The following is a 126183-nucleotide window of genomic DNA, read 5'->3' as shown; positions in this document are numbered from 1 at the left end:
ATCGTGAACCAAGCAACACAGCTTCCGCCGCCAACTCTGCTCTCCCACTCTTGCTGCACTACCGAGCTTCTCCATGTTGTCTGTCCTGAGCTCCCACCTCCATGAAAGCTACAGAAGACAACCATTCCCCAACGTTTTTCGGCTATCGTGAACCGAGCAACACTTCTTCCGCTGCCACTCTGCTCTCCTATGTTTCACGCCCTTTTTCCAGGATTACCGTGCAGGCGCCATAGCTATGGAGCCCGCTCAGATCTCCACTGCAGTTTTGACCATTGTAAATACCTCGCGCAAAACCGTGGGAGAAAGCAACGACAGCGCGATTACGATAGTGATAAGGACATGGACACAGATGCTCTTAGAAGCACAGCATGTAGCGATTGTGAGATCAGAGTGGTGTTGGGCCAGGTTCATGCCGTGGAATGCCAATTCTGGGCCCAGGAAACAAGCACAGACTGGTGGGACCGCATAGTGTTGCAGGTATGGGACGTTTCACCAACATCAATGTGAGATGTCTGGGAAAGGTGCATGACGCTGGCATCTTCAGGAACTCTGGTCTGTTTGAACAGCTGCAGGAAGGGAGTTACTTCCCAGACCAGAAAATTACTGTTGGGGATGTTGAAATGCCTATAGTTATCCTCAGGGACCCAGCCTAACTCTTAATGCCATGGCTCATGAAGCTGTACACAGGCAGCCTGGACAGTAGTAAGGAGCAGTTCAAGTATAGTCTGAGCAAGTGCAGAATGCTGGTAGAATGTGCTTTTGGACGTTTGAAAGCACGCTGGTGCAGTTTACTGACTCGGTTAAATCTCAGCGCAACCAATATTCCAATTGTAATTGCTGCTTGTTGTGTGCTCCACAATACCTATGAGAGTTAGGGGGAGACATTTATGGTGGGGTGGGAGGTTGAGGCAATTCGCCTGGTGGCCAGTTTCACACAGCCAGACAACAGGGCAATTAGAAGAGTGCAGCAGGGCGTGCTGCACATCAGAGAGGCTTTGAAAGCCAGTTGCATGACTGGCCAGGGTATGGTGTGACAGTTGTGTTTGTTTCTCTTAAAGTTACTCACCCCCTATATATATATGAAAGGAAATAAAGTCACAATTGTTTAATAACCGTTCTTTATTATTTGTTGCACAAAACATTGAGAGAAATCAGAAGCTAGATGTGGGAGGTGGGGTATTGGGTTAGGGGACTGGAGGAGGAGGAGGGAAGGACAAGTCCAGAAACCAAATAAAATTTAGAATATGCCAGCTTTCTGCTGCTTGTGCAATCCTCTGCGGTTGACTGTGTGGGTCCCTGTAGCCTTTCCCCCCCACCCCGTGTTCTTGGGCGTCTGGGTGAGGAGGCTATGGAACTTGGGGAGGTGGGAGGGCGGTTATACAAGGGCTGCTGCAGCAGTCTGTGGTCTTGCTGCCTTTTCCACATTAGATCTACCATACAGCGGAGCATGTCAGTTTGCTCCCCCATGAACTTGACCATAGCATCCTGCCTGCTCTCATCGCGCACGTTACACCTCTCTTCGTATTCATGTAACGTTTTAAGCGACTCTGCAATTGTTTGCCTCCATGCATTCAGCAGGGCCCTATCAGTGCGGGAGGAATGCATGAGTTCGGCAAGCATGTCGTCCCGAGTTTGTTTTTTCCACCTTCTAATCTGGACCAGCCTTTGGGACGGAGTAGATAGGGGCGCATTGAAACATTTGCACCTGCTGCAGGAGGAGAAAAAGGGAAGGTAGTATTTTAAAAGATACATTTTAGAGAACAAAGGGGACACTCTTTCTCAGGCAATTCATAGTACACAGCACATGTTCTTTCTGTACAAGGTCGCATTTTGCCTCTCATGCTGAAGTGCCTGCAACTTTGGTTGAGTAAGCCATTACACAAGGCCAGGCAACAGAATTCAGCTTGCAGGCAGCCATAGTAAGCCCTAGGGGCACACGGGGTTCTGCTTCTTCCACATTCATTTCAATGCTTTTAAACTTCCGGGCCCCCTTTCCCATAACAAGCAATGCCTGCTGGGTTTGCCATATAAAAGGAGGGCCTGTGGGCACTCTGGGATGATTGCTTTACACAACACTCTTCCCTCCTCCCCCCCACACCCACCGTGTGGCTCTGATGAGGCTCTGAGCAGGAATGAGCCCTTTAAACTAAACGCGAACAGCACAGCACAGCTGGGTTTCCCACCACCGCATGGCTCCAATCAACCTCTCACTCAACAGAAGTGCCTTCTCCAGGGTCATGGTCCGGGAGCATGCCTTGGGAGTGGGGGTAGGTTATTGGCTCCAGCGTTAAGAATAGTTCCTGGCTAGGGGGAAAAACGGATTTCCCACTTGCCGCCTGTGCACTGTCCTTCTCCTCCTCTTCGTCCTCCAAAAACTCATCCACCTTGCTCCGTGCTACTCCCCTCTTGCAGGTGTCCACGGACAGTGGTGGGGTAGTGGTGGCGTCACCCCCCATAATTGCATGCAGCTCACGGTAGAAGCAGCATGTATGGGGCTGTGACCCAGAGCGCCCGTTCGCCTCCCTGGCTTTTTGGTACGCTTGCCTGATCTCCTTGATTTTTGTATGACACTGCACTGTGTCCCTGGAGTAGCCTCTTTCCGTCATGGCCCTGGAGACTTTAGTGTATGTATTTGCATTTCTTCTTTTGGAACATAGTTCTGCCATAAAAGATTTGTCTCCCCAACATGCGATGAGATCCAGTACCTCCCGTTCGGACCATGCTGGAGCTCGTCTGTGAATCCGGGACTGCGTGGTCTCTTGTGATGGTGGACTCTGCATGCTCGCCTGTGATGGTGGACTGTGCTGATGGTCACGTGTGCTGATGGTGACCAAACAGGAAATTCAAAAGCTCCCAGGGCTTTTACTGCCTACGGGGCTAGTGCATCAGAGTTGAGAGTGTTGTCCATTGAGGTCACAAGGGAGCATTCTGGGATAGCTCCCAGAGGCCAATAACGTCGAATTGTGACCACAGTACCTGTAACCCGGAACTGCAATCTCGATTTTAGTGCTACTCCACTTGCCGAGGTGGAGTACAGAAATCGGATTAAAGAGCCCTTTAAATTGAAAAAAACTGGTTTGGTCGTGTGGACGGAATCAGTTTTATTTCGAAGTAACTTGGCTAATTCCGAAATAACTGCATACTGTAGACCAGGCCTTTGACTAATTTCTCTGATCACTTTGCTGTCCACATTTGCACTGCAAAGATACTGGTGGTTTATAGCTGGTTAATTATCTCTTCCCCACTCTTCTCACTGAATTGTAACTTTCTCTTTTTACTCTCATATTGTAAATGAGTCCTCTGTTCATTTTACTGAGCAGTAAAATAAAGCTTAAAGAACCCCAAAGTTGTATAGGTCACTGTGAGGTCAACGAATAGACTATGAGATGAGACCATTGTGTCTCAGACTGGGAAGACTTCTTAAGAATTTCACATCACATCAGTCAGTTCAGTATGATGTTGGCTATCTTATTACATGATAAAAATTTTAGTATTAGAAGCCACTCTTCTCTTAGAGCACTTTGTTCTGTTCTTATACATTGCACATCTGAATAAAGCTGGATTTTTTTTTTTGCTAAATATAGCAGCAGAACTTCTAAAATACATTGAGTCTGATATTGCATTGCTTGCACTCTCATTTAAATGAATAGCAATTTAAGATCCCTACAGGAGGATTATAATTAGGGCCCTACTAAATTCACGGTCCATTTTGGTCAATTTCGTGGTCATAGGATTTTTAAAATCATAAATTTCATGATTTCACCTACTTAAATATGAAATTTCACCGTGTTGTAATTGTAGGGGTCCTGACCCAAAAAGGAGTTTGCATGGGGTCACAAGGTTTTTGGAGGGGTGTTTGTGCTACTGCTACCCTTACTTCTGTGCTGCTGTTGGTGACGGTGCTACCTTCAGAGCTGGGCACCTGGAGAGCAGCAGCTGCTGGCCGGGCGCCCAGCTCTGAAGGCAGAGCCACCACCAGCAGCAGCACAGAAGTAAGGATGGCAAGGTATGGTATTGCCACCCTTACCTCAGCGCTGCTACTGATGAGGCGCTACCTTCAGAGCTGGGCGCCCGGCCAACAGTTGCCCCTCTCTGGCTGCCCAGCTCTGAAGGCAGCACAGAAGTTAGGGTGGCAATACCGTGATTTCCCTAAAATAACCTTGTGACCACCCTGCAACTCTCTTTTGGGTCAGGACCCCCAATTTGAGAAACACTGGCCTCCCCTGTGAAATCTGTATAGTATAGAGTAAAAGCACACAAAAGACCAGATTTCATGGTCCATAACTCATTTTTCATGGCTGTGAATTTGGTAGGGCCCTAAGTATAATGTTGTTATGGAATAAATTGATCTTTGTGTGAGTGCAATTCCAATGAGTTACACAGAACTGAATTTGGCCTAAAGCATTTAGAAGAGGGACCTGTGGGTAAATGAAACTATCCTGTGGTAAAAAGAAAAGGAGTACTTGTGGCACCTTAGAGACTAACAAATTTATTAGAGCATAAGCTTTCATGAGCTACAGTAAGCTTATGCTCTAATAAATTTGTTAGTCTCTAAGGTGCCACAAGTACTCCTTTTCTTTTTGCGAATACAGACTAACACGGCTGCTACTCTGAAACCTCTCCTGTGGTAGTATTCAGTAATAATGTTGATGCATATATTTCCAAGTAAGGACCTAACCTGGACCTCTTACCCATGTAAATAGTCCTACTGAGATCAATAAGTAAGGACTGTAGGATCAGGCCGCAATGCTTAGAGATCCTTATGCTTAGAGTTTGGGGCAGAAAATATAATTTAATATATGTGCCAACAGATAGTGATGTTGATGTTCCTGCCCGGGGGGGGGGAACCTCTTGAAAGAGTTTTGCATGATCATTCTTCATTAGTTTCCATAGAAACATCCAGCATAGATGTTTTCTTTGTGGTTGACAAAACTGACATTTTCTGCAGGTGTTTTGCTGGTTTCTCTCATCTTTCTCATGTGCTCCTTCTTCATGTCTGGATTTTTTCTTCACTGCAAAATGACTGGCCAAGATACAAAAAAATCCTTAGCTTTGTCTTTTAATATATAGTATTATACTGCATTGCAGAGAAGGGCAGAAAGTAAGGTTACAATGGTATCCAGTACGTTGTGGTAACTCACTGTGAGAGAATTGTTTAAAGATAGTTATGTTCTGTCCTCCACAAAGTCAGAAGTACGCAGTTCTGGTTTTAGGGCTTTCATTATTATTGTACATCTGTTTAATTTATGTTTTTCTGCAATTTTCCATTACAAAATGTCAAAGAAACAAAATGATAACCTCACCTAAATAAGACATATAGAGAGAGAGATGTTAAAGAATTATTTTTCAACAAAATCTATCCATTGCCCATGTAATATATTTGCTTTGTTCTGTATGATATAAAATGGCCATCACAATCCTGATAAAATAATTTATTCCAATGTAAACCCCCCCCCCCAGGATTACAATTGTGTATTCCTTCAAGGAATGGAAGATGGGATGGATCTAGGGCCAGCCTTACACCAAATGGCACCCCAGGCGACGAGTGTCTTTGGCACCCTCCCCCTCCATTTGTTAAACTTTTGAATATCTTCTTTTTTTGCATTTGTAGCCTATTTCATTACTTTGATGCACGATTTGCATGCATGATTTATCCATGTCATATAAGACAATAAATGTGCATGATATATATAAGCAAATAAAAATTCATTTCCTTTAAGCTTATAGAAACTTTTTAATTTTTAGAATAACTGAAATGTACTAACGTCAAGAAATTGAACATTGGGTGGACTAGTATTAAATAGTGTTACAGTAGGTGATAGCCTTAGAATGTTAACCCTGGTCCTTTAGTTCAAAAGATGCTTTTCTTGCCTCTGTCCTCGCAAACTGAAGCACAGCATCAGAGATCCAAAGACTGGCCAATGGCATTTTCAAGTGATAAAATAGCTAGAGATGTCAGTCTCTCGTTGGCTATCGTAGATTGAAGATATGTTTTAATGAGCCTGAGCTTCGAAAAGCTGCACGCACCATTCGTGACTGTGACCGGCAGCAGAATCCTCAAAGCTATCCACACATTAGGAGAAGTGTCCAAATGGAACAGAGTCTATAGTCTAGATGGTGGAAATGTTATTGTGGCAAACTAAGCATGCGGATTTGAAAATCTTGGATGCTTCTTTAACATGAAGGTGGTTTGGGCAAAAATGACAGTTACTGGTATGTGAGGTTCCATCCTGATTTGAGTGGCGAATTCTTTACTTTGTGATATTAACTTTGAACCTGTCACAGCAGAAAACTATACTAATGATCCTACGGAGTACGGAGGCAGGCTGGATCAAGATGGAGCACTGCAGGCTTCTTTGTGTCATTTCCACCCAGGGCACTGTGCACTTGAATCTATTGTCTATGTAGCCCAGGTTGGGCAAAACTTGTGCCCCTGTACTCAGAGGCTGCAGGTGGGAAAATGCGAATGAGCGAGAAAAACTGTATGACTGTAATGTCTAACTGGAACACTGTGAAATTCTCCCTCCTGAGAGAAGACAGAACGCATGACAAACAATCACCTCAGAGTGAATCCCACAGGAGGTGATCCTATCAGTTGCCCAACAGGGTGGCAACTGGTCTGTGGCCAACTCCCATTCCCTACTGGGAAAGGCTGGGAAGAGGCAGGCCTATTGTAATGACTAGGCAGAGCACCAGTGAAGTTTACTGTTATTATCCTTTAATAATGTATTCAAAACATTAAATATCTTCAAACAAGTAAGTTCTGCATAGTTTCTTTGGTAAATTCCTACTTTAGACACCATTAATCTCCTCTTCCCTGCCCAATTCCGATTTGTTTTTTTGTTGTTGTTGTTGTTTTAAGAAAAGGAGTACTTGTGGCACCTTAGAGACTAACAAATTTATTTGAGCATTAGCTTTTGTGAGCTCACGAAAGCTTATGCTCAAATAAATTTGTTAGTCTCTAAGGTGCCACAAGTACTCCTTTTCTTTTTTGTGAATACAGACTAACACGGCTGCTACTCTGAAACCTGTTCTTGTTTTATTGTCTCATAACCAATGTTCCCTCTAATTTTTTCCATCCATGTGCGGAATAAATTTTGTTATGTGCACCGAAGTAATGTGTGCATGTGCGCCATCAGTAGAAACAAAAAACTAGATATAATATATATTTTTTAAAAGTTACCATAGGGAAAATTACTCCAGCCAGGACAGATTAGGCATTTTAGAACTCACTACTCAAAGAATTAAATTTAAGTGTAAGAGAGAAATAAAAATTATGAAATGCATAGACCCGTCAAAAAACTAAAATAACACACTTTGAAAGAATACATTTACAAAGAATATATGTGCATTGCAGAAACTACAAAGAAGTACTAACAACAAATACCACCACCACAAGTATGTGAGGGGTGTGTGAGGTGAGTGTGAAAGGCTGTGTGTGTGTGTGTGTGAGAGAGAGAGAGAGAGAGAGAGAGAGAGAGAGATTGTGTGTGCTGGGGAAGTCTCTGAGAGACCATGGGCTGTCTCTTTAAGGTAAAGGCACTCACTCACCCAGTGTTCAGACTCAAACCCTCTCCTGCTCAGAGTCCTCCAGAGCTGGGCTATCCCATCTCTCCTGCTGGGGTACAGGGGTGGGGGGACACCCTGACATCAGCACTCCCCTCTCTGCACAGCCAGCAGGAGGGTTCCAGGAGCAGCAGGGACTCCAAGGCAGAGGGCAGGAGCAACGTGAAGCAGTGGGGAGGGAGGGGCACCTGAATACATGCTGTGGCTGGATGTGAGCGGCTCTGTTAATCAACTACAGGGCACTAGAAAACATTCCTGGGCAGCCACCCCAGTGCGCAGCTTAGAGGGAACACAGCATAACATTTGGTGTTTTTCATAAAGCCCCAGCTCCTGGATACTTGCTGTTAACTCTAAGCTTTTTTTTTTTTTTTAAGTTTTTTTAAAGTTTTTCATTCTCATGATTGCAGAGAAAGTCTTGAAAATGTGAATCTAGTATTGTCAGTCACAAACATCCAAGAATTGTGAGTCTGGCCCTCCAAATTATGAAATTGTCTTAAAAATCATGTTATTTTTTAAATGTAATAATAAATTTTAAATAAATAAATAACAAATTGTGTGTTCATTTTCCTTCTGTTTTTTGAGCCTTTATTGTTCACTTGTCACACTTTCATGCTTTGCTTTGTAATCACAAGGGCTAGAAACTTGTTTTTTAATGAAAGTTGAGTCCTGCATAATCACATTTGTCTCCAGGAACATAGGGCTTTAACTAAGCAAGACTGATAATAAAATCATGAAATCCTAATGCCTCAAAAACCAGAAGACAGAAGGAATACAAAGGCCCAGATTCCCTAAGGTATTTAGGCACCTAGTTCCTTCTAAAATAATTGGATTTAGGCACCTAAGTGCCTGTGAGGATCTGGGCCAAAATGTATTATTTTTTAAATCTTATGTTATTTAAGACAAACTCATGATTTTTTGTATCTGACGTATGCTATGTTAGAATGGGAAAAGGTACTGAGAAGGGCAGCAAAAATGATGAGGGGTATAGAACAGCTTCCATATAAGGAGACATTAAAAAGACTGGGACTATTTAGCTTAGAAAAGAGACCACTAAGGTGATGGTATGGAGAATAGGAAAGTGTTATTTAGCCCTTCACATAAGAACTAGGGGTCACCATATGAAATTAATAAGCATCAGATTTAAAACAAACATAAGGAAGTACTTCACACAATGTGGAATGTGGAACTCATTGCTGGAGATCTTGTGAAGACCAAAAGTGTAACTGGGTTCAAAAAAGAATTAGTTAAATTCATAGAGAATAGGTCCATCAATGGCTTAGCCAAGATAGTCGGGGTGTCCAGGTGTCCCTGAATTTTCAACTGCCAGAAGCTGGGACTGGATGACTGGCGACGGGATGCATCTCTCAAAATGGCCCTGTTCTTTGCATTCCTTTGAGGCACCCGGTGTGATGCATAATGGCCATGCATTGGTGTGATGCATGATGGCCATGCTTAGGATTTTAGAATGCTGATCATGGGCAATTTTATTCGGTCACATGGAGGTTCATTCTTGTACCAGGCCTCATCACCATAGTATCTGAGCACCATCCAGTAATACACTAAGCAATGGGACTAATGGCTATCACATTTGGTTCATTTGCTCTCTTATCTGCTTGCATACTCCCCCCCTCCCCCCGCGCGTTTGACTGTAAGCACCATTATTGCAACTGACAGGTTTCAGAGTAGCAGCCGTGTTAGTCTGTATTCGCAAAAAGAAAAGGAGTATTTGTGGCACCTTAGAGACTAACAAATTTATTAGAGCATAAGCTTTCGTGAGCTGTAGCTCACGAAAGCTTATGCTCTAATAAATTTGTTAGTCTCTAAGGTGCCACAAGTACTCCTTTATTATTGCAACTGAATCCACATGGGCCCACCCTAATGCCCAGGGCTCCTTGCAGACACTGGGTCCTGCCTGTGCCCAACCAGTTACAGGATTAGGACTTTAGATTCAAAGCCCTTTGGGGCAGGATCTGTCCCTGACTTGCCGTCTGGGAAGCCCCTCACCCCAATGGGGCGCCAGGCTAGGGCCTGCGAGCACTGCAGGATGATGCAGAATTCTGGTTATAATGGTGGGTCCCCAATCCCACCCCCAAGAGTGGGGGAGCCTGGTCAGAGAGCAAACCTCCAACCCGGGTCGGGAGAGGCTGCAAGGACTACGGGTATCGCAGAGAGAAACTCCCCAGCAGGCCTGGGTGACACCCCCGCGCCCCCCCCAGCCTGAGGCGGGCTCAGGCGCATCCTGTGGGGGCGGCAGCAGCAGTAGCGGCGGCAGTAACCGGAAGTTCCCCGTCTCCTTCCGGAAGTGACGCTGGCTCCCCCTCCCCGGCGGCGGCGGCGGCTCTAGACCCGGGCGCGGCGGGCGGCGGCGGCCCGAGGAGCGGGCGGGATCATGGCGGACGGCGTGGACCACATAGACATTTACGCCGATGTGGGCGAGGAGTTCAACCAGGTACACGCGGGCGGGACCGGTCCCTGCGCCTCCTGCAGGGCCGCGCGACGGGGAGGAGGAGGAGGAGGAGGCGGTGCCGCCGCCGCCGCCGCCATCGCCATTGTTGGTGTAGGCGCCCGGCCGTGGGTTTCCCGCGGAACGCTAGGCCGCTAGCGCAGGCCGCATGCGCAGGGCCCGGCAGCAGGGGGCCGGGTGGGGGGGAGAGGGGAGGTCGCGCCGCTAGCTCCGAAGAGGGTAACGGGCTTCAGCTCGGAGAGCGAGAGCGGCCTGCACCGGGCATCTGCCACCGGCAGCCAGCCGCCCCGCTCCCTCATGGCGCCGCCCCTCTCCGCCTGGGGGGGGGGGGGGCGTGCGCAGGGGAGAGACCGTAACGCGCCCAGCAGCAGCCCGCCCATCTCCCCGTTCCCCGAGACGCTGTAACGCACCCACTAACAACCCCACAACTCCTCACCCCTGAGGGACTGTAATGCACCCAGCAACAATGCGCCATCTTCTCTTCCCCCCCTCCCCCCGAGACTGTAGTATAGGCACAGCAACTGTTCCATATCCCTAAGAAGAGAAAGAGATTGTATTATACACCCAGCAACAAATCCCCCCCCCCCATCTCTACATGCCCCCGAGACACTAACCCACACACAGCAACTGGGGTGATGGGGCTCAGACTTTGGCCCCCCCCTTGCTTGGAGTGGTGTGGCTCGGGCTGCTCAGACTTCAGCCCCCCCCCCCCCCCCCGTGGGTTTGTGTAGAATTTTTTGTTGTCAGAAAGGGGGTCATTGTGCAATGAAGTTTGAGAACTCTTGCTCTAGAGCAATACCCGACTCCTTTATCCCCATGGAAAGAGAGCAGCTGTAACACAGATACAGAGCAAATGTCCCCTCTTATCCCCATAGAGAGAGGTTGTAACACACACATAAACACAGCAATGTCCTCTGTATCCAGAGAGAGAGAGAGAGAGCACAACTGTAACTAACACACACACGGAGCAATGGCCTCTGGATGTCCCCAGAAAGAGTAATTTTAACACAAACATAACAGAGAGAGCAATGCCCCCATATTCCTGTAAAGCAGGGATTCCCAAACTTGGTTCTCGGCTTGTTCGGGGTAAGCCCCTGGTGGGCCGCGAGACGCTTTGTTTATCTGAGAGTCCGCAGGTATGGTCACTGGCAGCCCCCAGTGGCTGCAATTTGCTGCTCCCAGCCAACGGGAGCTGTGGGAAGTGGCCCTGGACCAGGCCACTGTTTCCCGCAGCTCCCATTGACCGGGAACAGCGAACCACAGCCACTGGGGGCTGCGAGCGGCTGTAACTGCGGGCGCTCAGGTAAACAAAGCGTCTCGTGGCCTGCCAGGGGCTTACCCAGAACAAGCCACAAACCAAGTTTGGGAATCCCTGCTAGTGTAGAGTGATTGTAAAACAGAGCACCAGCCCCCTGGGTTATTGAGAGAGCAACTGTAACACATATATAGTAACAATCCCTGTAGAGAGAGCAACTGTAACATGCAGCGCAATACCCCCCATCTCAATAGAGAGAGAGGCTTGTAACAGACAGGAACATCACCACCAACTCAGAACCTGAGAGAGACTGTAATATACACATAGCAACAACTCCCATCTCTATATTCCCATAGAGAGAGGGGGACGGACACACACAGAGTCACAACCCATCCCCAGAGAAACTGTAACACACAGCAAAATCTCTGCCATCTCCATGTTGGAAACCTCCTTATCCCTTGGAAGTCTGTAAAACACACGATTCCCACCAGCACCAAAGAGGGGGTAGAGATACTGTAACATATGCATGAAAATCCTTAGTCTACAGATGGATAAAGAAACCATAAAGCAAGCACAATTTCTTGTCTTATCCAAGGCCTCCTAGTAGGAGAGACTAAAATGTGGCAAATTTATCATCCAGAGGGAAGGAAACTAAAATATGCTCTGCATTTTCTTGCACACTGCAAAAATTAATAAATAAATATTAGGAGAGAGACTTGGACTGAGCAAAATTTGCCCAGTGAGTCTCCAGAAGGTGAGAGTTGGACCAGTCCTGAGACACTTAGGTTGTTAAAGTATATACCCCTTTTGCATTCTAATGATAGAGCTTTGTGGAAACACATCTACTTTTTTCCTGTGTTACAGTCAGTTGATTTTTAGCTGTTTACTCTTACTTTTTCTCCTTTTTCGTTCATCTCAAAAAGTCTACTTTCCCTTACCAAAATTCATGTCCTGTTCTTATCAGGTTTGCTGTAACCTAGTTACCATCTGTATTTACGTCAAATGGGCTCTGGCATTGCCCTAGGTCATCATATCCCAGATTGCATTGTTTCTGCCCCAGAGCATGAAAAATTAAATAAAGTGGCCACCCTTCTGCAGACACTTCCAGTCCTGCAGAGCTACTAATGCTCTGCAGTTGGCACTTGAGTACACCTTTTTTAGCAGGGGGAGGTTGATGTGTGTCAGAGAGGGAAATAGAGAAAATGGGGGGATGATGGGATGAGAGGGAAATAGGTGGTTGTGTTGGGGAAAAAAGTTCTGTTTTATTTGAGTGGTGAATAGAAAAGGAACAGAAAAGTGGTGATCACAAACATTTATTTATTTATTTATTTATTTATTTATTATTTATTTATTTATGTCTAAACATTTAGACATTTGCGATTTCTTTAAATTAATCAATTAGTCATTTTGGTGAGACTACATATTACATAGTGACATACCATAAAGTAAGCAGGCAATGGAGAAGACTGGTTTGTTCTCTTAGGCCTTGTCTACACGGAAAAGTTGCACAGATATAACATAAGGTGTGAATTTAAACTGATATAATGCAATCAGTGCAAACTTCTGTAGAAACACTCCTATTCCAGCATAAGAGTGCTTTCTTTGGTGTAGTTTAAGATGATTGGGAGCTGGTTTAAATTAAGCTGAAATACCCTTATGCCAAAAAAAGTGTCCATACAGTATTTGCACTTAGTTAATTAAGTCAATTTAATTAAACCAGTGCAAGTTTGTGTGTAGAGAAGCCCTCAAAATGGGAACACTGTGGCTACAAATATGGTGCAGATACCTACTTCCTTCTTGAAGCCATTGTTGCAAACATGGCTGCCAAAGAGAAGATGATTGAGAATATGCTGTCTCTTGCGATATGGCATTGTGATTGATCCAGGGCTACTCAGTGCTGGGCATTCTCTAAAATCATTTTGGCTGTCAGTACAGTGGCACCAAAGAATATTTGTTCAAGCTTCTTGTTTCAATATCAGTTTGCCATATCACTTTTATTAGGCTTTGTCTATACTAGAAAGAGTTTGCCAGTATAGCCATATAGCTATACCCATATCAGTAAACCTTCCTAGTGAAAACACAGCTCATACCAGCAAGAGTTCTTTTGCTGAGACCGCTTAGTCCAGTTCCCCAAACAAAATAAGCTATAACAGCAAAAGGACTTTTTTTGCTGGTATAACTGCTTGTACAGTAGGTCTTTTGCCAGCATAGTTGAAATGTGGGACTCCCCTCCCGCCCACCACTGATGTAGCTATGCTAACAAAACTTTTAAGGGTAGACTAGGCATTAGTTTTGACTGTCATCTATCTTTCTCTGGCAGATTTTTTTTTTTTCTTCCTTGCTGTAAAATACTATTTTCCCAGTGGTTTTACCGTTGGTGATGGTGTTTCCAAACGTCTCTAGAAAAGCACTTGAAGTTTGTGACATTATATGTAACACTTCAGTGAAGAACTTCAGGGAAAGCAGTCATATAACTTTTTGAACAGTTTCCACTGTGTGCTTCTGATCCCAATAAAGTGGCAAATATCTAGAATCCCGTTTGATTTTATTCTGTTTTTTCTGGATAGTACATATCCTCTCTTTTATGTTAGGAAAGGGTTACATACTTAATTACGTCCTACCTTTCTTTCTTAGCATCTAATTGAGTCAACAGTGCACGAATAGACACTAGCTACAAACAAATCCTGCCAAATGAAAAGAAAAGTATTAAAAAAACAAAACAAAACCTTCTCTGTAAAGGATGTGGGTTTGTTTTTTTTAATGTGGTAGTAATGCTGTAAATTTCTGCTGTGACTAATTAGATGTGGCTCTCAGGCTTCTGGCAAGTTGCCACATGGCCCAGGTTGTCTGCTTTTCTCTTTGCTTAAAAATGCACACAAGCCAGTGCTGCCCAATGGCTCTTGTGCTTAGTAAATTCCAGAGATGTAGTGGAGTTCACGTTGTTAACTCATAGCTGACAAAAGAAGGTCCCACCCACTGTGCACAATTCCCATAGCCAATTGATAATCCTGTTAAAGATCTGGTAAACAGATGAAATTGAGATAATAAGGAGGTTCTCCCCACCAATGTTTAGTTAATTTGTCTTATATTGACTACTTAGCATAAACACACTCCAGAATACTATGCCTTTCAATTGTCATCTTTGTGTAATTTTCTCTAATCCCCATTTTTAGGCTTTGTTCATCTCATTACAACTTTTTAACTTATTCTTGTTTGCATTTTTTGACCATGTCACAATGCTCATTTTACTTCCTTAGACTTTGCTTATTTTTATTACCTTTCAGACTGCTTTTCTTATAAGGTGGGCAGTGGTAGAAGAACAGTAATACTTTAAAATGGAAAGCTGCCAAGGAAAATACTGATCACCATCTTATTCACTTTTCCATTTCAGTTCTTCCAGATGCGAAGTACTTCTGATGATCATTCTTACTTCTACTACAATAGTACCTGGGTTGTCCTAATTGGGATTGTGACCTCATTGTGTTAGGTGCAGTAGAAATTTGTATGAGATGGTCTTTGACCCAAAAATTGTACAAGATCAGGGCGATGACTGGAAAATCCGTTGCAGCCTCAAAGTGGTTAGCATTAGTCAGTTCTCCTCTGTAGCAAGCATTTTACACAGGCGCCAACTGCAACGGGAACTGCTTGCTGTTATATAAAGTGCTATGCTGCTGCTGTTGGTTTACATCACCCCAATGCTACAGGAGCCACTAGTTTAGGATGGGGAACTGAGAAATCCTGAAAGGGTTTGCAAATCCATTAAGTAAAGGGCAACTCAACTTGGATATAAGTAATTTCATTACATACCTCTCATTTGTATCAGTGACATTCCAAAATAGATCTTTTAAGACTTCTGTTACAGTGAGCCACTATCACTTTCCCTTGTCCTCTGCTTCAGGATTCCATACTGCTCCCCCCAATGCTGGTTGTCAGGTCTCCTCTTCCACCCTAGGCTGCTTCCATTCTACATATACCCTACAGTACAACTGCCAAAATCCTTGTCCAGATTGAGAGAGCCCCATTGAGTGCATCTTCACTAGGGAAAAAGATGTATTCTTAACTTTTGTTGGCTAACACATGGTAACTGAGGCAAAATCCTGTTGAAGACAAGGCAGTTTGTAGTTTTAACAAAAGGTAGCAGGTTGAGATAAACCCTGCTACCTTTCGTTAAAACTACAAACTGCCTTAAGAAAAGGAGTATTTGTGGCACCTTAGAGACTAACAAATTTATTTGAGCATAAGCTTTCGTGAGCTACAGCTCACTTCATCTGATGCAGTGAGCTGTAACTCAAGATAGCTTATGCTCAAATTTGTTAGTCTCTAAGGTGCCACAAATACTCCTTTTCTTTTTGCGAATACAGACTAACACGGCTGCTACTCTGAAACCTACAAACTGCCTTGTCTTCAATAGGATTTTGCCTCAGTTACCATGTGTTAGCCAACAAAAGTTAAGAATACATCTTTTTCCCTAGTGAAGATAAGGCCCTTTTACTCTGCCCCCGTCCATTCTAGTGGAACTCACTCATCAGTTCCACCTGCTGATGGAATTATTTCCAGTTTCTCTCAAATCCCTTTATTATATATATATGCATAGTACTCAAACTCCTTGCCCTGGCATTTAAGGCCCTTCCCAATATATTTTTTTATGATTTTCTATCATCATCATGCCTAGGAGCCCCCCAGGACCCCGTAATGCCAGGCACTTTCAAACCCAGAAGGAAAAGACAGTTGCTGCCCCCAAATTGCTTAAAGTCTAAATATAAGACAAGAGACAGCAGATGGAAACAGACCAATTGTGGGGGACAACAAGGAAACAATGAAGATGATAATGCTCCGTATGATAGGCTGTGGTCTAGTTCCCACCAGTCTTTCTGCTCTTCTCTCCTTTCACTTGGCCAAAACTGCCTGCACATGTCATTTTGTTCAACTCAGCACATCTTCTTAAATGTCATCCTCTATGCCTGACTCCATCCACCTTCAAGTTTTTCTTGAAAATGGATTTCTCAAGAAGGCTTATAAACCCTAGCCTTCACCTCTATATTAAAAAAACAAAAGTAATCCACACGAAGCATACATTCACTTAATAAATCCTTTAAGAAAGTTGTGAATTTTTGTTGTTGTTCAGAAGTTATGGCCACAGTTTAAGTTGCGGTTTTGATGCTGTCAGTTCAAGTACCATAATAAAACAAGAAGAATGAAGAATAAAGACGTCCCATCTGAATACCCCCACAAGGAGTTCAGTCCTGGGTGTACACCCACACACAAGTTCCAGCCACTTTTGAATGAGTGGCTTTACCACCTGTTGCACAAGGTTGCAACATCACTCAAATTTGGCCTTATGCTTCTCTGTCATGATGAGCAGATGCAGATGTTTGTAGAGATGTCTTCAAGGTAGCGTGCGGTGGGGTTGGAAGGTAAGGGTGCCATTAGGACAGAGTTGTTAGTAGTGTCTTTTAATCTCCAGCATAGGTTGGATACCCCCCTCCTCCCCAAGCCTTCAGTCCAGGTTGTGTGTGGGGCCTGAGCCTCTATGCCCTGAGCTGGCCCCAACTTGGAGACCCTTAGAAGCCCTGTGAGGGGGCTGGGACTGCCAGGGCATCAAGCTCTTTGGGAGGCATAAGTCCCAGCTCCCACCTAGCCCCACTTACTGGGGCCTCCCCAAATTGGTTCCCCAGTACAGTTGTGCTGCTGAAGAAGGCAAAGTCCTTGAGGTTGTCTTCCTCATGCAGCACCATAGCCCCATCTGACGCACTAGGTTGCGTCGCTACTCACCCAAATTTTTCTTGGTTGCCAACCAAGGTCACGATGCTAGTCACTCAAATTTGCCCTGGCTGCCCCTCCATCACGATGGAGGAGGGGCACTAAAAGGTGCAGTGAGTATTACAAGTTACAGTTTCTGCAACACAGTCACAGCTCACAATTTTGTTACTGTCTTGCTTATAGTCAGCCTTGTCTGACCTTCTGCGTTCCTGCAAACTTGTGGTTTGCTACATTCTCTTGATGATAAATCTGGCCATGGAGAGAGACCTGCACTGTTAGTGAGAACTGTAGTAATGTTTTTTCCCTACAAAATTCAGGTATATTTTGGGGCATGAAGGTGACTTCTTTTGAGTGTAGATGTGCTTTCTTTTTCAGTTTTGTGTATACAGTAGAACCTCAGAGTTACGAACACCAGAGTTATGAACTGACTGGTCAACCACACACCTCATTTGGACCTGGAAGTGCGCAATCAAGCAGCAGTGGGGGGGGGGGGGCGGGGAGAAGGCAGATACAGTACTGTGTTAAATGTAAACTACTTAAAAAAAAATGGGGGGGAGGTTTAAAAAAAGATTTGCAAAAGTAAGGAAACTGTGTTTGTGCTTGTTCGTTTAAATTGATGGTTAAAAGCAGCATTTTTCTTCTGCAGAGTAAAGTTTCAAAGCTGTATTAAGTCAATGTTCAGGTGTGAACTTTTTGAAAGAACAGCCATAACATTTTGTTCAGAGTTATGAACATGTGTTACAAATAACCTCCATTTCCAAGGTGTTTGTAACTCTGAGATTCTACTGTACATGGACAATGCTGTTATCATCAACCTTTTTTGGTAAAATCTTCTCTAATAAGCTCTAGGTAGCCTTACTAGAATGCCATCACTTTGCATTCAGGGTGCTCAATTCAGACTCTCTTTTTCCTGGCAGCTTTGGAAAACTCATTTATACTTTCTGATGTTCTTTACTGCATGTCTTCCTTGTTTCTGCCAGTATGATTCCTTTCCAGAGTTCTTTTACACCCTAAAACCTATCTTGAAGAGTTTTCTGTGGTGCAGTGTGTTGGGCTATATGGGAGTGAGAGTACCTATAAAACGGGACAACTGTGGTTGAAGACAAATAACCGATCGGGCACTAAAAATCTAATCAGAGTTGCATATTTACTAAATAAAAAATGTTTTACAATGCCAACTAACATATCTGGTAAACTTTGCTGTTGGTGTGAACATTGTTTAAAATTTTATTGCTAAGCTATGACTATGGTGGTCACATGGTAGTTCCTTTATGCTCTCAGTAGGTTAAATTCATTGTTGTTCTTATTCAGCTGACACTTTTTTCAAAAGCTGAATTATGAAATTAAAGCAGGAAGCTGAGCTTCATCTTTAGGAGAGGAAGTTATGGTCCTTCCTATAGTAGAGATGAGATTTCCAGGTAAATTGGAGAGAGTGAGCGTGAGATTGTCTTTGTGTGCTTTAGTGCCTCAAACTGGAGGAACTGCTAAGGGGAAAGGAAAGGGGAGAAAACCTCAGTGGTCTGTGTTCTCATTTTCTCTTTGACCTTGATTCTGTAGTGTCTGGGTTGGTGGATGCAGCAGGTCACTATCACAGTTTTTGCTACAGCAGAGCCTGGTGGCATATGTACCTTTTTTGCATTTTGTGTCTGAAAATATACTGATGACTCTAATCTTTTTTAGAGAAGTAATTAGAAGATAAACTTCCAAACAAGAAATAGTTTTGAGACATACTTTTATTATTCAACTGTGTGTAATTGGACAGGGTAGCCAACTTATGCTAACCATACAAGAGACTACTGTAGTGTTATGAAGTAGATGTTGAGCCAGCTGGTATTTAAATAGTCCCAGGACCCTTGTTTTTATGTAGTCCATGGGAACATGAACTTTTTAAAAGAAAAAACACCCTAATCTCTTCTGAAATCAGCTGTCTATTACGTGACAGCACACCATGGCTTTGCCTAGCACCCTGCTGCAACTTTTTGGATTTCCTGGTTATCTTTCTGACTTCCTCCAGAGAGCACAATGGAAACTGAAATAGAGAAAGAAAGTGGTAAATTCTGTACACTTTTTAAGGATTTAGATTGGTTTACAGGTAAAGATGTTTGCTTTAATATTAAGATACGGCTGTGTAAATCAAATATGGCTTATTGGAAAATAATTTCTATGAATTTGGAGGGCAGTTCACCATGTTAAGGTTTTGCCCTTGTTTGTAAGGTCTTGGGCACAGACTGCCTGTTACTGAGTGTATGTATAGCACCTATCACAATGGGGCCTCAGTCCCTGTTGGGCCATCTAGAATAGATGCTACCATAATACAAACAATAAGATAACATTCACATATGCTCTTAGCTACATGTGGATTTTTTCTTAGGTATTCCACTTACTTTCTCAATTTTGTAATGTACTGTTCTCCATTATATACTGTGAGCTGAAACAGTTGGAGATGTGATGTAAACTGCAAGAACCTACAAGTTGTTCAGGATCCACAAAATCTTGTCCACCATCTTGGATGGTTCTCCTTGAAGAAGGAGTCATCAACTACTGTATTTTAGAAGTATCAAAAGGCCTTTTTTCTTTTGTTAAAGCTTGCTTGAGTGTAGGTACGCCAGTACGTGAAGCTGTTTCAGAAGCTTTAACATCTGAGGATTCATTCCCTCCCTTGAAAAAAGGTGGTTGACACTGTATTGATTGTATAGGACTATACAGATCTTTCTATTTGTGATCTTTTAGGACCCGCAAATCCTTTCCATAAAGTAACAACACTGTGTGTGCATCAATAGTTTGTATACACAGTAGGATGAGTTAGAAGAAACAAAAACAGTAGTGGAAACTTAGATATTTGCCTCTGATCTCTCTTCCCCCTTCCCCCTCCCCCCCCCCCCGAAAAAACTGCAGCACATTTTCTTATGGGGGGGGTCACTTATTTGTGTGAATGATTTTTCTATTATACGTTTTTCTATTAACTTGATGTAAGACTATGGGTAACAAATGTGCACAAAAATAGTAAATCCCATAGCTCTTCATACAATCTACAGTAATTGGTCAGTGGTAATTCAAAAGAATCTGTAAAGACTGCCATCCAACTGGCTCTTCCATGTGGATCCATAACAAAGTCCTTGTAATTCTGGATGAGTATAGGGGTCTGTCTGCATAAAACAACTTGCAGCCTTGAGTCCTAAAATGAGACAAATTGAGCAAGGGCATGTGAAATGGCAGATTTAGAAAATATTAAATGAAATAATGTCTTGCTCGTTGTCCTGCATGGAGGCTAAACCACTCTGCCACGTCTACACAGGAGAACAGATTTTTCTTTGCCTGTCCAGCTCATTCTTGTTTTTGCCCTTATTTCTTCCTTCTCTGTTCAGTCAAGTAAATGGGGTAGTAAAGTCCTACTTTGGAAAATAAGTGGAGAGAGAAAAAGCTGTTTTGTTTGAAAAAACGGAGAGGGGATGGTATGTTAAAAATGGTAAAGCAGCAAAAATTCCTAGACTTTTTTTTGTCAAGCATTTCTTAGATTATTTTATTTAATATCTAAAAAGTCCCAGTTATTATGTGAAATTAACATATAATTGAGTTGAAGGGAGAGGATGGAATTTCATACCTCTGTTGCTACTGGTATGGTGGGCTGAAATGTTTTCCACAAAACTGATTTCAGGGGGCAATGTTGTTGACTATTGGGGCAAGAAAATGTTAAAATTTTAATTTGACATTTTAGATTTTTGATGAGGAAAGGAAAATGTGATAGAGTTGCAGCCTCTATATAACACTTGGTATTCCATGCATAATTCGGCAGTTTTCTTGGTATTGGGTTACAGTAACATGGGGATGCTCTAAAAATGCATTTGCTAAAAGTGGAAAGCAATTGATTGGCTTTATCATCCTGTCTGTCAGGAGATACAGCAGTCATGCCTTAGAGATGTTTTAGGGGTGAATGGGAATGCACTGAGACCACTCCAATTAAATTCAATTCCAAAACCAAAGTGCTTAGAACAACAGCTGTTTCACCTCTAGGACCATCCCTTCTAGAGTTCCAGGAGACTTAATTCTTCTCTTTCACCCTGTTTAACATCTCTGCAAAGTTCTTCTTTGAGTGATTGCACAGGGGTGTGTGTGTGTTGTCCCAGTGTACTGGAGCCCAGAGTTTTTTCTGCAGCAGTATCCATAGGGATGGCACATCTTCCTGGCCCCTCCTGAAGCTGTATAAGTTGTCACTGCCCCATACCCCTCAGTACCTTGTTACTGAGTTCCCCGGGCAGTTTGCCTCACGATTCTTCTTCTGTGTAGTCAGTGAGTTTTTAGCTCTACCTTTTCTGTAAATAGAGAGACAAGGTGAGGACATAATATTGAACCATCTTCTGTTTGTGAGAGAGACAAGCTTTAGTGGTTACTATCCAATAGTTTTTGTTTTGTTTTGTTTTATTATTTTAGTAATTAGTCTTTGATGCTAGGGACTGGTGGCATGCAGTGCTCACTGTGCCTTTAGTACTGCCTGTTGTGTGGATTGTCTGTCCTGATGGAGACCTTCACATGGGTTGTCTTTTGTGTTTCAACAAGAGACACGTTAAGAAAAGCAGAATCTGGCATTATTTCAAGAAAAGAATGCTGATTTCCAGAGATCAGCAACTCAGATTACTCATGGAGCAGGCGATGAGTGCTTTCTCAGCCTCCGAGCCCTCGACCAAACACCCTGCCATCTGCCTGCAGTTTGCTACTGAGGCTGCAGTGATCTCTGGATTCAGATTATTTTCCACAAAGAAAGAGGGTTGGTCTTGCTTTCCAGAGCTCCCCTGAAAGGAGATATGTAAGACAGACTGGAGCTACTTGAAGTTGAAAAAAGACTCCGCTTCTTCAAAGGACATGGAACATAACTGGGACTGTTCAGCTACTCAAGGTAGGGTTGGCCATTGACCTGTCTCCCTGCATAGTACTGGGGAGAAGATGTTGGTGCTGTACCATCAACTCCGCTCCTGTTCATGGAACAGCCATTGAGTCTAATACCAATGGGTTATGTTTTGGCGCCAACATTATTGATACCAATGACCTCACAAGCTTATGAGGCAGCAAACAACAGTTAGAAAAGGTAGGTAACTGTTTTTTCAAAGTCCTCCAGCACTTTGCCATCCCCTTTTAGGCACAGTTTGTCTAGAAAGTCTTTTAGTCTGTCCCCAAAAGGAGAGCGCCAGTACCAGGAGTGGGATTGGTTATACAGCAAAGAAAACATTGTAGACTGGTACCTACTGGCTGCCCATGCCTTATGCTTTCCTGCAGTGGCATTTTTGGAACATGTATTCCTATCCCCCAGGTCTCAATCACAGGCTAAGTTGAAAAGAACATTGCCATACCATAAGCAAAGCAGCTTCCAGAACCACTTTGGTTGAAAGCTAGACACTGAGCAGCTAGTGCTGCAGGAGGAATCAATGCAGGAAGAGTGGGTTTTACCTCAGGAGGATCCATCAACTCCTGTTGACCTGTCTTCCTTCTCACTTGATTCAATGATTCCGGACTCCTCTTCTCTCGTTCCAGAAGATTAAATCTTACACCACCAAGTCCCATTGAGGATTCCTTTAGTCATGCAAGTTGATCTAGTACAATTGAACACTCACAGGCTTTTGGACTTCCTTGAGATGACTCCCTTGGGGAGGGATGCCCTCCCATTTAATGATGATCTTCTAGAACTGGAAAATGCTTTATGGTACATGCTAGCCTCCTTAGCTCTTACAGCTAAGTGTACAAATAAACGTATTCCAATAAGTTGGTTCAAGTGCTTTTATTCCCATCCAGCCCTAAACTCTTACAATTATAGCTGCCAATGAGAGAGCATGTCAGGAGATTTAAATCGGCTCCCAAAGAAAAAGAACCCAAGAGATTTGATTAGCTTGAGAGTGAAATGTACTATACCTCTTCTCTCCAGATGTGTATAGCGAACTAACAGGCACTTTTAGCTGAATATGACTTTGTAAATGGGAGTTAATATCCAGGTTTACTGGCAAACTACCAAAGGATGCAAGGGAGGACAAGACCGCACCCAGCCTGCTCCTGACATTATGGGCCCTTGTTCTAGGGCAGTGATTCCCAAACTGGGGTTCGCAAAATGTTACAGGGAGTTCTTAGGAAATTTTTCCCCAATGGTGGACAGAGCTGTCCCTAGGGACCCCGGGCACCATGGGGCCAACAGCCCGGAGCTCCTAGACTTCCAAGAGCTAAGCAGATCAAAACAAGCATATCTATCACACTAAGGAGATTTAAACTTCAAGACTCCTTATAAAAAATGGAAAGGGAGGTAGATATTTTTTGCTGTTTTTAAAATTAAATAGGCAGCTAGTATTGTTTTTAAAGTTATTATGAAGAACAAGTTTAAGCTTTGTTGTAACATGAGTTGTTTGCCTGGACTGCTCAAGACCTGAATGCTTGTGTGGGAGGAACTCTTTTTGAGTTGGCTTCTTAAATACCTTCATGCTGTTTCACATCTGATACTCCTTGATGAAACATAGGAGCCTTGTCATATAACTGAAATAAGCTATGAAAGTGAGATCTTGGAAGAGTGTTGCCGTTTTCATAATGTAATACTGTAATGATTGATTAATAAATAGTGTGTAATAAGCATGTCAGAAAAATAAATTTTATATTTCCAAGATTACTGCTTTTATAATGTATACTTAGGTAAAGGAGAAAATATTTATTTTTAAGAGGGGATTCGTGAGATTTGACATTTTAGTGAAAGGGGTTCATGGGTTGTTAAAATTTGGGAACCACTGTTCTAGGGTGATTGGCTTCTGCAATAACAATGAGACTCCCCTGGTTACATAGCCTTGGACATCCAACAAGCTATAGAGAACCTTCTGTTTGATTGGTCTTGCCTGAAAACAAGAACTGACAATAAAACTACTTTCATTTAAAGACTCTTATGCTACCCTTTATGTCAGTATAGACCCTCAACAGTAATATACATGTCAGTTTTTATATGCAGTCTTGATATCCAAAAAGGCAACACGAATTTTTGAGAGGGAAGCACAAACATCAGAGACAGAGTTCCTTCAACTTCACTTTGAGTCAGCCAGCTTATCCTCAGTCAGCTGTGTGGTAGCAGCCAATCTGACTTATCCTTTGAGGACAGTGATGCAGTTGTCAGTGATCTTCCTATCATCTCCTCACCCCCTCATTTAGGGAAAGATTGTCCCATTATCTCAGTGCTGGGAAGCCCTAATGATAGCCAACGGGATCCTAAGCACTACAAAATTGGGATATTCTATCCATTTCCTCTTCATCCACCTACCCTTTTCAGGGACTCATCTCACGAGTTAGTGCTGATTCAAAAAATTCAGGTTTTAGAGTGGTAGCCGTGTTAGTCTGTATCAATAAAAGTACTCGTTTTTTTCAAAAAGTTCAGACTCTGTTCACTTTTTAAGGGCATACAAGAAGTTCCCCATCAACAATGGGGAAAGAAGTTTTACTCATGGTACTTTCCGATCCTCAAGTTGAAGAAAAGGTTGAGACCCATATTGTACTTTTGAAATCTCAAAAAGTTCATGTACATTAGACTTCACATGGTTTCCCTGGCATCAATCCTCAATCACAGTTACTAGTTTGCTTTCCTTGTTCTTCCATGCGATGATAGTGCCAAATAATGGGAAGTTTCTGAGATCTGTAGTAGCAGGCCGACACTATCAATACGCAGTATTTCCCTTTGGCCTGTTGTCAGTGCCACATATGTGCCCCAAGTTCATTGTAGTGGTGGTGGTCTACTTGAGAACAGGAATGCACGTCTTCCCTTACCTAGGCAACTGTTAGTGTGAAAGAGATCTGAGCATCAGGTTCTCCACCACATTGTTTATCGTTTTGTCTCTCTGACTGTGTGGGACTCAGCCTGAAAAAAAGGAAAATCCAGATTAATCCTGACATAGAAAATAGAATTCATCTGGGCCCTTCTCAGTTCTATAGCTCACACCTCTCCTCCACGACGACAGTCAGCCCATTCAACTCAAGCAACTTCATTAGCTTTTCTATGGGATGTCCCCATGCTAGACATTTGTAGGGCTGCTACTTGATCCTCTATGCATACCTTCACTCCTTATGCCATCATGACTGCTTCAAGATCTAAAGAAAATGTTGGGAAAACAGTATTGCAGTTCCTATTTAAATAGACTCTGTCCCCACCTCCTAATGGTACTGCTGAGAGTCATCTGAGTGGAACACACATGCGCATTCACTCAAAGAAAAAATGGTTACTTACCCATCTTGTAACCACTCTGCACAGGAGTCCCAAGTCACCATATTCTGGTGCCAAGGAACTCTTGGGGATTGGGGCACCATTTCCCTTATATAGCCTTGAGAGGAGCCATGAGGATGTGCAGAGTGTGTGTCTCTCCTTGACAGGTACAGTTACAGAAAACTCTCTGGCTCTGACATATTGGGTGCATTCTCCTCTGTGGAGTATGTACGTGCAACCACATCTCAAAGAACATCAGTTACTATATAGTGGAGTCGCATCTGATGCGGGAGTTAGATTCTAAAGTCAGTGCGTAAGGCAAAAATGGCGTATAGTCAAAATTACCCTTGAAAATCCCTTAATTGCCCATAAAGTACAGTATACTGTACATGGTTTTGTGTATACAACCCTGTACAGTAATATGTATAATGTATACAATAATGTATAGTATATAATAAGTACATATGCAAAATATAATTTTACAGTACTGTAAAATTTTAATTACAGGGGGCAATTACAAGGGGTCATCAGGGCTTGATGTCGATCCAGGAGACAGAGGTGACGGAGAGCTTGGGTAACGGAGCGGGAGTCGTAGACGAAGTGGTTGGCTCTGGTTCAGCTCAAAGTTGATTGCGTAGGCTCATCTGTTGCTGGCTGTTCTTCCTTGAAAAACATGGCAATTGGCAACTGTCGCTGTTGTCTCTTGGGCTGCTCAAACCTCTCTTGATACAGTCTCAAATAGTCCATAATGCTACATAGGGATCATATTCAGAAATTAAATCATTCAGGTATTTCGCTGCCTGGAATACTTGAGCAAATTTATGAAGATTCCAACTTGCTGGCTCTTCCTGTTCGTTGTCATCATCTTCTGCAGACGATTTTATCAGTTCCTCTAACTCTGTTAGTCCATGTTTCTCTATGGCTCTCAATTAATTATTCAATTTCTTCCGCAAGGATGTCGACGAAGCCATCACCACCCACTTGCCTGGCCACCTGAACAATGCATTTCACTTCTTTGTCAATGGTTGGGAAACCCTTAAAATCATTCACACATTCTTTCCATAGGTTTCGCCAACATGCATTGACTGTTTCAGGCTTGATTGCATCCATTGCCTGTTTAATATAAGTGATGCAATTGGCAATGTTGAAGGACTTTCAGCACTCCATCCCATTAAGATTGGGATCAGCATCCATAGCGCTACATATCCGTGAGAATGTAAGCCTTATGTACGTGGCCTTGAAACAGCGAATCACGCCTTGGTCGAGAGGTTGGCTGTGGTATTGGTGGGGGAGAAAGACGTCTTAAGCGTCGTTATGCGCAAATTGGAGTGCCGCAGGGTGACAAGGAGCATTGTCTATGATCAGCAACACTTTAAAGTCAAGTCCTTTCTCTTCGAGGTACCGCTTGACCTTTGGAATGAAACACTTGTGGAACCAATCCAGAAATAATGTTGCCGTCACCCAAGCCTTTTTATTTGCTTGCCAGAACACAGGTAGGAGATTTTTTTTTCTTGCCTTTTAGGGCACGGGGTTTGCAGCCCTGTAGAGCAAGTCTGGCTTTATTAAATGTCGAGCTGCATTGCCACAAAACAACACAGTCACACAGTATTTAGCTGCTTTGAAGCCAGGGGCTTGTCTTTCTGATTTTGAAATGTAAGTGTGGTTGGGCATTTTTTTCCAGAAGAGCCCAGTCTTGTCAGCATTAAAAACTTGTTCTGGAAGATGGCCCTTTTCTTCTATGATTTTCTTCAGTTGTTCAGGGTAGACTTTTGCTGGCTTTTCATTGGCAGATGCAGCTTCACCACTAGTCTACACGTTTTTGAGGTTGAAGCAGTTCCTAAAACTGTTAAGCTAACCTTGGCTGGCTTTGAATTCCTTCTCATCAGAAGGCTGTCCCTCTTCAGCGGGAGGTTTGAATAGTGCGTAGAGGCTAAGAGCCTTTTCTTGCAACGTGTTGCCATCTATAGGCACACGTTTATAGTTCATGTCTTCCAGACATTATTGAAGAAATGTCTTAAGTCTTATCATGCACCTGTCTCGTCACCTTAGCAGTTATTGGAGCACTTGATGACACGGTTGACGAATTTCTCTCTCCAATCTTGATGGCACGGCTGCTAGATTTGTTGCAGCCATATTTACGCACCACATTGGAGATTGACATACCGTCTCTGTTAGTCCAGCACAGTCAGTTTTTCCTTCAACGTTGGAATGGATAGCTGTTGCTTCAGTTGAGCATGAGGTGAAGTAGTTGGCTTGCGTTTAGGGGCCATATTGTATGAAAAATACATATCTTTAAACACTAGAATCTCACTCAGCACGGCGAGATGCTCACACTATGAGAGGAATGCGGGAACTGAGACCGACTGAGGGAACAGCAGATTCACGTCTCCCGTCTCTCGCTCACTCCGGGGCATACACTCATTGAGTGGAATGGTGGGCGGAATCGCCCGCACTATTTCCAGGTATCTTCTTCTTTTTTTGCCGAGCACGTATATTTTGAATTTGCGTAAGTTAAATGATTTGACTCACCTATACAGATAAGTAACCTTTTTTCCTGGGGAAGATCTTGAGACACCACAGATTCATATGCCAGTAATATATGGACAACACCATTATGTCTCCATTATGTCAGATACAAAGAGTACCATCCCTTAGCTGTTTTAGGGTATATCTGCATAGCAAAAGCTGTGCAAAGACCATCCTACTAGATCTAGTTTGAATCTAGCTAGCACAGGTAATATAGCAGTGAAGGTAGTGCACTCTGTGCTTCAGTACATGTAGTACAAGCCTGGCATGGATCCTGGGTATGTACTTGGCTTGTTAGCCCATTCAGAAGCTCATGTTGCTTCATCGCTATTGTTACCCACACTAGCTGGATTTAAGCTAGCTTGGGTAGGCTAGTCCATACACATCACTAGTTCAGGTAGGTTTGTCAGCGCACAGACATACCGTTAGTGTCAGCGAAGAGCAGATGACTGATACTAAATGTGAGCAATACAGGGTGATGCTGATGGAGAGAAGATAATGCTTCAAAGAACTCAGAACCACATTAACACCCGCCCCGTGGTGGGGCCAGCTGGAATCTTCATTGTTACTGGATGCCCAAATAAGTGGCTGCTGGAAAAGAGTTCTTCTGCCTAAAGCTGGCCAGGAGACTGCACCCCATGGTGTCAGTTTTGGAGTAGGCCACAATGATCCATGCATTAATGACCTTCTGCATTTATTGTTGCAACACATTGTACGTGATTTTGGAGCACTGATGCTTGTTGATACCTCCTGTTTTCTGTCTGTGACACATAATAGTCTAGTTTCCAGTGGGTTATAATATTTTGGTCAGAGACACCACTGACTTCCTGAGGAAACTAGAATCCATCGGTGATCTTCCTGAAAACACCATCCTAGCCACTAAGGATGTAGCAGCCCTCTACACCAACAATCCACCCAAAGATGGACTACAAGCCATCAGGAACAGTATCCTCGATAATGTCACGGGAAACCTGATGGCTGAACTTTGTGACTTTGTTCTCACCCATAACTATTTCACATTGGGGGACAATGTATACCTTCAAATCAGTGGCACTGCTATGGGTACCCGCGTGGGCCCCACAGGATGCGAACATTTTTATGGCTGACTTAGAACAACGCTTCCTCAGCTCTCGTCCCCTAATTCCCCTACTCTACTTGCGCTACATTGATGACGTCTTCATCATCTGGACCCATGGAGAAGAAGCCCTTGAAAAATTCCACCATGATTTCAACAATTTCCATCCCACCATCAACCTCAGCTTGGACCAGTCCACACAAGAGATCCACTTCCTGGACATTAGAGTGCTAATAAGCGATGGTCACATAAATACCACCCCTTACCAGAAACCTACGGACTGCTATATTTGCATACGTGCCTCCAGCTTTCATCCAGACCACACCACAAGATCCATTGTCTACAAGCAAGCTCTACAATTCAATTGTATTTGCTCCAACCCCTCAGACAGAGACAAATACCTACAAGATCTCTATCGGGCGTTCTTATAACTGCAATACCCACCTGCTGAAGTGAAGAAACAGATTGACAGAGCCAGAAAAGTACCCAGAAATTACCTACTACAGGACAGGCCCAACAAAGAAAATAACAGAACGCCACTAGCCATCACCTTCAGCCCCCAACTAAAATCTCTCCAGCGCATCTTCAAGGATCTACAACCTATCCTGAAGGACGACCCATCACTCTCACAGATCTTGGGAGACAGGCCAGTCCTTGCTTACAAACAGCCCCATAACCTGAAGCAAATACTCACCAGCAACCACACAACAGTACCACTAACCCAGGAACCTATCCTTGCAACAAAGCCCATTGCCAACTCCTGTCCGCATATCTATTCAGGGGACACCATCATAGGGCCACACTATCAGCTACACAGAGGCTCATTCACCTGCACATCTACCAATGTGATCACCTCTACCAATGCCATCATGTGCCAGCAATGTCCCTCTGCCATGTACATTGGCCAAACCAGACAGTCTCTACGTAAGAGAATAAATGGACACAAATCAGACGTGAAGAATTATAACATTCAAAAACCAGTCTGAGAACACTTCAATCTCTCTGGTCACTCGATTACAGACCTAAAAGTGGCCATATTACAACAAAAAAAACTTCAAAACAGACTCCAATGAGAGACTGCTGAATTGGAATTAATTTGCAAACTGGACACCATTAAATTAGTCTTTATTCAAGACTGGGAATGGATGTGTCATTACACAAAGTAAAACTATTTCCCCATGTTTGTTTTTCCCCTCTGCTGTTCCTCACATGTTCTTGTCAACTGCTGGAAATGGCCCACCTTGATTATCACTACAAAGGGTGTGGTTTTTTTTGTTTTTTTTTCCCCTCTCTCCTGCTGGTAATAGCTCATCTTAGCTGATCACTCTTGTTACAATGTGTATGGTAACACCCATTGTTTCATGTTCTCCTTGTATATAAAATCCTCCTACTGTATTTTCCACTGCATGCATCCGATGAAGTGAGCTGTAGCTCACGAAAGCTTATGCTCAAATAAATTTGTGAGTCTCTAAGGTGCCACAAGTACTCCTTTTCTTTTTGAGAACATCTGGAAACACTCTCCTCTTACGAAGCGTACGTTACCAGCTTTTCCTGCCCTGTGGTCTGGAATCCTGAAGTGGTGAAAAGCATCATAAGGTGTGGTTTAAGGGGAACGGACGTGTTATGCGAGAATATGAGGGGAGTTTGTTATGGCAGGGCCCTAAGGCAGTGGTCTAGTCCCTTTTAAAATAATAATTGTAGCACAGGTAATGCCAGTGTGTTGTCACTCTGATTTTGTGTGTGAGGGACCAGTAAGTCAGATGCTAACTTCATTTGCCAAGTTGTCCATTTATACGACTGTAAGTGGAGATTAAAAAATGTAAATGGCTGCATCAAGAAGAGTCTTCAATTTAGATAAGATACTCTGGGTTAAATCTTTTCATAAATTTATTACTAGAGCTATAGTTAGGAATTTTTTTATATGATGCTTGCTAATTGCAAAGAAGAGTGTGTTGCCTATTTTAATGTTAAAATGTCTAAATTTAAAAAAAAGTGGACTGATTAACGCAATTTGGTTTTGCTCCTCTTAGTCATTTCCCATTTCAACTCATATTGTGATGACACAGTGATACCAGAAAGTGGATATAGCTGTCTTTGGAAACAGTGTTTCTCTTTTATATTAAGTAGGATCATTAGAGTATGAAGTTCTCCCTTCTTGACCCTGTATTTGAGAATCAGGAATCAAGTTTAAGATCCAATCTCTGAAAAATTTAGCTGCATGTTGTGTTCATTGCCAGGACTCTCATAAAAGCTCAAACCACTTTCCATACCTATTTCTTTTAATATAGGAAAATATTTACTTTGTTTTTGCATAAGAGCTGAAGTTAATATGCTCCTATTTTGCTTACCAGCATCATTAATGTCAGCAACATTCTCAGAATAAGATTTGTGTTCTCTTGTTTGTCTCTATCAGTAGAACAAAATCATTGTAGGATTAAGCAGTAACTATAGGATTTTTGTTAATTTTCTGTCAGTTTGGTGGAATTTTTTTAAAGTAGAAAACAGAAGGCAGTAACATCAGATTTATATACATTCGAATGTAGATCAAATTGGGATGTAAACTGTTTCACAAGGGAGGGGATATACTATTGCACTTCAGGCCCAAATGCCTGTCTTACCTTATGTGATAATTCTCTGGGACATTTTAGAGCAGTATTTGTTTTGAATAAATATTAAAAGTATTTTAGGTAATCTACAGCATTTTTTTTTTTTGTGGTGTAGGAAGCTGAATATGGTGGACATGATCAGATAGATTTGTATGATGACGTCATCTCTCCATCCGCAAATAATGGCGATGCCCCAGAGGACCGTGATTATATGGACTCTCTTCCACCATCAGTTGGAGATGACGTAGGTAAAGGAGCAGCACCAAATGTTGTCTATACATATACTGGAAAGAGAATTGCATTGTACATTGGAAATCTTACTTGGGTAAGTGTTGGAATTCAGCTACACGCATGCTTTTTTATTATGGGCAATAATCTTACACTGATCAAATATACTCATTGTAGTTGACAGAATTTTACTAAAATATTTAACTTTTTGGTACATAATACAAGAAAAATAATTTATACATACTAAGGTCAGAAGGGACCATTATGATCATCTAATCTGACCTCCTGCACAACGCAGGCCACAGAATCTCACCCACCCACTCCTAGCGAAAACCCTCTCATCTACGTCTGAAGTCCTCAAATCGTGGTTTAAAGACTTCAAGGAGCAGAGAATCCTCCAGCAAGTGACCTGTGCCCCAATCTACAGAGGAAGGTGAAAAATAGAAAAATTAGAACACGCCCTGGAGGAAAATTCCTTCCCGACCCCAAATATGGCGATAAACAAAACTCTGAGCATATGGGCAAGATTCACCAGCCAGATACCCAGGAAAGAATTTTCTGTAGTAACTCAGTTCCCGCCCCATCTAACATCCCAGCACAGGCCATTAGGCCTATTTACCATGAATATTTAAAGATCAATTAATTACCAAGATCATGTTATCCCATCAGACCATCTCCTCCATAAACTTACTGAGTTTCATCTTAAAGCCAGATAGATCTTTTGTCCCCACTGCTTCCCTTGGAAGGCTATTCCAAAACTTCACTCCTCCGATGGTTAGAAACCTTCGTCTAATTTCAAGTTTAAACTTCCCAATGACCAGTTTATATCCATTTGTTCTTGTGTCCATATTGGTACTGAACTTAAATAATTCCTCTCCCTCTCCAGGATTTATCCCTCTGATATATTTATAGAGAGCAATCATATCTCTCCTCAACCTTCTTTTAGTTAGGCTAAACAAGCCAAGCTCCTTGAGTCTCCTTTCATAAGACAAATTTTCCATTCCTCGCATCATCCTGGTAGCCCTTCTCTGTACCTCTTCCAGTTTGAATTCATCCTTCTTAAACATGGGAGACCAGAACTACACACAGTATTCCAGGTGAGGTCTCACCAGTGCCTTGTATAACAGTACTAAAACCTCCTTATCTCTATTGGAAATACCTCGCCTGATGCATCCCAAGACCACATTAGCTTTTGTCACGGCTATATCACATTGGCGGCTCATAGTCATCCTGTGATCAACCAATGCTCCAAGGTCCTTCTCCTCCTCTGTTACTTCCAAGTGATGCATCCCCAGTTTATAACTAAAATTCTTGTTGTTAATCCCAAAATATATAACCTTACACTTCTCACTATTAAATTTCATTCTATTACTGTTACTCCAGTTTACAGGGTCATCCAGATCTTCCTGTATGATATTCCGGTCCTTCTCTAAATTGTCTATACTTCCCAGCTTTGTATCAGCCGCAAACTTTATTAGCACTCTCACTTTTTGTGCCTACGTCAGTAACAAAAAGATTAAACAACATTGATCCCTAAGGAACTCCACTGGTAACCTCCCTCCCGCCTGACAATTCACCTTTCAGTAGGACCCTGAGTTTACAGGTTCATTTAAAAATTCTTGCTAAGGGGCTTGCAATTTCGTGTGCCAATTCCTTTAATATTATTGGATGAAGATTATCTGCCCCTCCGATTTAGTCCCATTAAGCTGTTCGAGTTTCGCTTCTACCTCAGATATGGTAATATCTACCTCCATATCTTCGTTCCCATTTGTCATGCTACCATTATCCCTAAGATCCTCATTAGCCTTATTAAAGACTGAGGCAAAGTATCTGTTTAGATATTGGGCCATGCCTAGATTGTCCTTGACCTCCACTCCATCCTCAGTGTTTAGCGGTCCCACTTCTTCTTTCTTTGTTTTCTTCTTATTTATATGGCTAATAGAACCTTTTACTATTGGTTTTAATTCCCTTTGCAAGCTCCAACTCTACTTGACTTTTAGCCTGTCTCACTTTATCCCTACGTGTTCTGACCTCAATTAGGTAGCTTTCCTTGCTGATCCCTCCCATCTTCCACTCCCTGTATGCTTTCTGCTTTTTCTTAATCACCTCTCTGAGATGCTTGCTCATCCAGCTTGGTCTACAACCCCTGCCTATGTTTTTTTTCTCCTTTCTTGGGATGCAGGCTTCTGATAGCTTCTGCAGCTTTGACTTGAAGTCATTCCAGGCCTCCTCTGCCTTTAGATCCACAAGTTCTTCAGTCCAATCCACTTCCCTAACTAATTTCCTTAATTTTTAAAAAAAAAAGTTAGCTCTTTTGAAATCAAATACCCTCGTCACAGATCTATTTTTGTTTATCTTTCCATTTAGTTTGAACTGAGTTAGCTCATGATCGCTCGAACCAAGCTTGTCCTCTACAACCATTACTTCTAGGAAGTCCTCACTACTCACCAAAACCAAATCTAAAATGGCATCCCCTCTTGTTGGTTCAGCAACTACTTGGTGAAGGAATCCATCAGTTATTGCATCCAGGAAAACCTGAGCCCTATTATTATTATTATTACTACTATTATTATTACTATTACTAGCACTTGTCCTTTACTCTATATCTGGGAAGTTAAAGTCTCCCATGATCACACAATTCCCATTAGCATTTACTTCATTAAAAACATTAAAGTGGTCTCCATCCATATCCAGATTGGATCCCGGCGGTCTATAGCACACCCCAAGCACTATCCCAGGGGAGGCTCTAGTAGCTTTCTTCCCAAATGTGATTTTTGCCCAGACAGACTGTCTTATCCATTCCATCACTTATATCTTTACAGTTTACCTCATCATTGATATACAATGCTACTCCACCACTTTTGCCTTTATTTCTGTCTTTCCTAAACAGCACATACCCTTCAATACCTGTAGACCAGTCATGACTACTATTCCACCATGTGTCTGTTTTCCCTATAATATCTGCTTTCATTTCCTGCACCAGTAGCTCTAGTTCCTCCATTTTGTTACCTAGGCTCCTTGCATTAGTGTACAAACATCTTAATTTTTGCTCTTTGGCCTTACTCACATTCTTTACCCGATTAGGCACAGACATTCTACCTCCAGTATCACCCATTAGACTGGTATGTACACTATGCTTCCTCCTTATGTCCATTCTCCTACCCACTGCTGTATCCTCTCTTACTTTGTTTTCTTCCCTCTCAATGTTAAAATCTGGCATGGAGTCTCTTGATCAATTGTACCATCCTCCATCCTAGAAGTCTATTTCCCGAGAACAGTCCTCTGTCCATGAATGCTTCCCAGTGGCCATACATCCCAAAGCCCTCCTTATAGCACCACTGCCTGAGCCATCTGTTGATACTCATAATCTTGTCACGCCTTTGTTGCTCTTCTCTAGGAACAGGCAGAATCCCACTAAAGATCACATAAGCCTTGATTTCCCTAAGCGTCTTCCCTAGCCTAGCATAGTCTCCCTTAATACTTTCCAGTGAGAAACTAGCCGTATCATTTGTTCCCACATAAAGGATAATTAGGGGATTCTTTCCTGCTCCCTTTAGGATCCTTTTCAACCTCAGGCCTACATCCTGTATTTTAGCACCTGGAAGACAGCATACCTTTCTGTTCTCTGGATCAGCTCTGGTTACCGGCCTGTCTATCCTTCTCAGTAAGGAGTCCCTGATCACATAGATCTGCCTTTTCCTGGTGACGGTGCTATTCTCCAGTCTCTCCCCTGTTCCCTCTGGCTGCAAGTTCTTTCCATTTCTATTCTCCCTTGTAATCCTCTTCAACCCATCCTGTATCCTTCTGGGGCTCATATTTGGTGTAGACTTCATTGACTCTTCCCCTTTTCCAATAGAACTACCCGCTCTTCTCTTCTTCCTTGCCCTTCCACCTTCAGTGACTACCTGCTGAGCCCTTTCTTCATTTTCCAACTCTGCAAACCTGTTCCTAAGCTCTATTTCTCCTTCACTAGCCCGTCTTTTCCTTTGCCTGGTTCTTTTAGTCACATGCTTCCACTGACCACTTTCCTCACCCAGTCTCCCCTCAGAATTCCTCAGTCCTACTTCCATCTGCAAACAGAGAAGCAGGTTTTCTGAACATTTTAGTGAAAATCTTGGGGGAAGAATATGGTTTTGAGATGTTCATTAAAATGGAGGATATTTACAATATAAAGGTTCAGTTGTATCTTGTAGAATAAATTAAAGGTGAAAGGGGAAGCTTTCTGGGAAAGCATGGTAAGTTTGCCACCCTATTAGGGCTTTGGGGAAACTCCGAAGAGAAGGAACAGAATAAATTAATACTATCTAGTACCTTATGCCTATAAACTGATCTATTTTGAATAATCCCTTGTTGAAGCTTTTATTTTTAAAAGAGAACTGTAATGTTCTTTGAGGTTTCTTTGAGCATTAATCCTCAAAGATTGCGACTTGCAGTGACTTTCCAGGCAAAACTGTTCCAAGCCTCTGTTTTAAGGGTATTTTCAGGTACTGCAGATCTAGGAACCAAAATACAACCGGGGAAATACATTTTGTTGTTACTAATTGTTGACCTTCAGTATGCCTTTTAAAAATAAAAATATGTAAAATGCTAAATCAGTAACTGAACTCATTAGCCTTTACTATGACAGTTAATCTGAAAACCAATTTCTCACCCCCTTCCGTGCAAAATTCTGAGTTCATGGTTGCTTCCTCTGCTAAAACCTATACTAGTACCAGGCATGCAGGAAATTACTTCATACTTTGTTTTAAGTGTTTGATGTCGTTAAGTGTTGCAGTATCCTGATTTCAGGCACTTTCCAGGTAAGTAAAGGAGATATTGATTTATCAAACTCTTCATTTAAAAACTTATTTCTAGTGATTGGATTTTCAAAACACAGTGCTTCCATTGAAGTCAATGGCCAATTGGCCAATGCTGAATGTTTTGAAAGTCCATATGTAACTTTTAAATCTGTATCGTTACTACTGACATGGCATCTTAAACAGAACTATCTACAAAATTTTGTGTTTACGTTCTGAAGGATTGTCAAGTTTTTCTTTAAGTGGCATGAGATTCAGCAATGTAGTTTGCTTGCTGTGAGCCAGAAGGGTGTTGAGGGTTCTATACTAGAGCTAGTGTGGGTGGGGGGGAATGGTATATAGGTAGTTTTTAAAACTTGCACACCCGTTTCCTCTCTCTCCTGAAATTTAGGGGGGTTCTCGAGTTACAGGTTTTCTTCTTACGCCAGCTCCTTTAGTACCAGTACATACTTATTATCAGGGTGAAAGTGTTTAACTTCAGAAATGGATAATGTTCGACTTAGACGTTTGCTTATAGCAGAGTCAGTTATATGTTGATGGATGTCACGTATCCATGGGCCACTGAAGTGGCTGATAAACTCTGCTTTTCTTACTCTTTTTCTGTTTTTTTTTTTTCCCTTTGCCATCAGGAAGTAAAACAATACTATTAAGAATCTTGCTGTCTAAAGCTTCAAAAAAACCAGCAGTTCATGGTTCGGGATTTTAGTAAATTAAATTTCACTTGGGCCAGTTTTGGCACTGGTGTAGAGCACCATGGATCATGCGTACAAGTGTGCTAACACGTCTGAAAGTAAAGCACACTACTGAAATGGTCTTGAAATTTGACCTTGTTCAGAGATGTAGGATTTTGGGCTAATAAAAACTGAGTAGTAATCTGTTTTAAATAGGAAAAATGTGCAATCCTTGAGGTATCAAACAAACAAAAGTGACTATTGAAATTGATCAGATTTAAGCCTTGCAGCCTTGAAAGTATGTTTTTGTTTTTCATAAAAACAAAACTTCTTCAAACGTAGCTTTCTTTAAGATTGTGCATTATATAGTAAGGGTGGTAATGCATCATGTCAGGTGCTGTTAGTGCCATATGTGTTGTATTACACATCATTTGTCTGTTCATATATTTTTAGCAATGATCTTTTTGAGAAGTAACTGTAAAGTGTCACTTAAAATATTTTCTGGCCTTTTCTACAAATGGTTACAGAAAACATCCAGTGAGATGCACTACTACTTGATCATTTTCACAATAAAGTAAAAAGCTATAGTACAAACATACAGGATTAGACTGCTGTATTCATAGTGAAAATTGGCATCTTAATGTGTTTTGACATTTGAATATAAAAATATTTTGCAGTGGACAACAGATGAAGACTTAACTGAAGCAGTGCATTCACTGGGAGTAAATGATATTTTGGAGATAAAATTTTTTGAAAACCGTGCTAATGGCCAGTCAAAGGGGTAAGAATTTGTAATCCACGTTTTCTGCTATTGGTCATTGATCTGCTACAGTGAGGGTGAGTGGTCCATGTTTTCCACAGCTAGCAATGAGATGTTTACTTTTGTTGGACAGCTAACTTCTAGCAAGGGTTTTGTACCCTATTGTTTCACATTGACGACTAATTCAATCACAGAAATAAGTTCTAAAGCCAATACTATAGGTTTCACTACTCCCTGAATAGGATTGAGATATTGACATTCCTTATACATTCATTTTCCTAAATTTCAGACTGTTTACTCTTAATTTTTTTAACCTCTCATCAGTGTGAATGCCTTCTTATTCTACCTTTTGTCAAATCCCTTTTTCAAAACTTGATTTGTTAGCCTTTTATTTCTCCATTTTTATTTTGCATAGCTCTGCCAGTGCCTATCAGTCCGTACTAATAACACATCTCGGAATCCAGTAAATGGTTTTTTGTTTACTATAAACTGTCAATTGTGTGAGTTTTGTGATGCGGACAAACTGACTATTTCAATTGTGATTTAAACTAATATTTGATTTAAGGTCTTCATGAGTGCCAGATTAACACCCCCCCACCTTGCGCGGGGTGTGTGTGGGTGGGTGGTGTGTGGGTGGGGTTTTTTTGTTTGTTTTTTGTGAGAACTAAACTAACATTCAGAATGCAGTTTTGATTCATTTATAATAGAAAAGAAGAATCAGTTTCCATATGCCAGTTTTATCAAATACAGCTCAATGGTGGAAGATCACGTCCTTTTGGTAAAATAAAATTGGTCCTTTTAAGCTTCACTAAATTTTATTTAGCTTGTTCTAGTTTAGTTATCTAAAACCTAAAATAAGTTTCCTTAAGAAATCCTAATTTATAGAGGAGGAAATATTCATTCTTTACCTTTGAGCTGTTTTGAAAGTCTCTGAGAGAGACAACTTCCCTTAATCCGTTTAAGTTTATCTCTGCAGTGATTGTTTCCTTAATGAGGCTTTTTAGTCGCTAGAAATGTGTTCAAAAATTGGAAATTGAAGTAAAGGGTTATAATTTTGTGGACATGCCAGCTAAACGGGCACACTGTGTGGTTGAGCAGAAGAAAAGTTACTTTTCCATCTCCATCCTTTTCATGGGCATTTCAAATTGAATGGTGAGAAAATTGTAATTCTCACGTTCATATTTACATTTATCGTTCTTATATCTTTAGAGTTTGCGTTACGATTTTTCAAGTATCTTTAAGACTGAATTAACCAAGTTTGTGGGGAGGTTTTTTGTCAAATGTTCTTTTGCTTGTCATGTATTTATCCGTTCTCTGGAAGGCCATCAGAGATTTTTCTGGTGCAAGAAATTGATGCAGCTTTTCCCCCTTCTTTTTAGGTTTGCCCTTGTAGGTGTGGGATCTGAAGCATCCTCCAAAAAGTTGATGGATCTCTTGCCTAAAAGAGAATTGCATGGGCAAAATCCTGTTGTAACTCCATGCAATAAGCAGTTCCTGAGTCAGTTTGAAATGCAGTCAAGGAAAAGTAAGTTTTTTTTTCTCTTCTTAGTTGCATTGTAACTTTAAAAAACAAGGGTCCATTTCAGGAAAGGTATTGCAGTGTGCACTCTGCCCATGACAACGTGTATGGCTCCAAATAGTTATGAAATGTTTACGGTTAGGGAAACTTGTCAAAAGGTATCTGGGGCTAATACCTTTATGGATCTTTTCCCTATAGTTCTTCGAAAAATACTATGTGCGTGAAAACATTCATACAACCAGATTGAACAAAAGGAATACATTAACAACTTGGACATTTTGAAGACAAAATGGACTAGATTCTGATATCTGACTGAGCTCTGCTTGTTGCAGGACCTGGAATGAGATGGATGTCACTGCTCTATCCTTCGCACAGCAGTTGGGCCATGGCATAGCTTTGAGCTGCCTGAGGGCTAGTATAACTGGCTTCTGAATGCAGTGAGCCCAAGGGTCTCTTCCATAGCATGAAATACTTCTTTGTTCTAGCCAAACCCCTTTCCTCAGCTGAACTTCCTATGATGGAAAATGGGGTGGGGGGGAGTGAGAAGGTTTGATGTGTGGCTGGCTTTGCCAGTCTGATCACACCAGGGGAATTCTTGAATAAGTGAGCTTTGCTAGGGCTTTGTTCTGGTGGACCAATGTAATTTAACCAGAGCAGGGGCCAGGATTTGACCCATTATATCCACTTCACTCCTTTTGAAAGGATGGAAATTATCAAGAAATAAAAACTGCACAATGGCAAATACATTTTTACATGTAACGAAATTATAAAAAATCATCAATGAACTTCTGATGTGAGTAAAAATATTAATGAACTTTTTTGTATCATATTTTTTATTCAGATTCTATGCTTGGTTCCCTTCTCCACATGCGGGAAAAAGGAACCAAGCATAGAGGCAGAATAAAAACGGCTATGATTCACTCCCTAGTCTTCTGTTCTGGACACGCCTCTCACTGGTGGCTGACAGCTCAAATCCACTTGTGGCTCTGGCCCAGAGAATGGCTTCTGTTTTCTCTTCTCCTTTATTATGTAGCAGCGAGTCCCTAAAAGAGTTAGTTAGGCAGGCGTCTCCATGTTTCCAGGTCCTTTTGCAGGCTTCCAGGCTCTCTCTCTCTCTCTCCCCCCCCCCCCCCGCTTCCCTTTTTATCTATTTAATGAAGAACCTAGATATCTGTTGTAGAAGCAGCTAGATATAAGAATAGCACCATGTGATCATCCACTCCTCTGTCTGTGGACCCTTAGTTGTCTGCAGACCACACTTAGGAATCTTTGGTTTAGTGGCCTGAGCATGGGACAGATGTTTAAGAGATTGAAATACAGTTGCCGCCAACTTCCACTGATTTGCTGAAAGAATTTGGACTAGTCACTTAACTTCTCCATGACTCTGTTTCCCTAGCCCTTAAAATAGGGAGATGGATGCTTTATAAAGCACTTTGAGAACGGTGCATGAAAAGGTCTATATAAATATGAAGGGTTAGTACTCAGCATTGCTGCAGTAACTATTGAAGAGCACACAGCAATGCTACCCCCTCACCTCAAAAAAACCAAAACCAAAATGAACTCGCTCAGTCACGAATTGGGGGGGGGAAAAACCCCAAAATCTTTGTTATGGAATGATGATATACTTTTGCTTCTCCATTGCAGCTACACAATCAGGCCAGATGTCTGGAGAAGGTAAAGCCGGTCCTCCAGGAGGTGGCTCACGTGCAGCGTTTCCACCAAATAACAGAGGACGAGGCCGTTTTCCAGGTGGCATTCCAGGTGGGGACAGATTTCCTGGACCTGCAGGACCAGGAGGACCACCACCTCCTTTCCCAGGTAAAGACACTAAAACCTATGTTTAATTTCCGAGCTCTCCATTTTCAGTTTTTAATATAGCCAAATATTAATATAGCACACTTTGTTTTGGGAATTACGGAGACCCAGGGAATTGGACTTGTTTACAATAAGTCTTCACTTTGTCACCGGAATGTAGGATTCTGTGGGAGCTCTGTGTCACTGTTCAGCACTGTTCAACTTCTGATATCAAAGGGGTGTTTTCAGGCTCCAGAGAAGTGGGAGCATGAGTATAAACAAACTGGATAACAGTATTATAGCAAAAATCATTAAAGTGATGATTTTGTTTAGTGTCACAATGTATACTGTGCTGGGCAACACAAAATGGGGAAGAGATGGCCAGCCCTCTGTAGAGATAGAGGTGGTTAGGGACTATTTAGAAAAGCTGGACGTGCACAAGTCCATGGGGCCGGACGAATTGCATCCGAGAGTGCTGAAGGAATTGGCGGCTGTGATTGCAGAGCCCTTGGCCATTATCTTTGAAAACTCGTGGCGAACGGGGGAAGTCCCGGATGACTGGAAAAAGGCTAATGTAGTGCCCATCTTTAAAAAAGGGAAGAAGGAGGATCCTGGGAACTACAGGCCGGTCAGCCTCACCTCAGTCCCTGGAAAAATCATGGAGCAGGTCCTCAAAGAATCAATCCTGAAGCACTTAGAGGAGAGGAAAGTGATCAGGAACAGTCAGCATGGATTCACCAAGGGAAGGTCATGCCTGACTAATCTAATCGCCTTTTATGATGAGATTACTGGTTCTGTGGATGAAGGGAAAGCAGTGGATGTATTGTTTCTTGACTTTAGCAAAGCTTTTGACACGGTCTCCCACAGCATTCTTGTCAGCAAGTTAAGGAAGTATGGGCTGGATGAATGCACTATAAGGTGGGTAGAAAGCTGGCTAGATTGTCGGGCTCAACGGGTAGTGATCAATGGCTCCATGTCTAGTTGGCAGCCGGTGTCAAGTGGAGTGCCCCAGGGGTCGGTCCTGGGGCCCGTTTTGTTCAATATCTTCATAAATGATCTGGAGGATGGTGTGGATTGCACTCTCAGCAAATTTGCGGATGATACTAAACTGGGAGGAGTGGTAGATACGCTGGAGGGGAGGGATAGGATACAGAAGGACCTAGACAAATTGGAGGATTGGGCCAAAAGAAATCTAATGAGGTTCAATAAGGATAAATGCAGGGTCCTGCACTTAGGATGGAAGAATCCAATGCACCGCTACAGACTAGGGACCGAATGGCTCGGCAGCAGTTCTGCGGAAAAGGACCTAGGGGTGACAGTGGACGAGAAGCTGGATATGAGTCAGCAGTGTGCCCTTGTTGCCAAGAAGGCCAATGGCATTTTGGGTTGTATAAGTAGGGGCATAGCGAGCAGATCGAGGGACGTGATCGTTCCCCTCTATTCGACACTGGTGAGGCCTCATCTGGAGTACTGTGTCCAGTTTTGGGCCCCACACTACAGGAAGGATGTGGATAAATTGGAAAGAGTACAACGAAGGGCAACGAAAATGATTAGGGGTCTAGAGCACATGACTTATGAGGAGAGGCTGAGGGAGCTGGGATTGTTTAGTCTGCAGAAGAGAAGAATGAGGGGGGATTTGATAGCTGCTTTCAACTACCTGAAAGGGGGTTTCAAAGAGGATGGCTCTAGACTGTTCTCAATGGTAGCAGATGACAGAACGAGGAGTAATGGTCTCAAGTTGCAATGGGGGAGGTTTAGATTGGATATTAGGAAAAACTTTTTCACTAAGAGAGTGGTGAAACACTGGAATGCGTTACCTAGGGAGGTGGTAGAATCTCCTTCCTTAGAGGTTTTTAAGGTCAGGCTTGACAAAGCCCTAGCTGGGATGATTTAACTGGGACTTGGTCCTGCTTTGAGCAGGGGGTTGGACTAGATGACCTTCTGGGGTCCCTTCCAACCCTGATATTCTATGATTCTATGATTCTATGATATTTTAAAACAATAGTTACACTGGCTCACCACTCTGAGCAGGCTTGTCTTCGCTGATATGTTAGTTCAAGATATCCAGTTAGCCTAGTTCGAGTGAGAGCAATAATTGCAAAACAACACTCAAGCAGCACAGAATGATTGTATTAGCAGCACAATGTAGCTGTGTTCTTCTTAGAGTGCTTGCTCATGTGCTTTCAATGTTAGGTGTGTGCACACTGCATGCACCGTTGCCAGAGATTTTTCCCTCAGTGGTATCCTTCAGGCCGGCTCTAGCGCCCTCTGTAGCTGTGCGCTTATATGCCAGTATAAGGGGCACTGCTGCCACGCACCCTCAGTCCCTTCTTACCACTTGTGACAGTTGCTGGAACGACTCCTCTTGCTCCAGCAAGGCCTTCTTCCCTGTGATTTTTGGACTCTAACTTCCTTCTTAGTTATTGTAATTCAGTGTGTGTATATATAGTTTTTGCAATTCGTGTTAGTGTACATAGCCTAAATAGATAGTTCCTGTCATCGAGGGCCTCCTTTGCCCCAGGGGCTGGGCATGCCCCAGGCTTCAAGCCTTGTGCCTCCTGTGGCTAACCTATGCCTGTTAGTGACCTGTACTCCTGCTGCTTGAAGTGTTTGGGGGAGACTCATGTGAAAGACAGTTGCCAGATTTGTCAGGACTTCAGACTCTGCACTAAAAAAGAGAGAGACATTAGGCTAACCTCGTGAAAGCTGCTTTTAGACTAACCTCAGAGCAGAGCTGCTCCAATTCGGCGCTAGGCACTTCAGCATTGGTGCAAAACCCTCCCCCGAGCTCTTCCCAGCAGCATTCATCATCTCCAGCTCTGAGGAAGGAGGACTAAAAGCAGCTCTCCGACAGAGGGCACTCATCCGTGCAGAAAAAATACAAGCAGGGAGAAGGTAGCACAGTGAGATCTGTGCTGGGCCACTCCTGGGCCCGTGATGGCAACTGTCAACTCTGCCTAGAGCGTTGAGTCCAGTGCTGACCTGACATCCAGAAGCCACCGTAGTACCAGTGATCTGACTGTTCCATTGACCCAGGAGGGGTTCCAAGTGGCTAGGGACTTACTTTCTCTCCCAGTCCCTCGAACTCTAGGGGGATACCTATCAGCTCTGGTGACCAGAAGCAGAAGAGAACACGGAGCATCAGGCTCCTGCCCAGCACCTTCTTAGGGGTAAACTGTCCCTAATCCTGTCATCCCGATTATTTCCGGTTCACTGCTGGTCCCCAGAATTCTGGCACCGCATGGAGGCAGAAGCAAGTACTGCTCCACCAGGGTCTCTGAGAGAAGACTCCTCTTCTGAGTCTAAAGAGGAGCCGTACGTCCGACCTAAAGCCAGTCACCGGTACCTAGCCTATGTGCCACCGGACTTTGGTGCCGGTCCCCCTGCTCGCTCCTGGCCAGCAGGTCACTGGCCTATGCAATGGCCTTACTGGAACCCCTGGGGGTTTCTGTTGGCACCAGCTCCTCCCTCCCGTTGCTCCGCGATGGTTTCTGAGAGACAGGCTACTGCTCCTTCCCACTTGGGACTGGACCCCAACTTCGGTACTGACATTCAGGAGATGGCTCCAGATGTAGTTGAGGAAGAGGAAGGAGCCTATCCTCCCCAAACAAGGTTGTCATGGGACGCCGTAGCCTGCTTCCACATGATGATTTCAGGACCCATCAGGACCTTCTGAAGTGGGTAGTTGCAAACCTGGGTCTTGAAACTGAGCAGCCCCAAGAGACATCACACAACCTTATTGGTATCCTGGCTGCAGCAGCTCCCTTAAAGGTGGCCTTACCCATCAAGGAATTGGTGATGGGACTGGTCAAGGTCCTGTTGCAAACTCCTTCTCTGCCCCCCACCTCAGAGGACAGAGAAAAAGTATTGTGTGTCAGTGAGGGGGGTTCAGATGCTTGACCCCTAGACCCCTGGTCCTGGTGGTGTCTGCAGCAAACGAGAGGGACAGACAAGGCCAGTCAAACTGCAACCCCCAAACAAAAATAAGCTAAGAGACTGAACCTTTTCAGAAGAAAGATTTATTTGATGGGTAACCTTCAGCTACATACCTCCAATCAGTAAGCTTTGCTGGGGAGATACAGTTATAATCTATGGGACTCCTTGGCTCAGTTTAAGGAATCTATGCCCCAAGATTCAAGGCCAGAGTTCACTGCTCTCATGGAGGACGGTAGGAACATGGCCAGGACCTCTCTCCAGGTGGCTCTGGATGCTGCCAACTCTGCAGCCAGGACAATGGCCTCTGCTGTCAACATCAGACATTGTTCTTGACTTCAGTCCTCCAGGCTTCCTCATAAGGTCTAACAGTCTGTTCAGGACCTTCTAGACCTTCCTCATGAGGTCTATTCAAAAACTTCTCTTTTCTGGGAGTTGTCTGACACGAGACTTCATTGCCTGAAGCACTCAAGGGCCATCCTGTGATCCTTAAGTCTTTGCTTTCTGTCAGCTTCCAAGGAGCACTTCAGGCCCCAGCAGCCATGTCAGTTCTCAGTGCCTCCAAGACAAGAGCTCTTTTAAAGAAAAGGGAGAGGTGAAAAACTCCCATCCACCTTCAGCCTCCCACTCAGGTTTTCAGAGGTACTCCGGAGGGCCCAACCAAGCCTTTTAAAGGTGTGCCCGAGGGCACTGTATCAGTCACCATTTCAGATCTGCTTCCCCTTTATTGTTTTTGGACTGTCTATTCCACTTCAGCCTAGCATGGTCATGCGTAACATTGGACTGCTGGGTGCTGAGTACAGTGATAGTCGGTTATACTTTTCAGTTTTTATCCACCTATCCCTCCCACCCTCCTTTCCTGTCCCTCTTCAGGGACCCTTCTTATGAGCAACTCCTCATCTAGGTGGTACAATCCCTCCTACGAATGGGGGTTGTGGAGGAGGTTTCACAAGACTTGAGAGGAAAGGGGTTTTACGCCTGGTATTTCCTAATCCCAAAGGGGACCTACAGCCCATCTTGGACCTGCATCGCCTCAACAGATATCTCAAGAAACTGAGATTCTGCATGGTTTCCCTGGCCTCCATCATTCTCTTCCTGGATCCATAAGGTTGGTACATTGCCCTTGACTTAAAGAACGTTTACTTTCACATTTCTATCTTCCATGTTCACAGAAGATTTATTAGATTTATAGTACCACTAATAATTGCTCTCCGGGTTTTTAAGAAGCGTATGGCGGTAGTAGCAGCTTTCTTCAGATGGCGAGGCGCCCAGGTCTACCCAAACCTCAACAACTGGCTAATCAAGGTTGCAGGCTCACTTACAGAACAGCATCAGTTTGGTCGAGCCACGGGCCTGCTGATAAATGAGCAGAAGTCAACTTTTGTCCTGGTTCCGAGAATAGAATTTATTGAGGCGGTTCTCGACTCAACCCAAGCCAGGGCCTTCCTGCCCAAACCTGATTCCAGACCATATCAGACCTGATTCCCAGTGTCATGGTCCACACAACCATGACTGCTCAGGCTTGCCTCAAGCTATTGGGATGCATGGCTGCATGTACGTACTTGGTCCAGCACGCAAGGCTGCGCCTCAGATCCCTTCATATGTGGTTAGCATCAGTATACTCCCCGAGCAGACGCCACTTGGACTCGGTGCTCAAGGTCCCTCTCGTGGTCCTCGCCTCCCTGGACTGGTGGAAATCGGTAATGATGGGGTTGCCCTTTGTTACTCCTCAACAGTCAGTAGCTTTAGTCTTGGATGTAGAGTAGACCTAGAGTAGAGCCCCCATCAACAACCTGAGAACTCAGGGCCTCTGGTCCCAAGAAGAATTCTCCCTGCATATAAACATCAGGGCGGTATTCTTAGCATGCCAAGTGTTCCTTCCACAGATCTCAGATGAGCTGCTGCAAGTCCTGACAGACAGTACCGCAGCCACGTTCTATATCACTAAACAGGGAGGGGCCTGATCTTCAGCCCTGTGTCAGGAGGCCATCTGTTTGTGGGACTTCTGCACAAAGTACTCTGTTCATCTCGAGGTGTCACATCTCCCTGGAGCCTGGAATGTACTGGCGGAATCCTTCAGCAGATCCTTTTTCTCTCAAAGTGATGCCTTCACCCAGAGATCATCAGGTTAATCTTCCAAAGATGGGAGCTCCCTAGGTGGACCTGTTCACTACCAGGCAGAACAGGAAGTGCCATCAGTTTTGTTCCCTGCCCAGGCACAGCCACAGGCTACCTCTCCGACGCTTTCCTGTTCCTGTGGACAGATCTACTTTATGCCTTTCCCCCGATCCCCATGGTTCACAAGGTCCTCCTAAAAATCAAACGGAACAAGATGTGAGTTATTCTGATAGTCTGGTATAGCCACATCAGCACTGGTTTGGCATGCTCCTTGATCTGTTGTTAGCAACTCCACTCTCACTCCCACTCCATCTGGACTGAATTCAGAAAACCATGGATGGTTGCTTCATCCATACCTCACTTGCCTGCACCGAACTGCATGAATGCTGCATGGCTGAACTCGGAAGAACAGGCTTGCTTGGAATAGGTCCGGCAGATCTTGCTAGATGATAGAAAGCCTTTCACTAGGGCTACCTACCTGGCCAAATGGATGCGTGTCTCAATTTGGGCTTCTCAGTGTGTGCTCTCTCCATCTCGATCTTCCCTCCAGTCTGTCTTGGACTATTTGTTCTACATAATGCAGCAGGACCTGGCCCTCCCATCTATCAGGATTAATTTAGCAGCCATCTCAGCCTTCCACCCTCCAGTGAACAGCAGGTCACTGTTCTCTCACAAAATGACAGTGCTGTTTCTCCAGGAGCTGGAGAGGCTCTATCCTCAGCCCTGAACCACCCCCCCTCTAGTCCCATAGGACTTAAACCTGGTTCTGTCAAGACTCACAGGTTTTTCTCCCCCCCATCCCCTCCCCTCCCCTCCCTTTGCTCTTTTAGCATCATGCCCCCTGCTACTTCTCTCTTGGAAGGTCGCCTTCCTGGTGGCAATCACCTTGGCCAGAGGGATCTCTGAAATCAAGGCCTTTACATCAGAACTGCCTTATGCAGTGTTCTTTAAGGACAAGGTCCAACTGTGCTCCCATCCAACCTTCCTATCAAAGGTAGTGTCACAATTCCATAACAACCAAGAAGTTTTCCTACCAGTCGTCTTCCTGAAACTTCACAAGAACTCTGAGGAATGGCGGCTTCACTTGTTGGATATTAGATGTCCTCACTTTTTATGTTGAGAGGACTAAACCCTTCTGCAAGTCCACACAACTTTTTATTGCAATAGCGGAAAGGATGAGAGGGCTTCCTGTGTCAGCTCAGAGGATCTCATCCTGTATAACCACCTATATTTGGGCTTGCTCTGGCCACCTTAACCGCTCACTCCACAAGATCCCAGGCTTTGTAAGTAGCATTTCTCGTGCAGGTCCCAATCCAGGATATCTGCAGAGATGCAACCTGCTCATCGATGTGTACTTTCGTATCCTAGTACACCAACACCCAAGGGCCTGAGATGATGATAGTTTCGGAACAGCAGTGTTGCAGTCAGTATGTCCGTGAACTCCGAGCCCACCTCCTTGGGTACTGCTTGTGTGTCGTCTAACATGGAATGGACATGAGCAAGCACTCGAATAAAAAATGGTTACTAACCTTTCTGAACTGTTGTTCAGGATGTGTTGCTCATGTCCATTCCATGATCCACCCCCTTATCCCTCTGTTGGAGTTAACCTGCAAGACGGAACTCAGAGGGATGTGCCTGTTGGCATCCCTGATACCGACACATAAGCTCATGACTTTTGAGGGCATTTGAACGAGCTCAACAGATACCACTGAGGGAAAAATCTCCGGCAGTGGTGTATGCGGCACATGCACACCTAACATGGAATGGACATGAGCAACACATCTCGAAGTCAAGTACTTGTTTGAACTTTATCAAATGATGACTTGCTTTTTCCAAAGGTGGGAATGCATAATGTCTCATGCACATCAAAATTGTTCAGTGAGACTTGCAAAAGTTTAGTTAAAATGATCTAATTATGGAAATAACTTTATTTTCCCATTTTTCTTTCAGCTGGACAAACTCCACCACGTCCACCTCTAGGTCCTCCAGGTCCCCCCGGACCACCAGGTCCTCCACCTCCTGGTCAAGTTCTTCCTCCTCCATTAGCCGGGCCTCCTAATCGTGGTGACCGTCCACCACCACCAGTTCTGTTTCCTGGACAACCCTTTGGTCAGCCTCCGCTGGGTCCACTTCCTCCTGGTCCTCCACCTCCAGTTCCAGGCTATGGCCCCCCTCCAGGTCCACCACCACCACAGCAGGGTCCACCTCCGCCTCCCGGTCCTTTTCCCCCTCGTCCACCTGGTCCACTTGGGCCTCCCCTGACACTTGCTCCTCCTCCACATCTTCCCGGGCCACCTCCAGGTGCTCCCCCACCTGCTCCACATGTGAATCCAGCTTTCTTCCCCCCACCAGCCAATAGTGGCATACCTACTTCAGACAGTCGTGGTCCACCACCAACAGATCCATATGGCCGACCTCCACCTTATGACAGGGGTGACTATGGTCCACCTGGCAGGTGAGTACTTTTAGTGTAGTGTAATTGGTAGCATGCTTATTCCATGTAAGAGGCATCAGAGGCATTTTGGCTTTTAAGTAGCTTCTTTTCCACTTTCTTCACTAAAACATCTGTCAATGTTTTTCTAGGGGTGGAAGCATCCTCAGATGCAGTGTCCATCTCCTCCTCTTTTTCCCTCTTCAACTCAGACTTCTGTCTTCCTTCACTTTTTGTAATTTTGGTGTCATTATTGACCTTCTCCAACGTTTTCTATTTCTATCTGGTACTACCTCTGCAGTGGTTTATTAATGCTTTTGCCGCAGCTCTACCTCTAGAAATCTTCACCTTCATCTTCTCTTACTCTGACTATTCGGCAGCTGTCTTCTCATGGCCTTTCCAAGTCCCACCCAGCTCTGCAGTGTCCATGCTGTGCAAAATGCTGCTGTCCTTTTTCTTACAAATACTGCACTATATAAATGTTAAGTACACCATAGTACAACCATAACTGTATCGCCCTCATCTTCATGCAATGCTACTGGCCCCCATTCTTGTCAGGATTGGTATCCTTGTCACAAAAACCCTCCATGGATTTTCTCTGCCTCTTTACCTTTCTTTCTCTCCCACCTCCATCTGTTTATCTAGTACCAATCTTGCTATAGTTGGTGCAAATCCTTCTTTTCAACTCCTGCAATCTGGAACAGCCTTCATGATTCTCAAATCTTATCTGAAATATCTCTTCTCCTTTGCCAATACCTCTTAGTTTCTTTATACCTCCATTGCTTGTTTGCTTGTTTGCTTGTTTGTTGTACTTGTGTTAAACTCTGTAAAGCATTTGGGGACAGTATGTAAGAAAGGCACTGTACAAAATGAAGTTTTATTGTATTTACATATAGATCTTATGAGTTATATTGGTCATGCTTCCAGTGTGAGGAAGACATATGTATTCTGTCCTTTTAATAGTAATTTTTTTTTTGTTTCGGTTTGGACGTTGGTTCTGGTTCTTCCCATTATGGAATTCAAAAGTAAAAAATCAATTATTTATAAATGTAATGTTCATATAGAAATTGTATGGAAATTTAGAGCATTTGATATAATTACCTTATATATAATCATAATAAACACCAGGTTTTTTCTGGTATCCAAGATTGAGGTTGTCCACAGTTTGTAGAAGGATGGGGGGAGGAAAAGGGTGGGAGAGCAGGACAGAACCACTGCACTTGCTGTCCAATATTTTCATTATAATAATTTCAAAATTACAATCCATAACATTTAAATTGTCATTAATTATATATCATAGGCGTTTCACTGGAAATAACATGTCCATAAGAGAACAATTACATATTCCATTGTATTGGAGGCATACGAAAAATAATACTCAAAACGCAGGGAGGTATGAATTTTTAGACATTTCCTCTTATGCTAAACTGGCTATAGGATCTTGTTCCACTTCTTGCTCTTAAGAGGATAGCATTGCTTATCATTCTGCATTTTCTTTCTACCAGAATAACTAACACTATTTTAGTAATATTATTCAGCAGTGAGCCAGTTTAACAGTCTCATTAACATCATTCTACAGATATTCTGTATAACGGAGACTGGCTGATAGAACACTGCAGAATTGGATGGGAAATTTTTTATCCCCATTTTGTATAGGTTAATTTCCATTTCTATGGAAACCAAATACACGTGATCAATAAAATATTATTTACAGCATTCAGCGAGAATACTAGAATTCCCTTTTACTACCCTAAGTGTAAACTTGACACTTCTCCATAAGATTTCTTGTTAAAACAGTAAATTGGAGCACCCTTGAACTTGACCAGAAAAATATTGGAAATTAAAGCAGAAATAAAATCTTTGAAATGATATTCAGGAGGTGGAGCATTAATAATGCTAGACTATATTTACTTCATCTGCTGCATAACTTAAAGTCCTGATGTGATAGTTAGAGCAGGGGACTGGGAGCCAGGAATTTGAGTTCTAATCCCATTTTTGATATAAATTCCATCTCTGACTGTGGGCAAATCACCTGACTCCCCTGCCTCAGTTTCCCCATCTATACAATAGGAAATATACCTGCTGGTGTTATAGGGATATTGTGAAGATTAGTTAAAATTTTGTAAAGCATTTTGAAGATGGAAAGCACAGTATAACTGCTTCTAAATCTTCAGTATAAAAGGATGATCAAAGATAACGTAATCACGTTTACACAGCAGATGTTTTAATGGTATTGTACTTTTTTTGCCTGCAAGTTTTGTACCATAAAACTTTTTTTAAAACAAAAACAAAAAAACCAAAAACCTGCTTTCTGTCCTGTTTGTCACTTTGCTTAAAGTTGCAGACTTGAGTTGTTGATAACTGCAATGCTATCTTCACAAGCTTTGGATTACTTTTTTAAACTTTAGTTTTATTAATTGCAGAGAAATGGATGCTGCAAGAACACCTTTAAGTGAAGCAGAGTTTGAAGAAATCATGAATAGAAATAGAGCCATCTCAAGCAGTGCCATTTCAAGAGCTGTGTCAGATGCCAGTGCTGGTCAGTACATCTTTAGTGTCCCTCCTGTTCTATCCCACTAAAAGCAATTTTATATAATTTCCCCATGGGAATCTTGGAGATGTGAAGCTGCTTCTACTTTTTCGTTCCTTTTTTTTTTTTAAATAAAAAAAACATCAGAGTGCAATCCTTATCGTAGATATTTCTTGTGACTGACTTGAACTATGCTCAAATTAGATTTATATGGACACTTGTTAGGTACAAATATATACCATGTTTTTAATAGCTGGTCCACAGAAGTGGCTTGAAAGCTGTTGCAGAGAAGACCAGCTGTCAAAGGATAATAGTTTTACCGAGAGATTTTTATTACATTTTAATCTCTTTAATCTACTAACATCAAATTTACTTTCTTCTTTTCAGGGGACTATGGAAGTGCTATAGAGACCTTAGTAACTGCTATTTCCTTAATTAAACAATCCAAAGTATCTGCTGATGATCGTTGTAAAGTACTTATTAGCTCTCTGCAGGATTGCCTTCATGGAATTGAGTCCAAGTCTTATGGTTCTGGATCAAGGTAAAGCTTTCCTGTTTCATTCTCTAGCTGCACTCTAAATAAACAAGACCTGTAAAGGATAGGAGAAAGGTATTTTATCCTCCATTTTACAGATGGGGAACTGAGGCACAGAGTAATTAAGTGACTTGCGTAAAGTCACACAGGATGTCTGTGGGAAGAGCTAGAAATTGATCCTAGATCTCCTGAAAACCAGTTAGTTGTCCTAAACACAAGGCCATCTTTCCTCCCCAAACTGACCTCTGCAGCCTCATTTTAATCTAATTTTAATTAGAATTATATTTCTTTACATGCTGCAATAATAGCATGTAAACATCAAAACAAAATTAATTACAAACTTGTGAGCAGATTGATATAAAATCATGATTATGTATGTAGTTATTAAAATTAATTATTCTTATACAATAATTATTAATTATACAAAATCAGTTTTCATTTTTATGATAGTTATCTGTATTCTTCTCTAGATAATTATGAATTTTAAATGGCAAGAAAATTTGGATAATGTTCTTCTGTTATAATTATGTTGAGGCTGCTAAGAGAAGACATGAGGGAGAGAGGAAGACAGCTGCAGCGGCACAGGAACCGGCAAACAGAGCTGTAAAGAGGGGAGTTTGTAAGGGGAGTTTGTGGGGAAGACTAAGAGAGCCAGGCAAAGGAACAGACAGGCCTGTGAAGGGAGTGTGTGGTGTTGTGGCAGTGTTTTGATGCTCGTTGGGGGTTTGTTTTGCTGTGCGTGGTGGTGTGTTGGTTTGGTTTGTTTCCCGCAGACTAACAGGACTTGGGTGAGAAGGCCATGACAGATACAGAGGCAGCTGTAGTAGTGACCCAAGTAGTGGAAGACAAAATGAAGATGACTTGATATAGAAGCTGCGGCATATACATGATCCTGGAGGAGGGTACCTGAAAAGAATTTCGTCTGCATGAAGTGCCACCTGATAGAGCTGATGGAAGAAAAGATCAGAGGATTGGAGATGCAGGAGGAAACTCTGGTTGAGTTTAAAAGGGGTTTTGAGCGGATGATGGAGCAAAGACATGAGGAGGCTGAAGGGAAAAGCTCAAACTTGCAGATGGAAGTAGGACCAAAGAACTCTGAGGGGAGACTGCTGTGTGAGGAAAGTGGACAGTGGAAGCATGTGACTAAGAGAACCAGGCAGAGGAAAAGACGGGTTAGTGAAGGAGAAACAGAGCTCAGGAACAGGTTTGTGGAGTTGGAAAATGAAGAAGGGGCACAGCAGGTGGTCACTGAAGGTGAGAGGGCAAGGAAGAAGAGAAAAGCAGCTAGTCCTATAGGAAGAGGGCAAGAGTCAATGGAGAAACACCAAATATGAGCCCCAGGAGGATACGGGATGGGTTGCAGAGGATTGCAAGGGAGAATAGGAATCGAGAGGACTTGCAGCCAGAGGGAACAGGGGATAGCTGGAGAATCGTACCATCGCCAGGAAAAGGCAGGTCTACATGATTGGGGACTCGTTACTGAGAAGAATAGACAGGCCTGTAACCAGAGCTGATCCAGAGAACAGAAGGGTGTGCTGTCTGCCGGATGCTAAGATACAGGATGTGGACCTAAGGCTGAAGAGGATTCTAACGACAGCGGGAAAGAATCCACTGATTGTCCTTCTTGTGGGAACAAATGATATGGCTAGAATCTCGCTGTAACGTATCAAGGGAGACTATGCCAGGCTGGGGAAGATGCTTAAGGAAATCGAGGCTCATGTGATCTTTAGTGGGATTCTGCCTGTTCTTAGAGAAGGGCAACAAAGGTGTGACAAGATTATGACTGTCAACAGATGGCTTAGGCAGTGGTGCTATAAGGAGGGCTTTGGAATGTACGGCCACTGGGAAGCATTCATGGACAGAGGACTGTTCTCTCAGGATGGACTTCACCTGAGTAAGGAGGGAAATAGACTTCTAGGATGGAGGATGGCACAACTGATCAAGAGACTTCATGCCGGATTTTAACATTGAGAGGGAAGAAAACAAAGTAAGAGAGGATACAGCAGTGGGTAGGAGAATGGACATAAGGAGGAAGCATAGTGTACATACCAGTCTAATAGGTGATACTGACGGTAGAATGTCTGTGTCTAATCAGGTAAAGAATGTGAGTAAGGCCAAAGAGCAAAAATTAATATGTTTGTACACTAATGCGAGGAGCCTAGGTAACAAAATGGAGGAACTAGAGCTACTGGTGCAGGAAATGAAAGCAGATATTATAGGGAAAACAGACACATGGTGGAATAGTAGTCATGACTTGTCTACAGATATTGAAGGGTATGTGCTGTTTAGGAAAGACAGAAATAAAGGCAAAGGTGGTGGAGTAGCATTGTATATCAGTGATGAGGTAGACTGTAAAGAAATAAGTGATGGAATGGATAAGACAGTCTCTGGGCAAAAATCACATTTGGGAAGAAAGCTACTGGAGCCTCCCCTGGGATAGTGCTTGAGGTGTGCTATAGACCGCCAGGATCCAATCTGGATATGGATAGAGACCTCTTTAATGTTTTTAATGACGTATATGCTAATGGGAATTGTGTGATCATGGGAGACTTTAACTTCCCAGATACAGACTGGAGGACAAGTGCTAATAATAATAATAATAGGGCTCAGATTTTCCTGGATGTGATAGCTGATGGATTCCTTCACCAAGTAGTTGCTGAACCAACAAGAGGGGATGCCATTTTAGATTTGGTTTTGGTGAGTAGCAAGGACCTCATAGAAGAAATAACAGGGAGACTACAACGGGTCCTACTGAAAGGTGAATTGTCAGGCGGGAGGGAGGTTACCAGTGGAGTTCCTCAGGGATCAATTTTGGGACCAATGTTGTTTAATCTTTTTTTTACTGACCTAGGCACAAAAAGCGGGAGGGCTAATAAAGTTTGCGGCTGATACAAAGCTAGGAAGTATTGCCAATTTAGAGAAGGATCGGGATATCGTACAAGAGGATCTGGATGACCCTGTAAACTGGAGTAACAGTAATAGGATGAAATTTAATAGTGAGAAGTGTAAGGTTATGCATTTAGGGATTAATAACAAGAATTTTACTTATACTCTGGGGACGCATCACTTGGAAGTGGAACAGAGGAGGAGACGGACCTCAGGGTATTGGTTTATCCCAGGATGACTATGAGCCGCCAATGTGATACGGCCGTGAAAAAAGCTAATGTGGTCTTGGGATGCGTCGGGCGAGGTATTTCCAGTACAGATAAGGAGGTGTTAGTACCGTTATACAAGGCACTGATGAGACCTCATCTGGAATACTGTGTGCAGTTCTGGTCTCCCATGTTTAAGAAAGATGAATTCAAACTGAAACAGGTACAGAGAAGGACTACTAGGATGATCCGAGGGATGGAAAACCTGTCTTATGAAAGGAGACTCAGAGGTTGGCTTGTTTAGCCTAACCAAAGGAAGGCTGAGAGGAGATACGATTGCTCTCTATAAATATATCAGAGGGATAAATACCATGGAGGGAGAAGAATTATTTAAGCTCAGTACCCATGTGGACACAGGAACAAATGGATATAAACTGGCTGTTAGGAAGTTTTAGACTTGAAATTAGACAAAGGTTTCTAACCATCAGAGGAGTAAAGTTCTGGAACAGCCTTCCAAGGGAAGCAGTGGGGGCAAAGACACCTCTGGCTTGAAGACTAAGATTGATAAATTCATGGAAGGGATGATGCGATGGGATAGCCTAATTTTGGCAATTAATTGATCTTCAACTATTAGCGGTAGAGATGCCCAATGGCCTGTGCTGGGATGTTAGATGGGGTGGGATCTGTAATGTACAGATGTAATGTACAACAGAGCATTCTTTCCTGGGTGTCTGGCTGGTTAGACTTACCCATATGCTCAGAGTTTAACTCATCGCCATATTTGGGGTCAGAAAGGAATTTTTCCTCCAGGGCAGACTGTCAGAGGCCTTGAGATTTTTCGCCTTTCTCTGCACTGTGGGACACAGGTCACTTGTTGGAGGATTCTCTGCACCTTGAAGTCTTTAAATCACAATTTGAGGACTTCAATAGCTCAGACATAGGTTAGGGGTTTGTTACAGGAGTGGGTGGGGGAGATTCTGTGGCCTGCATTGTGCAGGGAGTCAGACTGGACAATCATAATGATCCCTTCTGACCTTAAAGTCTATGATTCTATGATTGAAGTCCATCAGGCTTCACTCAATACTAACCGGAGATATTCATATTTCTTCTAGAATTAACTCCATATGGAGTTTGGAGAGAGATTCAGTTTATAGTCAGTCCAGATACTGTACTAATAGTGTAATTTACTGATATTCATAGTCAAATTCAATACCACTGTCCCTACAAACTTCCAATACCTAAAATGGCTGCCACAGTTGCAGCAGCCATTTTAGGTTGGATGCATTCCCATGAGCAGCTGTCTTGTCATCGTCTCCTCAGTTTTCTCTACCTCTTCCTTTCTCCTTTCAGTCCCCAGTACTAGAGTATCTTCTCAAATGGTAAGGAAATAGATAATATTGTGCTGGGTCTGCTGCTGGAATTGTCAAAAGTGAAGAAGAAATGGGTTAACTTGGAAGAGTGGGAGTAGGGTACATATTCAGTAGTCTCTGAATACCAAGTCTGCACTATTAAGTATTTGGTGGCTGCTTGAAATAAAAAAACAGATTCACCCCCTCTGTGCACTATACACACACACACATTTCTATATCAAAACAAACATGTCTTTTTGTTTGTTTTTCTTCTCAACATTCTTGTTAGAGCATTTTCATTTTATTAAATAGGCAGAACTTAACACATCTTAATTTTCTTGTGTTGTGTGAGTATTTGGAGTAAAAATTAATGAAGTAATTTCTTTTAGAAGACGTGAACGGTCAAGAGAGAGGGACCACAGCAGGTCAAGAGAAAAAAGCAGGCGTCACAAGTCCCGTAGCAGAGATCGCCATGATGACTATTACCGGGAAAGAAGCCGTGAACGAGAGAGACATCGTGATCGTGACAGAGATCGTGATCGAGAACGTGACAGAGAACGAGAATATCGCCATCGTTAGAGAAGGTGGGCATTTCAGTTTTATGTTGTGTAGGGTTGATGGTTACTTGAATTAACAGTAACAACTTTGGCCTTGAGATTATTTATACAGTAAATGTGTACACTTAAGTATGGTCCAGCAGTATGTATTGAATCCTTTCCTTCTTGTAGAATCTGAAGAGAACTTTGGTAAGTAATGACAGGTAACTATCCTGACTTGATGTGGGTTTTTTTCTTTTGCTAATTGCATGAATATGTAATTTCTGTGGTGTGGTGTTTATCTTAGTTTTTATGGATGGGAGGATTAAATATGTTACTGAAAAGGCAGTAGTAAATCAGACTAATCAAAAAGAGTATGTTCTTTGCTTATGTAAACTCTGAAGATTAGGATACCCACAACTCTTAATCACATTTTGCAATTTCATTTAAAGATTTAGAAATGTTTAAATTGTGATTATTTCATTGTAGACAGTACTTGCATATATAAAATCCGAAAGCCTAAATCCTACAGAGCTAGCTAAGTTCTTACACAGGTGAATTTTCTGTTGGTTGCAATGAAAGTTTTGCTCGAGGTAAGGACTGAAACAGGATATGGGTCTTTATATTATAAAATGTGACCTCTTAATATTTCCTGGTCCGTGAACTAAATTCAGGCGGTGTCCCCTTTCAGTTTTCTGTGCTGCTAAATTAGTGATAGAATTTCTGCGTATAATCTAAAGACTAGTGAACAAATGTACAACACCGGGAATGGGTTCTTTTTTTGGTTATTTTACACTCACTAAATATTTCAGATAAACGCAGTCCTTTTATGGATTAAACTTTATTTAAAAAAAAAAACACAACCCAACCATGTCATTAGCTGTAGAGAAGCACATTGGATAGACACTTGAACTCTGGCTAGCCACTGAAAAAATGTCAGTGTAAATAGTCATTGCATATGTAACTTAGTTATATACCCAGTTTGCAGATCTTGAATTGAAATTGCTTGAATTTTGACAATTGAAACCAAAACCTCTCTGTCTCTGTCATTTGGAAGTCATAATCTTTTCCTATCTTTGCATATTTAGAACAGTTCCTTAATGTACTATGTTAAAAGTCACACGCAGAAAAAAGTCTCCTGACGATACTTTATTCTTACATTTACCGTGCAAATTTGAGAAATGAAGTTTTAATGTGACATTTAGTCAAAGAAATTCATTCAAAAGACATTAATATAGTTGGAGCAAAACTATTTTGAGAATCATGAAAATCTTGGTAAGACTTAAAGGGTTGTATAAGCCACTTAAAGAGAGTGTCAGTTTTTCTTGGCACGGCTTGTAGCATTTCTAAGCTCTAGGGACCGAAGTTTGACCTTAAAACATCTGATCCCACTTAATATTGGGACAATATGTATTGTCCTTGGTTCATGCATTTCTTAGTAGCTGATCCATACAGTAATGGCCTATGGAAGGGGAATCAAAGGCATAAAAAAGGCTGAAAAGAGGCAGCTGAATTAAAGTTGGTAGTCATATACCTTAATTGCTTAAGTGACGTGGCCAGTGTTTTACTTCGTACTGTGTACTATTTTAGTACAAACATTTCTGGAATTGTAGAAAAATTATTCACCATGCTTGCTAAGCATAAAATGTCAGAACAAAGTTTCAAATTTACATGATTTGAATGTGGTTTCTTTCATTAAAGCAAATTTTCCTTAGCTACCACGAATTTGTTTTTAAATGTACAGTAGAACCTCAGAGTTACGAACATCTTGGGAATGGAAGTTGTTCGTAACTCTGAACAAAACATTGTGGTGGTTCTTCCAGTAATTTACAACTGAACATTGAGTTAATACAGTTTTGAAACTTTACTATGCAGAAAAAAAAGCTGCTTTCCCTTTATTTTTTTTAGTAGTTTTCATTTAACACAATACTGTACTGTATTTGCTGCTGCTGCTTTTTTTTTTTTTTTTTTTTTTTTTTTTTTTTTTTTTTGTGGCCTCTGCTGCTGTCTCTGGTACTTCCTGTTCCAAATAAAGTGTGTGATTAACTGGTCAGTTTGTAACTCTGGTGTTCCTAACTCTGAGGTTCTGCTGTATTTAAATTTACTACATGTAGGTAGTATTGTGTAGGCGGTTGAGCTGAATGATTGTTGCATTTCCAAAGCTTTCACTTCTTCAGTGGAAGATGAGTAAATGACATTAAATACTGTTATTTTAAAGTTCCATAAATTAAAATTAAGGTGGGAAGTTACTTTGGATGCACTTGATTATTGAAGCTTTATATTTTCGTGTATTCAGACGAGATGTCTGTATCGTGGAACTTCTATACTAAGTATAGATATATTTTCTCCCACAAAGTGTCTGAGGAAACATGGTTGCATTTAGTATTTACCATAACTCTTGTTTTGTTTTATTTATTTATTTATATGCTCACACATTTTAAGCATGGTGTGTGAGATTATCTGAATTATTGTTTTATTCGACTCAGTACACGTGGGATTTTTACATATGCAACCTCCCTTTAAATTTGTGTGTTGTGGACTTCCATTAGGATTAAGAGGAGTTGAGTAGATAAATAGACTGCAATAACTTTATTTAAAGGACAGATTTAGTGAACTACATGCAAATGAGAAGTTGGTATTTTAAAAGATAATTTGTAAACAGTTTGTCTTGTTGTTGCCCTATTAAAGAAGGGCTTACTTTTTGTAGTTTTTGTACAGTACTAAATTTCAGTAATCTTCTGGTGTGTTTCATTTTCACCAGGATGTATGTTTTCATACTTTTTTGGAGGGGGTGCGGGTAGAGGTATTACATTAGATTTGTTTATGAACAGTAACCAAAGGTTCCCAGTCACTTACTAAAATAATAGAAATACTGAGAGGAACATTTTTTCCTCCTTTATGCCAGTGTTTTACCAGATAATGTGAGTTTCTGTGCCTAAAAGATATGAATGACAGTGGTTTTCCTCTCTTTATTCCCATGTAAATTTAGTAGTGCTGTGATACCCTACTTGCATATTTTAACAAAAATGTTAAACATGCTCATCTTAGAAGGGTTTTAAAAGTTCATTGTAAAGTTTTGTATGCTGTGAAACATTAATCAGTTTTTTATTACTCATTTTGTCATTTGTATCTACTTGCATTCATATAGCTGGATTAAATTTGAATAATTCAATAAATGTTTTATAAAATTTTATTGGAAAAAAAACCCTCAAATGTACCATATCAAATTTTCACACTTCTGTTTGTACATTTAGTGATCAGAAACTAAGTTGTCGAGTTGACTTATGCGCTTTCAGTTGGGCAGTTGGTCCTTTATGTGCATTGCCAGTGTAATCTTGGCAAATAGTTATTTAATTTGAATGTTTTCCTGAAGTCTGTAACTTTTGCTAGCGTAGTGGTATAATTATTAATGTAAAGGTGCAGAATGGTGGTTTAATTTTTAAAAAAAAATACAACTTTCTGATGTAAAGTAATCTTCTAGAAAATCAAGAACCTATATGTTAATAGTCAGAGGAATCTGATTTAGATGAGGAGTAATACCAAAATGAACATGTACAAACAGAAAAGTAATGTAACTTCATCAACATTAGCCCCTGATTTTTAGAAAGGTTTTAGTTTTAACTGGTGGTTCAATTATGTATTTCAGCTATTACTGCCCCATCTTAATCTCACTGTCTGGATTTTAATAACTTCTGAATGTTACACATTATTTCATTTTATGTTTTTGTTGGGACAGCTGTTTTCTAATTGTATAATTTTTTTTGCACAATTAAACTGAATTTGGAATGAACTGCAAAGAGAAAAATATACGAACATTGTAATATTCAATATGTATGTAGACTTTGTGCTCCATTTTTCATAACTTATTTCTCTTCCTGTTCTCATACCACTGTAAGCAAAATCCATAAGCTTTCTAGTGTACTTCTGGAGTATACAGTCCAAAAATAAAGTACTTGTGTCCATCTGTGGTAAAATAATCTTGAGCAGGGGTTCTCAAACTTCATTGTACCGTGACCCCCTTCTGACAACAGAAATTACTACATGACCCAGGAGGGGGACCAAAGTCTGAGCCTACTGCCACAGGCAGGGAGGCCAACGCCCAAAGGTTTTAGCCCCAGGCGGGGGCCTGTAATGTGAACCCCATCACCCAGGGCTGAAGCCCTTGGGCTTTGGCTTTGGCCCTGGGTGGTGGGGCTTGGGCTTCGGTCTTGGGCCCCAGCAAGTCTAATGCCAGCCCTGGTGACCCATTAAAAAGGGGTTGCGACCCACTTTGGGGTCCTGACCCACAGTTTGAGAACCGCTGATCTTGAGTATTAGTGTTAATATTTAAAAAAAAAAAAAACCACACAACTTGTCCTTTCTATGTTTGTGGAAGAATATTGTACTTGATAATACATTGTTAAAGGTAGATTCCTGTTTTCCATGGAAAATAAAGTTGAATGCTCATAAGACTGACAACCATTTCACTTGTTAAATGTCAGATAAATGAGCCTGTTTTTGAGAACTTGCAATTAATGGAAATATGTTTTATTTTGCATATTGATTGTTTTTTAATTAAAGCTAATAACTATTAGCATATCTCAACTAAACAATACAGTAGTACTATTCAGTGCCTAACTGTACTAAGCTCCTTGGCATTGTTTCAGTGATGGTTCATTTTGGAGATATTGCTACCATTTTTCTCAGGTACAGCTAGTCTCTTATTTTAAAAAATATTGTACTTGGGGAAACATGATGTTAATTTGGAAACTGAAAAAGATGGCAATAGCTATAGAATGTGCAATATTATGTCTTTCTCTTTTGTTATTCTATGAACATCAATAGACCCTTCTTTTGTAGAGCTAGCATTCCTCGTAAGAGGTATCATGCTTTTTGTACATTTGGTTGAATTCACGAAACTCATTCTGGAGGAGAGAGTGTAAAAGAGCAGCTGTACCTCAGTGGTATGCTCTTCCTTTTTTGCTGTATAAAATTAATTTTGTAGTATTTGCGGCTGCCTCAATGCTTTATGGAAGCGGGTAGTCTATTGTTTAAAAGTTTACAGTGCCTTTGCACAATTTCTGCGCTTTCATCATGTCCTTTGGGGATGCTCTGATAAAATCCATGTTTGTTTTTTTGTTTTTTGTTGTTTTTTGTTGTTTTTTTTAAAGCAAAATTAAAATCTTGCCTTTTAACTCTTTTTTTCAAATGTATAATTTTGTATACTGTTTCTTAATCCTATTGGTATCTGATATCTTTTTTTTGTCTGCACACATTACTGTAATTTTCCTGCCAATCTTATGTTGACTACTAATGGGCCAGGGATTCATTATATTTCCATCTTTCCTACACCTTGCATTCTCTCTCTCCTTCACTCAGTTGTACACTCGATATCTATGACTGAAATTTGCATTGTGAAGCAGTTCCAAAAGAAATGTATCATTAAGGTGGCTGCTTTTACATTTGAAAACTGTCAAACGGTTGGCTGGATACAGTATTGTTGAATGAATGAATAAATTGGGTTAGTTTTTTTCCTTTTGCTTACTGTGGTTTGAGAACTAAGTTGTTTGTTTAAAAAATCCAACATATATTTCCCTTTTTATGTTTCTCTGTGGCAGTTTGATCTGCCTTTCTGTGTCTTCCTCATACCTGAATGTGAAAGATACTTGCCTAACAGTTTTTTAATTTGTAAACTAAAACCTAGTTTGTTCTTTTCAGAGAGAAATTGCATTTTATTTTTTAATGAAACCTTATGAAAATGTTCTGTATTCTGTAAAAGGGTATATATTTCAGTATATTGATGTCATATTTTTAGTAGTCTGTTTTTTGTAGGTAAAACACTGCAACATTAAAAATCTAATTTGTTAGGCAAATTTGTTAGAAAATGCAAATCTCTCTGCTGAACACATTTATGAACTAAATTACCAGTTATTTTCAAAGAATAGACAAGTTGGGATAGTAGAAAAGGTTTATAGTGACATGAAACTGGAGTTTGGGAATATATTTTTCTTTCATAATGGTTATTTTTGAGAGGTGGGGTGGTTTTGGTGTCAACCTTAAAGTATACATTAAGGTTGAGCAAAGGTGTAAGGTAAGTACAGTAGTAATAGGTGAAGAAGCATATGTAAAAGGGTAGTGAAAGAATAATAGCATTTACACTAATGATAAACAGAACTGAATTCATAGAATTTCTTCTGGCTTAAATACAGAAGAGCAAATGAATTTAGAGTCATGGTTGAAACTGTTCTCTGCTCATCCTTGTGTAATAACAGTTTTCAGAGTAGCAGCCGTGTTAGTCTGTATTCGCAAAAAAGAAAAGGAGTACTTGTGGCACCTTAGAGACTAACAAATTTATTTGTTTATTTTATTGAACTCAAATAAATTTTAGTCTCTAAGGTGCCACAAGTACTCCTTTTCTTTCCTGCTCACCCTGTTGTCGCATGTAAGTGTTACTGGAAAATATAATCACACTTTTGGGAGGTATGTAATATTATGGACACTAGGTTGAGTTGAGGAATGAATTTCAGCCTTGAAACTGAATTTTTGTAAGATTTGACCTTTGTGTATTACTTACTTTTTTTTTTGTTTGTGTATAAAATAAGATAAAAGGAGAATTTTATTGCAGTACATGAACATGTTAGGAACTATTCGTATGTGGAATAAATCTGTATTTTACACACACTCCTCTCCCCCGCCCCAAATGTGAATATACTGTGATAGACTGTAATTGTTCCTTGAAATGGATACATTTGTTTAGGGTATTGCATTTATTTAAAGGGCATATGCATATAAAACCTTTTAAATATAATGATAGAAGAGTTTTCAAATTTTCATTTCATAGCTGTTAAAATACTTATGTGGACATGCAGAAGTTTTTAAAAATATATGTATATATTTCAAGCTGCTACTGCAAGCTTCAAAAAAAAAAAATCAAAAAGGACCTGTTGATCCACGGTAAAAGTATATTAGAAAATGAAGACATCTTTTTCTGTATATGAAAACAAAAAAAGCCTAACACTGGCAAATTACACACACACACACACACACACCCCCACACACACCCCCCGGAGGTGAGCAAAGTTTTTGAGATTAAGATATTTAAAATGTTAGGGAAAAAGATCAGTTTTATTAACAGGAACACTGGAAAACTCTTTACTGTATGGAAATAAGCAGTTCTTAGACAAGGAAAGAAGTGATATTGCCAAAAGGCGTTGACAAAAAATTCAATATGTAACCTTTTGCATTTTACCCTATTTATAAATTGTTTTGTACTTCATTATTCTACATAGTAGAATGTTGAAATGTTAATGCATACAGATGTATTTCCTACTATAGAAAGTATTAAATCTAAGTTTGCTAATTAGTGAGAATATGTTGACGGGTTTTTTTTAAATGAGAATTTATAATAGTTTTGGGAATTTTAGTGTTTTATGTTTCCTAATTTGTAATTTAGCTTCAGTATAATCTTGACAGTCTCTTACAATCTGCATAGTGCCCTAAATAAAAAAGTGGTGATCCTGTACAGGTTCTTCAAAAGTACCTGTGATTCTTTATGAACTCTAGAAAATCTAGCAAACTCTCCCATTGGGCTCAAACTTTTTATGCTAGTATTGTAAATCAAATTTATGCTTTTGGATCTGTTAACTGTCACTGTAGCAGTGCTGAAAGATCCACTATTCCTGCATAGCATTGTACTGCAAGAGCAGCAAATTCTGACATGCAGTCTCGCAGCTGTCATTTATTTATTTGCTCCTCTGAAGCATTGAGATCCCTTGTTTGCATTAATAACTTGGCTTTCAATTGCAAATGTTTGTTTTGCATGCAGGTGACACTTTAGTACTACATTTGCTATTGAAAAATCAAGTTTTAAAAGCAGCTGTGGGGATCTGGTCTCTTTTGGAGGAGAGAATCCCCAAAGGAAGTCACTAGTCAATACATTTGTCAGTTGATAGTGCAGTTCATGGATTTGAAAAGGTCTTCCAGGCACTAGTTCAAATTTCAGTGATTCTGCTGTATGCAGACTGTAGCGCATAGATAATAAACTCTTTTTTTGTTTGTTTTTTGTTTTTAAAAATCAAACACTACCAGTCATTGTGGGGGAAGGAAGGACAACTAATTAATTATCATCCATACAACACAAGTTTGTCTCCTAATTATCTTGAACCATTTTAGTAGTACAAGAATCCTTATGACAGCTGTGCATTGGTGTGTGTTCATGAAATTGCTTCTCTAAATGTCTGATTTTTTTTTTAAATGATCGATTTGTGTTGGGTTCTTTTAAGTAACTTGATTTAAATTCTCATGAAATTGTTGAATGTGGAAATTGTGACCTACTGATAACGTACAGTTATCTAGTTGTGTTTTGTAATGGAATTTTAAATGAAGCATCAGTGAATGGAATTTATACCATCCAAGAATTATGTGAACGCTACAATTATATTTAAATGGTTGTTGTGGTTCCTTTATTAGATAGATTGATTGCTGAAATAATTAGTCTAACTAGGACGTAGGGTGTTTTGTTGTTTTGGTTTTTTTTTTGTGTGTGTGGGGAAACCTGAATTCTCATCTGTATTGTATTTTTTTTTTAAACAAAGTGGGTTTTTGTAATTTTGTGACAGTACATTTTAAAAAAAAAAAAAATCCGGAGCCCCTATTAATTTGTTAGTTTCCAAATTTTGTAACATTGGCATCAAGCTGATAAATTGCAGAAAATATTGTGCACTGTTAAATATATTACTAATCTGTAAAACACCCACTTCATTAAACATTTAATGTAGTATTTAATTGTGAAAGAGCTAGTTTAGAATTTCTGTAAATGGGTGGGTAAAAATGTAAACAAAAAATCTGGTTGTAGCAGTATCATCCAAGTATTTATTGACTCTTGCCGTATGAATACTTCAGGAAATGTTCTATATAAATGTTTCCATCATTCACCGAAACAGTAGCTATTTGTTTCTTGTGGTTTGGTATTTTAGTTAAATTGCATTTTTTCAACTTTCTTGTACAACTATTAACATTTATTAAAAATAGATGTTATAGAACAATTACTGTACACTTTGAGAATTCTCAGCCAAACAAGTAGCTACTGCTTCAATATCTTTTTATTTGTGTTAGATTACATTATGGTGAAGTAGGTGCACGACTTGTGTATGTATAGTTAAGCCAACATTTTTCTGTGTATTATGGGGACTAGCAAAATCTACATCACAAATTTTGACACATTACAGCTGAAGGAAGAGGAACACCTTGCAAAGACAAGAAACATTCTTCATGGAAAGATGCTTATCCAGCAGTTTGCTTCTTGTGATTGAACTGAGCCTGTAAGGATTCATGGATAAAATGAACAGGAATAGATCTGAATAAAGCAAATCTGCATACATGGTAACCAGTAGCTATTTTACTTTTTTATGTTGCTTAACTGTTTTATTTGAGGGAAACCTGTGTGATTTAAAACTTCTAGCTTTTGCAACTTTATTACTGGTTATATACATTTGGCAATTATAATGTGCAAGCAATTGGAAAAGTCAAGTAAATCCTTGTTTTTATAGTAGTTTGTTCTTGTTAAAAATGTTCATATGATAATGTCTGTATACAGCACCACTTTGATTACAGTAGATGTAGTGTTGTAATAAACTCTTTAATGGGGCTGATGTGTAAAGCTGTTCAAGTTATTTGATGTTTACACCTCAGGGAAAGTCTTGTGTTCAGCAATATTTAAAGATAATGATTCTATGAAAACATTTATACTGTCTTTAAAAAGCATTGCAATAGAATTTTTGCATATGCATCAACCTAATCTTGCGTTCAGTGACTTAAAAATACTAATGCCACTCTTTCACACTTGATTTTGATATACAAATAGGTGATTACACAAAGGCTTTAATAATTTGCTTTTCTAGCAGTTTTTACATAGATGGCCTGTGAATTTGCTGAAAGGCATGTAAAATTGTAAAAACTGCAGTTGGATTGACATAGTCTGTCATTGTTTTGGGGAGAGGAAATCCTAGGTTGATGGTTTTAGTAAACTGAAAACTGTCTCTTACAACATGCAGCTGGACTAAGATGCTACAGTTTACATTAGTTTCATTTAAACTGTTAATGTTGGGAAAATTCTGGCCTTTTTGAAATACAGCTGCAGTTGTTTACGGTTTTATGTTAATAATGCTTGTTTGTTTAGGTTTTTCCAAGGCCATAGGCAATCTGTACATAGCTGTATATTAGAGAAATGTGACCGATGAAACCAGTCATGATGTTTCCACTTTTTCAGATAATATGGATTCCAGTGGGCTTGATATTTTCGTAACACTGGGGTTTATCCACATATCTGTGTAAAGGGGGGAAGGTATGCTTGTACATCCCATGGTGGGGAATGCTTTACTGCCTTAACAAAAAGTGAAATAGATTTAGTCATGAGGTTTTGCAAACTTGTCTAAAAACAATTTATTGGAAGTTGGAATTCAAACATTTTAATATCAGGGCATGAACTAAAGAATTAAAGCAAATTTCAAATGACTAGAATTTGTTCTAAATTTTATGAAGGATATAAATTAGAATAATAGGAAGCGATTATAACACTTAGCAAATTCAGTTTGCTTTTCCAGACTGGTGTGGATGTTCATTCTTTAAAATATACTTTGAGTCCCTTTAATAGATTATTCTGAGAAGTTTTCACTTCTTCTTATACAGATAGTTTGCAGGGTATGTTTTAATGTTTTAAGCTAAGTTTCAAGACCTCAGTGGCTTCAAAAGGTAATCTTTAAAACGAATCATTGGTTTGTTTTATAACTTAATTTTATGTTAAGTATTAAGGTCCTGTTCAGGAAAAACACATGCTTACGTGCTTTATTGAACTGGGGCCTATATCCTGTGCAACTGCAAAAGCTTTACATAACACTGAGACTCTTAATTTAATTTTTGTCATCTACCATCACCCTAGATTTGCTGCAGATAGGCTGATACTATTGGACTTGCCCACATGGCCTCTGCACATTTTTATTTCTTAAATTCTGTACCTCAGGTTCTCATGCATGGGATTATTGGTGTTTTGTCAAACTACTTGCTTTTGAGTTTCAGATGTTTAACCCTGTTTAAAAATGAAAACTGACTTTTAAAACTTGTATACTAAACATTGTATCAAGCAAGTCACATGACTTTTTCCTGTTTTTGTGAATAGGTGTTGGTTTTAACTAGTTTTGATGCAACTTCTTAGCTTTCTTGACAAACATTGTTTATTTACTGTTACTTGTAATAAGTTTAAGGAAAGAAATAACCTGCATATACCTATTACATAGAAAATAGCTAATACCGAAGGGGCAGCAGGTAAGTAATGTATCCACATGGCTAGAAAGCTTAAACCCAGAAAAGAAGTATTTTTTAATTTCATGACTAAAATTAAAAAAAAAAAAATTAAGCAGGAACCAAGATTTGCTCAATTTAGTTTATTTGAAATTGATGAATGATACTGTTACTCTTTACACATTAGGTATCATTTCTTTCCGTTTCTCATCCTTCTGTAGAGACATCCATTGGTAGCAATGGAGACACCAAAATACACAACATAAGAGTTAAATTTTTAATAGAAATCTGTCTGGCTTGTTGGTGAGGTCCTAATAGATGAGGCCCCTAATTTCTATCTAGTCTCAATATATATATAGTTTGAGTGGTTAGATAGTGCTCTGATGTGTCTTGTGATTAGATGGATTATCTCTTCATTGTGGGTTTACTTTTGTAAAATCTGTTTTGGTTTAAAGTGAAAAGATCATGTGTATATACAAAAATAATCCAAAAACCCTTACAGACACCAAAAAGGAATATGTCCCCTTATATGTTTCATGTGTGTAATTAGATCTGCAATGGAATTTGTATCATGCATCAGTTTATTAAGCAGTACTGAAAATGTTCTGTGCTATCTCAGGAGATGTCAGTTTGTTAGTTTACCAGCAGGTGATGCTGCACCTGGATGATGCGTTAATTGCTACTGAAGCGTTCTTTGGTATCCAATTGTATTTAATCTGCTTCTGTTTGTGAAAGGACAAAACAGTCTGATAGGAAGTACTTCCTATTTTGTATGTGGGCATTCATAAGTAATGTTTTAAATTAACATCATATGGCTCTTGTCCAAAGGATTAAACAGTTACCTGAAATGGATTTTTTTTTTTAAAGCAACAAAAATAAGATTATAGTTAGGTTAGCTAAGAAAGTTAGTCTGCTTTCGAAAAAGGTGTTTTTACAGACCGAAAAACGGTGGAATATATTGGGGAAACATGCACCGTTTGCTCTCATTCCCTTTCTGTTCTTTAATGTGCCAACAACCTAAATTCAGATTGTATTACACAAGACAGGCATTTCTTTTTTTTTTTTTTTTAATTACATACACTTCGGCTCTCAAATGGCTATCGCATTTGTATGTGTAAGACAAAAGATACCTTATTAAATTTAGGCTTTAACTTGATTATGAGTGGATATTCTGATTTAGTTTCTTTTTGAGAGTATTGAGGTTTTTAGGGTTTTTTTTAATGCTGTATTTTTTTCAATCTGATTTATGCTTAGTTGCATACCCAAGTCCTTGTAAATGTTTTCCCTAGCTGCATATGGTTAATTTAAATGTATATATTTCTCATTTGTGTTTCTAGTAAAAATACATGGCATTCTTTTTAGAAATACCTTATTTCTTTTTTCCTTTCTTTACTCATACTGACATATTGTCAATGTACAATTTTTACTGACTACTTTTTTTACTAATTTTATTTGTGGAATCTTATGCCCCTTGCATAAATTTTTTATCACTGTGTTTTGTGTAAACTAGGTATGGCCTTAAAACCCTGGCTTTATGCTAGTTAAGATACACTGTGTCATATAGCATTATATTAAAAATATGTTTAATATTTCATTTACACTTGAAAGACTTAAGACCCTAAATTCCTTTGCATTGAAATTCAGAAATAAAAACTTCATATTCTCATAGAAGAAAAGTAGTGATCAGAATATACAGATTTTCCTGTAGCAGGCAGCATTCCTTATGTCTTTTTTGACTTTGGAAAGAAACAGCATTAATTTCTAGGTTCAAAATTATTCAGGTAGTGGGTGATGTCTTTTAGTGTAGTGAAATGATTTTAGCATACAAGGCAAGACTGAATGTGCATGATTCAGAACCTTTAGTCTCCTACAATTTAGGGTTTGTTTTTTTTGTTTTGTTTTGTTTTTACAGTGGGATAACTCGTGGTGAAAAGTTCCATATTAAAGATGCTATAATGTTTACAATATTGATAAAATGGCATCTTTTTTTAAAATAGGGATAGTCTAAAGGGTCATCTTAGATCCAGATCAGTTTTAGGCTCTGCTTAGAGGCCGAATGAAAGCTAACGTTGTTTTTTCATGGAAATATCCATGGTCATATGTTCTTTCAGGATTTTTCCTGTGTTGCATCAGACATGATAAAGGGCCCCCTCTAGGTTTGGAACCTTTGAGGCTGGTTGAGATTTGGAGGTTTGAGTCTTTTCCTTACCCCGAGTTATTAAGTGTTATTTTTGTGTTCTGGTGTAGATCCAACAATGTTTTAAAGTTTTTTCTACCCATCTTCTGAAACATAACTAGTTTTGTTTCAGGTGCTAACTTGAAGGTAGTCAAATGTATAGTTTATCTCATTGAAATGAGAAATTTAATTTGAAATTTCCCAACCAAACATGATGGTAACATTGAATAATCTTAAATTTATAAATTCATCATTAATAGAATTGTAATATAACCAATTAATAGAGCTTGTTGACACCACAGCCCTTGTTTTAGTGTATTTTGTATAAAGAAGATTTTGAACTGTTCATATTGTTGCCACATGTTGTGTTATTAAATATACATTCCCATGACATCCTATAAAGCTGAGAAAATAAGGGGTATGTATTCTGAATACAAGTGATGTCAAATTCAGTTTGCTTACTATTATTGATGTGCAAAAAATAGTGTTTGAAAGGAGAATAAATTCCTTTTTGGGAAATTTACAAAGGGTAACTAGCATTGATGACTCCTTCAGCCTTATATGGTCTTCCTGTACTGTTGTTCTCCCTGATCTCCATTCTACTCAAAGGTGCAATTGTTCAAGACATAATTTTAAAGTGTGACCTTGGAAACTTTTGTAGTAATAGAAATGCAGAATTATTACATTGCAGATTTTAACCTGATTGGTATCTGTATAAATGCCTGACTCAAAAAGGGTTTTTATGAATAGTAACAGCTTCCTAATACCAGCAGGCCAAAGAGTGTCATAAGATATTGAGTTTCTGGAGACCTAGATTTCTCAGCAAGGTAAGGTGCATTTCTGAATACATTTTCAATTAAGGCACCTAGGATTCTAAATTTAAGACTCATTCCTTTTTCATGTTATGCTTGGAATTTTGCATTAATTTTCATTTTTCACTGGTTTTCTTTTTAATTACCTTTCTTCCAGCCTTTAGAAGACTATTTAGCAATTTGCTGTCCAACCTTTTTGTTGGTCTTAAACTGCAATGCTAGTTTACCTTGTAATAAAGAAATAAAATTCAATTTTTATTAAAAAAAAACAAAACCCTTTGTCATTTTTATTTCGTCTAACATTCTTACAGCATTCAGCATGTCAGATTCTATCCAACTGAGATATTCAGACAAATATAAAAGTAATATTGTGTGTGGAAATTTGTTGACAAAATTCATGTCTAGAAATATTTTCATTCCTTGGCCAACAGTTGCCCTTTTAATTGTCATCTTTTTTTTTAAAATAGCAAACGCTTTTCTGCTCAGCTTTGGAAGAAGAAAAGTGAGAGAAACATTCATTAGCCTAAGTAGGACAATTTGATATTGGTAATTTCTAATACTGGAAGGCACCCATTTTCTCACCATTTAATAAACCTGTGGTTCATAGTCTGAAATGCAGTGAAGAAAGGAGAACTTCAAAGCAAGCTATGCAAATCTTTGTCAGTGTGTTCATTTTCTTCCTTAAATTAGTATACGTTATTCAAAAGCAAAAATTTGTGTATGCTATATACTGCATTTGCAGCAAAAATCTCTGCTACCTGGCATACTCTAAACAAAATAAACCCTATCCTTTGTAATGCTGAGGATCTGTTCGCTAGTTTGTCAACCCAGGAAAACTTGAAAGGGGAAGAATTGCTGTTCCCTGTATATAGTTTTGCTGTTGGACAGTAAAGCTGTTATTACAATTGAGATTTTGAGTCTATTGCTTGCAGTGGTTGCTCTGAAAGTGATGTTTGACATGGTTCAATTAATATAGCACTGTCCTAAAGTTGCACTTTGCAGCGTTGCCAACTTTCATGATTTTATTTTTATTCTCATGATACCTGGTATTTTTTCTTAAAACCCCATCTCCTGCAGTCATATGTGAGAATCTCAGCTTTTCGTTTAGATAAAACAAAAATTCCAGCTCTCATGGTTGCAAAGAAAAGGTTAAAAACGTGACCTGAATGCACCCCCAAGGCACAAAAGGCAAATAAAATGAGCTCCAAGGGTTTGGTTTTTTTTTTTAATTGAATGCCTGAGGTTGGCAATACTGTGATGCCATGTACAAGAAAAAAACATTCAGAAACACAAGTTATTTAACTTTATTCATGCTTACGACTCCACATATGTGATAATGAAATGAATGAACATAACCCTTCTGACCTCAGAGGTCCAAGTATAATGGGTCATACAGTCGCAAAAGACAAATTGAAACATTCAAGCTAGCTCCGCTAGGAGCAGGCTTGTGCTACTTCTGTCTGATTTACATAAGAGAATCCAATGGGAGGCAAGCAGTTCAAGGAGTTCCTCCTGCCTGCAGCTCCCTCCTTCTCTAAGGCATCCATCCTGCAGGTGTTATGCTTCAAAAGGGCCAGAGCCTGGGAGGAGCGAGATTGCACCTGACTGGTCACAGTCGACTGAGCTCTCACCACATCTCATTCACCATGTCAGGGCTTTGACTCTCTGTCATAGAATATCAGGGTTGGAAGGGACCTCAGGAGGTCATCTAGTCCAACCCCCTGCTCAGAGCAGGACAAATCCCCAATTTTTTCCCCAGATCCCTAAATGGCCCCCTCAAGGATTGAACTCACAACCCTGGGTTTAGCAGGCTAATGCTCAAACCACTGAGCTCGAACAGGAGATTCCTTCCCAGCTTCTCCCCACTTGTTGCCACTGTTGAGCCATGCAGCACCAGGCCCAGAAGAGCAATTGCCTCTCACTTTCTCCTGCCTCTTCCTGCTGCTCTAAGCAGCTCGGCCTTGGGGAAGAGAGCTGCTTCCAGTGCTGGGGGGGGGTCTCTTCTGCCCAACAGTTAATTCTCTCCCATTTTAAACCAATCCTGTCCCCCAAGCCTGCCATCAATTTTGCCCCTGGTTCCAGCATTGTCTCTGCAGCTTCTGGGGTTCTTCCCTCTCTGGTCTATTTTTGGAGTGGGTGAGGGGGCTGCAGAAGGTATCTACTCTCCCCCTTCTCAGACCAGTGTTGCAGGGAGGGAGGGGGAAAGAATACATCCCTCCCATTGCTCATAAGAATGGAGGAGGAGGAAGTGGAGCAGCTGCCTTGAGTTGCTGGGCTCTTTCTGCTCCATCCTGCCATGAGATTGATGTGAGCTCCTGTGGGGTGGGAGGGAGAGCAGCGCTACTTCTGCAGCTGTCCTGATTTGGCTACACTTTCCTAGGTGGAAGGCAAGTGGGGAAAGCAGCCAATGAGAGGGAGTTTTCCCTGAGGCAGTACTAAAAGTGTGCTTCAGCAATGTGACTGGCTAAGATATTTTATTTCCTGGGTCTGTGAATGAGAGCTGTGTGTGGCTCAAAAGCTTGTCTCTAACCAATAGAAGTTGGTCTAATAAAAGATGCTACCTCACTCAATTTCTCTCTCTCATTTATGGAATCCAACCAAAAGGGTAAATGGCCCTCACCACAGAATAAGTTTGACGCCCCTGGTTTAAATCATGCATATTTAACTATCAGCATTGTCATGCATCAAGTAGTGTGGAATGAAGTTCACACAGCAACATTGTGAACATGAATTGCTGTATAATCACATTTGCAATCAGGAATTGCTAGTACTGATATCTTCTGCTTGTGTATAATGAGATTAACAACAAAGGATGAACTGGATAAAGATAACTGCATCTGATGAAGTGAGCTGTAGCTCATGAAAGCTTATGCTCAAATAAATTTGTTAGTCTCTAAGGTGCTACACATAGTCTGTATTCGCAAAAAGAAAAGGAGTAACACGGCTGCTACTCTGAAATCTGGATAAAGAGAGATTCCAAATAAAACTTTAAACAGGGAAGGAAGGGAGGAGCCCTGTAGTTTCCTTGGGTCTTTTTTCAGTGGTGTGCAGACAGGGCTTTAAGGTTTGGTATGGGACAGAGCTATGAAAGGGGGAGAGAAGGCAGCTGTTGCATTGCTGCTGTAAGATTAAAACTTCAGGCTTGACCCCTAACATAACTAATGTAGTTCAGAATCTGTTAATTTCACAGTTAAAGGCAGAGTAATACTGTCAGCAGCTCTGGGCTGCCACCCACTTGGCTTCTGTAACTAAAATGCAGATCTGTCTCTGACACTGCCACATGTACTCAGACTATGAGGTCAGATGGGACCGTCTTGATCATTTAGTCTGATTTTCTGCGTGTTGCAGGCTACAATCTCACCTGCCCACTCATGTAATAGACCCCTGATTGAGTTACTGAAGTCCTCAAATCATGATTTAAAAACTTCAAGTTACAGAGAATCCACCATTTACACTAGTTTAAATCTGCAAGTGACCTATCCCCATGCTGCTGAGGAAGGCAAAAAAAAAACCCAAAACAAACCCAGGGTCTATTAAACTGACCTGGGGCAAGATTCCTTCCTGACCCCACATATAACAATCATTTGGACCCTGAGCATGTGGGCAAGACTCAGACAGACAGACACACCTGGGAAAGAATTTTCTAGTAACTCTGAGCCCTCTCCATCTACTGTTCCATCACTGGCCATTGGAGATACTGCTGCTTGCAGTCACAGATTGTCTACAATGGTATATAGCCAGTCTCATCATACCATCTGCTTCATAAATTTATCAAGCTCAGTCTTGAAGCCAGTTAGGTTTGTGCCCCCACTACTCCCCTTAAAAAGCTGTTCCAGAGGGAATTGAGGGCCTTTCAGGCAAACGCAAAATTGAGAGAGAAAGCTCCTTGTTTTCTGATTAAAGCAAGCTTTGCTGGACATGAAGAAATTTAACTTTTACATTTCTGTACTGAATCTCACGGTTGGAATTACTAGGATATCACTGTACCAATTTAACCATACATTCCTATATTTAATCTAAAGGCTGAATGGTATACAGTTGTGCTAAACATGTCTAAAAGCTTAAATAATAAACAGTTACTCTATCCATAAAAAGAAGAGTACTTGTGGCACCTTAGAGACTAACAAATTTATTAGAGCATAAGCTTTCGTGAACTACAGCTCACTTCGTCGGATGCACCAAATGCATCCGATGAAGTGAGCTGTAGCTCACGAAAGCTTATGCTCTAATAAATTTGTTAGTCTCTAAGGTGCCACAAGTACTCCTTTTCTTTTTGCGAATACAGACTAACACGGCTGCTACTCTGAAATCTATCCATAAAATAACAAACATTGATAAGTATTTGATCACACTTAAAAGAGGATTAGACCCAGGGGTGCTCAAACCCATGTTGGCTGGCTCCAGCTTGGTGAAGCAGGCACTAGTAATGATCTCTTTCAGTGTACACTTCTATACCTTTTAACAACTAAGCATTGTCATTGCCAATAGGTAAGAATCAGTTTGGGGAAGTTTAAGGCTGGACCCTTTTCTTCGGCCTGGAGTAGACAAGATTTACAACTGGGCTCCCTTTCTGCAAGGCTTTTTCTCTTACCAATTATCTTCCAACTCCAGTTTTTACAATTAAGCCACATTCTACAACGGGGTGGGCAAACTTTTTGGCCTGAGGGCCACATCTGGGTATGGAAATTGTATGGCAGGCCATGAATGTTCAAGAAATTGGGGGTTGGGGTGCAGGAGGGGGTGCTCTGGGCTGGGACTGAGGGTGGGAGGAGGGGATCAGGGCTGGGGCAGGGGATAGGGGTACATGAGCATCTCCCAGAAGCAGTGGCATGTTCCTCCTCCAGCTCCTATGCAGAGGGGCAGCCAAGTGGCTCTGCGTGCCGTCCTGTCTGCAGGCGCTGCCCCTGAAGCTCCCATTGGCCACGGTTCCAGGCCGATGGGAGCAGCACTTGGGGCAGGGGCAGCATGCAGAGCCTCCTGGTTGCCCCTATGCATAGGAGCCAGAAGGGGGACATGCTGCTGCTTCTGGGAGCCACATGGCGCCATGGCATGTACAAAGTGGGGCAAGACCCCGCTCCCCATCTGGAGTGCCGGAGCAGGACAAGCCCTGGACCCTGCTTCCCAGCAGAGGCTTGAGGGCTGGATTAAAACATATGAAGGGCCGGATGCCAACCCCTGTTCTACAAGGCCTTCCCACAACTGCTAACAGAATGTTCACTTTACACAAACAGCAAGGCGTATTTTTTTTAACCCAAGCTGTTTGACTCTATGTACCTATGTAAGCCTTTATTCACTTTTCTAGGAAAAAAGGGGACTCAGTGCAGAAAAGGAGGGCTTCAAGAGGAATGATGGGACCCTACTTCCTTTTAAAGTGAGAAAACTCCCTGCTTTAGTAGTTCTCTTAGCAGCAATGGCTGTTGGAAGTTGGCTATTGTTGAAGATAGGATGCTGGACTAGATGAACCATTTACCAATATAGCAATTTATATGCTCTTGTGGAGATGACCTGTCACTCTGTTTTCTAATGCAAATATAGAGTAGTGGCCCCCCACAAATCCTCTGGCAGCCTGTGTGCAGAGGCAAAATCATCTCTCCTCCTCCTGATGACCTCAGGGTCAGCTTCAGTGAAACCACTTTGAGCTCCCTCTTCCAGAGCAGCTATCCTCCTGCCTCACATGTCACTGGAAGAGCAGTGCAGGGAAGTCAGAGGGAGCTTCAAAACCCACTAAATAGAATCAGGCCCTAGATTTTATCAGAAGTTCCCCTTACCTGCACCCTCTGATGCATATGAGGGTGAATTTTTTTCTAGGTGGTGTCCCTCAGGTTCCCAGGTCTTCCATGGAGGTGGGGGGCAGGGGGAAAGAGGATTTGTGTTCCTCTCTCCACCTTCCCACAGAGCCTCTCAGGGCTGTGGATATCAGAAGGGAACATGTGGTGTTTGAAGCAGAATTGCAGTTTGGCCTTATCCACTCCCCAGGACACAGGGAAAATGTGCAGAGGGCCAAGGCCTCAGTCTGCAAAAGGGAAGAAAAAAGTGGAAAATTAATCAAGGACCCCAAAGGCATGATAAATTTACTTTATTTCTCACATATATTTTGGCTACATAGAAGTTACCTGAAAACATAGCTAGGGAATTTTTTTTTTAAAGAAATCGCGTTGTGTTCTGTGCTGTACAAGAATCGTAGAGTCTGCCAAGGAGCGTTAACAGTGTGGGAAACAGACACAGAACAATAAGCACTGGGGGAAGATAATTTTGTCTGAGACACTTGGACAGCTTGGAGGGATGGTATCGGTGATAAAGGTATCAGAGTGGCAACAGAGGGTTGGTAAGAGTACCTGAGGTGGGAGATCAGGTTGGGAACAAGTTTTAACTGTTGGGATGGAAAGGAAAGGTCAGATGTCCAAAATGGGGAGAAGTGTCATGATTTAATGACAGCCTGGAGGAGTGGTGAGGAGTTGTCAGAGAAGGTACAGAATGTAAACCTGAGAGATGAGGAGGATGGTCGAAGGAGGAAGAGTGGAGAGCTGAGGAGGAAAGAATAGAGCTCTCTTTTGATCAGGTTGAGGTGGAGCGGGCACTGAGCCATAAAAATTCCCCCTACCTCCTTCTTATACACAGCCTGGTGTGTGCTAGATTAGAAAAACGGCTCCATTAAGCAGGTGTTAATCCACATGTGTTTATATTGGTGCAGCAAAGGTTGAGCAGACCCAGACCTCCAGAATCTGCCCAAAGACGTTTTTCCCAGTATACTTACAGAAACGCTCTGCTGCTGTTGGAGTTCAGCTAAAGAGTAGTTGCAGACTGTTTCCAAATGTAGTTCTTCCCTTCACCCATTGATGGGAACTTGCTGCCATTTTATTTGCTGGTCCTGTTCATCACTTTGGAATAAGTCACAGGAAAACACTACATTCCCTACTGCTTCCCTTCAGACTGCATTCATTGCATGTCTTGCACTTCTGCATCTGTTCAAAGGGAAACTCAAACTGGGGAAACTTGGAAGAGAGAAGCTCCCCATCAGCAGGGTTTGTCTACTTTACAGAGAATGACCCATTGCGAATGATGGATGTTAACAATGGGTGTAGCTGAACCTATGCCGAGGACTATTCAGCAGCAACTGTAGACAAAGTCAAACCACGTGAAGCACCGGTTCCAAAAACTTTGTCTCTGTTCAGCAGTGGTTCTGCCACGCCAGGTCACTTTTGTAACAAAGATAATCCCCTAATAATATTCAAAACAAAAAAAAATGTAGTCCGAATATTCCCCTACTTTCAGACTATTTTAAAACAGCCTCCTGCTGCCATCTAGTGGCTAAAATAGTTTGCTTTTAAAGAATAATAAATAGCTCTGCACCAAAATTGACACTTGCTTTTATAGAATTAAGATCACTGTGAGTTGCAGAGGGGGAGCATTGAGCTTGTGCCCACTTTTCCTCTAATGCACTCCCCTTATTTTTCTTGGGGTTTTTATTATGTAGAAAGGAGACCTATGATTTGTTTTAAACCTGCATTTTTGCACTTTAATTTAAGTCTTTTCTGCTTTAAAAGCCATTATATTGATGAGACAACGAATGAATATGTGGCTTCAGAAGAGACTTAAAGTTGAGCGTCAAGAGGGAAGGGATTTTTAATTGGACTATTTTAAATTGTTAACGCCTGTCAGACTTCAGTCAATGTTTTGGAGAAATGTTGTCATTATTACACGTTTGACACCCATCTGTAAAGTCCCAAGAGCTACTCCAGCAAAAACCAAGCTTGGACCTGTTCTGTACTTAAAAATTAGGTTGACATAGCTACCATGCTCACAGGTGTGAGAAATTCACCGCCCTGAGCGCTGTAGTTAAGCCGACTTAGATACCGTAGGGTCAACAAAAGAATTCTTCCATTGACTTAGCTACTCTGATTTGGGGATGTGGATTACCTACAGCAATGGAACAATCCCATTTTTCATTGTAGGAAGCGCCTACTCTAAGGCTCTACAGTGGCATAGCTGCAGTGCTCTAACTGTAACTACTGCTGTAATGCATAGTGGAGGCGTGGCCTTTGGTATTCCTGATCTATCCCAGTTTTAAGAAGTCAACCTGACCATCACCTCCTCTTCTCTCTCCTTCCCAGGCACCTTAGAAAACCCAAAACAAATACGAGTAAAACCTTTTCATGCCTTTATAAAGCATATAAAGTTCTTATTTCTTAGCCTACATTGTAAAAACCAGCTGTCACCTTTTGAGCACTATGTTCATTCAGGTTTATCTGCATAGTGTTTCAGAGTATGTTTACTATCTTTCATGCTGAAACGATGTGCAAACTAGATACAAACAAGCATCACTTTGCCCCTGAAATATGCTTTCTAGGTACAGAACTGTATAGACAGCAGGAAATGAAGTTTTTGGCTAAGGCTACTGTGGCAAACACTTACTTTTACAGAAGATGACATGGGATTGGTAGAAGTGTGTAGAGGAGACAGTTTGAAAGAGTTGGCCCTTTAGGGGTACATACTTGTGGTTCCAGAGAGTCTATATATTTCAAACCTGATGCTTAAACACTGAGGCATGCCCTTTTTTCATTTACCATCTGCTCACTAGTGACAGAAACAGAACTAGCCACCATCACCTTTTATAAATTTCAAATTGTGCTTCACTGAAATGTGTGGCTCTACCTGGATGTGTTACAGCTCTTCACTCTGCAGAAAGGGGGATAAAATAGGGACCATTCATGGGTCAAGCTGTACAAGTCTCGGACTCCCACCTCAAAAGGTGAATTGATGCCTATACGCGATTAAAACTGCGATCTCACCTTTGTAAATCGGTCTTCCTGGAATCTTTACAACACAGGAGTTGACAGCTACCTGTTTGTTTCAAAAGCATGTACTGTAGAGGTAACAGAAAAGGGTGATCAAGACAAAATAGCCAACTTAGTGTCTTAGAATAAACTTTTGGAAATAACCTGTGAACTAATGTTTTTAAAAGTGTTTTGAAGTGCTTATCCTTGCATGAAAGGATAAGAAGTGCAAATGTCTTATTACTGGCATAAAAATAAATGGAATTTCCCATCTACACCAATTTCTCTATGAACAAAGTTCTGTCTTCTGCTTCTGGAGCTGGAAGCATTCCTTCCATGGATTGATAGTAATGGTGTTGTATTTTGGAGACCAGAGAAAATCATATTGTGGATGACTGATGCCCAGTATGAGCCCCTACTTTTTAACAACTGGCCCCGTTTAATGAAGTTACTTGAAAAACTAATTATGCTTTTTATTCCAAATGAATCTGGAAATAAAACAGAGTTACTTCCAGGTTGTTGTTTTAATTCAGCATTTATGGTCATAATATTATTAACCAGTTTTGGCTTAGTATTTGTGAACAGCTCTGATACCTCATTGAAAAGCCAGGCAAGGCTTAGGTAAAAATCGCTTTATTTAAAGACAGACAGTTGGCATGGCACCAAAACAAAAAGCCCTCCCATCCCTAATTAAAGTAATAAGTCTGATAAAGTGTATCACAGCCTATCAGGAAAGCTGGCAGCCTGAAGTTCAGTACCGGAGCCATACTCCTGGTATCTCTAGCTGTGCATAAGCCTTGCTTTGAGAGGGCTCTGCGCCTATTCCGATTGGTTCTCTTTCTGCAGCCCTGGTCCTGCAGTGAGCTATGCTGGGGTCTACCCACATGGAGTTCATCATGCAAGACCAACACCTGGGAAATTTTTCATAATCCCCGACACACAAATGAATTAAAATCTTCTTCCTTTATTTAAAAAAAAAATAAATAACCTCTCATTAAGCAAGTACACTTAAGTTAATGTAAAAATTCTGAAACCCACAGTCTTCAGTTTTCCTATTCATAAGCGAAGATACAACAAAATGATAGGCCAACTCCTGAACATCAGAACCCAACAAGTGTAGGGTTAGGGTTGATATTGCCTTCTTAGGTGTAGAACATTTCAGCCTCTGTCTACATCTCTGTTACAGGGAGCTCCTAAACACAAGGAGGACTGCCAGAGCAAGAAACAATTGTCCTAGCTCTCAAGGGCAATGCTATGACACAAACATTCAGTCAAACAACATGATACAGTAGCTTTTAATAATCTGTAGTTCACCATCCCTCTCTGGATTGTATCTAGTACATGACTGACCTCTTAATATTTACTTTTCCCTAGAAATAAGCCTTTCATATTCAAAATTCCCTTTAAGAGTACAGAGCTTTAAAATTATCCCTCTTTCACCACTGCAGTCCCTGTCTCAGGGTAGGAGTTGAGTGTTTCATGATTACCCTGGGTCACAGCAAACAAAGAGTGTATTGGACAACAAACGAACAGAGCCACCCACACGTTCCTACTTGTACACCGAACAGACTAGCCTTGTCCAGGAGAATTGCCCATTGTGATGACCAGTATCAGTAACTGAGCAGCTGAACTGCTGCTGTTTAACAGAGACCTGTGTGCTTCCTGTTCCATTGTAGCAGCCGTGTTAGTCTGTATTCGCAAAAAGAAAAGGAGTACTTGTGGCACCTTAGAGACTAACAAATTTATTAGAGCATAAGCTTTCGTGAGCTACAGCTCACTTCATCGGATGCATTTGGTGGAAAAAACAGAGGAGAGATTTATATACACACACACAGAGAACATGAAACAATGGTTTCAGAGTAGCAGCCGTGTTAGTCTGTATTCGCAAAAAGAAAAGGAGTACGTGTGGCACCTTAGAGACTAACAAATTTATTAGAGCATAAGCTTTCGTGAGCTACAGCTCACTTCATCGGATGCATTTGGTGGAAAAAACAGAGGAGAGATTTATATACACACACACAGAGAACATGAAACAATGGGTTTATCATACACACTGTAAGGAGAGTGATCACTTAAGATAAGCCATCACCAACAGCAGGGGGGGGAAGGAGGAAAACCTTTCATGGTGACAAGCAGGTAGGCTAATTCCAGCAGTTAACAAGAATATCAGAGGAACAGTGGGGGGTGGGGTGGGAGGGAGAAATACCATGGGGAAATAGTTTTACTTTGTGTAATGACTCATCCATTCCCAGTCTCTATTCAAGCCTAAGTTAATTGTATCCAGTTTGCAAATTAATTCCAATTCAGCAGTCTCTCGTTGGAGTCTGTTTTTGAAGCTTTTTTGTTGAAGTATAGCCACTCTTAGGTCTGTGATCGAGTGACCAGAGAGATTGAAGTGTTCTCCAACTGGTTTTTGAATGTTATAATTCTTGACGTCTGATTTGTGTCCATTCATTCTTTTACGTAGAGACTGTCCAGTTTGGCCAATGTACATGGCAGAGGGGCATTGCTGGCACATGATGGCATATATCACATTGGTAGATGCGCAGGTGAACGAGCCTCTGATAGTGTGGCTGATGTGATTAGGCCCTATGATGGTATCCCCTGAATAGATATGTGGACAGAGTTGGCAACGGGCTTTGTTGCAAGGATAGGTTCCTGGGTTAGTGGTTCTGTTGTGTGGTGTGTGGTTGCTGGTGAGTATTTGCTTCAGATTGGGGGGCTGTCTGTAAGCAAGGACTGGTCTGTCTCCCAAGATCTGAGAGAGCGATGGCTCGTCCTTCAGGATAGGTTGTAGATCCTTGATGATGCGTTGGAGGGGTTTTAGTTGGGGGCTGAAGGTGATGGCTAGTGGCGTTCTGTTGTTTTCTTTGTTGGGCCTGTCCTGTAGTAGGTGACTTCTGGGTACTCTTCTGGCTCTGTGGGCCAACATTTTTATGGCTGACTTAGAACAACGCTTCCTCAGCTCTCGTTCCCTAATGCCCCTACTCTACTTGCGCTACATTGATGACATCTTCATCATCTGGACCCATGGAAAAGAAGCTCTTGAGGAATTCCACCATGATTTCAACAATTTCCATCCCACCATCAACCTCAGCCTGGACCAGTCCACACAAGAGATCCACTTCCTGGACACTACGATGCTAATAAGCGATGGTCACATAAACACTACCCTATATCGGAAACCTACTGACCGCTATTCCTACCTACATGCCTCTAGCTTTCATCCAGATCATACCACTCGATCCATTGTCTACAGCTAAGCGCTACGATATAACTGCATTTGCTCCAACCCCTCAGACAGAGACAAACACCTACAAGATCTCTATCATGCATTCCTACAACTACAATACCCACCTGCTGAAGTGAAGAAACAGATTGACAGAGCCAGAAGAGTACCCAGAAGTCACCTACTACAGGACAGGCCCAACAAAGAAAACAACAGAACGCCACTAGCCATCACCTTCAGCCCCCAACTAAAACCCCTCCAACGCATCATCAAGGATCTACAACCTATCCTGAAGGACGAGCCATCGCTCTCTCAGATCTTGGGAGACAGACCAGTCCTTGCTTACAGACAGCCCCCCAATCTGAAGCAAATACTCACCAGCAACCACACACCACACAACAGAACCACTAACCCAGGAACCTATCCTTGCAACAAAGCCCGTTGCCAACTCTGTCCACATATCTATTCAGGGGATACCATCATAGGGCCTAATCACATCAGCCACACTATCAGAGGCTCGTTCACCTGCGCATCTACCAATGTGATATATGCCATCATGTGCCAGCAATGCCCCTCTGCCATGTACATTGGCCAAACTGGACAGTCTCTACGTAAAAGAATGAATGGACACAAATCAGACGTCAAGAATTATAACATTCAAAAACCAGTTGGAGAACACTTCAATCTCTCTGGTCACTCGATCACAGACCTAAGAGTGGCTATACTTCAACAAAAAAGCTTCAAAAACAGACTCCAACGAGAGACTGCTGAATTGGAATTAATTTGCAAACTGGATACAATTAACTTAGGCTTGAATAGAGACTGGGAATGGATGAGTCATTACACAAAGTAAAACTATTTCCCCATGGTATTTCTCCCTCCCACCCCACCCCCCACTGTTCCTCTGATATTCTTGTTAACTGCTGGAATTAGCCTACCTGCTTGTCACCATGAAAGGTTTTCCTCCTTCCCCCCACTGCTGTTGGTGATGGCTTATCTTAAGTGATCACTCTCCTTACAGTGTGTATGATAAACCCATTGTTTCATGTTCTCTGTGTGTGTGTATATAAATCTCTCCTCTGTTTTTTCCACCAAATGCATCCGATGAAGTGAGCTGTAGCTCACGAAAGCTTATGCTCTAATAAATTTGTTAGTCTCTAAGGTGCCACACGTACTCCTTTTCTTTTTATGAAACAATGGGTTTATCATACACACTGTAAGGAGAGTGATCACTTAAGATAAGCCATCACCAGCAGCGGGGGGGGGGAAAGGAGGAAAACCTTTCATGGTGACAAGCAAGGTAGGCTAATTCCAGCAGTTAACAAGAATATCAGAGGAACAGTGGGGGGTGGGGTGGGAGGGAGAAATACCAGGGGGAAATAGTTTTACTTTGTGTAATGACTCATCCATTCCCAGTCTCTATTCAAGCCTAAGTTAATTGTATCCAGTTTGCAAATTAATTCCAATTCAGCAGTCTCTCGTTGGAGTCTGTTTTTGAAGCTTTTTTGTTGAAGTATAGCCACTCTTAGGTCTGTGATCGAGTGACCAGAGAGATTGAAGTGTTCTCCAACTGGTTTTTGAATGTTATAATTCTTGACGTCTGATTTGTGTCCATTCATTCTTTTACGTAGAGACTGTCCAGTTTGGCCAATGTACATGGCAGAGGGGCATTGCTGGCACATGATGGCATATATCACATTGGTAGATGCGCAGGTGAAGGAGCCTCTGATAGTGTGGCTGATGTGATTAGGCCCTATGATGGTATCCCCTGAATAGATATGTGGACAGAGTTGGCAACGGGCTTTGTTGCAAGGATAGGTTCCTGGGTTAGTGGTTCTGTTGTGTGGTGTGTGCTTGCTGGTGAGTATTTGCTTCAGATTGGGAGGCTGTCTGTAAGCAAGGACTGGTCTGTCTCCCAAGATCTGTGAGAGTGATGGGTCGTCCTTCAGGATAGGTTGTAGATCCTTGATGATGCGTTGGAGAGGTTTTAGTTGGGGGCTGAAGGTGATGGCTAATGGCGTTCTGTTGTTTTCTTTGTTGGGCCTGTCCTGTAGTAGGTGACTTCTGGGTACTCTTCTGGCTCTGTCAATCTGTTTCTTCACTTCAGCAGGTGGGTATTGTAGTTGTAGGAATGCATGATAGAGATCTTGTAGGTGTTTGTCTCTGTCTGAAGGGTTGGAGCAAATGCGGTTATATCGTAGCGCTTGGCTGTAGACAATGGATCGAGTGGTATGATCTGAAAAAAATCCATTACAATCTACATACCACACAGACTATGCTGACAGCTTGTGCCACACACTCTCAAAGAAACTGCGGAACCACCTGATCAACATCCTCTACAGCAAACAGGGAAAGATTAAGAATGAGCTCTCAAAACTGGATACTCTCATAAAGAACCAACCTTCCACACAGACTTCCTCGGGGCTGGACTTTACAAAAACTAGACAAGCCATTTACAAAACACACTTTGCTTCTGTACAAAAGAAAAAGGACACTAAGCTATCTAAACTACTATATGCCACAAGGGGCCACAACAATGGTTCCCGTAACCCACCCAGCAATATTGTTAATCTATCCAACTATACTCTTAGCCCAGCAGAAGAATCTGTCCTATCTCGGGGCCTCTCCTTTTGCCCCTCCACCCCCACGAACATGATACAGTTCTGTGGTGACCTAGAATCCTATTTTCGACGTCTCAGACTCAAGGAATATTTCCAACACACCTCTGACCAACATATTAACCCACAGAGACCTTCCTGCCAACACTACAAAAAGAAGGATTCTGGGTGGACTCCTCCTGAAGGTCGAAACAGCAGCCTGGATTTCTACATAGACTGCTTCCGCCGACGTGCACGAGCTGAAATTGTGGAAAAGCAGCATCGCTTACCCGATAACCTCAGCCATGCAGAACACAGTGCCATCCACAGCCTCAGAAACAACTCTGACATCATAATCAAAAAGGCTGACAAAGGAGGTGCTGTCGTCATCATGAATAGGTCGGAGTATGAACAAGAGGCTACTAGGCAGCTCTCCAACACCACTTTCTACAAGCCATTACCCTCTGATCCCACTGAGAGTTACCAAAAGAAACTACAGCATTTGCTCAAGAAACTCCCTGAAAAAGCACAAGAACAAATCCGCACAGACACACCCTGGAGTCCCGACCTGGGGTATTCTATCTGCTACCCAAGATCCATAAACCTGGAAATCCTGGACGCCCCATCATCTCAGGCATTGGCACCCTGACAGCAAGATTGTCTGGCTATGTAGACTCCCTCCTCAGTCCCTTCGTTACCAGCACTCCCAGCTATCTTCGAGATACCACTAACTTCCTGAGGAAACTACAGTCCATTGGTGATCTTCCTAAAAACACCATCCTAGCCACTATGGATGTAGAAGCCCTCTACACCAACATTCCACACAAAGATGGGCTACAAGCCGTCAGGAACAGTATCCCCGATAATGTCACGGCTAACCTGGTGGCTGAACTTTGTGACTTTGTCCTGACCCATAACTATTTCACATTTGGTGACAATGTATACCTTCAAATCAGCGGCACTGCGATGGGTGGCCCCACAGTATGCCAACATTTTTATGGCTGACTTAGAACAACGCTTCCTCAGCTCTCGTCCCCTAATGCCCCTACTCTACTTGCGCTACATTGATGACATCTTCATCATCTGGACCCATGGAAAAGAAGCTCTTGAGGAATTCCACCAGGATTTCAACAATTTCCATCCCACCATCAACCTCAGCCTGGACCAGTCCACACAAGAGATCCACTTCCTGGACACTACGGTGCTAATAAGCGATGGTCACATAAACACCACCCTATATCGGAAACCTACTGACCGCTATTCCTACCTACATGCCTCTAGCTTTCATCCAGATCATACCACTCAATCCATTGTCTACAGCCAAGCGCTACGATATAACCGCATTTGCTCCAACCCCTCAGACAGAGACAAACACCTACAAGATCTCTATCATGCATTCCTACAACTACAATACCCACCTGCTGAAGTGAAGAAACAGATTGACAGAGCCAGAAGAGTACCCAGAAGTCACCTACTACAGGACAGGCCCAACAAAGAAAACAACAGAACGCCATTAGCCATCACCTTCAGCCCCCAACTAAAACCTCTCCAACGCATCATCAAGGATCTACAACCTATCCTGAAGGACGACCCATCACTCTCACAGATCTTGGGAGACAGACCAGTCCTTGCTTACAGACAGCCCCCCAATCTGAAGCAAATACTCACCAGCAACCACACACCACACAACAGAACCACTAACCCAGGAACCTATCCTTGCAACAAAGCCCGTTGCCAACTCTGTCCACATATCTATTCAGGGGATACCATCATAGGGCCTAATCACATCAGCCACACTATCAGAGGCTCGTTCACCTGCGCATCTACCAATGTGATATATGCCATCATGTGCCAGCAATGCCCCTCTGCCATGTACATTGGCCAAACTGGACAGTCTCTACGTAAAAGAATGAATGGACACAAATCAGACGTCAAGAATTATAACATTCAAAAACCCGTTGGAGAACACTTCAATCTCTCTGGTCACTCGATCACAGACCTAAGAGTGGCTATATTTCAACAAAAAAGCTTCAAAAACAGACTCCAACGAAAGACTGCTGAATTGGAATTAATTTGCAAACTGGATACAATTAACTTAGGCTTGAATAGAGACTGGGAATGGATGAGTCATTACACAAAGTAAAACTATTTCCCCCTGGTATTTCTCCCTCCCACCCCACCCCCCACTGTTCCTCTGATATTCTTGTTAACTGCTGGAATTAACCTACCTTGCTTGTCACCATGAAAGGTTTTCCTCCTTTCCCCCCCCTGCTGCTGGTGATGGCTTATCTTAAGTGATCACTCTCCTTACAGTGTGTATGATAAACCCATTGTTTCATGTTCTCTGTGTGTGTGTATATAAATCTCTCCTCTGTTTTTTCCACCAAATGCATCCGATGAAGTGAGCTGTAGCTCACGAAACCTTATGTTCTAATAAATTTGTTAGTCTCTAAGGTGCCACAAGTACTCCTTTTCTTCTTCCTGTTCCATGTATCTCTTCTGCTCTCCCTTGGGAGTCATTGGGCATATTATTTACACTATGCCTTTAAATCAAACACAAAATACCAAGCCACTTGCCAATTTGTACCTGTGACAAAGTTCCTCCTCTGCTTTGGTGGATCCTGCGCTTTTCGGCAGATTTGCTCATCTCAGAGGTTCACGGCAGCCCTCAGTTTGGCCACTTCTGCTAGAGGCTCAAACCTGCCGTTCACTCAGCTAACCTCATCACCGGCCAGCATGGGGGAAATGGAGAACAATCTACACACTCTCTGTTGTCCAACCTAGTGGGTTGGGGACAGGCCAGATCCCTTTCCAAATTAGACCTTCCCTTCTGGTGTTGCTCACAGACCAGGTCAACTCCTCTTGTGTCCGATCAGGATTTGGGGGCAAGGGGGGAACCCTGGCCCACCCTCTACACCGGGTTCCAGCCCAGGGCCCTGTGGATAGCCGCTGTCTACATCTTCTGTATCAGCTGCGTGACAGCTGCAACTCCCTGGGCTACATTCCCATGGCCTCCCCCCAGCACCTTCTTTATCCTCACCACAGGATCTTCCTCCTGAGGCCTGATCATGCTTCTAATCCTCAGTCCTCCAACAGCACACCTTCTCACTCCTTGCGCCCCACCCCCAACTAACTGATGGGAGGTCCTTTTTAAACCAGGTGTCCTAGTTAGTCTGCCTGCCATAATTGATTCTAGCAGGTTCCTGATTGCTCTATCACTCAGGGAAGAGAAAACTATTCATCCAGTGGCCAGTATATTTGCCTTCTACCGGACTCCTGACCCCACTGGTCTGGGTCTGTCACAGTACCTCATATTTGCTTTATACACAGAAAGGCCTATTTGATCATTAAAATCAAGCCTGGGGGGCTGAGGGCTTTGGTTTTGGCTTTTTACAAATAAATGTAGATGGATGATTTCACTCAGACTATTTGCAGATCTTAGTGTTTTTTCTAAATCAGCTGCTAGGGGCTCGACTGTGCCTAACTGCTGTACAAGGGTGGGAGATCATGTGCAGCAGCCCAGAAGGGGTTCAGAGGAAACAAGTCCATTGGCCTGTTTTCTCCTGCCCTTCCCCCTGCCTGCTGATAAACTAATCTGCCCAGCTGCAACAAGAGTATGCTAATCTTGCCTGTGGAGTGGGACATATATTCCCCCTCAATGCCAGGGAGGCCAATAGGATTGCCAACTTTGGTTAGATGAATTCCTGGAGGTTTCAGCACAACTTTATCTTTAATTAAAGATTAATCTTTAATTCCTGGAGACTCTAGGACAATCCCAAGAGGCCCAAGCACCACCTGGTATTCTCCCTGGTACAGTGCTGCTCTGTCCCACCTCCCACCATGGAGCTGTGCATATGAGACACAATCTGGTCCGTAGTGGTTACAGAATCACATCCTGCTGCAACGTGCACCAGCCAGCAGTACTTTTCAGTCTCATTGTGCAGAAGTTCTGTTTAATTAAGGCCTTGTTTCTCTACAGAGTCCTTTTTTTCTCTCTCTTTTCATCAGCCCAATGCTAATATCTCCATCAGTCCTTGACACTTATTGCTGAGTGGTCTCTCGCTTTTCATGTGATCTTGCCATTTTTAATCCCAGTCCGCACTGAACAAGGTGTGGTTCAAATACTGCATTTCAATAGCTTTTACCAGGAGCTTTCACGCTGGAGGTAGCATTCAAGCCTACCAATACATCTATTTTGTGTTTTGTATCTCTTAATTATCAGAGTTTTTTGAGTAGTTTCAAAAAAAAAAATTGAGTCTGTCTCACCAATCTTCTCCCTATGCCCTCATCCCGCAGCAATGCGATAATACGGCTGTGACCTGGCTTTTCTGTCTAAGGTAGCGTGCTGATGGTAGAAGGGGAGCGACGTGATCACTTTACTGTGGGGCCAAAGGAGAAGCTGAGCTTCCCCAAATTTCATAGAATCAAAGAATATTAGGGTTGGAAGAGACCTCAGGAGGTCACCTAGTTCATCCCCCTGCTCAAAGCCGGACCAATCCCCAACTAAATCATCCCAGCCAGGGGGTTTTCAAGCTGGGCCTTAAAAACCTCTAAGGAAGGAGATTCCACCACCTCCCTAGGTAACCCATTCAAGTGCTTCACCAACCACCTAATGAAATAGTGTTTCCTAATATCCAACCTAGACCTCCCTCACTGCAACTTGGGACCATTGATCCTTGTTCTGTCATCAGCCACCACTGAATTTAATACTTATTTTGCAAAGGTTTGGAGAAATGACTGTTACATGCACTGAAGCATGCGTGAACCCCCCGTCGCTCACAGCTGAGCATGAGGAACTAGAAGGAGAAGTGGTGCACTTTTTAACCAAAGTCTTAAATAGCCAGGCCATACAATATGCACTGGCAATTGTGGGGAGAAATTCTCCCCTCTCTGCTGCTCAGTGGCAGTTACTGCAGCTCAATGGCTGGAGGAGCCTCCCCTGCCTTTATATTCTCCTTGTGCCTGTTGTGGGGAGGATCCTATGATGCACACCTCAGTGGATGCTGTGATCCTATCCCTCCAGAGCAGGGCTTTGTGCTGGGCATGAAGTGCACCTCTCAAATCCCCTTCCTTCTCATGCAGTTGAACTGCATCAGTCCTGCTGCCAGAGGATCCCTCCATTGCCAGAGAAGCTGGGATTGTCCTGGAGTCTGCAAAACAGGGCCTATGGACAAACCTGCTGTAATGCACCACATTGATCCTGTGGTTCAAGGATAATCTGTGGATCCCGGGGTGGCTGAGAAATTTACCTACCACTCAGCATATGCCACAGATTTCATCTGATACTGTTGTTATTCTGAAATTGCACATGCACATTAAGCCATTCCACTGAATGCTGCTGCAGTTCCCCCTGGGGCTGACCAGCCTCCACAAAGCTGACCAAACTGGGTTAGCTCCCATATAGATGCTTAATGGTGTGACAGCTGGTTCATGTGGCCATTGTGAGATGAATTTGATCTTTCTTACATCCTTCTTTCAGTCAATAAATGAGATCACCCGGTAGCTGAGTGGCCACATTTTTGGCACTAAGCAACAGGGAGGTGGGGTGAGCATGATGTTATTTAGACTAGGCAAGCCAGAACAAAGAGCAGTAACTTCACAGTAAATGCTCTGCATGGCAGACTCAGATATCAGTGAAAATTATAGGGGGGAATGGAATCACAGCTGCAGCAGCATGTTGGTGTGATGATGCTGCTCCTGTTGGGCCATCAGAGCAATAGCCTTACTTGCACTAATGCAACTTTTGAAACGGAGTATGGCGTAATGTCCACCTGTAGTCTTTTCATGGGTACTAATGTTTGGCTGCCACTCCTTATCGATGTGCGCCGGTCTATCATGATCGCCGTGGGGAGAGGGGAGCTTGTTTATGTGCAGATGAATTACCATGTCAGAAGAATCCTTCTTTCCCAATTTGAAAGAAATCTTTTACTTGTACCACCATCCCCACCTTCTGGTTCAGAGAGCCTCCCAGATGCTTGGTCTTCCTATTATGTTCGGTAAATTACACCTATATCTGTTGGCAGCCACATTCTGAGGTTTGGATGTGGAATGGCCACGCTGGAAGGGAGCCAATTCTGAGGAATTTATCCTATAGTCCCCTAGGCCAAGCCTTCTGGCTATGGTCCTTTGGTGATAGTGCTCAGACAGAGGCACATTCTTCTTTTGGGAATGTAGAATTGTCCTTGCTGCTCTTCACTTTCTTCATGTTATGAGAACTGTTTCTCATGCCACATCAGATCAAGAGAGACCTTTTCAGGAGGTCGTCTCTCTCTCCCTCCTCCCCCACCCCCCCCCATTGGACACCATGATCGGTGTGAGTCACCAATAGTAGTAGAAGTATGAAAATTCTACAGAGCAGTAGCCTCAGGGCCATACAGAGAGTGGCTATGCCTATAATATGTGGCTTCTTTAGACTCTCAACTGCTGAGGAGGAAAACGCCACTCCCAGGCCATGAAATTACAATCTAGAATCTCAAAACAAGGGAGACTAATAGGCACTAATTCTTTTCTGACTATTTCAGAGAGAGAGAAATGAAATGCAGTCTCCTTTCAGAGAAATGTGAATTGAAATGGCTCTGATCCATTCAAAGCTGAAGAAATACCATCTAACTATTGCCAACCAATCCACTTAAGGAAAAGAAAAAGTGCCTTGAAATGTTTGTTGCTAGCAAACACTTCAAGAAATTCACTTGCTCAACTTTGACATTAACACGTTTCATGTATACAGAAGCTTCAGTTTAGCTTGAAAAAAAGATGTTTCAGGTATTATTAATTTTTGAGTTCGATATTTGGTACAACTCTACAGAAAACTCAAGGTGGCAAGTGGAGATTAGCCTGTTTTCTCAGGGGTCATTTATGCTTTTTTGGCTGCTTGGCTATAACCATATTTATTATTTCTAATCCACACCTTGCTGCAGAACCATGCGTCAAAATCCTGACCTTTCAGAAAACAACCAAGAAAAACAACCAAAAATACTAACCACCACCCCCTTTCTAGCTTTCATGGCAGTAAAAATACCTTAAAAGTATGCACAGTGGGAATCTGCACACAACCAGAAACAATAGTTGCGGGGTGTGTGTGTGAACATTTCCATTGTTCTGAATATTATGTTAATTCTGAAGCCTTAAGATGACATTTGAAGCATTAACATTGTAAATTATTTTAATGAGGATCATTTTAATAGAAACCTCCAGCCTATTTCCTTACCCCACATTTCCAACCTGTTACTGCCCAAGCTGCAAAAAGCACCCAGCTGCCCATCCCTCCAGTTTTCTCCTGCCCGAAGCGCCTGTTTCCCTCTTGATAACTTCTACAATGCAGTTGTGATGAGCAGGAGGGGATCTGCAGGGGCTTGTGGGAGCCCTTTGTTAAAAGCAGGTGGCTTTGCAGGTCCAGGAGGGAGAATTTTGGCTTTTGTTTAAAATAAAAAGTGAGTCTTTAGGCCTTCTAATTGCACAGATAACCTGGAGACTATAAATTGATGTACAGTAATTGCTAGGGTAGAAAGGAATAAACAGCTTGGTTCGTCTCTGAAGATCCTCTCCTGTCCCCCATACACACACTTTACTGATGTAAAATGAATAAATAAAGTATAAGTGGATGGATGGGGTGTACCTGAATAGTCATTTTACTAATTCTTCCCAAAATCCTTACATCATCCCTGCTGGTGTGCTCATAATGAAGATAACTTAGTGACCCGGGGGGGCATTTATTTCACTGGTCCTCCAGAATGATACAGCTGCTTGTTAAAATGTTCAGCCCCCTTTGAAGCTAGGAGCAAGCCAGCTGATCAATGATGCTCACTCAGGAAGCTCCTGCACCTAAAGTTGGGTGACATTTTTCGGCCAAAACTTTTTTCCGGGAAAAATGCGGATTCAGTGACACCAAAGTGTTTTGCGAATTCGTGTGGATTTCACCAAATTGTTCGTTTTGAATAAAAACAAAAAATCCAAAAGACTCTAAATGTTTCATTTTTTTTCAAAAATTCCTTTCATTTTAGCTAAAAAATTCAAGAACATTTTAAAAGAGTTAAAATCAAAACAAAACATTTTGTTTGATCAAAAATGAATTTTGTTTTACTTTTTCGTTTGCTGGAAATTTTCATTTTCTGTCTGACCCAAAACCAACTTTTTTTCCATTTTTCAAAATTGGCAAGAAACCAAGAAATCCATTCTTTATCCTGTGCTAGCCACACCCAAATGCCTGGTGTGAGCACTGTTCAGGGGAATTCCCCCCTGCATCCTCTAGCATTTTGCTGGCCACTATACCAGGGTGGGAGGTTAAACTGGTACACCAGGGTAGTGCAGCTGCACAGCATGGGCATCTAGAAACCTTCCCCTTCCCCTAACGCCTGAATAGAAAGAACTGGTATGGGAAGGGCTTGGAGCCCTACTCCTTTCCACAAAGAACATCCACTTTCTAATCTGACTCCCATCACAGGCAGGAGATACCCCCTTCCTGACCCCAAACAGCCACCGGAGACCCACTCCCACACCTATCCCTCATGTCAGAGAAGAGCCATCTACTTTAAGAAACAAAGGGGACTCAATTCCCAACCAACCATCAACACAGAAGGGACAACTTCCAGGCTGCAGGACATCACATCTACCTACCAGAATTGCTGCCATCAGAGGCCACAGGACAGCCACCTGCCATCATTACTACTTCTGTCAGGAAGAGCTGCCAGGTAGGGGAACCACCTCAAGGAGCCTTCAGTGAGATGCTGGGTAGGGGAAAACGTAGTGAGTCAAGAGGTGATGGGCCAGGAAAAGGGTGGTGGTGGAGTTTTCTGTCGTTGAGGATTGTTTGTTGGGGGGAAAGGGTGTAGAAATGAAGTTTTATGTTTGGGGGCATGGGGAGAGTAAGGCGGAGTATTTTATCCTGGGAATGGCACACTTTTGAGGGAGCCCATTGTTAAAATGGCAGCACAGTCCTGCTTCTGAAGACTTAAGAAGCGTTAGCAGTAATGGTTTAAACTCCAGTCAGATTCCAGTCGGGTGATTCCATTCTGGCTATCTATGTTCAGCTAGAACTTGCAACGAACACAGAATTCTTCACTGTCTTGCTGCTGTACAGTGTTCAAAGGTTTTCAGTGCCAGCGGTGGCTGCATTCAACAGTGGATGCAACGTTCTCCGGTTACAGTTTTGTAACTAGTCTGGTGCTTTGGCTTTTTAGAGAAAAACACAATATAAATGTCTGTCACATACAAAGACTCAAAGGTCATACTATAAATACCCCCCAAATCAACATTTAAAATTACAGGGTTGGGGTATTATCTTAACTAAATTGCCATGGTTGACATTTTTCATACTTCATTAAGTTAGGAATTCCTGAACAACATTGTTTAGGGCTCTCCTGGCTGGCCATACATTGTATGGAAAAGAACTCTTCAACTTCAGGCCAGATCATCAGCAGATGTAAATTCGTGTAGCTCCATTGAAGTCATGGATTTGTTCCAGCTGAGGATCTGGCCCTTGGTCTTCAGTGTTTCAGCCAGCCTGGGAAAGGAATAGCACTGCATAGCAATGCTGTGTAGAACATGTGCTTAGCCCCCACTGCCAGAGATTTAAGGAAAGGGGAAGCATCTTGAACCAGTAATCCCTTTGGCTGCACTGGTGCTGATGGCCTCTGGGGAGAGCCCCATAGCTATCAATGGGAGTTAAGCACCTAAATACCTTACAGGATCTGGGCCTAGGACTCCCAAGTCTTTAGAATAGTAGGTAGAAGAAAAATGTGAAAGGAAAGATCTTGTTGGTCCAAAAATGGCTTGAAGGATTCTGTCCTCTCGCCATCCAGGAATAACCTGTGATTTATACTGAAGATAAGGAGTACTTGTGGCACCTTAGAGACTAAGGTACCACAAATACTCCTTGCCTTTTTGTGGATACAGACTAACATGGCTACTACTCTGAAATCTGTCATACTGAAGACAGTATTGGACCTGATATTATACTGGCACAAATGAGACTACAGACATATATTTTTAGACCCAGCTTGACAAACTTCACAGTGCTCTGTTAAAATCAAACTGTTGACAGATGAATGAGGAAATGAAACAATGTATGTTTTTCTTTTTCTTTAAAAGGAGTTGGAAATACTAATTTAGGATTTCCCAACAGGGCTTTCTTCATAGTGTTGTTCTCTTCCCTCCCTGTATTTGCACAATTCTCCTGATTAAGATGAAAAACAATACAGTAGTGTTCTGCGGTGGGTTTTGTTTTCCGATCATCTATAAATTGCATGTGTAGTAAGGTACAAATCTAGGCCTGGAGGCTAAGAATGGAGCATTTTAGCTGTGTTTGTTATGTGGAAACTGAGGCCCATAGCCCATATAATCCATCTATGGTATTTAAATGGCTCCCATTATCGAAGTATGTGAGCACTGCATGCCACCCCCACGAGGTGGGGAGTGAAGGCACACAGAGACCAAACGACAGAGGAAATCTGTGGCAGAATGGGAAATTGAACCCCGTCTCCCCAAGCCAATGCCCTAACCACTGGGCCATCCTTACTTTCATAATAATAAAGAACAAACCCTAAGTGAAGGAGTCTCTAGTCCATTTGAATATAGTTTTAGCTTTAGATGTTAGGATGTTACAACATCTGATCAGAGTTCATAATCCCCTCATTTGAAAGGATTATTCCAGGGAAAAATGTTAAAAAGTTAATGCTGACGGTACATTTCAGCAATTCCAGTGCAATAAATCCCTACAAGCACCTTTTCACTAGCCAAAAGAAATAGATAAACTCGGGAAATTCAGGGAAACTCATACACTGGGAAGTGTGGAAAATCATAGTTGAGGTGCCCAAACTAGATTCAACTCTGGCTAGCACACGATGTAATCAGTCACCTAAATGTGATCTCCAAATTTTTTTTTACTACAGAGTGACAAATATATACACACCCTCCCCCGAATAATGTTTGTTTCTGAACTTCGGCACTTAGGGTGTCCAATTCATTTCAGGTTTTTTAATAAAATCTTCCCTCTCAGGCCTATTTTACGAGTTTCGAAGCTGACATTCCAGTGGTGGGGCACGCTAGCTGGAGTGGCCCAAATCAGGCTTGTGATGGAAATAGAGTGACAACATTAATTACAGCGTGGCTGTTGTCGTTCTACAATGTTACAGAAACAGAAATCTCAGGGGCTGAGTCTGTATTGTGTATACAGACAAAAGTCCCATTCACATTTGTTTTAAATTTACAGAGCAGAGTTTCCAAAGTACTATAGGGATTTTAGATGTGATGTGCAGGCCCTGTTGGTATCAGTGTTAAGAATGTTAGTGCCCTAATTTAGCACACATCTATGTAATAAAGGTGGTCTCCCACCACTGGAGAAAATTATATATTATAAACTGTTCCTTTAGGATATAGAAAGCCAGTCATTAGTGAGACTTATTACTATAAGTCACAAAATAGCTCTTGATCAGAATAGTAATACCTAACAATTATACAGAGCATGTCATCTGTAGTTCACAAAAGAGGTAAGTATAAATATGCCCTTTCTGTGTATGGGGAAACTGAGGCAGGGTGAAGTAACTTGCCCACGGTCACCCTGCAGTCCAGTGGCAGAGTTTGAACTAGACTGTAGATCTCCTGGCACCTAAGAGACTAACAAATTTATTTGAGCATAAGCTTTCGTGAGCTACAGCTCACTTCATCGGATGCATGAGCTGTAACTCACGAAAGCTTATGCTCAAATAAATTTGTTAATCTCTAAGGTGCCACAAGTACTCCTTTTCTTTTTTGCGAATACAGACTGACACGGCTGCTACTCTGAAACCTGTAGATCTCCTGGATCTCAGCCCAGTCCTCTGTCCACTAGACCACACTGCAGCTCGAAATACATAGCACAATTTGCAAATGCCACAGTAAACAATGAGATAATCTTTTAACCCAGCTATCGGAGTATTTGTAGTTTGTCATGCAAAGCTGATGAAACAAAACATTTTGAAGGTAACAGGAGTTTTGGAAACATGCAGATTATATTGGCTCTTGCCTATTCGTTCTTCCATGAACTCCATACGCTAATCCTGAATTACAAAAGCCAGTCAGAGTTAACCAACAGGAACTGGTCTCAGATCATTAATTCTTTATAAGCCACTGTAATAGCCATCAGATGGTAACCACGTTTGGCCTGTAGGTCCTGAGTCAGAATTGTAGCAGGGATCTAGCAATAAAACACCAGGTGAGTGAGTTCCCCATGGCTAAGCGATTTTAACTTCTGGGCAGTGAGCCCAAGAGTATTGAGAAACATCCAGGCTGCTCATGGCCTGTTTCCACATCACTCAGGAAGTGGAGAGTTCAAGTGTGGAGGAGAGGAGATTAAAGTCTCACCAGCATCTCTCTTTCCTTTTAGTCTCAGTGGTAGGAGCCTGGGTTTGCTATGCTGTCAGCCTGAAGGTTTTACTAATCCTAGGGCTTTTCCTCCTGCCCCTGGCTGCTCGTGGGAAGATCTATGAAAGGTGTGAGCTGGCAAGAGCAATGAAAAGGCTTGGGCTGGATGGGTACCAGGGCTACAGCCTGGGACACTGTCAGTCTGCTGCCTTGGAGGAGATGTCCATGTGGTTCAGAGGGTGGGCAGGTGATTTACCCATTGAATTAATCCTAGACATTAGAGATGGAAAAACCTTCTAGGTTATCTAGTCTGTCCCTCTCAGCACAGGATGGTTCCCTGCAGTGTATTGCCTACAGCTGTGCTCAGTCTTGTTTAAAATGTCCCAAACAATGGGAATACCACTTCTTCCCTGAAACCCTCCCACAGTTTAACAGATTGCACTGTCAGAAACCTTTGCCTGACACCAGTCTAAGAGACCTTTCCCCCAATTCCGTCGCATTATTCCTAGTTATAGCCTTTGTACAATCCCACCTTCGATGTTTGCAGCCTTCTCACGCTCTGCTCTTTGATCCTCACTGCAGCAGAGCAGGGAAACAGGACTTGGGATGCAGACCACAGCACAAGGCCTGGGTGGGAGGATCACCAGCAGCATCTCAAAACCCCAATTCAAATGGGAGAGAGAAGGGTGAGAGCCTTTCTTAATTTCCTATCATCCTTGCTAATCAATGATTATTCAACCAGTTTGTTTTTAAGGTTTGTTTACCTGTGTTCTGAGCCACAATCCAGAGGGTTAAACACACATGATGTTTATGCATCCCTGAATAACTCAAATCAAAGAATCCTTCTTTCTAACCTGACTAATTCAGATCCACTTACTGTAAATGAGGAAAGAATAAGGGTGCTTTGGTTAAAGTTTACCATCATTGCTAATATTTATGCAGCACCATCTATGGAATCAAAGGTGAGGGCACTAGTGTAGATAAAATTTCAGCAGGTGCTGTGGTTTAGACCTATTTTCAGCAGGACTGGCCAACACAGTATTAAAATGCCAATGGCCACTTGGAGCCCTCTCTACAGTTGGTGTTTCACCATTGATCCTCCTCCTGTTGGAAACAGCAGGAAAGAAATGTTCCATCTCACTTAACTACATTTTATGAGTGTTAAGGCAAAAGGCAATCTTTATTCATTACATGCAGAGCCATTCCCTGCCAGAGAAATGTTGACATTTCCCCATGTCTTTCCTTAATAATATTTGTTGGTTTTGATTTGCATGTTAATAATATTTTCTTTAGAAAGATGTTTCTCTATAGCATTTTACCCCAAATCACTGGTGTTTCCTTCAAAAATATAGGCCCCATACAGTGTTCAGATGACAATCAAAAGTTTTATATGTAGAATGGTTTTTCTTACTCATCATATTTAATGAGGATTGTGAATCTCATCAGTATAAAATAACAACTGGCTGTGTGTACTTTGTATAAAATAATCATTTGCATAATCTACAAACCAGTGATAAGGGGTGTTTAGATCCATATTTCTGTAAAATATCAAGCTATGAGGAGTTTTTATCAACAGAGAAAATACATCAATCTGTGTGTGGTTATTTTTTTTTTTTAAACGGAACCTTCACAGGGGTGTGCACAGCAAGATACGAAAGCAACCTTAACACGCGTGCCATGCATTATAACAAACCTTCCAGAAGCACGGACTATGGAATTTTTCAAATCAGCAGCCGCTGGTGGTGCAATGATGGCAAGACTCCAAGAGCCAAGAACGCATGTGGAATCCAGTGTCGTGGTAGGTGCAAAGTAATGTGCTTGACACCATCACATTGCTCACTCTGTTTGTGTGTTATATCCCTTTCTCCCACCATGGGTCTGTCTCTCTTTTGTACTGGAAGCTCTTCAAAAGAAGGACCATCTGCTAATCTGTACTTGCACAGTGCCTAATGCCACAGGCCCCATTCTTGGTTGGTCCTTAGATGCCACAGCAATAAACTTGATTGATTTAATAAATAAATAAATAATAATAATAAAAACTAATTTCTCTATCAATTTTAAGATGACTGATTCAAATAAATGAAGAGGAAAATGTTTTTTTTTTCTCCCACTGTTTTTATCACTATTTCTTTTTTAGCCTTACTGGCAGCAACATTACAGCAAGTGTAAACTGTGCAAAGAGAATTGTTTGCGCTTCCAATGGCATGAGTGCATGGTATGTTTAAAACTATTACAAGAACTAATAATAGTGACATACTTATATGTGTCTATGTGTAAACTTCGCGGGGGAGACTACTTAGAGGAATGTATTTCTTGAGCATGTGAGGTTCCCAGATGTTCAAATCCCAGTTCAAACACCAATGTAACAAATCCATAACTACCAAGAGCCTCAAGATTATGTCTGTGTGACACAGCAGTGGGGAGAGAACGTACATCATCTTAGCCTCCTCCAGCTGGAGCTAAAAGGGAATGTGCGTTAGTTCTGTTTAGCAGGATAGAGCTTATGGCACAAAACTGAGTAAATTTGATTTCATCCAATAGAGAGCAGTGGTACAAATCCACCAATCTTCTGCGGCAGGAATATCAGCTCCTAAGTGGGCCTTTGACAAACATGTGGCAACCTTTTAGGAAGTGTTGGCAGACTCAGGATTTATTAAGGCATGCATAGCTCCAGGACCCAGTTGGGCCATGCAAAGTAGTCAGGCGCTGTGCCAGGATTGGGCCAGTGGCAAATTACTTGTTATATTAGAATGGCTTGCTGCAGAAAAGTTAAAAGTACATAAATTTAAAGTGTTGTTTTTTCTGGGGGGTGAAGGGGCTCTGCACTAATTTATGAACTTGCCATAATCAGTTAACATGATTTTTAACTTTCACAGGGTGGTGTGGAAAAAGTACTGCAGAAGATGAGATGTCTCCCGATGGATCAAGGGCTGCAAGCTGTAAAATGTTGGGATTTATACTGGCCTGGTTCCCTTGCAAATAAGCAGCTTTTCACATAGAGCAAAATGTTCCCTCTGCTTGCTTCCCTTTTACAATTAATCAAGTTCAAAATAAAACAAACTCAGGTGAAAGGTTTGCAGGGCAACTGACTAGTGAAATGCAAATATTTTACTCCTTGTTGGTAAGACTGTGGATCTTTCTATGTAATGAGCTATGGTAACTTATTTTGTGTTATACAAAATTCAAAAGATGTCTGATTATATATATATTATATATACACATCAAGATAAGTCAGATCTGTTTTTCCTCTGAGATCCTGCTACTATTTTGTTGTGCTAATTAGTAGTATTATGTCATCTTGCTGGAGAGCTCACATTCATTACAATCAATAAAATTACTTACTTTGCACATAGTTTTTGTGATTATTGGTTAATATAGAAGAGAAACTGAATATGAGATTGGGCCCTTGAAGAACTGGCCCTGGCACTATGAAATAAAGAATGTGAGAGAATCATGTCATTAGGGAGACCTACATGGTTTATCTCTTGAGTATCATAGTTTGTAAAAATATGGTAGGGAATTGTAATGTGTTATAGATAATTATATTCCAAAAACACGCACATGGATTTTAAAAAAATCTGTGAAGGTTGTTAAGCAAATACACTCATGTCACTCATCATTTGATTTACACAGCCCAAGCACTTAATGGCAAAGCAATGAATAGTTAAGAGCACTGGCCCTCTTACACTGGTCACATAACACACACGCTGGTCCCAGTTTAACAAGGTATGGAAGCACCTGAGTCCTCCACTGTGGTCAGTGGGAGAGGAGAGGGACACCCAGCACTCCTGCAAACCCCAGCTAGAGATGCGCCCTCAGAGACTGTTACCAACTGGCAGAGTTAGCTCTCCACTGGAGTTGGGGCACAACAGGCAAGAGAAATCAGGGAGCTGTAATCTCTGTCTGATTCCTCCCTCCTCTTCTCTGCTGTGACAAGTGCAGTTCTGATGCACCAGTAAATCTGGCCCGGAATACCTTCCCTGCCTTCTCCTTTAAAAAAAAAAAAAAAAAAAAAAAAAAAAAAAAAGTGTTCTTAAATGCCACAGTCAAATTCATCAGTGTCTCTCTGAATTCTTTAGCTCTTTTCCACACACTTTTGAAGTAGTTCTGAAATTGTATAAACCTGAATATGCTGTTACTACAAGACCTTTCAGTTTGAAAAGGATATTTCAGCATGACGGGGAATCTCTGGGCCTTTAACCTACAAGCTTTACTACAGAGGGGAACTTAAAATGTTACTTCAAAGCTTCCTATGCTGCTGCTGATGCCAAAATGCCATATTCTTATTGCTGCTCAGCCCCATCCTAATGGGTACAGATTTTCCCCATAACATTTGCAGTATTGATAATTTTTATTACAATTTTACACACCAAGGATTATCATTAGAACAATCATATATTAATGTATCCCTATCTCTAGCTGGTACATGCGAATATGCAAAGACAAAATTTTCATCCCAGTAGGTGTCACTAATACACTTTTTAAAAGCCTGATTTGATGACACGATACAAGTTTGTGTTAATATCTGTTGGTAAAATGCACTTTCTGCTCCAAGAATATCCTATGCTGATAAACTAAAACATTTCTGGGTTTTCTGAACTGCTAAATTATTATTCTGAACTGGGTTTTCTGAACTGGTAAATTTCATATAAAATCTTTTGTTTGTTTCATTTTGTTCTGCCCTAAAATGAAAGGGCAACCACAGATCATAATAAATCACAGGGAAGGACGTGTTGAAAACATTAGATCCTAATCTTGCTCCATAATTAGAGAAATGCCTAAGAAAAATAAACAAACAAACAACCACCTCCCCCTTTCTAGCTTTCATGGCAGTAAAAATACCTTAAAAGTATGCACAGTGAGAATCAGTTCAGTGGTGCCTTCCAGAATCTGCACACCACCAGAAACAATAGCTCAGAGAGGTGTGAACGTCTCCATTGTTCTCATGGGATGTTAATTCCGAAGTCTTAAGATGACATTTAAAGTATTAACATTGTATACAGACATCTTGCCGGCCAGGATCTTAAGTAATTCACACAGCTCTTTTATCAGCTTGAATGAGAAATTGGACCCCCTGTCCAACAGAATTTATTTTGGAATCCCAACCCTGGCAAAGACTTTAATGAGCTCGCCTGCTATGGTGGGCACTTGCATCATACCCAGTGGGATGGCCTCAGGATACCAGGTAACATAGTCTACAATCACCAGTATGTACTAGAACCTGGATGAGCTTTTCTCCAAGGGTCCCACCAGATCCATTCGTATCTGTTCAAACAGTACTCCCACTGCAGGGATCAGGATGTGGGCCTTCAGCACACTTTGAGTCCTGTGAGTTGACACTCAGGGCATGAGGCACAAAACTCACACATTTCTTGGTGGACGCATGACCCAAAAAAATATGAGGGCCATCTATTGTAGGGTTCTCGTGCCCCAGGTGTCCAGTGCAGCACTGAGTGGGCCAGGCAAAGTATCTCCCGTAGAAATCTCTTAGGCACAAGTAGCTGACGCAGTGTTTCCTGGGTTTGGGGGGGGTCTCTCACTATCCAGTACAGCTGTTTGTTCTGGACTTCAAAGTGAGGCCCTTATGGTGTCCATGGGCCTCCTTTCCTTTCTCCTTCAGGGGTGACTATTTGTTCCCAAGCATAGCTCAGGGTCTGGTCTTCCCTTGCTCCCACACAAAGTCCCCATCTTCCATCAATCAGTTATTGCCTGTCTTGTTCAAAGCCTCCATAGTCGCAGGTTGGATCACAGGCACCTCTGCCAGGTTTGAGGGGCTCTCATCTGGTTCCTCTGTCTCATCTTGATCCATAAGCCTCCTCGCTTTTGGGCGTGGGTTGGTCTCCACAGGGTGTTTGCTGCTCCATCACTTCAGGATCTCCCCAAATCACCTCCATTCCCATCCCAGGGCTACCAGGGTTCTCAGGACAAATTTTTTGGTGGCCTCAGAGTGCGGTCACCAACTCTTGCTAGTGGCTGCTCTCATATTATTTTTTTTTTCCTAAAATACTTGATTAGCTTTAGGAAAAACAAATAAATATGGACATATACACATCCAAATCATTGTAATTTATTTATTGCTAGCTAGTAAGTCTGTTGTGAAAAGTGATATTAACAAACATACAGGTATCACTTTTCACAGCAGACTTACTCAGCCCTAGCAAGCCTGGGGACAAATTAAGCCCCTGGGGGGGTTGGGGGAGGTAGTGGGGGTTAGGGATGATGGGGTGGGTGGGCAGGTGGCTGGGGGAGGCAGCAGGGAGTTGGAGCCCGAAGCCCTGTGGCCAGATCCCAACACCCCACAGCTGGGGGATGGGGCCCGGGATGGAGTCTGAAGCTGGGTGGCTGGAGCCTAGGGTCGGCTGCTGCACAGCTGGAGCCCAGGGCTGGAGCCCCAGTAACCAACACTAAGGTAATGCATCCAGGAGCAACAGGGAGGGGCCACTACTTTGCCATTTCCCTCCCCCTGCCCCGCCTCCACAGCCCAGGAGGCTGTGGCTGCAAGAAAAGCCCCTGGTTGCCGCATGCTGCACAGTGGCTGCATTTGAGAAATGCTGGGCCAAGGTGTCCACTAGGCCGACTGGGCATGTTGCCATATCGCCCTTCACTTCAAGGCATACCTTGGTTGCCAGGTAGAGTCACACATCCCTATGAATACACTGGAGGTAGATGGGTATCCCTGCCTTGTCGGGGGATTCTATGAATCTGGTCCAGATAATAGTCTGACTGAACCTGGAGTCCACCAGGTCCATTGCCTGGGTATCATTGAGCCTCACTGGGAGCAGAAGATTGCCCAGACCTCTTTTCCAAGCTTGGGGCTTGCAATCCATAGCTACAATCCATAAAAAGGCACTCTCACCTGAAATGCCCTTCTTGTCCACATTCAAAGCATGGGCCTTTCGGGGTCCCTGCTGGCGGGTTCTTTTCTGTAGCCATGGGACCTCCAGTTGGCGCGTACCCCTCTCCCTGGAGCTCTTGGACTCTCCTTCATGATGCGTCGGGGCTCAGGTTCCTCCCTCTGGCCAGGGGTATTTCCTTTGGAGTCGGCCTGACTAGTGGTCCCATCTTCTTTCCTAGCCCAGCTGCCTCCAGGATTTGGGGGCTTACTCCCAGGGTTTCTGGATCTCAGTGCTCGAGTTGTCAGGTCTTCCATGTAAGTTCCAGGCCATGTAATCTTCCATGAGTGTCACTGTGTCCAACAGTGTCAATAGCTGATGGCACTTCACCCACTCTCTTCTCCTGATCGGGAGAATCTGGGTGAATTGTTCTATCATTATCATCTCTGCCACTTGTTCCTCCATCTCTTTCTCTGGGTTCAGCCAGCACCAGCAATGGTCCCGTAGATGTTGGGTCACCACTCATGGCCAGGGTCTGGGAGGGTACTCCTCCTGTCAAAATCTCTGTCTGTATGTCCTGGAGTTGATTCCCAGTTGGTTGACTATGACCTCCTTCACTCTGGCGTAGTCTAGCATGTCCATGGGGCCCAGGCTTCGGTATGCTGCTTGCATGGAGCCAGTCAAGTATAGGGCCACCCAGGTAGCCCAGTGCTCTGTTGGTCAGCATGCCACATTGGCTACCCACTCAAAGGTAACCAGGAAGGCCTAAGGGTCATTCCCGGGGCCCACCTTCATAAGCCTTATGGATAGTCCTGCAGGGAAGTTGTCTCTGCCTGGCCCAAGCGCTATGGTATTAGGTGCCCTATGGGCTTTATTAGTGCTGCCAGCTGTAGGACCAGATGCTTCTGTTGTGCCTGGTGCTGGACTGCCAGTTCTCATATCTGCAACTGCTGCTGTTCTTGCTTCTGCTGGACTGCAATCTGCTGCAGCATCTGCTCCTGTTGCAGCTGATGTTGGACGGCCTGCTGTTGCTTGCTCTCCAACACCCACTTTAACAGTTTTTATGTATCCCTGATTCCTTGTCTTTTTAATATTCTTAGTTCCCTGTTGGTCCTTTTAACAGAACCTGGTCATTGCCTGCATTCTCCACCATATGTCAGGGATTGGCTGAGTGCCCTGGGCTGGCAGTACCATCTAATGGTGATACGCTGGGGCCTAATGCCTGTTTGCGAGAGTTAAACCTAGCAGCAATATCGGGATAGTGTCACCTAGCAGTGAGAGTACAAGGGGCCACTTTGCCTAGCAGCACTATCAGGGGTAGAGTCACTAGCGGCGAGTATGGGGAGGAGAACCCAGGCCCACCCTACTCCGACCCAGGGCCCTTCAAAACAAGGTATCCTATCACAGGGTTCAGTTCCTGACACCACCCAAGCACATTTCCTGGGTCATTTTCTACTCTTGTCCCAGTCACTCTGGCATCATCCCTGGGGTTGGACATGGGGTTCTTTTTGTGTCCCTTCTGCTCTGTCTCCAGCCGCTCTTCTGATGGCAACAGCAAGTCGTCCTTCTTCTTCGAGTGCTTGTTCACGTCCATTCCACATTAGGTGTGCGTGCGCTGCATGCACGAGTGCCAGGAAACTTTTCCCCTTAGCAGCTCCCATTGGGCTGTTGGGGCCCCCTGAGTGGCGCCACTGCGCCATGCATATATACCCCCTGCCAGCCTGACCTCCTCCAGTTCCTTCTTACCATTCATGGTGGTGTTGGAACAACTTCTCTCTCTCTCTCATAGAAGAGCAGTCCCTTAGCCTTCAGAGTAGCTGTTATCAGTTAGTTAACATACCTTTATTTGGTGGACACTTAAGCGATTAGGTACTTGGAGGCTTCCAGCACCTGCCCCCGGGCCGCAGGGCATGCCGCAGGCCCACGTCTTCAAGGCTTGCACCACGTGCCGCAAAACTATGCCAATTAGTGACCCTCACAACTCGTGTCCACATTGCCTGGGGGATGGACATCAAACTGAATGGTGTAGGATTTGGAAGGCGTTTAAGCCAAGAACAAGGAAAGAAAGAGACTTTCGTTTAAAGCAGCTGTCGATGGAGGCCGCATTGCAGCCACCGGGCCCGGAATGCCCGATGCCGGCTCAGGCTTCCTCGGTGCATAGTGCCCCAGAGCCGTCGAGCACACTTACCCAGCACTGGCTAAGCCCTGTAAACTGTCAGTCCCAGAGCACCAGACTAGGCCCCGGCACCGCTCATCCTCCCCGGTGCAGCCCCTGGCGCAGCTGAAAGGAAGGCGCTGTCGTTCCCTGCACAGCAGGCCGGCACCTCCCAAGGCCCCGAGCGCCGATAAGAGCGGGAAGGCCGCGGTTCCGGCGCTGACACCAGCGGTCCTGTCAGCACAAGCTCCACCGAGCCCAGAACTAAGTGAGCTCAGTGTGGACGATGGGCTCAAGGGCATAACAGATCAGCCCTCCATGCCTGGCACCTATGAGGCTGCAAAGGACCTCATCGAGCTGTCGGTGGTGAGCCCCCTCCCGTATGGGGAGAACCATCCGGCACCCAGGTCTCGGGTGCCATCGAGGGGTAAGCCAGCAATGGTGTGCCGCTCAAGGACACCGTCCCGGCACCGGTCCCGGAGTTGGTCCCTCTCTAGCTCCGGCTCCGTGGACTCAGAGTTGCCAGCAGCCCAGAAGGCCGCTCTCCGGCACCACCCAGAGACCGGCACTGGGAGGAGTCAAGAAGGCCCTCGCCAGAGGACTCCCGCAGATGGTCCCAGTGCCGCTCATTCTCCCACCAGCGCAGATCGTTGGCACTGCCGTGGCCTTCACGATTGGTGTCGCCACAGTCCGGTGCCGACTCCGGCCGCTATAGCTACTCGCACCGGGCCCCGGACAGCAGGGATCCTCAGGTGGGCTGGCAATCCCAATGGGGGCCACCAGGCCATTGGCCCTTCTGGACCCCTTGGGCCTATCAGGAGCGCCAAGGGGCCCCATCCAGGGCAAGTTACTCAGTACAGCGATCCCGGTCCCCACACCGACACCAGATGGTGCAGGAGGCTACGGTATCCAGGCCTCCAGCATCTCCCCAGGATAAACTGGAGAGACTGGCACCGAGTCTGGTGCCATCCCATAGACTCCCGCCCTGGCTCCAGGCAGGCCGATGTGAGGCAGAAGTGCGGGGCCACGTAGAGGCAGCCCTGAGATTGTTCCGCGAGCTGGGGCACTTGGTCAACGTCCCCAAGTCCACGCTCATACCTATGCAGAAAGCGGAATTCATAGGGGCAGTCCTGGACGTGGTGCAGGCCAGGGCAAGCCTTCCAGTATCCCAATTCTGGGCTATCCAGCAAGCGGTGGCCTCCCTGCGCCAGTTTCCAATGACAACAGCCAGATGCTGCCTGCAGCTGCTGGGCTATGTAGCATGCACGCAATTAATTTTTACAAAACTCATAGCTCATTGTGACCCCTACTGGATCATCACTTCTCCTAACTTCAGTCAACTACTTATTAACAAAACATTCCTAACAATCTTAGCCATAATAAGCTTCTATATCAAAAGCGCCCACGCTCAAGGTCTCCATCCACTTATTTTCTTTCAGTCCCATAATTTGTTGATGCTTTTCTCCCCTCCTCTCATCATGATAAATAGAAACTGCAAGCTTGGAGCTAGTATTCTCCAAAAGCCCTGCTGGTGCAAATTAACCCTTAACTATGTGGTGTTCTATTTTATTAATTCATGGTGGTTCAATATATATAATATGGCTGTAATTAGCATAATCAAATTCTGGAATAACACATCTCTCAATTCTCGGGTAATACAGCCATCGGAAACCCACTCTAACACCTAACCCCCCATGTCACATACAGAAGAGCCATCAACATTAAGAAACAAAGGGGACTCAATACCCAACCAACCATCAACACAGAAGGGACATCACTCCAACCTACCACAATTGTTGCCTGAAGAAGCCACAGGAAGCCATCTGACATCATTGCTACTTCTGTGAGGAAGAGCTGCCATGTAAGGGACCCATCTCAAGGAGCCCTTCTATGAGATGGTGGGTTGGAGGAAAACACGGTGACTCAAGAAGTGCTGAGCCAGGAAAAGTGTAGTGTTGTGTCAACTAGGGCTGTTTGTTGAGGGAAAGGTATAGAATTGATTTTTTTTATATTGGGGGCATGAGGAGGGTAAGGGGGAGTATTTTACCCAGGGAATGGCACACTTTTGAGGGAGCCCATTGTTAAAATATTGGTAGTACAGCCCTGCTTCTAAAGACCTAAGAAGAGTTAGCAGTCATAGTTTAAACTCGAGTCAGATTCCAGGGGGGTGATTCCATTCTGGCTATCTATGTTCAGCTAGAACTCATAATGGACACAGAATTCTTCAGTGTCATGCTGCTTTGTTGTGTTTAAAGGTTTTCAATGTCAGAGGTAGCTGCATTCTGTGGCGGGTGGAGTGTTCTCTGATTGCACAGTTTTATAGCTAGTCTGGTGCTTTGGTTTTTTGGAGAAAAATACTATATAAATGTCTATCACACACAAAGACTGAAAGATCATACTAAAAATACCCCCAAAATCAACATTTAAAATGACAGATTTGGGGTGTTATCTTCACTAAATTGCCACAGTTGACATTTTTTATACTTTCTGAAGTTAGGAAATCCTGAACAACATCGTTTAGGACTCTCCTGTCTGGCCATACATTGTATGGAAAAGAACTCTCCAACTTTGGGCCAGATCCTCAGCAGATGGGGGGAGGGATAGCTCAATGGTTTGAGCATTGGCCTGCTTAAACCCAAGGGTTGTGAGTTCAATCCTTGAGGGGCCATTTAGGGATCTGGGGCAAAAATTGAGGGATTGGTCCTGCTTTGAGCAGAGGGTTGGACTAGAGACCTCCTGAGGTTCCTTCCAACCCTGATATTCTATGATTCTATGTAAATTGGTGTAGCTCCATTGACATCACAGATTTGTTCCAGCTGAGGGTCTGGCCCTTGCTCTTCTGCTTTTTGGCAAGCCTGGGAAAAATAGCACTAGTTAGCACTGCTGTGCAGAACATGCACTTAGGCCCTGATGACAGAGACTTGAGGAAAGGGAAAAGCATCTTGTACCAGCAATGCTTCTGGTGCTGGCTGCACTGGTGCTGATGGCTTCTGGGGAGAGCAATCTCCAACCCAGCATAGATTTAAATGGGAGTTAGGCGCCTAAATACCTTTGAGCCTCTGGGCCTAGGACCCAATGTTTTTTGGATAGCAGGTTGAGAAGAAAATGCGAAAGTAGGAAAAATCTTGTGGCTCGAAAAATGGCTCCTCTCCCCATCAAGGAAGAACGTGTGATTTATAATGGAGACAGTGCTGGACCTGGAATTACACCGGCACAAATGGGACTAGAGATATATATTTACACTTCCCATTTTGTAAACTTCTGCAGCGCTTTGTTAAAATCTAATGGTTGACAGATGAATGAGGAAACGAAACAATGTATGTTTTTCTTTGAGTAACAGAAAACCACACATTTCTTTACAAGCAGTTAAAAATAGTAATTCGGTATTTCCCGAAAGGGCTTTCTTCATAGTGCTGGTCTCTTCCCTGCCCGTATTTGCACAATTCTCCTAATTAAGATAAAAATCAATACAGTACTGTTCTGGTGTACAGGGGTTTTCCTTAACGTATATAAATTGCATGTGTAGTAAGGTAAAAATCTAGGCCTGGAGACCAAGAATGGAGCATATTAGCTGTATTTGTTATGGAAAAACAGAGAGCCATAGCACATAGAGTCCATCTATGGCATTTAAATGGCTCCCACCATGTATGTGAGCACTGCATGCCACCTCCATGATATAGGGAGCAAAGGCACACAGAAACCAAACAATAGAGGAAATCTGTGGCAGAAGAGGGAACTGTGTCCCCAAGCCACTGCCCTAACCACTGGGCCATCCTTGCTTTCATAATAATAAAGAACAGGGTGTGGGCTCTGGGAGGGAGTTTGGGTGAGGGAGAGGGTGTGGGGTCAGGCTCTGGGCGAGAGTTGGGGTGCACGGTGCAGGCTCTAGGATGGGGAAGGGGATTGGGGTGCAGGAGGGGGTTGGCGCTTACCTTGGGTGGCTCCTGAAAGTGACCGGCACAACCTGGCAGCGGCTCCTAGCCGGGGGGTCTAGAGGGTCTCCGTGTGTCGCGGCCCGCAGACACCACCCCTGTGCTGGGGGCGGGGGCAGCGTGCGGAGACCCCTTGTCCCCTCCGTGGCTGTTGAGCCATTCCAGCCACTTCCGGGAGCAGTGTGGAGTGAGGGCGGGCAGGAAGCCTGCCTTACCTCTGCTGCACTGCTGCCGGCAGTGGCCAGGGGCCCCCTGTGGGCTCTTTTAAACCACCTCAGCCCCGGGGCAATTGCCCCCATTACTCCCTCCCTCCCCCATTGGCGGGCCTGGATAAACCCAGGAAATTCAGGGAAACTCACACACAGGAAAGTTGAGAAAGCCATCATTAAGGAGCACAAACTATATTCAACTCTGGGCCAACAGGCTAGCACACAGATGTACTCAGTAACCTTAATGTGATCTCTCGTCACGTTATTTTACTACAGAGGGACAAATATATATACACTAACCCCTCCTCTCCCCCAACCCCCCCCCCCCAAAAGAAGAATGTTTGTTTCTGAACTTCTGCTCTTTGGGTGTCCAATTCATTTCAGGTTTTTTAGTAAAGTCTTCCCTCTCCCTCAGGCCTCTCCTACCAATTTCAAAGCTGACATTCCTGTGGTTGGGCATTTTAGATAGAGTGGCCCAAATCAGGCTTGTAATGGAAACTCAGTCACAACATTTACTACGGAGTGGCTATTGTCATTCTACAATGTTACTGAAACAGAAATCTTAGGGTCTGTGCTTCTAGTTTTTACAAAGACAAAATTCACATTCACATTTACAGGTCAAAGGGGAAATAACATGTCAGGGTCTGCAAAGTGCTATTGCGAATTTAGGTCTGCTGAGCAGGCCCTGTTGGTATCAGTAGTTGGTAGATAGCGCCAGGGCCCTAATTTAGCACACATCCCTGTAATAAAGGTGTTCTCCCACCACTGGAGAAAAAGATATAGTATAAACTGTTCTCTTAGGGTGTAGAAAGCCAGTCATTACTGAGACTTATTAGTGTAAGTTTAAAATAGCAGTTGCTCAGCATAATAATACCTAGCAATACCTATACAGAGCCTATAGGCCACAAGAGATGTATCATTATCCCCTTTCTGCATATGGGGAAACTGAGGCAGAGGTAAAGTAACTTGTTCAAGGTCACCCGGCAGGCCAGAGGCAAAGCTTGCACTACAATGTAGGTCGGTTGGATCCCAGTCCACTAGGCACACTGCATTTCCAAAGACACAGCAGAACTTACAGATGCCATAGTGAACTAGACAACCTTTTAACCCACCTACCAAAGTATTTGCAGTTTATCATTCAAAGCTGCAGGGAGGAGCTGCTGCTTTAGCTGCCCAGTGTGGCAGGAGGGACAGCTGAGAGCTGAAGGGAAGGGCCACTGCTTTCCGGGAGGGGCGTGACTTGAGCTGTTCCCGGTTGTTCCTCCCCACTATAAGCAGGCACACATTGTCTCTAGTCTCAGTGAAAGGACCCTGGGCTTGCTACACCACCAGCATGAAGGCTTTGCTAATCCTCGGGCTTCTCCTCCTGCCCCTGGCTGCTCATGGGAAGATCTATGAAAGGTGTGAGCTGGCAAGAGCAATGAAAAGGCTTGGACTGGATGGATACTGGGGCTACAGCTTGGGACATTGTAAGTCTGCTGCCTTGGAGGAGATGTGCATGTGATTCAGGGGGCGGGGAGGGAAAGGGGATAAGTTGACAGGTGCCCGTTTTCCTTTGGAAAGTCCAGTCAAAAAGGGGATCGGGCAGCGTCCAGTCAGATGTACTGACTGGAGACCAAAAGTCCACTTACCAGAGGGTGGGAGTGAGAGGGGAGGTACTGGGTCATCAACCTTTGACAGCCCCTGCTCAACTAGGGCTCAACTGTCTATCTGCAGACAACCATGCGGTAGGCTCTGAGTCCGACTGCAGCTCCTGTCAGGAGTTTGATTTTCAGCAGTTAGAAAGTTGGCAACCCTATACCCCAAAACAATTACTGGTGTTTCCTTCAAAGATATTGGCCCCATGTGGATTGACAAGTTTTACATGTAGAATGTTTTTTTCTTACTCTTCATATTAAATAAGAATTGTGAATCTGATCAGATTAACAGGAAGCAAAACTGCCTGTGTGTACTTTGTATTAAATAATCATTTACATCATCTACAAACCAGTGATACAGGGGCATTTAGATTCATATTTCTGTAAAGTATCAAGCTATGAGGAGTTTTTATCACCAGAGAAAATACATCAGTCTATGTGTGGTTATTTTTTTTAAATGGAACCTTCACAGGGGTGTGCACAGCAAAATACGAGAGCAACTTTAACACAGGTGCCACGAACTATAACCCCGGTGACCAAAGCACTGACTATGGGATTTTACAAATCAACAGCCACTGGTGGTGCAATGATGGCAAGACTCCAAGAGCCAAGAATGCATGTGGAATCCAGTGTCATGGTAGGTGCAATATGTTCCTACAGGTAACACTATGAAGGGCAAATTCTGCCTGTTTGTGTGAGCCTATAGCATTGCAAAGTTATAACTGAGGCCATGTTTTGCTCTTAGTAGCCCTACATTGAAAAAACAACCCCTTATTCTACAGACAGAAGGGCGAGGTTGCAATGTGTGGGGATGCATGTGTGCTATAAAAGGGGAATTCCCAAAGGATTTTTTGAAAAGGAATTGTGTTCCTTCTTTTCAGACTTTCTGTTTTATGTTTCTTTAGTAAAAACAATTCCCTTTTCGAGAAGCATTTATTACTTACCAGTTATGTTGATTTGAGTACATGTAACTTTGGTCTCAAAGGATGAAGTTCACCGTTGTGCAGAAGGCCAGCACAAATGCCGGTTCCTGACCTTGCTTCATTATAAAAAAAAAACATTTTAAAGTTTCTAATTTAAAGAGACACAATCAACTTGAAATCTAGTCAATTTTAAGAAAGAATTAAAAATAGTTTCAAGTACTACAATATACCTTCCTACCCCCTGATAGTTTTTATATTTTTACAATCACTCTTTTTTTTTTTTGGACTTGTCTCCTCTGTTGCTGTGTGAGAGCACAAACAACATAGAAAACTGTCTGTCTGACTATACACAAAACCAGCAAAATAGCTATTCACAAAGAGTAAAACCAACCCTTTTGGAGAGGGTTAGCACAGAACTTATGGTCTCACCTAAGACATATTACACCCAAAAGCTGTCAAGAGCACCAAGGAAAGAAGATGGAAAAAATACCAAACAATATTTTTCTCTCATTTCTTTCAGTTTCTGGTGGCTTTTAGGTGCTACTTGTGGTAATAGTTGGTTTAAAATTTTCAGACAAGTGTGTTATATTGAAGCAGATGGTGTGGTATCCCTTTATAGTACTAGAAGACATTTGTTTTGAAATAAAATCATTAAATAGAATTCAGCAAAGTCTAATAGAAACAGATAGAAACTATAAAGGCAGAAACAGAGCAATTGCCATACTGGATCAAACCAGTGGTCTTTCTTGTCCAATACAATGTCTCCAATAGCCTCTTTAGTCCTGGAGGAATTCTATGCCAAAAATTAAAAATTCTTTACACAATATTTTAAAATTCTGCAAAATTCTTCATATTTTATTTGTCAAAATAACACAATATAATCACATCTGTTTCAATCATTTTGGTAATTTATTTTGAAATACCTGTCAGTAAGTATGTCTGTTACAATGCAAACAACAAAAAAGATTCAGGAAATGTTTTCTGACAAATAGATTCCTTACTAGGTATATTAATACAGGACTCTGAATAATAATTCATTTAAACTATAGTACAGAACCATATTTCCTGCACCCCTCAGAAGCAGTGCAAAGACTTGGGGGAGTCAGGGGTAACAGAGGATCTGAGGGAGAGGGAAGTAATTGCTGGGAAGGAGCCTGGGTGTGAACTTAGAAGGTTGTTGGGTATGGGTGGGAAAAGTATGGAACAGGTGTTTTTGGGGGGTGGGGAGGGATTGTTAGGGAGCTTCCCCCATGCAGACCCTGGCTGACCCCAGCCTCTCCCATTCAGTCAGGCACATATGCCCCTGTCCACATGTGTCCCTCTACCCCCACTTAGCCAGGCCCCATACCAATGTGTCCCTGCACCTATACCCATGTGTCCCTGAACCCCTCAGCCAGACACCTCCCCCCATCCTCATGCAGCCCTAAACCCATTCCCCATCTTCATGTAGCCCTGCAATTCCCTCCCCACTGTAGCCCAGCACTTCCACTCCCATTCAGGCCCTGCCCCAGCCTGTTCTCCCGAACTAGCCCTTATGAGCCCCTGTCTGTGATCCTCACAATATCTGTCTCCCCATGTCCCCTGTCTTCTGACCTGGCCCAACAGGTGCTGTGAAGAAGGCATTACAGGCTCTTTCTCTTCCCTAGTTGGCTGGGAGTGCCTGCTCTGTTCTAGCACCACAGCACCCTCTGGTGGGTAAAAGGTGGAACTGTAGCATATTTCTGGCAGAAGCTATTTTCTGGGGAAAAAAACCCTAAAAATATGCATAGCACATTAATTATGCATGCACACAGTGGCACAGAATTCCCCCAGGAGTGTATAATAGCAGTGACCATTACCACATGCCAGAAGAAGATGCAAGACAACTTACAGTAGTTGGTTATGCTATAACTAGCCCACAGACTTACAGCATTCTAAAGCTAAGATCAAATTGTGGAACTAACATGATGCTTGACACCAGAAAATTGCTTACTCTGTTTGTGTGTTATATCCCTTTTCCCTACCCTGGGTCTGTCTTTCTATTTAGATTCTAAGATCTTCAGAACACAGACATCTACTATTCTATGTTTGTACAGTGCCTATCATCGCAGGGTCCTGTTCTTGGTTGGTCCTTAGCTGCTACTGTAATCAACTTGATTAATAAATAATAATATATAAAATATTATTTCAGCATCCATTTTAAGATGACAGATTTGAGAAAAATGTTTTTTTCTTCCTCTGCTTACCACTGTATTTCTTTTTTAGAGTTACTGACAGCAGACATTACAGTGAGTGTAAATTGTGCAAAGAGAGTTGTTTGCGATCCTAATGGCATGAATGCATGGTACGTTTAAAACTATTACGAGAACTAATAACAGTGACATATTTGTGTGTATAGTTAGGGGGGAGTCTAGTTAAAAGAGAGAGACTACAATCTTCTTTGTATAGAAGCTTGTATAGAGCTTGTATAGAAGCAACAAGCAGCTTGCTAATATCTACATGCTTAATTATTAACATATTTGAACTCAGAACTTGTATACTAAGGATTCACAGCACAATATATTTATGGACATTGGGGATTCTCAGTTGTAGCTCTGATACACATGAAGGCCACTTGGACCTTTAGAGCAGCAGCGGAGATAGCTCTGAGATCTTCCTCCTCGAAAAACTCCTACACTTGGACTGAAAACGACTCTCTATTCATTATTAAAGGTGTAGAATCTATGACATACAGTTGACCAGTTTGGATTCCATCCAGTATAGAGCACTGGCACTGTGAATGGCAGTCTATCCCATTTGCTCTAAACAACAGTCCAGGTGCCCTCTCTAGGTTCACAACTCACCTTCTTCTGGGGTTTGACTTTTCTAATGACCAATAAAACAGCAAAAAGTCCAGTCTAAACCTTCTCTACAGACTTGGCTGACCTGACAGTTCCTAGCTCAGGATTGCTCAGCCCACTCCTTAGGTCCTCTTGGCCTCAGACCCAAGATCCCTCTGTTAGGAGACTGGCTCTGAAGCCTTTTTCCTCCACTTTAATTCCCTCCAGACTTGTTACTTCTGGCAGGTGATATGGGACCTGCTTCAGCTGCTGTCTTCAGGACAGACAATTAACCCCTTCCTGCCCAGGTTCGTCCTGCTTGTCCATCACATCACAAGCACACACTCTTCTACTTAGAGAAATGTATTTGGTAAGCATCTGTGGTTCCCAGGAATTCAAACACCAAAGTAACAAATCCAGAACCACCAAAGACTTCAAGATTACATCTATGCTGCACAACAGGGCCACTTGATCCTTCATATGGCAGTGGGGATGGAACTTAAATCACCTTTCTCCAGAAGTTTAGTGCCCTCCAGCTGGAGATAAAAAGAAATGTTCATTAATTTTATTTAGCAGGATAGTGCTTATAGCACAACACTGAACAAATTTGATTCCATCCAGTAGAGAGCAATTCACACGGGCCATCTTCCAATTTTCCCCAGGGGTGCTCAAACCCTGCTTAGCCCCAGGCCCTACCCCCACTCCACCCCTTCCTAGTAGCTCCCACCCCCACCCAGCCTCTTTCTGCTCCTGCCCCACCTTGGTCCCACCCACATTCCACCCCGTTCTCCAAGACCTACCCCACCCACCTCTTCCTGCCCCTGCTCCACCCTCTTCCCGCCTCTTTCTGCCCTCCCCCCAGAGCATGCTCTTTCCTCACTCCTCCGCCTCCCTCCCAGCATCTCCTGCATGCCACAGAACAGCTGATCCATGGGGGGCAGGAGGTGCTGGGAGAGATGGGGAGGAGTTGATTGGCGGGGCCGCTGGCGGACGGGAGGCGCTGGGTGGGGAGGGGGGAGCTTGGCTGTCAGTGGGTGCTAAGCACACGCTAATTTTTTTCCGACAGCCCTGGAGCACCCATGGAGTCGCTGCCTATGAGCAGCGTCACAAACACACTAAATTTATGTGGCAGGAATAGCAGCTGGTACATGGGCGTTTTGACAACCATTTGACAACTTTTTAGTTACTGTTGGTAGACTCAGGATTTATTTAGGCATGCATAGCTCCAGGATCCAGCTGGGCCATTCAGACTAGGCAGGTGCTCTCCTGGGATTGGACCAGTAGCAAATTATTTGTTATCTTAGCTGGGATCTCTGCAGAAAAGTTAATCATACAAAAATGTAATTGGTTGTTTTTTTCTTGGGTGGTTTTGCACTAATTGATGAGATTGCCATAATCAACTAATGTGATTTTTAACTCAACAGGGTGGCATGGACAAAGAACTGCAAAGGACGAGATGTCTCCCCGTGGATCAGTGGCTGTGGGCTATAAAGTGATGGGGTTTATCGCATCTTGGTTTCCTTATAAATAAGGAGCTTTTCACATAGAGCAAAATATTCTCTTTGCTTGCTACTCTTTTACAATTAATCATATTCAAAATAAAAAACATTCAGAAGAAAGGTTTGCAGGGCAACTGACTGGTAAAATGCAAATATTTTACTCCTTGCTGTGGATCGTTCCATGTGACCAGCTGCAGTAACTTATTTTGTGTTCTACACAGTTTTAAAGAGCTCCTATTACCTCTATATTATGTATACACATCAGAATAATCCAGATCTGTTTTTCCTGTGAGATCCTGCTACTACTTTGTTCTGCTAATTAGTAATATTATGTCATCTTACTTGCAAGCTCACATTCATTACACTCAATAAAATTACTTACTTTGCACATAATTTTTGTGATTCTTGGTTAATATACAAAAGAAACTGAATATGAGATTATGAATTTGGGCCCAAGTCTTCAAACATATTTAGGCTCTTAATTTCCATTGATATTCACTCAATGGAAGATAAGAATCTAAATACCTTTGAAGAACAGGGCCTGGCACTATGAGATAAAGATTGTGGGAGAAGCAATAATTAGGGAGACCTACATGTTTTATATTGACTATCATAGTTTGTAAAAACATGGTGCGGAATTGTAATCTGTTATATATAATTATGTTCCAAAAACATGAATTTGGGTTTAAAAAATCTGTTAAGGTTGTAGCAACTACACTGATGTCACTCATCACATCATTTACACAACCCAAGCACTTAAAAGCAAAGAAATTAATAGTTAAGAACACTGGACCTCCTACATTGTCGACATGACAAACACACACGCTGGTCGCTGTTTAATAAGGTACTGAAGCACAACTCATCCACTCTCAGGTCAGAGGGAGAGGAGAGGTACTCCCAGCACTCCAGCAAACCCCAACTAGCAGATGGTCCTTTGGAGACTGTTACCAATTGGCAGAGTTAGCTCTCCATTGGAGCATACCAGGCAAGAGAAATCAGGGAGCTGACAAGGGCACTGAGGAACTATTGGGATTGCAGCTAGTGGTATGCCCAAGGAAGATAGAGGTGCAGCTTCACAGCAAGGTGATCGTAGGAAGGAGCCCAGGGATACCAGACAATAGTCCAATTGTGTAGCAGAATTCTGGTCAGTGTGTTGTGGTGGGATCCCCACTGACAGCATAGTAGAACCCCTGGGCTGGGACTGGGAGGAGTAGGGTGAGCCAAGGTCATGCATGGATTCACCAAGGGCAAGTCATGCCTGACTAACTTAATTGCCTTCTATGACGAGATAACTGGCTCTGTGGATGAGGGGAAAGCAGTGGACATGTTATTCCTTGACTTTAGCAAAGCTTTTGATACGGTCTCCCACAGTATTCTTGCCAGCAAGTTAAGGAAGTATGGGCTGGATGAATGGACTATAAGGTGGATAGAAAGCTGGCTAGATCGTCGGGCTCAACGGGTAGTGATCAGTGGCTCAATGTCTAGTTGGCAGCCGGTATCAAGCAGAGTGCCCCAAGGATCAGTCCTGGGGACAGTTTTGTTCAATATCTTCATAAATGATCTGGAGCAGTGTTTCCCAAACTTGGGATGACGCTTGTTCAGGGAAAGCCCCTGGCGGGCTGGGCCGGTTTGTTTACCTGCCGCGTCTGCAGGTTCGGCCGATCGTGGCTCCCACTGGCCACGGTTTGCCGCTGCAGGCCAATGGGGGCTGCAGGAAGCGGCGCGGGCCGAGGGACATACCGGCCGCCGGTTCCCACAGCTCCCATTGGCCTGGAGTAGTGAACCGCAGCCAGTGGGAGCCGCAATCAGCTGAACCTGCGGACTCAGCAGGTAAACAAACCGGCCCGGCCCGCCGGGGCTTTCCCTGAACAAGCGGTGTCCCAAGTTTGGGAAACACTGATCTGGAGGATGGCGTGGACTGTACCCTCAGCAAGTTTACAGATGACACTAAACTGGGAGGAGAGCTAGATATGCTGGAGGGTAGGGATAGGATACAGAGGGACCTAGACAAATTAGAGGATTGGGCCAAAAGAAATCTGATGAGTTTCAGCAAGGACAAGTGCAGAGTCCTGCACTTAGGATGGAAGAATCTCATGTACTGCTACAGACTAGAGACCGAATGGCTAGGCAATAGAAAAGGACCTAGGGGTTACAGTGGACGAGAAGCTGGATATGAGTCAACAGTGTGTCCTTGTTGCCAAGAAGGCTAACGGCATTTTGGGCTGTATAAGTAGGGACATTGCCAGCAGATCAAGGGACGTGATCATTCCCCTCTATTCAATATCGGTGAGGCCTCATCTGGAATACTGTGTCCAGTTTTGGCCCCACACTACAAGAAGGATGTGGAAAAATTGAAAAGAGTCCAGTGGAGGGCAACAAAAATTATTAGGGGGCTGGAGCAAATGACTTATGAGGAGAGGCTGTGGGAACTGGGATTGTTTCATTTGCAGAAGAGAAGAATGAAGGGGGGATTTGATAGCTGTTTCAACTACCTGAAAGGGGGTTCCAAAGAGGATGGATCTAGACTGTTCTTAGTGGTAGCAGATGACAGAACAAGGAGTAATGGTCTCAAGTTGCAGTGGAGAAGATTTAGGTTGGATGTTAGGAAAAGCTTTTTCACTAGGAGGGTGCTGAAGCACTGGAATGGGTTACCTAGGGAGGTGGTGGAATCTTGTTCCTTTGAGGTTTTCAAGGTCAGGCTTGACAAAGCCCTGGTTGGGATGATTTAGTTGGGGATTGGTCCTGCTTTGAGCAGGGGGTTGGACTAGATGACCTTCTTAGGTCCCTTCCAACCCTGATATTCTATGATTCTATGATTCTAAGGTCCCCCTATCCTCTGTTGCCAACCCCATCTCTGAGGGGCAACCTTTCCACCTTAGGCCAAGAGGCTGCATTTGTCTGCCGTCTCCCTGATACAGGATGTGAGGCATTAGCCTACTTGCTGTTCTGCTCTGCTTCAGGGCCTGAGCCCTGGACTACTTGCTGCCTGGCCCTGGCCTAGGCAACAAGGACCATGGAGACTGCTAATCCCTCTTTGAGCCGGTCTTTCCAGAAATGCAGAGCTAGGGGCCTGGCCTCCTTCCGAGTCTGATGGGGAGGGACAGCCGCAACCTCCTACACCTCTGGTGAGAGCAACCTCCGGCCCCATAGATTTCAATGGGAGTTAGGCGCCTAAATACCTTACAGGATCTGTAAGTCTTTAGAATAGTAGGTAGAAAAGAAAATGGGGAAGTAGGAAAGATCTTGTGGCTCCAAAAATGGCTTGAACGATTCCCTCCTCTCCTCATCAAAGAAAAACCTGTGATTTATATTGGAGACAGTGCTGGACCTGGTATTACACTGGCACAAATGGAACTAGTCACATACACATACACACAAGCTTGGCAAACTTCTGCAATGCTCTGTTTAAATCAAACTGTAGACCAATGAATGAGGAAATGAAACAATGTCTTTCTTTCTTTCTTTCTTTCTTTCTTTCTTTCTTTCTTTCTTTCTTTCTTTCTTTCTTTCTTTCTTTCTTTCTTTCTTTCTTTCTTTCCAAAGAGTTAGAAATACTAATTAGGGATTTCCCAAGAAGGCTATCTTCATAGTGCTGTTCTCTTCCCTGCCTGTATTTGCACAATTCTACTGATTAGGGGCTACACTGGGGGTGGGGGGTTCGAACTAAGATATGCAACTTCCGCTATACTATTCATGTAGCTGAAGTTGAAGTATCTTAGTTCGAGTTACCTGGCCGTCCTCACGGCAGCAAGTCGACCGCGACTGCTCCCCCGTCAACTCCGCTTACTCCTCCTGCCGAGGTGGAGTACAGGTGTTGATTCGGGGATCGATTTATCGCATCTAGACGAGACGCAATATATCAATCCCTGATAGTTCGATCGCTACCCGCCAAGCCAGTGGGTAGTGAAGACGTACCCTAAGATAAAAATCAATACAGTAATATTCTGGGGTGGGTTTTGTTTTTAAGATCTATTAATTGCATGTGTAGTAAGGTACAAATCTAGCTCTGGAGGCTAAGAATGGAGCATTTTAGCTGTGTTTGTTATGGTGAAACAAGCCCACGCCCACATACAATCCATCTATGACATTTATATGGCTCCCACCATCGAAGTGTGTGAGCATTGCATGTCACCTCCATGAGGTAGGGAGCAAAGGCACACAGAGACCAAACGACAGAGGAAATCTGGCAGAAGGGGGTATTGTGTCCCCAAGCCACTGGGCCATCCTTGCTTTCATAATAATAAAGAACAAACACTAAGTGAAGGAGTCTCTAGTCCATTAGAATATAGTTTTAGCTTTTGAGGTTGGGATGTTACAACATCTGATCAGAGTTCATAAACCCCTCATTCGAAAGGATTATTCCAGGGAAAAAAGTTGTTCTAGTGAAGTTAATACTGACTGTACATATCAGCAACTCCAGTGCAACAAATCCCTACAAGCACCTTGTCAGTAGCCAAAAGAAATAGATAAATTTGTGAAATTCAGGGAAACTCATATACTGGGAAATAAGAAGAAAACTAAGAAAGAAGAAGTGGGGCTGCTAAACACTGAGGATGGAGTGGAGATTAAAGATAATCTAGGCATGGCCCAATATCTAAACAAATACTTTGCCTCAGTCTTTAACAAGGCTAAAGAGGATCTTAGGGATAATGGTAGCATGACAAATGGGAATGAGGATATGGAGGTAGATATTACCATATCTGAGGTAGAAGCGAAACTCAAACAGCTTAATGGGACTAAATTGGGGGGCCCAGATAATCTTCATCCAAGAATATTAAAGGAATTGGCACCTGAAATTGCAAGCCCATTAGCAAGAATTTTTAATGGATCTGTAAACTCAGGAGTTGTACCGAATGATTGGAGAATTGCTAATATAGTTCCTATTTTTAAGAAAGGAAAAAAAAGTGATCCGGGTAACTACAGGCCAGTTAGTTTGACATCTGTAGTATGCAAGGTCCTGGAAAAAATTTTGAAGGAGAAAGTAGTTAAGGACATTAAAGTCAATGGTAAATGGGACAAAATACAACATGGTTTTGCAAAAGGTAGATCATGCCAAACCAACCTGATCTCCTTCTTTGAGAAAGTAACCGATTTTTTAGACAAAGGAAACGCAAAGGATCTAATTTACCTAGATTTCAGTAAGGCGTTTGATACCGTGCCACATGGGGAATTATTAGTTACATTGGAAAAGATGGGGATCAATATGAACATCAAAAGGTGGATAAGGAATTGGTTAAAGGGGAGACTACAACGGGTCCTATTGAAAGGCGAACTGTCAGACGGGAGGGAGGTTACCAGTGGAGTTCCTCAAGGATCAGTTCTGGAACCAATCTTATTTAATCTTTGTATTACTGACCTCGGCACAAAAAGTGGGAATGAGCTAATAAAGTTTGCAGATGATACAAAGCTGGGAGGTATTGCCAATTCAGAGAAGGATCGGGATATTATACAGGAGGATCTGGATGACCTTGTAAACTGGAGTAATAGTAATAGGATGAAATTTAATAGTGAGAAGTGTAAGGTTATGCATTTAGGGATTAATAACAAGAATTTTACTTATATGCTGGGGACACATCAATTAGAAGTAACGGAAGAGGAGAAGGACCTTGGAGTATTGGTTGATCATAGGATAACTATGAGCTGCCAAAGTGCTATGGCTGTGAAAAAAGCTAATGCGGTTTTGGGATGCATCAGGAGAGGTATTTTCAGTAGGGATAAGGAGGTTTTAGTATCGTTATACAAGGCACTAGTGAGACCTCACCTGGAATACTGTGTGCAATTCTGGTCTCCCATGTTTAAAAAGGATGAATTCAAACTGGAGCAGGTACAGAGAAGGGCTACTAGGATGATCCGAGGAATGGAAAACTTGTCTTATGAAAGGAGACTTAAGGAGCTTGGCTTGTTTAGCCTAACTAAAAGAAGGTTGAGGGGAGATATGATTGCTCTCTATTAATATATCAGAGGGATAAATACAGGAGAGGGAGAGGAATTATTTAAGCTCAGCACCAATGTGGACACAAGAACAAATGGGTATAAACTGGCCACCAGGAAGTTTAGACTTGAAATTAGACGAAGGTTTCTAACCATCAGAGGAGTGAAGTTTTGGAATAGCCTTCCAAGGGAAGCAGTGGGGGCAAAAGATCTATCTGGCTTTAAGATTCTACTCGATAAGTTTATGGAGGAGATGGTCTGATGGGATAATGTGATTTTGGTAATTAATTGATCTTTAAATATTCAGGGTAAATAGGCCTAATCCCCTGAGATGGGATATTAGATGGATGGGATCTGAGTTACCCAGGAAAGAATTTTCTGTAGCATCTGGCTGGTGAATCTTGCCCATATGCTCAGGGTTTAGCGGATCGCCATATTTGGGGTCAGGAAGGAATTTTCCTCCAGGGAAGATTGGAAGAGGCCCTGGAGGTTTTTCGCCTTCCTCTGTAGCATGGGGCACGGGTCACTTGAGGGAGGATTCTCTGCTCCTTGAAGTCTTTAAACCACGATTTGAGGACTTCAATAGCTCAGACATAGGTGAGGTTTTTCGCAGGAGTGGGTGGGTGAGATTCTGTGGCCTGCGTTGTGCAGGAGGTCGGACTAGATGATCAGAATGGTCCCTTCTGATCTTAGTATCTATGAATCTATGAAATGTGGAAAGTCAATGTTAAGGTGCCCACATTAGATTTAACTCTGGGCAGTAGGCTACCCCACAGATGTACTTAGTAACCTAAATATGATCTCTCTTCATGCTGACAGTGCGGCTGGCTCCTTCTGGGCAGCGGGGCTGTGAGCTCCTGCTGCTCTGAAAGGCATGGTAAGGGGTTATGGGGGGTGGGGTTGGGTAGGGAGTCCGAGGGGGGGCAGTCAGGGGACAGGGAGCAGGGGGTGGTTGGATGGGGCAGAGGTTCAGGGGGCCTGTCAGTGGGCGGGGGTGTGGATAGGGGTCGGGGTCGGGGCAGTCCTGGGACAGGGAGCACGGGGGGTTGGATAAGTGTTGGAGACCCGGGGGGGGTCTGTCACGGGGTGTGGATATGGGTTGGGACAGTCAGGGGACAGGGAGCAGGGGGGGATAGATGGGGGTGGGGTACTAGGGGGAGCAGTTAGGGGTGGGGGGCTGCCGGGAGGGGGCGGTCAGGGGACAAGGAGCGGGGGGGCAGGGTTGGATGGGTTGGGGGTTCTGAGGAGGGCAGTAAGGGGGCGGGAAGTGGGTGGGGGGTGGATAGGGCGTGGGGGGCCAGGCTGTTTGTGGGACACA

At 42.7% G+C, this 126183-nt stretch overlaps 2 protein-coding genes, 1 long non-coding RNA gene and 1 pseudogene across 11 annotated transcripts in view; all 4 read left to right on the top strand.

The window, feature by feature from the left end:
- The first annotated feature begins 9863 nt into the window (after positions 1-9863).
- On the top strand, positions 9864-95076 carry CPSF6 (cleavage and polyadenylation specific factor 6). 8 transcript variants are annotated; one of them, XM_038388059.2, is made up of 12 exons: positions 9864-10015; positions 31574-31783; positions 37831-37934; positions 39293-39438; positions 41077-41250; positions 49228-49732; positions 51009-51101; positions 52132-52247; positions 52626-52779; positions 57604-57798; positions 57943-57960; positions 66957-72272. In XM_038388059.2, the coding sequence occupies exons 1-10, from the start codon at positions 9956-9958 to the stop codon at positions 57791-57793; spliced, it is 1752 nt and encodes a 583-aa protein (XP_038243987.1). In that variant the 5' UTR covers positions 9864-9955; the 3' UTR covers positions 57794-57798; positions 57943-57960; positions 66957-72272. The 8 variants fall into 8 exon arrangements, with proteins under 8 accessions (XP_038243987.1, XP_038243988.1, XP_043349493.1 ...); XM_038388060.2 differs by lacking the exons at positions 57943-57960; positions 66957-72272 and adding an exon at positions 95053-95076; XM_043493558.1 differs by lacking the exon at positions 66957-72272 and having other exon boundaries at positions 57607-57798; positions 57943-62870.
- Positions 16671-29338, top strand: LOC122456041. The gene is made up of 3 exons (XR_006274658.1): positions 16671-16681; positions 24383-24384; positions 29037-29338. It is a non-coding gene; the product is annotated as an uncharacterized LOC122456041 (long non-coding RNA).
- Positions 95077-98875: 3799 nt separating the features above from the next.
- On the top strand, positions 98876-102300 carry LOC119850192 (annotated as a pseudogene).
- A 10954-nt stretch (positions 102301-113254) lies between these two features.
- LOC119858401 (lysozyme C) overlaps positions 113255-126183 on the top strand; it is a 16727-nt gene continuing 3798 nt past the window's right edge. Inside the window, exons 1-4 of one of the 2 annotated variants that reach the window (XM_038408942.2) lie at positions 113276-113546; positions 114187-114351; positions 116882-116960; positions 118860-119325. In XM_038408942.2, the coding sequence (XP_038264870.1) occupies positions 113411-113546; positions 114187-114351; positions 116882-116960; positions 118860-118926 (447 nt within the window). In that variant the 5' untranslated portion in view covers positions 113276-113410 and the 3' untranslated portion in view covers positions 118927-119325. Of the gene's footprint in view, positions 113547-114186; positions 114352-116881; positions 116961-118859; positions 119326-126183 lie in introns of those variants that run through there. The other variant, XM_043493584.1, reaches the window with a different exon arrangement.

Source organism: Dermochelys coriacea, chromosome 1 (assembly GCF_009764565.3).
Source record: "Dermochelys coriacea isolate rDerCor1 chromosome 1, rDerCor1.pri.v4, whole genome shotgun sequence".
Taxonomy (NCBI): domain Eukaryota; kingdom Metazoa; phylum Chordata; order Testudines; family Dermochelyidae; genus Dermochelys; species Dermochelys coriacea.
Note: the sequence above shows the minus strand (reverse complement) of the source record. Positions and strands in the feature narration are given on the sequence as shown.

Bases quoted from the DNA above. Each gene is read 5' to 3' on its own strand.
- CPSF6 (XM_038388060.2), top strand. From the start codon at position 9,956: ATGGCGGACGGCGTGGACCACATAGACATTTACGCCGATGTGGGCGAG. The intron at 31,784-37,830 runs GTAAGTGTTGGA...AATATTTTGCAG, and splicing joins ACATTGGAAATCTTACTTGG to TGGACAACAGATGAAGACTT. The intron at 37,935-39,292 runs GTAAGAATTTGT...CCTTCTTTTTAG, and splicing joins GCTAATGGCCAGTCAAAGGG to GTTTGCCCTTGTAGGTGTGG.